The sequence below is a fragment of the Myxine glutinosa genome, chromosome 14 (assembly GCF_964187855.1).
Source record: "Myxine glutinosa chromosome 14, kmMyxGlut1.1, whole genome shotgun sequence".
Taxonomy (NCBI): Eukaryota; Metazoa; Chordata; class Myxini; order Myxiniformes; family Myxinidae; genus Myxine; species Myxine glutinosa.
Window position 1 is genome coordinate 30,688,274 of NC_136274.1, and position 136,748 is coordinate 30,825,021.

Here is a 136,748-nt window from a genome sequence, read left to right on the forward strand (position 1 = left end):
GCTTGAACTGGTTCAGGTTTCCATTCAGAACAACCAGGTCAGTTTTGCCCCCTGCATGAAAAGCAGCCCAAACGGTCACCCCACCACCTCCAGCTTGGACTCTTGGCACTATACAATCTTCGTTGTAGGCTTCATGCACTTGTCTGTGCACTCGGACGCGGCCATCTTGACGATAGACCAGAAATCTAGACTCGTCACTGAAGATCACATGATTCCAGGGTCCTGGCTGCCATTGACGGTGCTCTCTGGCCCACTGCAATCGGCGCTGGCGGTGTTGTCTGGTCAGCCGTGGCTTTCTCAGGAGACGCCTGGCACGATAGCCTGCTTGAACCAGTCGTTGGTTGACTAGCCTTCTGGATACAGGCACATTTGTCAGTTGCTGCCACTCAGCCCTAAGCCGATTAGCTGACTTGGTACGGCCATTGCAGACTAACCGGTGCAGCTGGCGATCATCCCTCCTTGTGGTTCTGCGGGGACGTCCTGGCCTCAGTATTGGAGTCGCGAAACCCCTCTGAGCATTTTGTTTCAGGATCTTTGACACCTGACCTTGAGTGATGCCAAACTGCCAAGCAATAGCACGCTGTTTCATGCCGAAATTTCGTAAAGCAACCAGTAAATGACAAACAGCATTGTCGAGTTGACGGACCATCTCCAGAGGAAGCGGAAATAACTTTTGTAGACGTGCAGCAGTTGTTTTCCACTAATACAGAACACAAGAACCCTTATATACCCGATTGTGAAGCCAATCGTCAAATGTACCTCTCCGTACATTTTGTCACGCCACCTGTGATATAATCCTGTTATTGACGTCTTGCTGCGACAGACAATCAGTGACATGGTTCTTTCAACAAAGAAATCACCGAAGCGTAAAAGAAACTCACCAGATTGATATACCGAGTTCAGAAAGTAAACCCAAGTCAAGAAAAAAATAATATTCCATATTAAATGCCAGGTCTGTATATATATATATATATATATATATATATATATATATATATATATATATATATATATATATATATATATATATATATATATATATATATATAATTGATATGTATTGGGACAATTTATTGCCAAAAACAGTTAAATTGCATTTCGATGTGAATCTTGTAAAAAGGGTTCTCAAAGCTCCAAAGGAATGTGTGGAACCAATATCTAACAATTACCGGACATCTGTGAGTTAACTTTTGTCACCTTGTCAAATGGCACGGAGGCAGGAATGTTGACTTAGCATGGGGTTGGTGTTCAGCACTCCATTAGTGAGCTGGAATAGGTCAAAGGATTGACCTTTATCAACTTTTGAGTCGCTCCATGATGACAAACAGATGGCAGTGGCGCCAGGGTTCTGACTTGACTAAGCCTTCGTAAATGACCCCGGAATTCCAACTGTGGAAGATAAGAGGGTGTAGCGGCTACCGCTGGGTTTTCACAATCGCCTTGCACCTATCAAGGACGCGGAGCGATCACCATGCCGGGCTCGTCCAGGACGCCCGGGCAGGCCCGCGCTCAACTTGCCAGGCCTCGGTCGGGACGCCCGGGCATGCCCAGGCAGGCTCGCCCTCAACTTGCCAGGCCGCAGCCAGGACGCTGGGCCGCGCCCCCTCTCGCCTTTCCTGGGCAAACGCTCCGGGATAATATATATATATATTGCTGCCCGATAAACGGGCTTTTCAGAGTGCCTGAGTGTTTGGTTTGATTAAAGCAACTCGGATGAATTCCAGCTTTTTGTCGCGTCCATTCTTCCGATCGACGTGGGAGCCCCAGCTCCTTCATTGGTGACCTACCGACATGGACACGGCAGTCGCCCTTAAACTGCCTACCTTCTGGGAGGCTCACGCGGCGGTTTGGTTTGCACAGGCGGATTCCCTGTTCGCCCTGCGAGGCATCACGGCCGACGACACCCGCTTCCACCATGTGGTAGCAGCGCTCGGTTCGGCCACCGCGGCCCGCGCCCTGAGCCTCCTCGAGAGCCCGCCAGCCGCTGACAAATACGGTGCGATTAAGAAGCTTCTCCTCGACGCTTTCGTCCTCCCATCGGCGGAACGCGCACGGCGCCTGCTCGACCTGCCCGAGCTCGGCGACACGCGCCCTTCCGAGCGAATGGACTACATGCTTTCACTGCTCGGCGAGCACTCTCCGGCATTCATGTTCCGGGAGCTGTTCCTCCGTCAGCTGCCTAGCCCGGTACGCCTCGCCCTGGCAAGCACGACGATCACAGATCCCCGGGCCCTTGCCAGAGAAGCCGACAAGATCTCCGCCGCAGGACAGCGCATCGCAGCGGCGACATGGGACCCACCGCCGTCCGACGCAACACCCATGGCGCCCGAGCACCCGGCACGGTCGACGACCGAACTGCCGACGCAATTGGCGGCCGCTACACCGAGCCGACCACCTCCAGCACGACGACCGGGGCCTCCACCTGACCAAGCGTGGTGTTACTATCATGCCAGGTTCGGACAGAAGGCCCGGACATGCCGACCCCCGTGCACCTTCGGCAGGCCGGGAAACGGCCGGGCCGGCGTTCATTACCAGCCATGAGCGCCGGCCACACGGGCAACTTACTGTTCATCACGGATAAAGCGTCCGGACGGCGCTTCCTGTGCGACACCGGCGCCCAACTGAGCGTCATACCCGCCTCTGACCAGGACAGGCAATCCGCGGTTTGCGGCCCCTCCTTGGTTGCGGCCAACGGATCAACCATCCGCACCTTCGGCCCGCGCAACGTCACCCTCTGCTTCGGCGGCCAACGCTTTGCTTGGACGTTTGTAACCGCAAACGTGCCCATGGCTCTGCTAGGCGCCGACTTCCTCTGCGCACACGGACTGCTGGTGGACGTCCAACGGCGTCGTTTAATCAACGCCGAAACCTTCAGCTCCCTGGTATGCACATTGAGCAGCTCCGCGCCGACCGAGCTGGCATGCGCCGTCCCGGCGGCGAACGAGTTTGCTCGCCTGCTCACGGAGTTCCCGGCCCTCACGCGGCCGACGTTTTCGGCCGTCGCAGTACGGCATGGGATCGAGCACCACATACCAACCACGGGCCCACTGGTCTACGCCAGGGCCCGCCGCCTCGACCCAGCCAAGCTCGCCGTGGCGAAGGCCGAATTCGACGCGTTGGAGCACCTCGGCATCGTGCGGCGCTCCGATAGCGCGTGGGCCTCGCCACTGCACATCGTGCCAAAGCCGGGGGGTGGATGGCGCCCGTGTGGCGACGACCGCCGTCTCAATGACGCTACCACCCCCGACAGGTACCCGATCCCGCATATCCAAGACTTCTCCGCCCGTCTGGCGGGACGGGTCATTTTTTCGAAAATTGATCTCATACGGGGATATCACCAGGTACCTGTCAGGGCGGCCGACGTCCCTAAAACGGCAGTCATCACGCCGTTCGGCTTATTCGAATTCTTGCGGATGCCGTTTGGTCTCAAGAACGCGGCTCAGGCGTTCCAGCGCTTGATGGACGGCGTGCTGCGTGACCTGCCATTCCTTTTCGTTTACCTGGACGACATCCTCGTCGACAGCACGTCCCGGGCCGAGCACCTCCTCCACCTCCGAACACTGTTCGGGCGCCTCAGCGAGCACGGCCTCATCGTCAACCCGGCCAAATGCCACTTCGGCACGACGGCCGTTGATTTTTTGGGCCACCACATCACCAAGAACGGGGCCGTGCCGCTGCCAACCAAGGTCGAGGCCATCACCACGTTCCCGCGTCCCCGCACCATAAAGGCCCTGCAGGAATTCCTGGGAATGGTGAATTTTTATCACCGCTTCGTGCCCCGCGCTGCTCAACTCATGCGGCCCCTCTACGAAGCCCTCCGGGGCAAGCCGGCCAAGCACGACATCGCCTGGTCCGCAGCAATGGATGCGGCCTTCCAAAGCTCAAAGCGGGCCCTCGCCGACGCAACACTGCTCGCTCACCCGGTGCTCAACGCTCCCATCGCCCTCACCACGGATGCCTCCGACTACGCGGTGGGCGCCGTACATGAGCAATGGGTGAACGGGGTTTGGCAGCCACTCGCTTTTTTCAGCCGGCAGCTCCGGCCGAACGAGCTCAAATACAGCACGTTTGACCGGGAGCTCCTCGGTCTACACCTGGCCGTCCGCCATTTCCGCCACCTCCTGGAGGGCCGACCTTTCACGGCGTTCGTCGACCACAAGCCATTGGTTTACGCCATAGCCAAGGTCACGGAGCCGTGGTCGGCCCGCCAACAGCGCCACCTCTCCGCCGTGTCGGAGTTTACCATGGACATCCGGCACGTCGCTGGCAAAAACAACGCCGTGGCCGACTGTCTTTCCCGGGCCAGCGCGAACGCGGTCCACCTGGGCGTGGACTTTGCGCTTATGGCGGCGGACCAAACCACCGACACCACGGTGCAAGCCCTCCGGGCGGCGGACACGGGCCTCCGCCTGGCCGACATCCCCTTTGCGGACACTGTCCTGCTCTGCGACGTCTCCCAAGGCCAGCCTCGCCCCATCGTGCCCGTCACCTGGCAACGCCGCATCTTCGCCTCCCTCCACGGCCTTTCCCACCCGGGCCGGAAAGCTTCCCAGAAGCTGGTGTCGGCGCGATTCGTCTGGCACGGCCTTCGTCGGGACGTCCGCGATTGGACCAGCACCTGCATGGCCTGTCAATGGGCCAAGGTCCACCGACACACCCAGGCCCCGCTGGCACCTTTCACCGTGCCCGAGCGACGTTTCGACCACGTCAACGTGGATCTGGTGGGCCCCCTCCCCCCGTCACGGGGGTTCACACACCTGCTCACCATGGTGGACAGGACCACCAGGTGGCCGGAGGCCGTTCCCCTCGTCTCCACCACCACCGCCGACGTGGTGCAGGCTTTCATCGCCACCTGGGTCGCCCGCTTCGGCGCACCGGCGGACATCTTGTCAGACCGCGGACCACAGTTCACCTCCGAGCTGTGGGGCGCGGTCGCCCGCAACCTGGGGGTCAAGCTCCACCGTACTACGGCCTACCACCCCCAAGCAAACGGGTTGTGCGAGCGATTCCACCGCTCCATGAAGGCCGCGCTCATGGCCGGCCTTCAAGACGGCGGTTGGGCCGACCGGCTGCCGTGGGTCCTTTTGGGCCTCCGCACGGCCCCCAAGGAGGACCTCCAGGCATCCACCGCCGAGCTTGTCTATGGCCAGGCGCTACGCGTCCCGGGCGAATTCGTGCCCGACGCTACCAGTCCCTGGTCCGCAACTCACCAGCGCTCGGACCTCCAGGAGGCCGCCCGACGGTTTGCCCCCGTGCCAACATCCCACCACGGTGACCCCCAGTCCTACGTCCCCCAGGCACTTCGCACAGCGGAGTATGTTTTTGTGCATCACGACGCACATCGGGGGCCACTCCGGCCGCCATACAACGGGCCCTTCCGGGTGCTGCGACGGGACGACAAGTCGTTCGTCATCGACATCGGCGGCAGGTCGGACCGGATTGCGGTGGACCGCCTCAAGCCGGCGCACATGGACGTCGACCACCCACCACGGGTGGCCCTTCCACCGCGGCGAGGCCGCCCCCCGTCCACGGTGCCTCCCACTCGACCACCCACCACCCCCTCCCACGACCCGCCAGGGGTCGCTTCGGCCGGGTCATCAGGACCCCCCTCAAATTGACCCTGCCGGTGCAAGTCGATTCTGGGGGGACGTGTGTAGCGGCTACCGCTGGGTTTTCACAATCGCCTTGCACCTATCAAGGACGCGGAGCGATCACAATGCCGGGCTCGTCCAGGACACCCGGGCAGGCTCGCCCTCAACTTGCCAGGCCACAGCCAGGACGCTGGGCCACGCCCCCTCTCGCCTTTCCTGGGCAAACGCTCCGGGATAATATGTATATATATTGCTGCCCGATAAACGGGCTTTTCAGAGTGCCTGAGTGTTTGGTTTGATTAAAGCAACTCGGATGAATTCCAGCTTTTTGTCGCGTCCATTCTTCCGATCGACGTGGGAGCCCCAGCTTCTTCAAGGGTATGATTTTCTATTTAACAGGAAGACTGCGAGGCTTGGCCAGAGAATTCCTTCGACTGAACGACGCGTCATTTGTGTGTGTGATTTGTTGCGTGTAGTTTGTAATAAGTGTTGGGTTTTCTCTCCGTGATATTTGAATAAATCTCAGTTTGAACTCAGTGAGGTTTTCTTAATTCTTAATCTAAAAGTCTCGCTGAGAAAGGATTCTGGAAGCAGCTACAACAACGGTGAAAGATAGGAGGAAACTTCTGAAGCAAAAAATGTCGGGACGGGCCCCGGGAAGGTTTTAGGCTCGGTGGCGAAGCCGGTCGAGGCCACCACGGCCGGGCTGGACCCATTTCGCAATTAAAAGCTGAGCTGAATTATAGTAGTCAATCTTCTACGGCCGCAAGTAAAAGCTGAAATATAGTTGTAAATTCATTCAAAAAGAACCAAAAATGGCGGGACGGGCCCCGGGAAGGTTATAGGCTTGGTGGCGAGGCCGGTCAAGCCCGTCTCGGCCGGGCTGGGCCCATTTCCCAATTAAAAGCTGAGCTGAATTATAGTAGTCAATCTTCTACAGCCGCGAGTAAAAGCTGAATTATAGTAGTAAATTCATTCAAAAAGAACCCGGGCAATGCCGGGTGCATTCAGCGAGTATATATATATATATATATATATATATATATATATATATATATATATATATATATATATATATTTCTATATACAGTGCATTCAGAAAGTATTCAGACCCCTTCACTTTTTTCACATTTTGTTATGTTGCAGCCTTATGCTGAAATCGTTTAAATTCATTTTTTTCCTCATAAATCTACACTCAATACCCCATAATGACAAAGAGAAAACAGGATTTTAGAACGTTTTGCAAATTTATTAAAAAGAAAAACCTGAAATATCACATTTACATAAGAATTAAGACCCTTGGCTATGACACTTGAAATTTATCACAGGTGCCTCCCATTTCTCTTGATCATCTTTGTGATGTTTCTACACCTTGATTGGAGTCCACCTGTGGTAAATTCAATTGATTGGACGTGATTTGGAAGGGCACACAACTGTCTACATAAGGTCTCACAGCTGACAATGCATATCAGAGCAAAAACCAAGCCATGAGGTGGAAGGAACTGCCTGCAGAGCTGAAAGACAGGATTGTGTCGAGGCACAGATCTGGGGAAGCCTACAAAAAAAATTCTGCTGCATTGAAGGTTCCCAAGAGCACAGTGGCCCCCATAATTCTTAAATGGAAGAAGTTTGGAACAACCAGGACTCTTCCTAGAGCTGGCCACCCAGCCAAACTGAGCAATCGGGGGAGAAGGGCCTTGGTAATAGATAGAGAGGGCTTTGCAAGGGCAAATTTTGAGATATTTTGTTCACAAACGGATGGACAAACGGACAAACAGACAGATAGACAGACGGGGTGAAAACATGACCTCCATCCACCATGAAAACATCACCTCCATCCATGACCTCCATCCACCATCCACCAGGACAGTTATCAGAATATAACAAGATGAGGATTGAGTCAGCACTCACCCTAACCATATTCACATACACATATTCACTCTTAGAATGGGAAATAAGTTTTAATTTACACGTTTTTCATTCACAACATTTGCATAACACTGAAGTTTACACGTTTCAGGCTGAAGGTGAGGAGCTTAGCTGAGGAGGATGACATTGGAGCCTTCACGACCAGCCCCGTCGTGGGCCTACAGGTTCATGGCATGCCATGATCTGTCAGTTTGACGTCGCACACACGTGTCCCATCATGTACCCGACGACACCGCTGATAAGACTACGCACTTCCAGTCTGACATCATCAAGCTTCAACGGGAACATGAATTTCTTCTCTTTTTTTGAGGGTGAAAAAAAAGCGGTGCGGTTAATACACTGGAAAATATGGTAAAAGAACAAATTGGAAAGAACGCAGAAGCCATAATAGGATTGAGGGTAACCCAGAAGAAAATAAAGGGGGAACTGATAGGAGCAAAAAAAGGAATGTAAGACGAGACATGATGAAGTGGCAGAGAAAATAAACAAGATGGCACATACGGTGGGTGTTGAAGAACGACAGATCAGTAAAAGAATAAAGGCCACGGAGGACATTGTGGAAAAAGAACTTGCAGGGGAAAAACGGGAAATAAAAGAGGTAAAACATCAACTGGATAAAGTAAAGGAAGAACAAATAGACAGGAGTGCAGGTAAAGAGAGTTAAGGAGGACATGGCGGATTGCATGCAAATACTGTATATGTAAAAATCGGGATGACATGTTGCATGTGCAGGGACAGAGGATCTGGGTCCTCAAAGTAAGCCAGGATGAGGCAAATCCGATGAAGAAGAGTCAAGGTGAGTCCAAGCACGTGAAATGATGTGAACGAGAGTATGGTGAGCTTAGAGGAAATGAAACAAAACCGGGGCTTCTTGGTGTGCCAAGTGTGTTGAGCGTGAATGCTACAGAGCGTGTGACAGGAATGTGAAAAATGGGATGGACGAGTGAGCGGGAAAAAGCAGAGCGAGCATTGACCCAGACAGGATAGCAGCTAATTAGACAGACAGGAGGAATGAGTCCCCAGTGATCATTTTATCCAGGACCTTCCAGACCTGGGCCTTAGGGCTCAGCTGGCTATTTGGCGCTCACTCACCATGAGCCAGGAGGCCGACACCACAGCCCGATGGCCTCTGGCACACGGGGGGCGGAGGGGGAGATGGGGGCCATCCGGTAGCGGTGAGGCAGGTGAGCAAGCCTGAAAAGGGGGTGAACCTGGAGGGATTGGTGCGGGTCATGGTAAACCGCCAAGTGGTGGGCTCCAATGATGGCTCCAGTGATGGCGCCTGCTAGACCAATGATGAATGCTCCAACTCTGAGTCAGGCTAGATGGCTCCCAACACTTCTCGTTCCCCCACCCCACCAGACCCCAGGAAACTAGTAAGTGCCGGGCATGCAGGTCCACGTTCGGCATCAGGTAGATGGTAAAGAGCGCTCATCGACGCAACAAGTCGTTTATTGTGGCCAAATTGGCATTGTTAGTTTGCCAATTAGAGGAGCTTAGAGTGGAGACTGTTTAAGGACTAGCACCCAAATGACCCGAAGACCACATCCATCCTAAGGACAGTAGTGGATCCTGGGCAAATGACAGTTCCTGTGGCTGAGAGTTGAAGGTCACATCCATCCAAGACATGAAGCACAGTGGACCAAACCCTCAGGAGTTCCTTCGGTGAATCTGTGCCACAGAATAAGCCCTCTTGCGACCCTGGCAACCGACCCAGCCCCAAGGAAATCTCCAAGAACGTGACACATCAGCTCCCCCAGAGCAGTCTTGTAGCTGGGCATGCTCATGGCAGACCATAGATAAACATGAATATCACGGAATGGGGGTGACGACACCCCAATACTTCATAGAATGCTTCGAGAGTGGTATCGGAAAAAAGCCTGAGACAAGAAAGACAGGGTGATGTAGGACCAACCCGCAATATTGCGGAGAGTGGACTCCACGCATGACATTAATGATGGTTGCGGTTTGCTGTCACGGACAACATCCGGGAATGCAGTGGCAAGTCTGGATCCACCACCAGACTTTTCAATGATGAACGTGGGGTTGACATATTCCACACAGACATCGGCATCTTTGGGTTTAACGTTTTCAGTTTTAACGAACACGCCAACAGCTTCCATCTCATTAAACTTGGACTGCAGGTCGACAAGGTGTGATCGGTCATACTGAGGGAGTGTTGTGGGGGTTGAGTAGGGGTTGAGTTGAGTGTTGTGGGGCTTTTAGGGTCAAAAACAGGTGATAACTCATGATGGAGGGAGGTGAACCTCACCCTAATATCCATCACTAGGATGTTGTCAGAATCAACGCGAATAGTGTCATCAAAGGCGCAAGGTGACAGTGGTGGACACTTTGGCAACACTGGAGAGGGGCTGGCAACCTCTGGGATTTGGGTAGCATGCCTGATACCTAAATAGGAATATCACTTGATAGTGATGGGACCTGCAGTACAGTTGGATATGTGAACATGGCCGCATACACTGCACAGTGTCAGGTTGCGGCCATATCTGCATGGGCGACGAATCTCGTGTACACAGGAATCTCGGACTGGGCTCAGTAGTGTTGTCGGAACACAATATCGCGCTGGGGATGTCTGGAAGGGTTTCAAGGATCTCGCTGGGCCATAGTGTGGTTGTAGTAGCTGGGAAGCATAGCTGAACTTGTGTACGGCAGATTGAAGAGACCCGACTTACTTTAGAAGCCGGATCACCATACGTGCACCAAACGTGATATAGAATGGGTGAGATGTTGGTACACACACGCCTTGTGGAAATATGCGGGTGGCCGGTTGTAGTGTCCATAGGTGAGGAAGGTTCATCGTGGTCGTGAAGGTCACTATCAGGACAGTCATCATTGTGGTCCCCGCTGCATATCTGACGAATGGTGGAGAAAACTACCTTGTCAGAAGTTGGAAGGAACAGACAACGACCTAGGAAATGATCATCAGGTGGATCTGCCTCCTTGCATAAGAACTAGCAGCATGGAGGTGATTGTTTACCAGCTGGTCTAGATGGTTGTGATGAGGATTGATACGATTGCTGCTGGGGTTGGGCGAGAGTTTTCTAGGATGGTTTAGTTACTGCTGACCTCATAACCTCAGCATCAGCCGCAGAAGCAATCTCAGTAAAGAGTGAGTCCACATCTCAGGTTTGATGGAGGCTAACGTTTGAGACCTCAACTCAGTCCCATAACGTTGTTTGACCAGTTGCGGCAGATCTGGGTGAACCATAGGACGCCATGTTAACACAATGAGGTTTTCTATTATTGGAGACAACTCTTCATCGATTGATGAAGACAACTCTTTACGTACATTTGATTTCAACACAACAACCGATCTAGACTGGCGATGATACACTTTGTATTTCGGCATAATCATTGATGATCTAATCATCCTTATGCATCATGGTCAGAACACTGTAAATCGCTGGTTTCCAAAAAACAACAGCTCCGATAAATTTATATACGGTATTGTGGTGCTGCGCACACACAACTCGATTGCCAGAGAGGTAGGCCACAACGCGTTGGTATAACAAAGTCTTTATTCAAAGCTCGTACTTCAGCACTGGGCGGGCTCGAGCTTAGAGCCGCATATATGTCCCGAGGCCACGCCTAGTCCCCGGGCGTAGCCGATCGGTCGGAAGGCAGGGCATGTGCTTTTGTTCCCCGCCTGGACGCTCAAGCCACCCACTGGTGCGCGGAATTATTGCCCCTTGTGCCCGCCACATGCGCCCCCCCCAGAATTCCCGCGCACCTGAAGGGTGAGTTTGTGGGGAAGCCGGATGACCTGGCCAAAACGCCCCCTGGCGATGGGTGCAGGGCTGGGGGGTAGCGGGACGGCGGGGCTGGGGGGTGCCGGGGGTCCGACCGCCGGGGGGCGGCCTCGACGCGGAGGCAGAGCTGCTTGCGGGGGGTGGTCCGGATCGAGGTGGGCCGGCTTGAGGCGGTCCACGGAGATGCGATCCGGGGCACCGCCAATGTCGATGGTGAAATATTTGTCCCCGGTCTCCAGCACGCGGAAGGGCCCGTCGTACGGGGGCCGTAGCGGTGCCCGGTGGGCGTCATGCCGGACGAAGACGTAATTCGCCGTGCGAAGCTCCGGGGTGACGTGGGAAGACGGGCAACCGTGGTGTGCCGTCGGCACCGGGCCGAACCTCCAGTCGGTCTCCTGAAGGGCGGAGCGCTGTTGCGTCGCGGACCAAGGAGCCGTGGAGTCGGGGATAAATTCACCCGGTACCCGCAGTGGTTGCCCGAAAACCAGCTCCGCCGAGGATGCGTGCAGGTGGTCTTTGGGCGCCGTCCTGAGGCCCAGCAGGACCCAGGGGAGTCTGTCGACCCAGCCGCCGTCGCGGAGGCTGGCCCGGAGCGCGGCCTTCATTGAGCGATGAAAGCGCTCGCACAGGCCATTGGCCTGGGGGTGGTAGGCCGTGGTGCGGTGTAGTTTCACCCCAAGCCCTTGCGCCACCGCAGCCCAGAGCTCCGAGGTGAACTGGGGGCAGCGGTCGGACGAGATGTCCGAAGGGGCACTGAACCGGGCAACCCAAGTGGCGATGAAGGCTTGCGCCACATCAGCCGCAGACGTCGCCGCCAATGGGATGGCCTCCGGCCACCGTGTGGTGCGGTCCACCATGGTGAGGAGGTGGGTGAACCCCCGCGAGGGGGGCAGAGGTCCCACCAAGTCGACGTGCACGTGGTCGAACCGACGCTCGGGCACCGCAAACGGGGCCAACGGGGCCTGGGTGTGGCGGTGGACCTTTGCGCGCTGGCACGCAAAGCACGTCCTGGCCCAGTCGCGGACGTCCTTCCGGAGGCCATGCCAGACGAACTTCGCCGCGACGAGCTTCTGGGATGCCTTCGTGCCCGGGTGGGACAGGCCGTGGATGGCGTCGAAAACTGGGTGCCGCCAGCCAGCGGGCACGATGGGGCGAGGGCGGCCGAGGGAGATGTCGCATAGGAGGGCCGCACCCACGGTGTCGAATGGCACCTCGGTGACGCGGAGGCCTGTGACGGCCTGGTCCTCCGCCATCCGGGTATAGTGCACCCCGAGGTGGACCGCGTGCACGACGGACCGGGAAAGGCAATCCGCCACTGGGTTGTCTTTACCCGCCATGTGACGGATGTCCGTCGTGTACTCGGACACGGCAGAGAGGTGACGCTGCTGCCGTGCCGACCATGGCTCGGCGACCTTGGCCATCGCGAACACAAGGGGCTTGTGGTCGACGAAAGCCGTGAATGGGCGGCCCTCCAGCAGATGGCGGAAGTGTCGGACCGCCAGGTGGAGCCCGAGCAGCTCGCAGTCAAAGGTGCTATAGTGGCGTTCGTGCGGGCGAAGCTGCCGGCTAAAAAACGCCAGCGGTTGCCAAGCACCACGCACCCACTGCTCGTGCACCGCGCCCACCGCGTAGTCCTACGCGTCGGTGGTGAGGGCGATCGGCGCATCGGTCGCCGGGTGCGCCAGCATGGTGGCGTCGGCCAGGGCCAGCTTTGCGCCCGCAAACGCCGCGGCCATCGGCTCCGACCAGGCGATGTCACCTTTGCCCGGCTTGCCCCGGAGGGCCTCGTGCAAGGGGCGGAGGAGCTGGGCGACGTGGGGCACGAAGCGGTGGTAAAAATTTACCATGCCCAAGAACTCCTGGAGCCCCTTGATCGTGCGGGGTCGCGGGAAATCCCTGACCGCCTCCACCTTGGCCGGTAAAGGGACGGCCCCGTGCCTGGTGATGCGGTGCCCCAAGAAGTCGATGGTGGCAATGCCGAAACGGCACTTGGCGGGGTTGATGATTAGGCCATGCTGGCCCAGGCGTTCTAAAAGCATGCGGAGGTGGCGCAGGTGCTCCTCCCGGGACGCGCTCGCGACTAGGATGTCGTCCAGGTAGACAACGAGGAAAGGTAAGTCGTGCAAGACGCTGTCCATAAGCCGTTGGAACGCCTGGGCCGCATTCTTCAACCCGAAAGGCATTCTCAGGAACTCGCAGAGGCCGAAAGGGGTGATGACGGCCGTCTTCCGGACATCGTCCGGTTGGACGGGGACCTGGTGGTAGCCCCGGATGAGGTCCACCTTGGAAAACATGGTCGTGTTTGCCAACCGGGCGGAAAAGTCCTGGATATGCGGGACCGGGTAGCGGTCGGGGGTGGTGGCATCATTGAGCCGGTGGTAGTCCCCGCACGGCCGCCATCCCCCACTGGGCTTCGGCACAATGTGTAGAGGAGAAGCCCAAGCACTGTTGGAGCGCCGTACGATCCCCAGCCGCTCCAGCATGGCGAACTCCGCTTTCGCCACGGCGAGCTTCGTGGGTTCGAGTCGGCGTGCCCGGGCATAGACTGGCGGCCTGACCGTGGGTATATGGTGCTCCACCCCGTGTTTAACGGCCACGGCTGAGAAGGTGGGCCGTGTGAGGGCCGGGAAACTGGCTAGGAGGCGGGTAAAGTCGTCCGCTGCCGGAAGCGTGCAAACTAAACTCGCCGGGACGGAACCTTCCAGCAAGCCGCTTGGCAGGCCGCTCGGTGAGCCGCTCAGTGAGCCGCTCAACGAGCCGCTCAGCGAACAAGCGAGCGAGCTGAAGGTTTCGGTCTGGACGAGCTGTCTGCGCTTCACGTCGACCAAACAGCCCATTCGCGCATCGGAAGTCCGCACCGAGCAGTGCCATTGACACGCTGGCGGTCACGAACGACCATTGAAAGCGCTGCCCTCCAAACCGCAGTGAGAGGCAACGCTTCCCGAATGTGCGGATGGGTGTACCGTTGGCAGCAAGCAAAGCGGGGCCCCGGCCCACGGTTTGCTTGTCGGACGCGGAGGCTGGGAGGATGCTTACCTGCGCTCCTGTGTCGCAAAGGAAACGGCGCTCTGACAAGGTGTCCGTGATGAAAAGGAGGCTGCCGGAATAGCCGACGCTCATGGCCGCAAGTGAGCGCCGGTCGTTTCCCGACCCGTCAAAAGAGCACGGCGGGCGACACGTTTTAGCCTGGCGGCCGAACCTGGCATGGTAGTAGCACCAGGTTTGCGGCGGTAACGGCCACGGCGGCCGTGCCGGCGGCGGTGGTGGTGGCGGCAGCGGTAGTGGACGGGGCATAGCAGCGGCCACGAGGGAAGTCGGGAGCGCTGGAGCCTCCGCGCCGGGATCCACTACGGTAGCACCGTACGCCGACCGTGTGTCGCAGGCCGCAAAATACTTGTCGGCCTCTCCAGCGAGAGCGCGGGGTTCCTTTATTTTGGAACCGGCCAGCGCGAGGCGTACCTGTGCAGGTAGCTGGCGTCGGAAAAGCACCCGGAATAAGAAATCCGGGGGCTGATCTCCAAGCAGGGACAGCATGGAATCCATCCGGATGGATGGTCGTGTGTCACCGAGGGCGGGAATGTCCAGGAGGCGGTCGGCCCATTCGATCTCCGTGAGCTCGAACGTGGCGATGAGGAGACGTTTGAGCGCCTCGTACTTGTTGTCGCCCGGCGGGCGCCGAAGGATGGACACGACTCGGGCGGCAGTGCCGGGCCCGAGGGCGGCGACCATGTGGTCGTACCGGGTCTCGTCCGCCGTTATGCCTCGGAGTTGGAATTGAGCTTTGGCTTGCAAAAACCAAACGTCGGCTTGCGCTTCCGAAAACTCCGGGAGTTTGACTGCGACGGCGTTGGTAGCCATGGCGTGTTTGGTGGTCAGCAACGGCTGAACCAATCGGGGTCACCAGTGTGGTGCTGCGTACACATAACTCGATTGCCAGAGAGGTAGGCCACAACGCGTTGGTATAACAAAGAGTCTTTATTCAAAGCTCGTACTTCAGCACTGGGCGGGCTCGAGCTTAGAGCCCGCATATATGTCCCGAGGCCACACCTCGTCCCCGGGCGTGGCCGATCGGTCGGAAGGTGGGGCATGTGCTTTCGTTCCCCGCCTGGACGCTCGCGCCACCCACTGGTGCGCGGAATTATTGCCCCTTGTGCCCGCCACAGTATACAATTTCTTTCTCAGGCAACTGGAATCATTTACGGTTGATAAAAATCATATACTATAGTTGTCTGTTGAATGACTTTATTTTATTCTAATTTGGTGAGCTTTTTTTGACAGTGAGATGTTGCATTTTTGCGGACAAATACATTTCATTTCATTGGGCGGTGTATAGGCTGCGCGCTGTTCGGTGTCAAGTTAGCTGTATCATTTTCAATCACATAATAACTAGTGAAATATCATATACTTTGTACAATCGATATAATATAGATCTAAAGAGCATTATTACTATTCGAATGGATTTAAAACTTAATATAGTTACTGAGGTAGTTGTAAATCACGTGACGCAAGTATTTCCGCCCCGCTGTGGAAATGTATAAGTTGTTTAATTAGTTGTTGTTTTATTTACTTTTTTTTTTTAGTATAACTTTTTATCTACATGCCGGCGGCTCTGTTGTCAGAACGTAGTGCGAGCCGGTGTTGGTGAATACTAATATTAATAGTTTACGTCTCACGGAGATTGAGCGCGTGGAACCGGCGTTTCCTTGGCGTTTGACCGGGAAGCCTTCGCTAGGCCTCCGCCGAATCGCCGTCGCTTCCCCGAGCATCCGATCCGCAGTCATGGGGGAGCTGAGTGATCTTGATCGCTGGATTGAGCAGTTGAAGCAGTGCGAGTTGATCAAGGAGGGGGAAGTGAAATCCCTCTGCAGCAAAGCCCGGTTTGTGGTTTCTTTGTCTCGGGGTTTTTTTCTTTGCTCTCTTTGTACTCTGCCCTTTTACAATGGAGTTCCAGGATACAGGCCCAACTCACTCTGTGTTGTTTCCTGGGTTCCCCGGCAGAGAGATCCTGGCAGAGGAGAGCAACGTACAGCGAGTGGACACCCCCGTCACGGTAAGACCGACAAGGTTGTTCCGAGAGCTCACAACGGGTCTTTCCCTGCTGATTTTATGGGGGTGGTGGGGGGTTGTAGAGGAGGGAGGGGGGAGGGGGTGGGGGAGGGAGTGTGAGGTCTGGGGGTGGTGTGTGTGAGGTCTGGGGGTGGTGTGTTTGAGGTCTGCGGGTGGTGTGTTTGAGGTCTGCGGGTGGTGTGTTTGAGGTCTGCGGGTGGTGTGTGTGAGGTCTGGGGGTGGTGTGTGTGAGGTCTGGGGGTGGTGTGTGTGAGGTCTGGGGGTGGTGTGTTTGAGGTCTGGGGGTGGTGTGTGTGAGGTCTGGGGGTGGTGTGTGTGAGGTCTGGGGGTGGTGTGTGTGTGTGAGGTCTGCGGGTGGTGTGTGTGTGAGGTCTGCGGGTGGTGTGTGTGTGAGGTCTGCGGGTGGTGTGTGTGTGAGGTCAGCGGGTGGTGTGTGTGTGAGGTCTGCGGGTGGTGTGTGTGTGAGGTCTGCGGGTGGTGTGTGTGTGAGGTCTGCGGGTGGTGTGTGTGTGAGGTCTGCGGGTGGTGTGCGTGTGAGGTCTGCGGGTGGTGTGCGTGTGAGGTCTGCGGGTGGTGTGCGTGTGAGGTCTGCGGGTGGTGTGCGTGTGAGGTCTGCGGGTGGTGTGCGTGTGAGGTCTGCGGGTGGTGTGCGTGTGAGGTCTGCGGGTGGTGTGCGTGTGAGGTCTGCGGGTGGTGTGTGTGTGTGAGGTCTGCGGGTGGTGTGTGTGTGTGAGGTCTGCGGGTGGTGTGTGTGTGTGAGGTCTGCGGGTGGTGTGTGTGTGTGAGGTCTGCGGGTGGTGTGTGTGTGTGAGGTCTGCGGGTGGTGTGTGTGTGTGAGGTCTGCGGGTGGTGTGTGCGAGAGGTCTGCGGGTGGTGTGTGCGAGAGGTCTGCGGGTGGTGTGTGCGAGAGGTCTGGGGGTGGTGTGTGCGAGAGGTCTGGGGGTGGTGTCTGGGGGTGGTGTGTGCGACTGAGGTCTGGGGGTGGTGTGTGCGACTGTGAGGTCTGGGGGTGGTGTGTGTGACCGAGGTCTGGGGGTGGTGTGTGTGACCAAGGTCTGGGGGTGGTGTGTGTGACCAAGGTCTGGGGGTGGTGTGTGTGACCAAGGTCTGGGGGTGGTGTGTGTGACCAAGGTCTGGGGGTGGTGTGTGTGACCAAGGTCTGGGGGTGGTGTGTGTGACTGTGAGGTCTGGGGGTGGTGTGTGTGACCAAGGTCTGGGGGTGGTGTGTGTGACCAAGGTCTGGGGGTGGTGTGTGTGACCAAGGTCTGGGGGTGGTGTGTGTGACTGTGAGGTCTGGGGGTGGTGTGTGTGAGGTCTGGGGGTGGTGTGTGTGAGGTCGGGGTGGTGTGTGTTGGGGGGGGGGGGGGTAAGTGTGAGGTCTGGGGGTAGGGATGTGGAGGTGGAGACGGTTGGGAGTGTGGGGGGAAGGGGAGTGGGGGTTGAGGGGGGGGTGTTTGTGTGGTGGTCGTGGGGAGTGGTGGTCGTGGGGAGGGTGTGGGGAGGGTGGGGGTGTAGTGATGGGAGTGTGGGGTTGTGGAGTTGGGAGGGTGTGTGTGTGTGGGGAGGGGGAAGGGTGTGGGGGTTGTGGGGAGGGTGTTTGTGGGGTGTAGTGATGGGAGTGTGTGTGTGTGTGTGTGTGTGTATGGGGGAGGAGGGGGGTTGTGGGGAGGGTGTAGTGATGGGAGGGTGGGGTTGGGGTGGTGCACAGGCTGAGAGGCATTGGTAGTCAATCATATTTTGTTTTGTCCGAAACGTTTTGAAGCTTTCGAGAGTTCAGCGATCTATTTGTGGTCCAGCCACCTCTCTTTCGACTTGCCAACAAATCCTTTTGCTTTCCTTGCCACAGCTGCTATGTCCCCCTCCTCCCTCCCCCTCTCATCTGACCTTGCATTCCATGCGTGTCCTCCGCTCCCACCTGCCCCGTCCCCTTCCTTTAGGTATGCGGTGATATTCATGGTCAGTTTTATGACCTGAAGGAGTTGTTTAAGGTACGTGCGTGTCCTCTTTCTTCTCTCTCATTCGACTGTTGCTTGATCTGCAGTCCACATGTCCATCTGATCCGTACCATTAAATCTCTTCCGTTTCCAGATCGGCGGCGAAATCCCTGACACGAACTACCTCTTCCTCGGTGATTTTGTGGATCGGGGTTTCTATAGCGTAGAAACCTTCCTGTTGCTGCTCGCCCTCAAGGTGTGTGTTCGTTTGCACTCTCTATTAGGCCATAAAGTGCTGGATTTACTGGCCAGTAGGCCAGCAATGCTTTTTTTGTCATCGGCTTTTCTCCACCAATTAGAAGCAAGCTTTCATAAGTTACCCCAGGTACTATACAATGTAAGAAAGGTCATTATTCCTTATTTGAGTTGACGTCGGTGGAGGGACAGCCATACAGTTGATCAAAGCGGGAGAGCACCCCTCGCAGCATTACGATGGACCACCAACCAAAATGGACGGTGTGCAAGCTTTAATGGCAAAAATAGAACGAAAGGCATAATAAGGCTCAATTGAGAAATTTGGAGCATAAAGGGGAGAATGGGCTCTCTTTTCTTTCTCTCTTTTCTTTCTCTCTTTTCTTTCTCTCTTTCTACAAGACAGACTTGTAGACCAATCTTTGAACTGACAGTAGAGTAGTGGGGCTATAATTGGGTGCAGTTGGCAAGGGAATGAATGAATGAATGAACGAACAGGAGAGAGATATACTAGATATAGATATAGACATAGAGAGATATAGACAGAGAGAGAGGGGGAGAGAGATACAGACAGACACAGAGAGAGAGAGACAGACAGACAGACAGACAGACAGACAGAAAGAGAGAGACGGATAGATATAGAGATAGAGATAATAATTTATTTTGAACAATTATGGCTGCCCCTTACACTTGGTTTGTCTGAGCAAGTAATTGAATTGGCACATGACTACAAGACCTTGTACGACCCTTGCAGTCTTGACTTCGACGATGAAAATGGTGAAAAACATGTGGACGTCAATCGGTCAACTCATCGGTCTTGATGTTCAGTTTCATAATTGACTAGGAACACGATATGAGCTAATTTACATAGTCATCTCTGCCATATTCCTCACGGAGAGTTTGTTCTGCCGAAGCAGTTTCTTGGCGTTGATTTTGCTATGGCTGGTTTGCCTTTGCCTTCCCAGCAGTCAATCAGTGCTGGAATTTGGAATATTTTCAGGGTGCCAGTGATAGCTCGCCTTCACTTCGCGAAGGTCACCGTGGGATCTTGAACGTCCATCAACTAGTGCCAGCAGATGGGACACCCGTTTAACGTCCATCCGAGGGATGGGCACACACCTTGATGTTTCGGCCTGCCGAAGAAATCGTTTGTTCGGGTTCCAAACCCAGTCTAGACACCTTTGAGGGGAGTGTGCATACCTTTAGATCAGTGGGGCTCAACCTGGGGGTCGTTTGGGGTTTTCCGGGGGTCATGAAGGTGTCATAAATAACATATCAATTTGTTGAGCCCATTTTTAGGAACCTAACAAAGGTGCATACCACACACAGTATTTTGTTCGCATATGCGCGTACGTCACGACCCCCAGGTTAAGAACCTATGCTTTAGATCCGCTGCTTTAGATCTTTTCTACCCCCGCTAATTTCACCCCAAATCCACTTTTTTGAGGTGCCGACTTCTTTCCTGGAAGTCCTTGGTGTCCTTGCGTTTTATACCTATCCTGCCTCCCCCCAGGCCCTCTCCCTCCCACACATCTCCCGATGTCCCTGCTCTCAAATGTTGTGTTTGTGTGCTTCCTCCCCTTCTCTCCCCATCTTGTCGACCGCTCCCCTTTTTATATACTTTGTTTGCTTGTTTGTTTGATTTGTTTGTTTGATAAATGTTAGCTCTTTCACGAGCCTCGACTCTGTATACAAAAAAAAAACCCCCCAAAAAAACTGCCAGCCCGCCGGTGGACGTAGAAATGGCTGAAAGTAAATAGAAGGTATCTACTGTACGGAAGCTCTGCAATACCGCTTCGGCGTATTTTCTCCTTCATGAAATGCAGTCGAAGAAAAGGAAAATGATGGAAGGAACGAGACCAAGTTTGATAGTATCATGCGGAAGCACATTGACAGTTGGATTTAAAAAAAGAAAAAGAAGACCTTTGATACTTTGTGGCAACAATGTCACTGAATAATAATTGTCAACGCGAATTACCGTTACAATACGTCTCACTGAAACGCAAAACTTTCCTTACGCATAAATCTGTGTTTTTGTCTCGGTGAGAATTTGTTTTTCATTAAAATTAGTCATGTTAAAGGAAATGCTGGGGGAAAATATGAGCTGCCTGAGGTGTGTGTTGTTTGGGTTCCCGCTAATCGTTGATCGAGATTGGATGACACATTTATTTGATTATGAACTCGTACGTGTTCTGCAGGTACGGTACCCCGATCGAATTACGTTGATCCGAGGGAACCATGAAAGCAGGCAGATTACACAAGTGTATGGTTTCTATGACGAATGTATGCGCAAGTATGGTTCCGTCGCTGTCTGGAGGTACTGCACGGAAATCTTCGATTTCCTGTCCCTGTCTGCCATCATTGACGGCAAGGTATGGTCGTTTTGGCGCCACTTTGTTGATCATAATGTCTGAGGCCAAACATCTCGTCATTATTTGATTTCCCATTTTGTCCTTTGCGCGGCTGCACAGATATTCTGCGTCCATGGCGGCCTCTCTCCCTCTATCCAAACCTTGGATCAGATCCGCACCATTGACCGAAAGCAAGAGGTTCCACACGACGGACCCATGTGTGATCTTCTCTGGTCGGACCCAGAAGGTCAGTCACTACAGTATTCCTGCCTGCAGCTTAAAAAAAAAAAAATTATATACAGTCAAGGCTTGTGTACGAGCTAGACACAGGACTTGGTGGACAGTTTGTGTGTGTGACAAGGTAAGATCCGAATCCGGATATGACACGATTACATTTTAAGTGATTCTTCACCATTGAGAGATAGATCCAAAAACAATATATAGCATGATATTCCAAAAAGATTGGACAGATTATGACCAAACAAGGTGGATGAGTTGGGTAGGTGACAAGTACAAGCCGATTCGATTTTGGTTCATGTCCGGATGCAGATCCGGCCTATCGATGGACTATTCAGCCTCGTGGAGGTATGCGCTCTACCGAGTGCCGTTCTCGTGATTATTTTATACCTGGAAGTCCAAAACACTGCAGATGTTCTTTTTTCTGTCGAGTTTTTTTTTTTTTGTGTACAAGGTCGAGGCTCGTGAAAGAACTAACATTAATCACACAAAAAGTCAAACCGACACATAAAACACAAAAGACAAGGGGGGCGGCAGACAAGATGGGGAGAGAGGGGGAAGGACACAAACACAACATTTGAGAGCAGGGACATCGAGAGGACTTGGGGGGGGGGGGGGGGGGGAGGTGGGAGAGGTATAAAACATATCAACACTGCAAGGACTCTGGGGTGAATTACCGGGGGTAGAAAAGATCAAGGTTTTGGATAGGGGAAGATAAGAGATGGTGGTGAACAGCTGTTTTAAAGACCTGGAGGGAGGAGTGGGATTGAAGGGAGTGGGATTGAATTTTGAGTGAGTGTATCCTGTCTTGGCCGAATGAATCGAGCTGAAACAACGACTTGGGCCGTACCACTATCGGGGATGAGTACTGTGTGACGTCATGAGAGCGTGGAGTACGGTACAGGTAATAATCAAATCTCTGTACTGCGTGTTTCTCTTTTTTATGCGTGGTTCTAATCTATTCTAGTGGGCTACACTTAGGCATTGTAGCAGGCGTATTTTATTATTCATTGTACATTTTTGTACTAGTATTAAATAAAGTAAAGCTTGTCACAAATCTTTCCTTGTGGCAGATGTTTCCTGTTGGTATTGAAATAAAATTTGTGTTTGTAATGCTGGAAGGGCTGCTGCACAAAACTCCTGCCGCGAATGAGCAGTGGCAATGCATTAGCGGCAAGGGCGTGCCCGAGTAACGATGGAACCAGCAGGCTGAATCCGGAATTGAATCCCAGGCTAATGTGCATGCGTCGACGGCACAAGATCAACATTTCCGGTGTTGCTGATGCAAATTGCAATTTGTTTTCCGATTTTTATGAATTGCAGACACGACAGGCTGGGGGGTGAGCCCGAGAGGTGCTGGCTACTTGTTTGGGAGTGATGTGGTGTCGCAGTTCAATGTGGCTAACGACGTGGAGATGATCTGCAGAGCCCATCAGCTGGTCATGGAAGGGTACAAATGGCACTTTCAGGAGACTGTGCTCACCGTATGGTCAGCTCCAAATTACTGTTACCGGTAATTATGCACTTGTTGCTCGTAAAAATCATTATACAGCGTTTAGTGTCGTTGCGTGCGTCGATGGCCGTCCTCAAGTTGTTGTTTTTGTTCGACGTTGCTCGCCATCTGCAACTTGTTCGGGATTTTCTGAGTGGGGCCTAACGTGTTCTTTGTACTGTTTTATTCTGTCTCGTTATTGCTTCGTGTTCCACATCCTCTGGATCCTTCCTCCCTATCTTGAACTCTGTTAACCTCCATCTAAATCCTTCACTTGCACCCAACAACTACGTTGTCTCCCCTTCACGTCTTCAACTTTCTTATTTTACGCGGTGCGGCAATCACAAACGTAGGGCAATACCCCTGGCGCTCACCTGGTAGAATAAACGGTATACTGCACTGACGAAAGGTATTTTAAAGCAATTTCAATGGTTGCTAGAAGACAAGGCAGCATGTAGAATCGTACTAACATAACCGTAAGAACAAAAAAATAATACCTATTTTGGGGGGCAACTCCCCGCCCCGTGCATCTCTTCAGACCCCCATTTTTCCAATGCCGTGAACAAACTTTAGTCACAACACAACAAATATCATTAGTGCCAAATTGGTCGAAATCCCTTCAGCGGTTTTGGAGAAGAAGTTTCAAGTGTTTACAGATGGATGGACTGACAGACGGACGATGCGCCATCGCATAAGCTCTCCTGGACGGACGGACGGACGGACGGACTGACTGACTGATGACGCGCCATCGCATAAGCTCCCCTGGACGGACGGACTGACGAACATGCCATCGCATAAGCTCCCGTGAACTTCGTTCCAGGTGAGCTAAAAAAGCAACTTGCATTATCCATCTGGGAACGCAAGCCCAAAGGACGAGAATAACATAAAGTCCCTCCACGCAGCGTGTACCAATCCTTCGCCTACGCCCGAAGTTCCTGCTACGCGGGAGGGCTAACGGCCAAAATGTCAGGTTTATTTTACTTCCCGTGGCGGTTTTATATCTTTGTCAACCCTCAATTGGTGGGTTTTATTATTCGAGTTGCTCGTCGGTGTCTACCTACGCTAGCGTCGCCGAATTCTCGTGTTCCTCTTTTGATACGATGATCTTTCTGTTCAGGTGTGGCAACGTGGCAGCAATATTGGAACTCGATGAACACGCTCAGAAGGAGTTCACCATCTTCGAAGCGGCACCTCAGGAAGAACGAGGCATTCCTGCTAAGAAGCCGATTGCCGACTACTTTTTGTGAAGCAAAAAGCAAAAGACTGGGAATATTGCACTTGGACATGCTCGTTACCTGAAACATGTTCACACTTTTTTAAATTTTTAACTCTTGGTATTTTTTTCTTCTTTTCCTCACCCATCCTGGGCAAAGACCGCAGGAAATGGTGAGGTCTTCTCATATTCCACACTGGCATCTACTCTTAATGATTCTTATCGAAGAGCAGCAGTTGTAGAAATGTTTTCTAATTATCTATTCTTGTCTGCAGCTCCTTTGTACCAGAAAACTATTTATTGTTATCGGCCTACCCTCTGCTGTGCCGTAATTTATACGACAGGTAACCCTCACCTGTTCACAACTGCAATGCTTGAGGTTTATTTTTTGGTTTTTTTTTATCCTGCATGTGGGTCACCAGCACCGGAACAAACTGGTTTACCCTCAGGCTTTCTTATCCTACCCTGTTTTTAAATAAAATAAATGAACAGCATTATAATTAAGTGACGTATGTGGGAAAATTATCACAATTATCACTGTCAGCGTCGCCCAGATGGCAGAGCACTGGTACGGTTCGCCAGAGGACCTGGGTTCGATTCCTGGTCTGGGCATGTAATTTTCCCACATTGTCAACTGTTTTTAAATGTTGTTTAAATTATTTCTTTTTTGGGTGGGTGGGGGAGATGGTAATAAATTTTTGTTCACGTTTGTGGAATCTTTTGGCTGATACAAACACCCACTATAATTTACAGTTGGTCATGTTGAAATTGTGTTGTTGGTGTCGAACCAGACTAACGTGAATATTCAAAAACTTTCAATATTCGGAAAGGTCAATGTTCCCAAATCAGAAATCTCACCTGAGCTTATCTGGTTCTGCAGATTTTGTCTAGACTTCTGACATTCGCGATCAGATTACAGCAAACATCCCCATCCTGCAGTTTCCTGAAGCTCTTGTCAAAGACCCTTCGGTTGTGGCCTTTAACCAATCCATCCAGCACATACAGGGTCTGCCTCTTCCTCTTCATCAACTCTACCCACCATCGATTCCTCCAGACTTGGTTTATGCACGCGTGATGTGTCCAAAGTATGAGGGACAGTCCATGGAATTTTTAACATTAGTCTCCAACACCATCTTTCAAAACTATCAGTCTTCTTCTTTTCTTCTTCACTGTCCATGACTCACATCCATACATTGCAACTGGAAATACCAGAGCATTCATGGGCCTCCTCTTGCTTTGAGTCGTCATAGCTTTGTCTTTCCAGATCTTTGTAAATCCTGGCATTGCTGGTCGATGTTCCCAATCCGAACACGTCGATCTTCTCCGTTGATAAGAATTGTCCTTTTTGGGTTTAAATAAAGACCAGCCGCTTTTTCAATTTCCTTCACTGCAGAAGTTTCATTTAGTAGTTTTTACTTTCTGCCTCTGGAGTGGTATCGACAGCACTGTCGAGACGTCTTCCTCCAATCCCGACTCCATCCTGTCGTCCAAGTTTGATTTCTTCATGATGTGCTCACTTTACAGATTGAACCAGGAAGAGACTTCACCCCCTGTCTATTGTCATAGTACAATTGTCACCAAATCTGTTTGTATTCCTTGACTGTATAATTATTTGATTGTCTGTCTATTGTCGTATGTCGTTGTCTGTCTACTGTCTATTGTCATAGTTACAATCAGTAACGCCAAGTTTTGCTGTAATCAAAAAACAGAGATGGTATCCATCTTCCTTTTTCCATGATCCACCTCAGATTTGCGATCTCCAGTACCTCTTCCTCTTATTAAACCTGTTTGCTCAACGGGTATTTCCCACTTAATGAACTTTTCTCTTCGGTGTTGGATGATCTTTCATAATATTGTGCTGGCACATGAAATCAACGCAATTTTTCGGTTATTTGAACATTCTCTTCCATCACCTTTCTTTAGCAATGGCAGGTGGACTAAACGCTTCCACTTTTTAGGCCATACACACCTGCTCCAGAACTGTGTACAAATTTTGATTGCCTCCTCCCCATCTACCTTGAGTTCTATTGGAATTCATCGGCACCTGGTGCTTTTCCATTTGCCAGCTCTTTCAAGGTGCTAACGTACTTCACATCCTATCCACATTTGTTCTTGCTCATATTTTCTTTCTTTAATACATAAAAATAATATGTCATTTCCAATGATTACCGTAAATACAGAACACAGGTACAAGTACAAAATGCATGTAAAACATTTAAGTCAGGATGTCAGAATAACCCTATTATTGGCCAATGTTCTGAGATGCTGTATTGGTGAGATCTGATCGGGGGTGTCACAATCCACCAAGAGCTTATCCAGGTAAGTCCCGGTGCGTCCTTGGACCACGACACAACCGTTGTGTGGGACGCCGGGTTGGATTGCTCGAGTACAATACCCTTCAGATCGAATAATATGTCCAGCTAGTCGCAGTCTGTGCTCGTAACACTTGGTCCGGTGGTCTGAGCTTGGCATGCTGGTCAAGCTCCACAGTGATTGTGTCGACCAATATATCATGAAGGCCGCTCAAAGAAGGTGTGTAGCATCAATTTCCTACTGAATGATCTTGGTCAACATCCAAGTTTCCTCATTGTACAACAATACTGTTTCTATGGTGGCATGAAATATCTTGCTTCTAATCTGGTCAGGCAGAGCGTTGGAGTCCAATACTGGATTTTGACACCGTGACATCATGTGGATGAAGAATGGAGCCACCCAAGTCAACAAACTGCAGCGTGGCATTGCCCTCACGGCTCCAGCTTCAATGCTATAGGTGATTTGTAACTTACAATCTTCGGAATGCATGCTCTTGACACCAAAAAAAGCTCACACCTGATTTCTTTGGGATTCCCAGTTTGGGCTGTTCTCCACTTGTTAGGGGATCAATTATGTTGAAAATATTGTTCATGATGTGAACCATTCTTCCAGCAAATGAAGGAATTCCAAGGACTTCAACTGGAATTTCATCCAAGCCGGTTGCTTTCCCACCTGGGCTATCAGGAACGATCTTGTGAATTCTTCAAGTGCGATTGAAGTCTGCAGGAGATGGAAGTCTGGCGTCATCAGGGAGCATGAAAGGTATCTCAGGCAGTGGTGGTACATAGACAATTCCACAAAATAAATCTTTGATATAATTTATCTCTTTGTATAAAGTTTGCCATCATATTTCTATCTCAATATTGTATTTTTTTTCATCTTTAGTGATCTGTGTTTGATACGTAGTTTTGCCACCATGAGTTCATGATCTGTCCCACAGTCTGCACCCAGCAGTGTGTTCGTAGATTGTACAGCATTTCTCCATATTCTGTCCATTAGAATGTATTCTATTTGATTTCTCTTCATTAGCACCATTACTTTCTCTCAGATTTATGATCACAATGGTTTCCTTGGCATGTACGGGAGTGGTTTGCCATTGCCTTCTGGGCAGTTGATACTAGACTTTTATGATCCTAGCCATTGTTCTCAATAAAATAATCCTTTGCCCACTATCAGGGCCATTCAGCCAATATGTGCCAGCAGTCTGCATAACCAGCCACCACCTGCTCCCATGGTTTCACATAACCCTGATCAGGAGACTAAAATGGGGGTTGTACACCTTGCCCATGGGCTAACGGATGCAAAGGCCACCTCCTTAGGGAAAACAAACCAAACAAAAAAAAAAAACCTGCTTTTACCCAATCAAACCCTTAGCTTTTGGTTTCAAAATCTGAAGTGCAAAGCAGCGACAGATTTGGATTCAGTTTACTTCTTCATGAGCTGCCTACCAAGGCTAATGAAGCCCATTTGTCCAAAGCAACTGGTTCTATGGAACCAGCGATTCGCCTTTCACCTCTATGACCGTTCGTGAGAACAACCCCCCTATTCGTGGGGGGGCCTATGTACTCAATTTCAAGTTCCTGTGCAGTTCATGTTAATTTTGGGCAACCACTAGAAATGTATTCTACTGGGTCCTACTAATTGGAAAAATGATGTCGCCATTTTTTTCTGTTGACCTTTAGTGACCTTGACTCAAGGTCAAAGTTCAAACGTCATTACAGTGACCATACTTCAAAGTATATCGACCGTGGTACCAAAATGTGGCAAATTTCACAAGGAACATTGGTTATGACATTTGTTTTGTCATTTGCCCTCTCACATGTTTTGACCACTAAACGGTGGTTTTTATTTGCCCTCTCAGATGTTTGCAATATGCAAATTAATAAGCAAATGACCTAATTAGAGAAAAATATGCATAATTAACATATAGTCTTCGCCATACACGTAAATCCCATCACTTCGCATTATTATTGAATGCCAATCATCAGTTACCATCTCAAATGTGTTCTGCTGGATCCTAAACTGGAAAAATATGTTGCTTATTGTTTTCTGTTGACATGTTCTTGATATTCATGTTCGCCAGCCTGGTGTTGGCTTAGCGGTTAGAGTGCCAGCTTGGGATCCTAGGATCCTGGGTTCGAATCCCGGTCGATCGCTGAATTAATGCCAGGGGGGTTGACTCAGCCTGTCATCCTTCCGAGGTCGGCAAATTGAGTACCAGCTTGCTGGGATGAATGATCACGATGTGTACCCCGATTCAGAATAGGCACACTGTATCCCTGCGCATCATAAGAGCGTGACCAAGGGTTGGCGTCAGGAAGAGCATCCGGCCATAAAATCATTGCCTCAAACAGGGAACCATGATTGTCATGGGGCCCGCAAGGCTAACCCCCACTCTAGCGGGGAAAAATGGCCTTAAAACGATCATTCATTCATTCATTCATTATATGTTCTTGATATTAACTCACCTTTGACATGTACTTGACTTTACTTACCTTGACCCAAGGTGAAATGTCAAATGTCATTTTAACCATGTGATGCGATCAAGCAAAATAAGTCAGATGTCTAGAATATTGATTTTTGGATTCAAGTTCCCAATGCTTTTCTTTATACTGTTCATTCATCATGCTCAGTTGCTCATGTTGGTTTTGTTCATGTTCATGTTGGTTGGTCAAAAATTTTACAATGTGTGTCAACAATAACCATTAGATGCACATAGGAACACAATCATGGTAATGCAGAATTGTGGCCAAAATATGCTCTTTGAACTTTGACCTTAGTTCAAGGTCACGAGTCACAAGAATATTGACATCAGTCAGCTAATAGGACCCAGGATACATTTGTGATTAATTACTAACAATTAACATTTTCTGGAGACGGGATGTACGAGCCATTATATGTATAACTGGGATATATGTTTAATAGGGTATGCTAATTATGCATATTTTTGTGTCTAGCTCATTTGCATATTGCAAAAAAACGAAAGGTCAAATGACGAAACAAATGTCATAACCAATGTTCCTTGTGAAATTTACCACATTTTGGTACCCAGGTTGATATACTTTGGATGTGAAGTAAATATATGTCTGAGGTTGTTGGAGGTATGTCCCCCCACTATATGTGAAGGCTGGTGCTGGACTCGACTGTCAGAAGTTGTTGTATAGCTCCGGGCAGTTCTCTCGAACAAGCCTGTGGCAGGGAGACAGCCAAACGATCTCGCAGGAGCGACCCAGATATTCCCTACATCAATGATGGTGTACCCTGGTGTTGGCTTAGCGGTCAGGGTGCCGGCTTGGGATCCTAGGATCCTGGGTTCGAATCCCGGTCGATCGCTGAATTAACGCCAGGGGGGTTGACTCAGCCTGTCATCCTTCTGAGGTCGGCAAATTGAGTACCAGCTTGCTGGGATGAATGATCACGGTGTGTACCCCGGCTTAGAATAGGTACACCGTATCCCTGCGCATCGTAAGAGCGTGACCAAGGGTTGGCGTCAGGAAGGGCATCCGGCCATAAAAACATTGCCTCAAACAGGGAACCATGATTGTCATGGGGCCCGCAAGGCTAACCCCCGCTCTAGCGGGGAAAATGGCCTTAAAACGATCATTCATTCAATGATGGTGTACCCCCACCTTCACAAAGTCAGGGCCATGATAGAGTTAGAGAGAAGGGACAAGAGGATGGCCATCGGGATGGTGGTGAACAGCTGTTTTAAAGACCTGGAGGGAGGAGTGAGATTGGAGAGTGAGGGAGTTTGTTCCAGAGGAGGGAGAAAAGAGGAATGAAGGAGTGAAGGTGAGCAGAGTCTTGATTTTGGCAGTTTCACCAGAAGAGGGTTGCTGCCAGATATTGTGCGACCTGAAGGAATATTTGGAGGACAGAGCACAGACAGAGCTGGGGGAGCTAGGCCGGAGAGGAGTCGGTAGAAGACAAAGTCCACCAACCTGGTGAGTGAATGAAAGGCCGTCAGAATTAGCTTCATTGCGGGAGATTCCAATGATTCTGAAAGCTTTGGTTTCAACAGCCTGAAGCCGAGCTCGGTGTGAGGCAGGAGCACCAGCCCAGAGGGGAGAGCAGTATTCCATTGAGCTGTGGACGAAAGCCTTGTATGTGGTGAGAAGCTCAGGTGTGCCAAGGAAGGACTTCACACGACAGAGGCTTTGGAGGCCAGCTTGGAAATGTGGTTTTCCCAGGAAAGATCATGGCAGACAGTGAGACCCAAAAGCTTGAGTGACAGAACTTCTTGGAGAGGATTGTTCAGAAATTCGATGGGAGGGTTGTCCAGTCGGTCTTTTCGGAGAGACATAGTAAGAGTGTGAGATTTGTCAGGATTGAAAGACATGTTCCACCTCTTTGACCAGTCTGATTGTTGTTTCACCAGTCTTGTTTGACCAGTCTTTGTTCATACCTTTCCCAAAATGCTTGCTATTCACTATCTATAAGAATCTTAAATGTAAAACCAGCCAGACTCTTTCAGAACACTGGAGGAAGGCTTCATCTCATGTCATATTCTGAATGTTCAGCATGCTTTCCAAGTGCAGGTACGTGAAAGTGAGCACTAATGGGAAACGAACACACACACCAGACAGTTCTTAAACAGGCAGCTCGTTCAAGACATAAAAGGAAATATATGTTTATTCAAACATTATTTAGATAGCTACAAGTGCAAAACAATTCCAACATTTCATTGCATGAGCACTCGGGTTATTCTCATGCAGACATTTCGATCTCCAATCGGAAAAGTTAAGCCAAATCACAAGAAAGTCAAAAAAGCCTTCGTCGATCAAATCGTCCAAACCCTAGGACCTCTGTGCAAATCACGAGCTTAGACCCTGGTCCCCAACCCCGTGCTGCACAATTAAAGACGATAAACGAAGTGCGAGCTTGGAAACTTTCCATAACAAAGTTAGATCCTTCACAAGTAAACCAGAACATCATTAAAAACGTTAGAAAATGTTATTGCTTGGAGTGAAAGTAATACAAAATGTCTAGGATGGAAAAAAGAAAGAAAACCAACATTCCGTCATCGTGCTTCACCTGATAGTCTCATTTCCAGATAGACAGGTAAAGCTATTACTATTAGTATTAGCGAGTCAGGAAGGAAGCCAAGCGGCATCGCGGTTTGAAGAACCGTAATTAATCAGGAAATCAAATATACATACCGGTGCGCAATTCCACTATCCATCAACAACTGTACATTACTGGAGTTTTATTTATTAATTTTTTAAGCAAGTAGGGGTGGAGGGTCTTGTATTTGATCACGTGAAGGCCAAAAAGGTGACCAACTGCCCAATCAGCAAATCTTTACAATCGAGCAGATAATACCTTCTCTGAAGACTATTTTATCAAATAATATATATCTGTTGATATATGGACTCGGCCCGTCTGTTAAAAAGAATAGAAAAAGAATAGAATACCCCAGTGTTAGGGGTGCTTGACCACCTTTGACATAAATCACAGCTGGAACCCTTTGTGCCATGGATTCCACATAGGAATATCCATCATATTGGCTAATCCATCGGAATAAAAGGTTACTTATTCTTTTAAAATGATCATTCATAACCCACCCCTAAAACACAGCTTTGCTTTTGCTGTTTTAACCGGCTCAACCATTCCCATCTTGTGCGGTCGCCTTGGGATTGCTTTTGGCCCAAATCTTGCTCGTTTCTTGGATAAGAACTGGCTGGCCAGGCCTGATGGCAATAACTTAAAAGACACCGTGGAATCTAACGTCCGCCAACGACCCAATGCTGGTAGACTGTTCCTCCGGCTTAGCAACCATCCGAGGGACGGCTCACGCATTGCTGCCGCACCCTATATGTGAAACGCCAGGGTGAAAGTTTATAGTTGGGTTTAGATTCAAACCTAGGCTAGACAGCTCAAAGGCAGGTGCACATACCGCTAGGCTGTCAGCTCTGAATATTATCATGACCTTTTCAATAAAAAACAACAACTTGAAGGCAAAGGTAGTAGAAATACGCAAACTCGCAAAAGTCTGATCAAACCTAAACAAAGCAGGCAAAACAACCCCAGAGTATATTTTAAAGAATATTGGAATAGTTAATCGTATTAGGTACATTAATAAAATGTGATTTTATGAACCAATGCCATCGGCCGAGGCTTTCACTTTCTCCATCGACGAAGTCGCCGGAGACATTATGTTTTTCACCTTTAAATTTGTTTTCTCCGCAACCGCTTGAGCAATTGACACTAAACTTTCATCGTGGGAACACCTACCCATGGATAATGGTTAAGCAAAGTTAGGTTGGAAAATGTGGCCGGCGTTCCAAAAAGTCTTTTCTGCAGGCATGGGTTGCAGGGTGTTTCACGTATCAGGAATAAACGGCCTCGGCGGAATTGCTCTGGATTAAGTAAGTACAGTATTGCGAAATTCCTTTAGTCTGCCACCATTCATGATCGTGCCACCTGTTCGAAACAATGATCTTGGATTAGCATAAATCATTGGTGTGTGTCACCTCGAAGCCTCCACCACACAGAGCCCTCAACGGTGGCTCATTGGTAGTACCTTTCAGGCCGACGCCCATTCTCGACTTCGATGGACAGGTTCGTGCATGGCTGCATTTGTTCGCTTTAAGTACGTGCGTGGCCTTCCCTCGCCGCCATTCAAGTGACTGATGGCGATCGCAACCCAGCGAATCTTGACCTCGACCTAGCAGTGCTCCAACATGTTTTTCTTTTGGCAAACATGAGAAAAAAGTAATTGTTGAAACTGGGTTTTTGGCACAATCTGGTTATATTATTATCAAGTGTCGACAAATTTACTCAAAGCGAGAACAAGAAAACCCAAGGATTTTGTTTTCCAATCACTTTGGCTGCACAGCTCAGTTAAACAGTTGAAGTCCTTGAATTTCAGGAGTCACAATGGGATCAAAGGAATGGGAATGTGCACCATAAGTACACGGGGTCATCAGTAATCCCACATATGCACGTACAAGGTGGTGCGCCGCACCAATCTGCTGCATGACCTTTGACACCTTTACTGGGTGGCAGCCGAGCGTCGGCTCAGCTCTGAATATCTTGCTTTAGAAAGAGTACAATTATAAATAAAAAAATTAAAAACAAATGGATATCTGGTTTCATTACACCTCAACTACGTCAATGGCAGGTAGATAATGGTCCGAAGTGACAAACAGCTGGTAAAAGAAAACCATCCATTGCGATTGGATTTTAAAAACTCAATCTCCATCTGTCCATCGGTGGAGAGGTAAAGTATTGTTAAGGAAAACAAGATGGAGTGGTTGAACGGAAGTATAGTTAAAAGAGATGAAGATGAGCAGCTGAATAAAGTGGGAAAATAAAGTGTAAACTAAAATTCAGCAAGATTGATTTTAAAAAAAATAATAAGAAGTTGCCACATTTGTTGCCCGAAAACCAGAACCCATTTTCATGACGGAACATCCAGAAACCCCCATTGACACTCAAAATCAGTCCTCCCGGGCTTCTGTTATGAAATGTACTGAACATTGAACATCTTTCACCTCTCTCTGGTCTTACGCCACAGCCGGATGTCGAGAGCGGTCGAGATATCTCGCAGGCAGAAGCCATTTTCTTGGGCTGTGGTGATGACGAGGCAGCCGGTGGTTTGGTGCAGACCTGTGTCTCACACAAACATGCAGCAGGTGGCTCGTCTTACGCCGTCGCTATCCAGTGACCGGCCCTGAAGTCATGTGTGGAGTGTTCGGTCCACCATGTAGCAGCTGTAAACGGCTGTAATCGCTGTACCACTCCTGAGGTGCACACACGTACATGCACCGATGAGTTCAAAGTCGATGAGAACAGAAAAGTAACAACACTCCATCAATTCCATTATTAAATTCCTTTCTGGAAATTGGACATCCTTTTCGAACCAAAATAGCAAATTCTAATGATGTTCCGTCAGCACCTGAATCTCGTTCTTGTACATCTTTATGCTGAGATCGCTCTTGGTCCTGTTCCGCTGCCCACGGAACAAGATGACGCCCTGCAGGTCAGGGTAATTGGGTTGGGAGGGAGGAGCAAGGAGTCAGGGCCCGAGTCACAGTAAACACAGTGGAGTCCACGATTAAACGATCTCTTGGGTGAGATGGATCCTGACAAATGAAAGCAAATTTATTCACGGGTCCGGATTCGTCAAGTTTGAGAAAAGAAGTGGCGTTCAGATGTATCCTTCTGACTGAACGACACCCGGCTCTGCCCATTTGTCTGTGCTGAGCTCCACTTCATCATGTACAAAAATACAGTCCTGGTGTCACGTGTTTGCCTATGTTCACCCCACCCCTTTGCTCCAATGACGTTGTGCCATGCTGAACTCGAGTCTGTCTGTCCCTTCAGGTCACATTGCCTGACCTTTGCTTCCAACGGTACATTGGGCGAGCCTTGAGCTGTGCGTATAATCTGGACTTTTCAATACTAAACCTGCCAGTGTTTGCAAATGGAAAAAAAACAAGATGAGCTGTGCCAATCATCCACACGAGAGCTGGGTTTGAATCTAGACCTCAGCTATAAACCGTCACCCTGGTGTTTTGCATGGCAGGTGATGCATGAATGCATTCGCCTTCCATCGGAAAGACGTGAAGCTGGAGAATCCCTCTACCAACAATGGTCATTACCTCCGCCACATAAGGTGGGTAGAGGTTATGTTTTCACCACCGCCTGTTTGTCTGTGCACGACATGTCAAAAACGTTGTGGACAGATTCGGACAAAACTTGCTGGACAGTTTGGGTATGTGACGAGAACTAATTCATTAGATTTTGGTGAAGATCCGGATCTGAAATATTTTATAGCGATTCTCCACCATTGAGAGATGGGCCCAAAAACGATATATAGCACGATACCTCAACAAGTTTGACGGATTTGGACGAAACCTGGTGGACAGGTTGGGTGTCTGACAAACTGTTCAGCCTGGTGGAGTTATGCGCTCTACCGAGTGCTGTTCTAGTTTGTAGATGATAAAGATGCAAAGTATCCTTCGCAATGAGTTGGGAAGTTATTGCCGGCACCCTGAATAAATTACAAACGCTGCTCTCACCTCCAGGGGGCATCAGCAACATCGCCACACTCCAAGCAATTATGAGAATCAGCATCTATATGCTGCACACAAATGAATGAACGAGTGAATCCACAACAACGAAACAATAACTTGGCAGATATGAGCAGAGGGAGGAGGCCATGCTCCTTTTGTTACCTAATTCTTTGTACTTACGAGTAAATCTCATTGTACTTGCAACCGGAGTTTTTAATTTTATGCCAGTGATTTTGGACATACCAGCATGGTCCGTTCCGCGTTTAAGAGGGAACCGTACCATTGTACCACAACCTTCCGAGTGAACATTCATTAAGGTTGTCGTTTACATTTTTGGCATCAAACCCCTTAATTTAAATTTCCGTATTGTTTTCTTGTGATTGTAACACAGCCGTATACCCACCTTGTATGGTCATGTGAGTCCATGTAGTGTTTTGTGTGTCCGTTTTTTTTCTGTGTACAAGATCGAGGCTCATGTAAGAGCTAACATTAATCACAAAAAAAAACGGACACACAAAACATACAATAAAGGGAGCGGGAGACACACAAGTACAACAGCAGAGAACAGGGACATCGGGAGATCTGTGGGAGGGAGAGGGCTTCGGGGGAGGAGGCATGGGAATGGGGGTATGGGGGGGGGGTGAGGTATAAAACACATGGACACTGCGCTAGGACTTCCAAGAAAAGAAGTTGGTATTTCAAAAAAGTGGATCTGGGGTGAATTAACGGGGGTAGAAAAGATCAAGGTTTTGGATGGGGGAAGATAAGAGATGGTGGTGAACAGGTGTTTTGAAAACCTGGAGGGAGGAGTGGGATTGAAGAGAGTGAGGGAGTTTGTTCCAGAGGCGGGAGAAAAGAGGAATGAAAGAGTGAATGTGAGCAGAGAGTCTTGATTTTGGCAATTTCACCAGAAGAGGGTTACTGGCAGATCTTGTGCGACCTGCAGGAATATTTGGGGGACAGAGCACAGAGAGCTGGGGGAGCTAGGCTGGAGAGGAGTCGGTAGAAGACAAAAAAACCACCAAACTGCCTGCGGTAAGTAAGTGAAAGGCCCTCAGAATCAGCTTCATCACGGGAGATTCCAATGATTCTGAAAGCTTTGGTTTCAGCAGCGTGAAGCCGAGCTAGGTGTGAGGCAAGAGCACACCCAGAGGGGAGAACAGTATTCCATTGAGATGCGGATGATTGGTTTAAGGGTAACATAGAGGCATCGTGGTCCACCCCCCTCCCCTGGCTAAACAAAAATCTCTTACGTCATTATCTTCATTTATACTTGAATGGGGTAAAGATGTTCCATGACAGTCCAGCTGCATAATCTCCCCTTCCGTGAGACACCCCTCCACCACAATCCCTTCATCGTCTGCAGGAAAGGTGAACAATTGGAAGAGGTGGGTGAGAGAGGAAAGGAAAATAAATAAAAAGAGAAGCCGTTTTTTGTTTGTTTTTTTAACATAGATTTTTTAAACACTGTTCGAAGCTTATATCTCCATCCATCTGCAGCACACGTCAATTTTCCGACACGTGTGTGGTTAAAGGAGCCGTGTGCTGTGAAATTGTGTGAATGGTGCAAGGAACGTTTTACTGTCGACGGATGTGTTCAGTCGGTTGTAATTCATGCGGAAGAGAAATGCTTCCAGGATAAAGGCCACAATGATGGTTAGGACAACCTAAAAGGGAGAAAAAAAAAGTGGAGGTGTTTGAGAGGGAAGGCAACAAGTACACATTTTTCAGGAGGTTTTGCGCCATTGTGCATAGGGGGATTTTGCGCAGCCAATCACAAACTTGGAAACACACAGCTTATTTTCACCATTGTGACGAGATAGAAGATCATGAAGTACAAGCGGCTCCACCGGGACGTCTGGGAGACGACACCTTCCTGCAGAGACGTACATATCATACGTGAGTAACGTTTTCAAGCCGCAACGTAAGTTTATAGTTTTAAACCCCATCCCCCACCTACTCCCATCAGAAAGGTTACGCCAGATGTCCTCACAACCCACCATAGTGATGTACCAGTTGTTGACAACTGTTAGTCCAAAAAGGGTGACTGTGGACAAAAATAACATCAGTTAATGAGGAAAATAGGACACTTGGAACAGGAGACCTTAAGCAAAAGTTTTTAAGTTTTAACCTATCCATAATCGACCATTGTAACTGGGACTTGAGAGTCAAGTCTCAATTGCCCTCGTTCCATTGGCGTTGAAGAGAACAACCGGGTCAGGAGGATTACAGGAGTGAAGAGGGTGGATAGGAGGAGGATGGATGAACTGAGGTCAGAGATTGGGGTGCAGATGAACGTGACGGGGAGATTGGTGAAATGCCGGCTGAGATGGCCTGGACATTTGGTGCAGATGGGGGAAGAAAGAATGGCAAAGCGAACAGATAGGGGAGAAAGAGGTAGATCGTGGTTGAGATGGGAAGATTGTGTGAGGTGGGATATCAATAAGGTGGAGGAGGTTGGAGAGTGGTGGCTGAGAACTAGCTCTTACACGAGCTTAGATTCTGTATACAAAAATTTTTTTTTTTAAAACAGAGAAGGGGACAAGTATCATGGTCGATGTGGGGCAGACGCTTGGTAGCAATGGACCGCTGAGCCAAGGAAAGGCCATGTGCGTGGGAAGGGAACAAAGTTTTAATGACTGAAGTTAAGATTTTAAATAGATTTTTTTTTTTTTTTCTTTGCCAGGAAATGGAAAATGGGAATGTCGGATGTCTTTATGCACTGCGTCGGATGGGTTCAACTTGCGTGGTGCTCACGCTGCCGTCGGGCATGATAAAAAATCTCATCAAAATACAGCCTTGGTTGTGCTTTCTGCTGTTAATTTATCCTGGCAATTAAGATGTTGAAGCGACACACAAAGGTTCGAGTCAAATGTAGTCAATTGTACTTTACATCACATTACTCGAGTAAACAGACTGCTTCGGTCTCCCGATCATGAGAACCCAGTGATGGAGCATGGCTGTGTGAAGGTGGATTTACTCAATTTAGTATTTTTAAACGAGGCCTTTATTTTGCATTAGATTAATCGGCCAATTCTTTATTACCTACGACACCGATTGCGGATGGACGTTATGTTTTCACTCCTGTTTGTCTGTCTGTGTCTTTCTGTGAGCAGGATATATCAAAAGGTTGCGGACGGATTCGGACGAAACTTGGGACAGTTTTGGTGTGTGACAAGAATGAATCGATTCGATTTTGGTGAAGATCTAAATTTGGATACTATAATCAAGCCTCGTGTTGGCTTAGCGGTTAGGGTGCTGGACTGGGATCCTAGGATCCTGAGTTTGAATCTCGGTCGATCGCTGAATTAGCGCCAAGGGGGTTGACTCAGCCTATCATCCTTTGAGTACCAGCAAATTGAGTACCAGCTTGCTGGGATGAATGATCCCGGTGTGTACCCCGATTTGGAATAGGTACACCGTATCCCTGCGCATCGTAAGATTCGAAGCAATGTTTTACAGCCGGATGCACTTCCTGCCGCCAACCCTATTAGTCGCCTCTTGCGACACACAGGGAATTACCAGTGAACTGGTGCTCAATTTGCCGACCTCGGAAGGATGATGATCAACCCCCCTGGCGTTAATTCAGCGATCGACCGGGATTCAAACCCAATATCTTAGGATCCCAAGCTGGCACCCTAACCGCGAAGCCAACACCAGGCTACTTACAAGGACATAATGGGATGGTAGGAATCGGAATGGGTGCATATTGTTCCACATATGCAATCCCTCCCTTCTGACGTCCCATCCCATATGTCTACCAAACAGGCCACGCAAGGTGAGGCACCAACAGCCTAGCTATTCTACGACCAGTCAACCAAAGTATCCCTCATGTGCAGACAGAGACACTCACCAAGAGAAAGAGACACTCACCAAAGCTGTTGAGAATGTTATCAAAGTTATGAAGGAAGAAAAGCCCTCCACCCATTTCGGTACCATTCTTTGGGCCTGGACGCACCACCGGGTTGAAGTACGCAGCAACAGAACTCTCACTAAATAGGGTACACATACCAGTCTTGTATTACTCACTTTACAACACAGTTAAAGATAGAGAGGAGCCCGACCGGTCGAACACCTTGCCATCGGCGAGTCTCCAGATACAGTCTGGCGTAATCACCTTTAAGCATTACAAGAAGGTGACTAAACTGCAGTAGCGCAGTTCAAAACCGCACGCATTCCTGACCTCGTATATATTTTATTCCCCCCCCCCCCCCCCAAGAAAAATTGAATTGTTAATTTCCCTGCATTTCTTTATCCTGAAAATAAAGTATTAATTAATAATCAGGCAATAACTCCAGAGGAGCTGGTGTAGCAATAACGAGGTCTACAAATCCCGACTGCAGAGGCTCACAAAGTGAAAAACAGACAGACTTCAATTGGCGGCCTCATTTTCAGGTACAATACAAGCAATGTGACATTAGTAAGCTCATATAATAAGCGATATTAATGAGCGATTGCAGGGGAGGACAGGATAATGAAGGGGTTGGGGAGAGGGCGCGAAGAGAGGTTCGTCCACATTATAAAAACTATTTAAATACATTGCCTGGAATCAGAGACAGAAGTATATATCAGTGCATCTTTACGACTTCGTTTATGTGCAGCACATGCCTCCGAGTAGCATAATTTGCTTGTGGCGTAGCAGTGCTGCCGATGCAGTGCCCTCTGTAGGTTAGAGCAGGATTTTGGAATTTGTTCAGGGTGCCGGCCATAGCTCGCCTACTCTTCACGAAGGGCACCGTGGGATCTTTAACGTCCACCAACCAATGCTGGCACACGTGACGCCTAATTTAAATGTCCATCCGAAGGACGGCACACGCATTGATGAACTCGTCCACATACTTCAATATGAATTCCAAGGATATCGGTGCACATGTGCTTGGACAAACACAAAGAATATCAACCAATAGAATGATCAGTGGAATTACGAGGTGGTGAACTCGATGCTCTCAAACATATATAGTGACAGCTGCCTACCGAACGCAAACGATGGCGGATATCCTGCACTCACTTGCAACATCCAGGGTAAAGAACTCCAGCGAAGAACTCCATGCCAACAATGCCAAAGGAGTAGTAAAATACCATGAGTGTCAGAGCTAAACTGCAGGCAGGGAACAGGCAAATATGGAAAAGGGAAATGGCATTCAAACTGGAGTACTTCGTACACTTCCTGAACATTTACATCCTGAAAACCTTCAAATTTCCATATCTCCAAGTCTTTTCCTTCATATTGTTACAGACCTGGTGGAAGGGTTTAGTGGGGCATAGTTTAGAATAGTTATTTCAACGTGCATGGTAGCCTAAGCATGATGTAATTAAAGAGATAGTGTCGAGTAATTTTTGGCGAGGTCTTGTCTTTGCCGCCCAGGTATCTGTTTCTAAAGCCCCATTTCCCTCCTCCATACATTGTGCACCAATCCCCCATGTGCAATCTGTCTATTTGTACTTCTCCGCTCTACTCACAGCATGGGCAAACTGTGCGAAAGGTCGCGACATGATCAGATAAGGGACCCCGTCACACGGGGAACAAGGCAGATGCGTGATCGGAAAACCACCACCATCCCTGCCAATCAGTGCTGCTACGTGATCCTCAGAAAACTACCACCATCCCTGCCAATCAGTGCTGCTACGTGATCCTCAGAAAACTACCACCATCCCTGCCAAACAGTTCAATCTTGGTTTCATCAGACCACAGAATCTTGTTTCTCAGTCTGAGAGTCCTTTAGGTGCTTTTTTGCAAACTCTGAGCGGGCTTTCACGAGTCTTTCACTGAGGAGAGGCTTCCGTCTGGCCACTCTGCCACAAATCCCAGATCGGTGGAGTGTTGCAGTGATGGTTGTCCTTCTGGAAGTTCCTCCCATCTCCACACAGGATTTCTGGCGTTCAGCCAGAGTGACCATCGGGTTCTTGGTCACGTCTCTTACCAAGGCCCTTCTCCCCCGATTGCTCAGTTTGGCCGGGCGGGCAGCTCGAGGAAGAGTCCTGGTTGTTCCAAACCTATTCCATTTAAGAATTATGGAGGCCACTGCGCTCTTGGGAACCTTCAATGCAGCAGAATATATTTTGTAGGCTTCCCCAGATCTGTGCCTCGACACAATCCTGTCTCTGAGCTCTGCAGGCAGTTCCTTCGACCTTAGGGCTTGTTTTTTGCTGATGTGCATCGTCAGCTGTGAGACCTTATATAGACAGGTGTGTGCCTTTCCAAATCATGTCCAATCAATTGAATTTACCACAGGTGGACTCCATTCAAGGTGTAGCAACATCTCAAAGATGATCGAGAGAAATGGGAGGCACCTGAGCTAAATTTCAAGTGTCATAGCAAAGGGTATGAATACTTATGTCAATGTGATATTTCAGTTTTTTCTTTTTAATAAATTTACAAAACTTTCTAAAATCCTGTTTTCTCTTTGTTATTATGGGGTATTGAGTGTAGATTGATAAGGTAAAAAATGAATTTAAACGATTTCAGCATAAGGCTGCAACATAACAAAATGTGGAAGGGGTCTGAATACTTTCTGAATGCACTGTATATGTGTGTATGAGCGTGTGTGTGTGTGTGTGTGTGTGTGTGTGTGTGTGTGTGTGTGTGTGTGTGTTCTGGTGTTCCCCAAATGAGGTAATGTGTTTCGATTAATTATTTAAACCGCTGGTGGCCGTGTTTTTCTCCTTCCACGGCCCATTTGTTTTAAATCAGAACCTGTATGTGGTCATTGGGAACTCCATAGTGCACAGAGAATTGGCAGATAACCCGTAGACCAGGCTGCAGGTTACCTGCCTCTCCGTGGACAACCCAAATTCTCCGTGGTCATGAGGTTTTAACCGCGTGTGCTCAAATTAACGAACGCTGAGACTTCACATCTCTAACCACCTGGTGGCGAGGGCCAAGACCAGCACAATATTATTTGCACCTTGCCATGCGAGGAAAGAGCTCAAACATAGTCCCCAGAACCTCACGGAAGCGTTTCTTCACTTTGAAAATCCTGAAAATATAAATAAAAGACAGAGAAGAGGAAATAAATCAAAGCCAATGGGTGGTAGAAGTTGAAGAAGAAGAAGAAGAAGAGGGGATAAATGGGTTAATGCAGCAGAATATAGGATAATGAAAGGCTGTGGCCATACCGTAGTAGACGAAGTGGACGCAGGGTCACAATGAAGTAAAATGAACGGACGTCGAGGAGACAGACCGAGAGTCCAAGCAGGGCAGAAAGGGTCACCAGGAAGTCAAAGCTGAACAAGACAAACACTGTTTGAAACAGGAGATACGAGTTCGGACATCGCGCAGTTACTCTTATTCCCCAAATCCGAACCGTTACTTTGTTTATCCCACGGCTCACATCGAGATAAGATATCCATAGTAGAGGCAAATTTACATCTGTCACCCTTTCCTCGCCCTTCATTCATTTGTTTATAAATTACTTGATTATTTAAGACTAAAATGTTACTCACACGTTCCAGCCGGAAGTGAAGTAACACGTGGGACCCAGGCCAACGATCTTGAGTACGGCTTCTACACAATAAACTGAAACGAATTTCAAAACGGTCATGAAAATGAAGGAAGTCCACTCAAATCAATCAATAAATCTCAAAAATTAACAGGAATGGCACTCAGTGCAGAGCATACCTCCACCAGGTGAACACTTTACGTTTTGTATCCCCGAGTGGACCAGAAAATCACAATAAAGAATCACATTTAATCAAAATCATCCGTCCACAACTTTTTGAGATATCCTGCTATGTACCGTGTTTGGCCCTAAATCTCCCAATGGTGAAGAATCATTTTAAAAATTCTCGTAGCCGGATCCGGATCTTCATCAAAATGTAATCATTTCGTCCTCGTCACATATGCTACATCTCTGCCAAATTTTGTCTGAATCCGTCCACAACTTTCTGAGATATTTTGTTTACAAACAAACGGACAGCCAAACCGACAGACAGACAGGGGTGAAAACATAATAGGCTATGAGCCAGACCCCCCAAATTGACCGGTCGGTACCATACAGATGGAGTAAGGCTCATTGTGATTTTTAGCAAGATATATGTCCCTAGATATGAAAAAAAAGTGATAGCAGTGTATAACTCTCGGCCATCTCTGCGTTATCACCCGAAATATTATTATACGCCTGCTTCGCTTCGCCAAAAAATGTGATATTTGCTAAAATTGGAATAAATATGTTTTTAAGGACCACAGAGTGCCGAGATCGAGATCGTATTTGTTCGAGAGATCATGATAAACCTAGAGTGTGGAGCAAGTTTGCATGCATTGTGAAATATAATGTAGCTGATGTTACAAACCTACTTTAGGATACTAGCTAATACCAAAAATTACACTGAGATACCAAAAGTAGTAGACGAATAAACCTAAAATGTTCAAAAGCTATGTTTCGTTCCAAAATATCAAAATTAGGGGGTATGGTTGAACATATTTTGAACTTTGCCAAAATATGTGCCCCAAACAACCACCATATTACAAAGTAATGATATATTCCAATGCAGTGGTTCCTTGCGAAGATTTTGAGGGGTCAAATGTTACTCTGGGAGTTTTCATTTTTGAAATATTGACAAAAATGTACAATGTGAATTCTGAACTCGAAGCGATTTCGACCACTTTTTCACTAAATTTAACATATTTTTTGTCATTATATCAATATTCTGATAAATAACCCCCACAAATGTTCTATATTTCTATTACTATATTAGTTGGCATCCAGTATGCAAATTATTGGCACTCTGTGGTCCTTAAAAACATATTTATTCCAATTTTAGCAAATATCACATTTTTTGGCGAAGCGAAGCAGGCGTATAATAATATTTCGGGTGATAACACAGAGATGGCCGAGAGTTATACACTGCTATCACTTTTTTTTCATATCTAGGGACATATATCTTGCTAAAAATCACAATGAGCCTTACTCCATCTGTATGGTACCGACCAACCCCCTTGGCTCATAGCCTATAACCTCCATGCACCTTTAGTGTGTGTGTTGCATACTTTTTGATGTCTATTAATTAATTACGTACTATTCAATTGTACCTTTTAACCCTTTACACTGCTGAGACCCTTTAGACCTTGGAAGACCCTGTAACACTTGAAAACCAAAGGATCCCAAGATCCTGAGGTCCCAAAGGTCCCCAAGGACCCAAAACACCCAGATGACCCAAAAGTCCCCGAGGGCCCAAATCACCCAAAAGTCCCCGAGAACCCAAAAGACCCAGATGACCCCAAAAAACCCAAAAGTCCTTGATGACCCAAGAGACCCAGATGACCCAAAAGTCCCCAAGGACCAAAAAGACCCAAAAAACGCAGATGACCCAAAAGGCCAAGAAGACCCAGAAGGCCCAAAAGTGTGTCTCCCAAAAGTGTGTCTTTCAGCACATTTGTTGTAGCTCCTGCAGCTTATGGTTCTCAAAGTGGCTGCAGAGTCCAGAATATGTATGATGATACTATCTATATCCGGAAACGTTTTGCTCGATTCCTTTCACTACCAGCACATTTTGATACTTTTACCAATCAGTTGTTCCTACAAAATTAAATAAATGCAACACATATTAATATATATATATATATATATACATACATATATATACATATATATATATACACATATATATACATATATATATATACATATATATACATATATATATATACATATATACATACATATATACATACATATATACATATATATACATACATATATACATACATATATATACATATATACATACATATATATACATACATACATACATATATATACATACATATATACATATATATACATACATATATACATATATATATATATATATATATATATATATATTGTTACAGATACGACTTTGATGGTATGGTGGGCCGAGCGGGATGGCCGCCGTATCCGTACAAGTTAACCGATTGTGCCCGAATGTTGACTAATCGCGCTACGCTGGCTCAATAGGAAAGAGAAGACACCCGGCTGGGTTATAATGACACAATACGACACCAGGGGTTCAGTTCTCAAGTATATTCGTACGGAAAAAGGTTAGATTACAAGGACAAGAGGGAAACATAGGAAGGTGGGCACTTAAACACACTCTTATATTAACCCTAGACAGACCACAGATAAACGGGACAAGGCTCACTCACACGGGGTTTGATGGCCAGGAAAGCGGCAGTCGATGGCTCAGGTGCACCTGGCTCAGGGACAGAATCGCGTACGGTGGTGTCCAGCAGATGCGGGGAGGTCGCTCAGCGCTCGTGGGTCGCGACTTTGGTGGAGATGCCGGGGAGGTCGCTCAGCGCTCGTGGGTCGCGACTTTGGTGGAGATGCCGGGGAGGTCGCTCAGCGCTCGGGAGGGTGGCGTCTTGTCCTTCCAAGCTCGGGGCGCATCTCTAACGTCACGTCCGGCGCGGGGCCGCGTATATCCGGCGGGGAGTCACGCCCTCGCTCGTTAGCTCCGCCCCATATGGCATCGGCCCATGGCTTCTCATTGGGTGCGGGGGTTACCGGCTCCGCCCTTGACGAGGGGCCGACAGGGAGCCCCCTTCTGGGTAACCCCGTCGAGCACAGGTTCAATGGCGGCCAACCGAGCCGGAGTGAGGACGCAAAGCCGCTGTTGTTGTGGTTGTTGTTGGAGCTTGAGATGATGGGAAGAGATGCGGGGAGGTATGGGAAGGTCCTAAACTCCTACTGGTGCCATATCATCACATTCTGGTGCAACGAAGAGTCATAATTAATGGAAACAAGTCCTTAACTGACATAGATTAAGAATAACTAGCAAGATGTCCTATAATTGTCTACGTGTGGTGCGGGGGACCTGGGCACGACATTTAATGGGGGAATGAAGGGGAAGATCGGCTCTAATGGGTGTTGTTTACAGACAATGGGACTAGGGAATGGGGTAAGGGGAGAGTTGGGGAGTATCGGAGAAGATAGGGGAATATTTACAAGCGGATATGGAGGTCAAATTCCATATTCGCAACATTGCACCCTTCTCTACCCTCGGGGCGTCCCGACCCGATAAATTTTTACCTACTTTAGTGTGGCACGCAATGTAGTTCCCTCTACTATTAACTCTACCCTGAGTGCGACAGTTTTATAGATATTCACAAATGAGTAAATATGTCCCCCTGCGACGTTGCACCCTTCTCCTCTCAGAAACACACCCACAGGATAACCGAATCCGGAAAGAATCCTCAAACTAAACATACAGCCGGTAGGGAGCATTATTTACAAGACTACGCTGATATTTACACTACGATCCAGGACCTGTCTTTGGAGGAACACATGCAGATGTTATGCATAGAGAGAGCGCGCTTGCCAACATCGATACACCAACCCACGAGTGCTCTGTGGCCGACGGCCTTTAATAACGTGCAGAGCACCCTTCCCGCGCATCAAAAGCACCACCCCACCACCAATCGGTGCAGACCATTGTTCATTGGAATAAAAATAACTTCAACAACCCCTAACCCTGCAGGTGTCTCTTGCTCTTCTTGTGGTGCACTTGGTGGTATTAACTATTAGTGGTTCACCTGTATGGCATAGGTGCCACGTTGATCCATAGGTCCATCCCCGGGTGGTGCTTGGCCGCAAACGAACTGCGGTCCATTGTGGGTGGCCACAAACATTGCGGTCCATATGGTGTATCGATCCCGGCAGCAAGCAGCGAAAGTGCAGGCCCACAACTGCGTCGCCAGCACCTCTCTCTCCTCTCTCTCTACCCCAAAGCCAGATCCTCGGAGGTGGGAGACAAAAACAAGACAAGTGAGCAAGGTGGTAAGGGCGCAAAAGTGCACGCAATGCAAGGTGATGCACACTGGGGGCACATGGGAACCAGGTGAGACAGGTACGTTCCTATCGTACGCCCCCCCCCCCCACCAGGTAACCTACATGGCCCCTCCCTTACCCCTTACTGTATCCACAAAACACAACACTACCCATAAACATCTACTTTACAAATCGACAAACATCCCTACTGTCTTCCCCGTTCCTCCCATATACCAAATTCGTCTTCTCTCCCTCCTAACCAATCAAATTTGCCATTTTCAACTCTCATCAAAATTTGCCATCTCCAACTCAACATCATAATTTGCCATCACCAATTCATCATCAGTCCCTCCTAGGGAGGGAGAGATGGAATCACCCCAATGTCTCATCCACGTCGTGATGCGTCTCACAAATCCACACAGCGATTCATCTCCTGCAACAAAACAAAGAAAACACAGGTGTGGAGTCATCATCATCACCACAGGTAAGTGGCTGCGTATGGTGCGACAGGTTCATCAATCCTAACTATCTCCTAAATGACTTTAACAACTTTACACTACCCGGGGTCTTTCTCCGGCCAAACCATTGGCCCTCTTACACTATGGGTTCTAAAAACCAATTCCCATTGGCCAAACTGTGGTGCTCTTCAATTTGGGGTCTCACTCCCCCGATTCATCTCCCGGTGCCCTCGCACAATTTCTGGGCTGTGGCGTGTACCTCTCCCAGTGGGTCTACCCACCTGCACACCTCCACCACTGCAGTTGCCTCCGAGCTTACCTGCTCCTCACCCTAACCTAACTACCTGGGGAAGGCCCTCTGGCTCTCTCCCCACTCCGTGCCCTCTCTGGCACTGGGCTGCCCGATCCACACCCGGGATCCTCAGGTACCCACTCACAACTACCGGCTCCCAGAGCCCACCTGCGGCCTCACCTGGCCGACATCCTCACAGTGGTGGAGTGCCCAACCAACTACACACACTAACAGGCTACACGCCCAGCCATTTCCACAACACTAATGCACCCATTCACAACACCATTCTGCAACCGCACCACAAATGCCAATATCCAACCACAATTTACCTGCACCCTCTACCTAACACTTACACTACCCGCCCCGGGTGCTCGTGAAAGGGGTCCACTCTTCCCCCATCCACACCTTCGCACCATGCACACCACTCCGTACCACTTACTCCAACTCTCTCCACACACCTGTACCTGCACACCTGTGCTCTCACACCTGGTGCCACCTGCACCCTTCTCTCCCCAAGCGCATTCGCGCTGATCCACACACTCACTACTCATACACTGCTCCACACACCTGTCCAGTTGCACACCTGTGCAATCACACCTGTTCAATCCTCACACACACGGCATCATCTCAGCTAACTACTCCCTTCTGAAACTTGCGCTTCCCAGTCGTCCCTTTAAACTATTGCGCTCCCTCGTCATTATCATCCATACTAATCTACCTGCGTCCCCACTACAGGTATCAGTCACTAACTAATCTTAACGTTACCTAACGTCATCTTCTAGATCCCTACACACAATATCCTAACCCACCCGGGCTAGTTTTCACTGCCATACACCCCATAAGCTATTGCGCATTTGCCCCACACATGGGAAAGGTGGCAGGGATGCCACCCTCTCCCACCGGGCCTATCGCTCCTCAATCCCCCAGTCCTCTGGCACTAATAAGCCCCCCTTATTCAGAGGTACTGGGTCCCGCCTCGGCATCTAAAGCCGAGGCGATCCACGGGGGCGCCTGCTCGCCGGTGTAAGGTCTTATCCGGTCGGCGTGGACGATCCGAGGGAGGGCTCGTGGCCCCATTTTGATCTTAAAGACCACGTCACAGATTTGCGACAGGACGACTCCTGGGCCTTGCCAGGGGGAGGTGAGTTTTGGGCACCTTCCCTTCCGCCTCCGGGGATTAAAGAACCAAATCTTCATCCCCGGAGCGTATTGACTCCCCTGGCTCCGGTCGTCGTACCTGCGCTTCATCTTTTCCCCCGCCAGATGGAGTTGGCGGCGGGCGAAGGCATGGACTAGCTCCATGCCTTCCTCTAGGTGACGTGCGTACCCCTCCCTCGGCGGGTTAACCACTGTGTCTGGCACGGGACCGCATAGCAAGTCGGCGGGAGCCCGTAACTCCCGCCCATACATAAGCAACGCTGGACTGCATGCGGTGGCCCCGTGCTGGCTGGTTCGGTAGGCCATGAGCAAGTAAGGGAGATGTTCGTCCCAGTCATCCTGACGGGTGGTGGTGAACAGTGCCAGTTGTTGGATTAAAGTTCGGTTGAATCTTTCCACCATCCCGTCAGATTGAGGTCTTAAAGGCGTTGTTCTGGTTTTCCGAATTGACAGGAGACTGCACACATCTTTTAGCAATTTGCTCTCAAAATTTCGTCCCTGGTCGGTGTGCAACTCCTGTGGAATCCCATGCCGGCACACAAATCCTTCCACGAAGGCCTGCGCTACCACCCCTGCTTCTTGGTTGGGGAGGGCGTAGGCCTCCGGCCACTTGGTGAAATAGTCCATCACAACGAGGATATACTTATTACCTTGGCGGGTGCGGGGCAGCGGTCCTAGAATATCCATAGCCACCCGCTCAAGGGGGGCCCCCACCTGATGTAATTGAAGGGGGGCCCTCATCCTCCGTGCTGGTCCCTTTTTGGCAGAACAGGCGTCGCATCTCCGACACCAGTCCTGTATGTCGCGCCCCATATTCACCCAATAGAACCTCCGGCGGACCCGAGATATTGTCTTTGTCCTGCCCAAATGGCCGCCGGAGCGGGTACCATGCACCTGTTGCAATATGACGTTCTTGAATTTGTCAGGGACTATCACCAGCCAGGAAGTTCGATCAGAGGGAACCTCCACCCACTTGCGATACAAGATGTTGCCTTTCAATTCCAGGGTCTGCCACTGAGCCCAATATGCCTTTGTCTGCGCCCCGAGGGGGGTGACCTCTTCCCCCTTTGGTCTTTGCCCCAATTTGACCCATTGGAACACCGGCCCCAGAACAGGATCCTCCTGCTGGGCCGTGCTCCAAGCCAACTCTCCAAATTCCTCGTCCGCGGTTAGTGGCAAAATTGGCCCTCTCACCCGGGTTGCCCGGACGACGAGAATCGGGGCGGAATCGCCCAATTGCTCCCTCTCCTCGTGTCTCGCACAAAATTTACAGTTTTCCCCCAGACAAGGACGCCGAGAGAGTGCGTCCGCATTACCATGGGCCTTCCCGGCCCTATGGGCCACATCAAAATCGTACTGCTGCAACTTTTCCAACCACCTTGCAATTTGGCCCTCCGGTTCCTTGAACCGAAGGAGCCATTGCAAGGAGGAATGGTCAGTTCTAACCAAAAATTTCCGCCCGTACAAGTACGGGTGGAAATGGTTCATGGCAGCCAGCATAGCCAATAACTCTTTGCGAGTGACGCAATAATTTCTCTCGGGCCTACTTAAGGCCCGACTATAATAACCAATCACTCTCTCCACGCCCTCCTGTGTCTGAGACAAAACTGCGCCCAATCCTTCCTGGCTCGCATCCGTGTCCAGGGTAAATGTCCCGTCACTAGTGGGGTAAGCTAGAAGGGGTGCGGATGTTAGACACCCCTTCAATTTTTGGAAGGCCTCGTGGCACTCCCGTGTCCAATTAAATCGCGTCCCCTTCTCCGTAAGCCGGTGGAGGGGACGGGCCAACTCCGCAAATTTCGCCACAAAGCGCCGGTAGTAGGAGCAGAGTCCCAAAAATCCCCGCACCTCTTTGATGGTACGTGGTGCGGGCCACTCCTCTACCGCTTTAATTTTGTCTGGGTCTGTTTTTACCCCCTCGCGGCCAATCACGTGACCTAGATAGGCCACCTCTCTTGCAAACAAAGTGCACTTACTCGGGTTCAGCTTCAACCCTGCCTGTCTGAGGCACCCGAACACCTGGTCCAAATTAGCTAGTGCCTGGGGGAACGTTTGGGCATGTACCAGGACGTCATCCAGGTACACCAGGCATGACTGCCATGGCATGCCGCCTAGTACATGCTCCATCAATCTCTCAAAGGTGGCGGGGGCGTTACACAAACCAAACGGCATCACAGTAAACTGATACAGTCCCTTACCTGTGGAAAATGCCGTTTTCTCCTTCCCTGCCCTATCCATCTCCACCTGCCAATACCCACTCTTGAGGTCCAAAGTTGTGAACCAATTTGAGCCCGCAACGGCATCGAGGGTGTCATCAATCCTTGGCAGGGGATATGAGTCCTTGAGTGTCACGTTGTTTAGCTGGCGATAGTCCACGCAGAACCGCGTGGTCCCATCCTTCTTTTTGACCAGCACAACAGGTGACATCCAAGGACTTCCCGAGGGCTCGATCACACCTGCGTCGAGCATTTTTGCAACCTGCTCGTCAGCTTCCGCCCTCTTGCTCCAAGGGAGCCGTCGGGCGGCCTGACGAATAGGCCGGGCCTCACCGGTGTGGATCTGATGTTTCACCAGGCCCGTACGTCCAATATCCTCGGTGGACAGGGAGAAGAGGTCCAAATGGGACCCAACCAGTTTGTGTAAGGCCTCCCTCTGGGTACCTCCCAACTCTACGCTACTACGATTTACCATCTCGCAAATGGGATCGGGCCAATTCCTACTTGTTATTGAAGGCTCCCCCCGGGGTCGGCTCGGCTGGACGTTCTCGCCCCTCACTGTCGCGACTTCCTCAACTGGGGTGCAGCCAGCTACCCTCGTGCCCCTTACTATAGTGCGTGGTTCTGTACTCATATTTACTACTCGGACGGCCACTACCGGTCCGTCCGTTTTTACAAGGGTGCGGCCCACGATTAAACCCGGTATGGACTGCGCTGCCACCGGTTCGACCAGGCCGCAGGACTCCTGCCATGTTGGGCGAGCTGCCCACCGGGCCGGCACTATCGCCTCGGCCCTGGGGGGGATGGTCACGGCCTCGGAAGCCTCCAGCTCCGCTCTCTCGGCCGTGCTCACTCCCCCTAACGGCAGCTCTTCTACTCCCACCTGCAGGATCCCCCGGCACAAGTCGATTTTACAACCGCTGGCAGTCAACAGGTCCAACCCTATTAAACATGGGTCGCACACCTCCGCCACCCAAACATCTATCTCCCTCCTTACCGACCCTAACTTGAGGGTCACAGAACCACGCCCTATGATCGGGGCCGTTACCCCGGTAGCAAGCTGCAAACTATAATTTTGCAGGCGCTGGATCTTATCCCAGCCACCTGCGCTCGAATCAAGGACCACAGGGCTGATGATCGTGGCGCTAGCTCCTGTGTCCACGACGGCGTCTACCCCCACGCCGGCAATTTTGCATCTAATTGTCAGGCTACCGGTTCCAATTTGGCCACAATAAATGACCTGTCGCGTCAATGAGGGCTCTCCTCCATCCTCTGCTGCCGAACACCGCCCTACGTGCCCGACACCTTCTAGTTTCCCGGGGTCTGGCGGGGGGGTGTCTGGGGTCGGCTAACCCGCTCCCCCCTGGGCGGAGTTGAGGACCTCAACTGCCGGGGATCATCCCGGCGCGCGTTTCGACAGTGCCGCGCCAGGTGACCCAGGCGGTTGCAGGTATAGCACCTCACCTGATAAGGTGCTTGCCTCCGGAATTCCAAATTCCCCCCCCTGTAGGTCCGAATTGGATTACCCGCTCGTGGTCCACCGCGGGCCACCTCCGGGGCCGCCTGCCATGGTCCAGGTCCTGCCAGGCGCTGGTCCACCAGCCTCCGGACCATGCCCGCCAGGTCAGGACCCACGTCGGGGGCGGGCCCCCTAAGGGGTCCGCCCTCCATCGGGGGTCCCATCTGGCGGACCGCCATTGCGAGACGCTCGCCCCCCCGGGCCAGGGGCCTCGCTGCTTCCCAACGGGCCGCAGCGTCAGCCGCCTGGCTCAGAGTCTGCGGGCGCCACATGGCGAGCTGTTGCCGGAGCTCAATATCCGGGAGGGCCTGGATAAAATGGTCCAGCGCCAGGCTTTCCCGGGAATCCGCTGCCATGCTAGCATGTGCGATCCCCACTGCGCGGCGAATGTCGTGGGCAAGTTCCCCGATGGCTTCCTGGGGCTTGCGCTTTCGCAGCGCGAGCTGAGCTTTAACAAGCTCGCTCTGCTGTTCTATTCCAAATCGATTAATTAGGGCGTCGCGGAGGGCTGGCAGGGTGAGAGCACCCGCTGGTAATGCCGTCAGCACCTCCGCCGCCGCGCCGCGCAATGCGGCCACCAGGTGTACTCCACCTTCGTCCTCACCCCAACCGTTACCCTTACACACACAGTCGAACTGCGCCAGGTACGCGCGTAGATCACTCTTGCCGTCATACGGCGCGAGTGGGACCTTGTGGGACCACCTCGTATGCGAGTCGTTGCCCGCCGGCCGGACCCCGTGCGTCGCCCCTTGCGGGGTCAGCGCGGGGCCGAACCGGCCGGGCCCCCACAGTACACTACCCCCAAGGGGCTCTCGTGCCTCCCCGGTCCCTCCAACAACTACCCCTGTTGGTGTCGATGCATGGGTCACACCTCCGCAACCCGCTACCCATTCCATACCACCACAACCTTGCTCACCCACACCTCGCACCTCTCGTTCCATACCCTCCGGACCAGCCATACACCTCACTCTTGGCCTCTCACGAACATCCGGGTCTATCTCGACCCCCAAGCTTATTAAATCACCTGGCGCATCATACGCACGACCATATTGGTCACCACTTACACCGGGTCCTCTTTCTCTTCGCTTCTCCTCCATCACCTGCGAATCCCTCATCCGGTTAATGAGCACATCATCACGATCCGAACACAGACTTTGGACCAATTCTTTTACTTCCTCCTTTATCTCTTTCTTATCCTCTCTCCGTCGCTTCTTAATTTCGCTCACCCCTTCTTCCACTTCCTCTAATTTTTGCTTCATCTCCTTCATCTCTTCGTGCGCCCCTTTAAGTTCTTCCTCTAACTCCACTTTATTTTTTTCTATGTGCTCCCGCACCTCCCGCTCTTTAACCTCCATTACCTCTACCACCTTGTCCATTTTCCTCGTCAGGTCCTCATGTACCGTCTGGCACTCTTTTTTAATTACCCCTACGTCCTTTTTCATCTCCTTCTGTGTCGATTTTAAACCCTCTATTACCGCTGTGTTCTTCTTTACCTGGTCCCCCAGCTCCTTTTGTCCCACTGTCAGTTGTTCTACTCCCAGCGTCAACTCCTCTATACCACCTTGCAATTTTACAGTCCCCTTTCTCACCTCTTTCTCCATGCGCTCCTTACAGTGCCTCACCTCCTCGCGCACTCCTCCGACCTCCTCACTCACTCCTCTTCTGATCTCCTCTCCCATCACTTGCATCTCCTGCCCAGATGCCACCCTCATCTGCTCCATTTCCTCCCTGTGAGCATCCAGTTTGGTTTCTACCCCCATTCTGACCCCCTCTATCTGCTGCCCCATTTGGTTAACTTCCCTTTCCGCTTGGTCCCTCATGTCCCTCAATTTGCCTTCCATGGTGTTTTCTAACCCCTCTAACCCTTTTTGCATCCCTTCCATTTGATTCTCTTGAGCGGCCATTCTGTTTTCTACCCCCGTTAACCCAGTTTTCACTCCCTCTATCTGATTCTCCTGGGCAGCCATTCTATTTTCTACCCCCTCTAACCCATTTCTCACCTCTTTTATCCCATTGTCTAACCCCTCAAAATTTTTGTCTAACTTCCCAATTTTCTTGTCTAACTCCTCAAAATTATTGTCTAACTTCTCACCGGTACCCCTCGCTTCGTCCCTCATTACCCCCATTTGGTTTCCCATTACCCCCATTTGGCCCTCTAATCGCCCACTATCAACCCTCATTTGGCCCTCCATCCTATCCATTTTTGCATTCAGTTGGGTCAAGAATAATCTGAGGTCAAACCCGGTTTGCCCAGCGTCCCCAGCCGCCACCGCAGGCTCGCCCTCCGCGGCGACGCTATTTTGGGACCCTTCAACCACGTGAGCGAGCGCGCCATTTTGCGCGCCCGCTACTTCGTGCGTGACGGCGCTATTTTGCGAACCTGCCGCCCTCACTGCTTCGCTCTCCTCATGTCCCTCAATTTGGTCCTGGACCGACCCTACCTCACTCTCCTTTACCGGACCCCAGCCGTCTTGATCCGCCATAGCGCGACTTGCAAAATTCGAGTTTCGTAAAACAAAACAAATTTCGGCCGCTCCAAATTTTGACCAAATTTTTTTTTTCCTCTATTCGTTTTTTTTTTTTTCCTTCAAAATTTGGTCGGGCCTCGAATCTCACTCCCGACACCAATTGTTACAGATACGACTTTGATGGTATGGTGGGCCGAGCGGGATGGCCGCCGTATCCGTACAAGTTACCCGATTGTGCCCGAATGTTGACTAATCGCGCTACGCTGGCTCAATAGGAAAGAGAAGACACCCGGCTGGGTTATAATGACACAATACGACACCAGGGGTTCAGTTCTCAAGTATATTCGTACGGAAAAAGGTTAGATTACAAGGACAAGAGGGAAACATAGGAAGGTGGGCACTTAAACACACTCTTATATTAACCCTAGACAGACCACAGATAAACGGGACAAGGCTCACTCACACGGGGTTTGATGGCCAGGAAAGCGGCAGTCGATGGCTCAGGTGCACCTGGCTCAGGGACAGAATCGCGTACGGTGGTGTCCAGCAGATGCGGGGAGGTCGCTCAGCGCTCGTGGGTCGCGACTTTGGTGGAGATGCCGGGGAGGTCGCTCAGCGCTCGTGGGTCGCGACTTTGGTGGAGATGCCGGGGAGGTCGCTCAGCGCTCGGGAGGGTGGCGTCTTGTCCTTCCAAGCTCGGGGCGCATCTCTAACGTCACGTCCGGCGCGGGGCCGCGTATATCCGGCGGGGAGTCACGCCCTCGCTCGTTAGCTCCGCCCCATATGGCATCGGCCCATGGCTTCTCATTGGGTGCGGGGGTTACCGGCTCCGCCCTTGACGAGGGGCCGACAGGGAGCCCCCTTCTGGGTAACCCCGTCGAGCACAGGTTCAATGGCGGCCAACCGAGCCGGAGTGAGGACGCAAAGCCGCTGTTGTTGTGGTTGTTGTTGGAGCTTGAGATGATGGGAAGAGATGCGGGGAGGTATGGGAAGGTCCTAAACTCCTACTGGTGCCATATCATCACATTCTGGTGCAACGAAGAGTCATAATTAATGGAAACAAGTCCTTAACTGACATAGATTAAGAATAACTAGCAAGATGTCCTATAATTGTCTACGTGTGGTGCGGGGGACCTGGGCACGACATTTAATGGGGGAATGAAGGGGAAGATCGGCTCTAATGGGTGTTGTTTACAGACAATGGGACTAGGGAATGGGGTAAGGGGAGAGTTGGGGAGTATCGGAGAAGATAGGGGAATATTTACAAGCGGATATGGAGGTCAAATTCCATATTCGCAACAATATATATATATATATATATATATATATATATATATATATATATATACACATATATGCTTCAGACATACTTCAGACTTCAGACATTGAGTACCAGTTCACTGGTAATTCCCTGCTTGTCGTTAAAGGCGGCAAAAAGGGTTGGCGTCAGGAAGGGCATCCGGCCGTAAAACATTGCTTCAAAAAGGGGACCGAAAAACAACAACAACCACAGTTCCCGAAAAAGGCCAACCCCCGCTTGCGGGGAAAAATGGCCTCTAAAGGTGTTTTTTTTATTTTTTTTAGACAACGATTGTAGAGGTGACAGAGCAAAGTTTTCCTTACATGCAACAAATGCGATTGGAAACCAGGGTGCGCATGCATCTCCAGCAGGTCCTGTAGAAGAGAGTGCAGAGAAGTAACATCCACTTCCATCAAGTTTCCTATCCAGAAACCAAGGCAACAACTAGAACAGCACTCAGTTGAGAGCATACCTCTGCCAGGCTGAACAGTTTACGTTTTGTAAAACACTTATAGTCCGGGAGCCGTGGGGTCGAACCTGGTTTTGTCGGATAAAGTTTTCTTTCTCTGCTATTTCTTGTAGCCTGGGGGTAGCTCAATAAGATTCAGGAGGGTGCCCGGTGAGATCCCTTGGGCAACTCAAGATATTAACCCCTTCATGCCCTATGCACCCAAATCATGAAAAAATGGGAATTTCCCATAATTTCATGGTGAATACTCACATCAAATGCATCAAATTTGCTGTCTCTGATATTTATTCACACAGTACTTAATGTACAATCAAATATGATTCAGATTTGAAACAATTAACCCTTTTCTAGCTGTTCCAAATCAGTGAATTTCCACAATTCTGATTACACGCTTTCGAAATCGACATTTTGTAGACCAGAATAAATGGAGAGAAATCTACAGACTAATGTCACAGCGACTATGAGGAATTTTGAACCCTTCTTAACCCTTATCTACCAACCCACAATGAACATGCATCAAATCACGTTTATGTAGTACAGGGTGGCCCAAAACGTGTCCCTGTTTAAAATCTGAAACGAGCAAGGACAAGTTCTGAAACCTACTGACATTGTATTGTGCTGTTTCATGTCCTACGATACATGGTAGAATTAGAAACACTGGCATTCTAATAATGGCCTAGTTCAGGCTACTTGGGTCTTGAGCATCCTATCCTGAAACATGCACAAAACATTGTGCAAGCTAAGCCTTTAACCTGACAACTGCATCTCTTGGAGTTACAAAGGGGTTCACTTTTGCAGCCGCATCTGATCATTTCCAAAATGTAGTCTGGGGCAAGTTTGGCATTTTCTGGTAGATTGGTTGGGCTCAGTGACCTGTTGATTGTGTCTTTCTTCCATCCAAATTCTTCTGGGTTCAGAGCTGGCAGAGGATTTACATTGAGGGTTCGCCACAAAATTGCCTGAAAGTGGGCCCTCTTCACATTTTCAATAAATGCTTCTCTCGTTGGTGGAAGAGCAGCCAGGTTTGGTGCAGACGTATGACCTTTTCCATTCTTTTTCCCCCATACAAGCAGCCTTGTGTGTGACATGTCCTTGCTGTCCTCTATGCCGTAACAGGCCGAGATGAAGCCAGTGGCTTGATTAATGACTTGTTGGAGCGGTGCGTCCACATTGCCTATGGCCAATAATTCATATCCAGCTTTCTGGGCTTTGATTACAGAGCCTTTTCCAATGCCAAAGTAACATGCTACAGTGTCACATCCTGATATGGCATGGACAGGTAAAAGGTTCTTTACAATTTCTTGATGCTTAGCCAGTGTTGACTTGATGTCCACTATTGCCCTTTCCTTGCTTGGGGATTCCATGGCCAGTGGCACTTCCAGTCTTGCGAATTGGTAATGATGAAGTAGCAATACGAACACATCCGTGTCATCACAAACCACAGAGACTTGATGGGCTTCTCCAGCACACTCCAAGACATGTTGGACAATGATATCGGCTTCTTCATGATGAGTCTCTAGATCATACCGGCTCCTTCTTTCTTCCTTCTTGATTTCGATGGGACAAGGGTCCTCCCCTGTCACAACCAACTTGTGTTTCTCCATGCTCCGTAGATGGAAAAGCCTGTCCTGAGTCAGTTCATCACATAATATTCGGATAAGCTGTTTCTTGTTTTCAACAGATGACAAGACAACCTTCTGGGCTGGAAGCTTCATTGTCTAGCAGATTTTATGTTTCCTGCTAACCCCTGTCTCCCTGCCATCCCTCGTGACGGACTTTATACTGTACTCATTGTCGTGAAAATCAAGCTCAGACACGACTTGTCCCTTGGGTAGGTTTAATATCATTTAGATCTGAAGTAACATCCTGTAAAAATACATTCATGCAACAGACATTAGAATCAGAGTATTACATGGGCAATGTCCGATATCAATAGGTAAAACAAATCAGCGCAGCATATAGGGGCGTACATACCATTCAAACTACAGGACTATGTCACAGTAAGTGCCGCTGGAGTGTTCGTGCGCCCCGGTTGTCCCGGGTCTTATAGACGCCCCTTTTTAAGCAAGCACACCCTGGGTTCACCTTCGGTATAATTTCACTACATTCTCCCCGCCGTTAGAACTATACTGCCGCTCGGCAGGTTGCAAGCAAGCGTCAGCGATAATCGAATGGGTCACGTCAATCCACGTCAGTCGGTCCACCCGTAGCGGTCGGGGCGGCGAACTACCCTGCCAGTTCGTGTTCGGAAACTACCGGGTACGGCGTCCCCAAGCCCGGAGTCCCCCGCGTCGGAATAGCTGCCGGAGGTGGGTGTCGGAGGGGGCGCCCCAGCGCCTTCGGGCAAGGGAGTGGATGACGACGGAAGTGACGGTAGTAGTTCCATAGAGGAAGCTTCGGTAGAGTCCATAGACTCGTAGATGGGTTCGTCGATATCCCGGTCGTCGTCCCCACATGGGGCGAGATGGCGTACGGAGACGGTAGACTCGCGGCCGTCCGCCGTTAACACGCGAGCATGCTCGGGATTAGCCTGGAGGACCCGTACCTTATCAACAAGGGGGTCGTACTTGCTAGCGCGAACCGCTCGTTTGAGATAGGCGGGCCCCGGCTCAGCGAGCCAGCTGGGCAAAGACTGGATACTACCCGAGCTTCTAGGGTGGTGGAACAGTCTCTCGTGAGGAGTCTGGTTGGTGGCAGTACATAGAAGAGCCCGGATCGAGTTTAGAGCGGCAGGTAGCGACCACGCCCATTTATCGAGGCCTCGGCCGAGGGTCCGGAGGCTTAGCATGACGGCCCTCCATATAATCCCATTAAAGCGTTCGATCTGTCCATTCGCTTGGGGCCGGTACGGGGTGGTGTAGCTCGAAGCGACATTATGCTGGAGCAAGTAGCCCCTCACCTCCTGAGACAGGAACACCGCACCCCGATCGGTATGCACGTAGGCCGGATACCCGAACATAGAAAACAAATTCTGCAGGCACCGAATAACCGTGGCAGCCGACATATCCCCGCACGTATAAGCAAAGGGGAATCGCGAATACTCATCGACGATAGTGAGCAGATAACGAGAGTTACTCGACAACGGCAGCGGCCCTTTGAAGTCCATCGCCAAGCGCTCCCACGGTCTAGTAGCCCTAACGAGCGTCCCCATAGGAGGGTTGTAAAAACGCGGTTTGAGCTCCGCACAGATCGTGCAATCACGGCAGATGCGGCGGATGTCCTCAATCGAGTACGGCAGATTCCCCTCGCGCACAAAATGCGCGAAACGCGCGACCCCGGGATGACACATAGTGCCGTGCAAAGTGCGCAGCCCCTCCAAAGTGACAACCCCCGCGCAAGTGGCCAGCCTCGATAAGGCGTCGGCGACCAGGTTATCCTTCCCCGGGCGGTATTTGATGGTGTAGCAGAAGTCGGCGAGTTCGATACGCCAACGGGTGATTTTCTCATTCTTAATGCGCTGAGCATGTAAGGTGTCGTACATATATGCAACGCTTTGTTGGTCCATGACGATTTGGAAACACCGCCCAAGCAGGTACGGCCGCCATCGCTGAATTGATTCGATGATCGCGTACGCTTCCTTTTCGACAGACGAATGCCTCCGCTCGGCGGAGGTGAGAGTCCGTGAAAAGAAAGCCACAGGGCGTCCCCCTTGGGAGAGAGTCGCCGCTATCGCATGATCCGAGGCATCACTCTCCAAAACGAAAGAGGCACTCTCGTCAATCGTCGCGACAGTGGCGCCAGCGATGTCGGCTTTAAGGCCCTCGAAGGCCGCCATGGCGGCCGGGCCCATGGGGAACGTGTCGCAGGCCACGAGGGGGCGGAGCTTCGCGGAGAAATTTTTGCACCCACTTTGAATAGTGGGCGAACAGCCCAAGAGCGCGTTTCAGCGAGGCCCGATCGCTAGGCGGAGCCATATCGAGCAAAGGTCGCAGACGCTCCTTATCCGGAGAGACAGAGACATGGGTCACGGTGTACCCCAAAAGATCTACCGTGCGTAGAGAGTAACGACACTTAGCCGCATTCATGGTTAGGTGATATTTCCGCGCGACCTCGAGGAAGCGCTTCAGATTAGCGTCATGATGCTCCTGGTCATACCCACAAACAGTAAGATTGTCCAGATAGACAAAGACATCGGTCAAGTTCTCCTTCGCAACGAGGTCATCCATAGCCCTCTGAAAACAAGCGACTCCGTTAGTTACCCCAAAGGGGAGTCGAGTGAACTGGTACAACCGCTGACTCGATTCAAAGGCTGTAAAGACGCGACCAGCCCTAGAGATGGGGACCTGATGATACGCACTACGCAGATCGAGAGTGCTATAAACGGTATACAGGGCCACCTGGCGTACCAGGGCGTCCATCCCCGGTAAGGGGTAGGCATCCAGCTGTGTAAAACGATTAATCGTCTGTGAGTAGTCGATTACCATGCGCCGGCGGTGGGCCTCACTTCGCACCACTAAGACTTGGGCCCGCCACGGTGACCTACTGGGTTCTATAATACCGTCCTTTAAGAGCTGTGCCGTTTCTTCCGCAATGAATTGCGCGTCTGCGCGAGAGTAGCGCCGCGATTTGACGGCTACAGGGGTACAATCAGTGGTCAGGTTGGGGAACAGCGAGAGAGGCTCCACGTCCATTTGAGCGAGGACGCACACAGCAAGCGTGTCCGGCCCACCGAAGTCTATTTCCAAACGTCCATGCCGCTTAAGGAAATCAAGTCCTAACAGAACGTCGGCACATAAAGCAGGTAATACCATGAGATACACGTCCGGGAACGTGCGTCCCTTTATCACAAGTTTCAATCGGCACGCCCCTTTTGTGCTCAACCGAAGTCCTTGGGAGGCCATGAAGATCCGGCGTGTTGTCCCGAGAACCGGCCACCCATGTTGATGCACTAGTCGTTGATCGATAAAACTATCCGTAGACCCCGTGTCAATCAAAGCTTGCGCAAAAACGCCCGCGACCTTGAGCGGAATGATGGCCTGCGCAAGGCCGGCAGACCCGGCAGGTATTGTACCGGCCGGGCGAGAAGATCGCGCCTCACGGGTGGATCCCACTCCGGCTGCAATCTTCCGGGCATCGTCGGCAGGTTGGGCCTCAGCAGGAGCATATAAATCGTAATACCCACTGTCAGAGGACGTTCCCACGCCGGCTGCAGTTTGCCAGTCATTCGGGCAGCCCGGGGAGGATCCTCGTGACAAGCGCATAGTTGGCTCATCAGCAGTTTCATTTGCCGGAGTGAGTGTGTGTAGGTCGTAAGAGCCGCCGCCAGATGGCACTAGAGTCATGTGAGAAGGATCACTGCCGTCTGCAGATTCATATGCCAGAGTGGGTGCATGTAATTTGTAAGAGCCGCCATCAGATGGGGCTCGAGTCACGTGCTGCGTTTGCCGCACATCAAGAGGAGTTTCCAAAGCAGGAGCATGTCGCTTGTTTGAAGTAGGCGTTCGAACGCCAGTCAAGGTCGGTCGCGCTGCGGCCGGTCGCGTTCGCGCCATTTGTTTCGGCGGCCCGGTGTATCTCACCAAGGTCGTGCGTGCAGCCAGAGGCCTGCGAGAAGGAGGTCGGCTCATCAAAGCCGAGTGAGGCGCCCCGTCCGGTGCTCGATCCGTTGGCTCAGCGATGAGCCCATTCAAGGTCGCGCGGGGGCGCGTGCCCCGAGCGGCCTTCCTGCAGACCTTTGAAAAATGGCCCTTGGTGGAGCACAGGTGGCATATGGCTTCCCGAGCCGGGCAGTCAGATCGAGAGTGCTGCCGATTCCCACAAAAATAACATTTTGCGTACCGGTCAGGCCGTGGCCGGGCAGCGGCGGCAGCAGTTAGGCCGGAAGCGGAGTCCGCTTCAGGAGCACCCAGAGACTCGGCCGTGGTGGTCGGGTCCTCCCCCATATCCTCGGCGGTACCCCTCTCCGGTCACGCGAGTTGAGAAGTCCCCGCCACGACTCGTGGGTGATCATAAGCGGTGGATTGTTCACGGGCATCTGTATAGACGCGTGCCAGCCGTAGTGCCTCCGTAAATGTCAGCTCCGCGACCTCCAGGAGTCGGAGCCTCAAGACTCCAGAATTAATTCCGGAGACGAATGAATCTCGGAGCAGGTCGTCCTGCACTTGCTCGTGGGTCCGTACCTCCTGCACGCAGTCCGCCAATAGGTAACGCAGCTCCTGCGCGTAGCGATCGATCGATTCCGATGGTTGTTGTCGCCGCTGGGAGAGTTGATGCCGGCCGTGCACAGCGCTCCGTGTTTTTACGTAGAGTCGCTTCAGCTCGGCCAGAGCCGTAGCGTACGTCACAAATCGAGCAATGCTCCGGTAAACGGTGTGATGGACCTTCGACTAACACGGACAGCTTCACCGCAGCGGTGGGCTCTGTTTCGTGAGCAGCAAAGTAATTCTCCAGCGTTTTGAGCCAGTGGGTGAACTCCGATCCCGACCCCTCAGCTTGAGAGTCGGCTCCGAGAACCGGTACCATGATCATCTTGTGTTCAGTCATTTCGGCGATCTAAATGATATTAAATGTCGTGAAAATCAAGCTCAGACACGACTTGTCCCTTGGGTAGGTTTAATATCATTTAGATCTGAAGTAACATCCTGTAAAAATACATTCATGCAACAGACATTAGAATCAGAGTATTACATGGGCAATGTCCGATATCAATAGGTAAAACAAATCAGCGCAGCATATAGGGGCGTACATACCATTCAAACTACAGGACTATGTCACAGTAAGTGCCGCTGGAGTGTTCGTGCGCCCCGGTTGTCCCGGGTCTTATAGACGCCCCTTTTTAAGTGAGCACACCCTGGGTTCACCTTCGGTATAATTTCACTACACTCATGGTACCTGTCAAAGATGAGGTAAACGTCACTGTCTATCAGGTATGAAGTTATCCGCTTCTTGACATTCGCAATGAAATCGGCTACTGTGCCATCTGCTGGCCAATGGATGGTCCAAAGAAGGGCTGATCCATCTATGACAGTGACGTTTGCATCACCGGCATTCCTCCTGGATACTTCAACCTGGAGCAACCTCTTGAGTGTGGACTTGGCTTTACAAATCCGCATTCCATCCTTCGTGAACATTGCGGATGGGACAGGTGCAGGCTCATAGGAAAGGACATCCTTCACGTCAATATCGCGGTCACTAGATAACAATGCGATGACCCTTGAGTAGATGGCATTCAGATCATAGACTTTGGAGTCACCAACTTCGACAGATTTGCTTGTTGCTGCCACTTGTTGTTGCTCACCACATTCTTGGGGATGGTATTGTAAAATCCCTCAGGCCAGGTTTTCTCAAAATCTTCTAACATTGCCTCTCCAATGTTAACGGCATTGTCTACATTGACAGATGGTGGAGCCAGCTTCCCGCTGACGGCTCCTGCACGGATAAACTGTTCCGTCTTCGTACGGCAGTTGAACTTCCAACTGAAGTAGCATTCCTCAAGATCAGGCTCCATCAATGTCAACCCTGTAAAAAAATGTAAGACTCTCACATTCTACCCTAAACATTTAGACTCTGATTCAGTGCATCAGCACTGGCAACATTGATAAACCATCAAGTTAAAAACCAACAACTCTAATTCGTGAAAGTAACATCTAATTTACGATTTTTTTTTCTTTAAGATTAAAGAAGTGGTCTCATTTTATCAAATAAAGGATTGATAACAGATAAATTTTGTCAATTATAGGGCTTCAGAGTCTGCTTTAATTCTCAGAAGTAATGGAAGTATGCAACTACACTTGACAAGAAAGGATTCACATTGATGCAAACAGTTTGGTAACCTGCTAAAAGAGGGCAGCACATATTAATCTGAGAGGTTGGCTTCATCTAATTAAAACTTCATTGGAAGCATCCTTGATTATATAAATGATTTCACCTACATTAATCAGTTGGTTCTATAGTACATTTACTTACATTTATGGCTTGTGAGACAGCCAAAAACCAAGATCTGAAGCTTGGCTGAAGTGAAAACTTAAGACAGAGGAATGGCAAACATGTGTTTTCCTGCATCAGGAAGTTAGAACAATGAAGTGCTGCCACCTATTGTACTCCTAACTAACTGAAGTATCTCATTAACCTGAGTGACGATGGCAAACCATCAAATTCTCATTGTTTTGTTTGTGTACGCCTTACACCACCCAAGCGTCCTACCATAAATCGATCAGAAAAGGGTTAATTATCAAAACTGTTGTTTAAAATGTTGTTTAAAAATGGTTTGCACATGCCCTACTGCATGAATAATCATAAAAACAAGCATGTTAAAGCCTTTGATAAACATACAATTGTGAAGAAACGAAGGGAACTCCTGTTTGTCAGGATTTGGGCGTATCGGACATAGGGGTTAATATCCTGAGTTGCCCAAGGGATCTCACCTGGCACCCTCCTAAATCTTAATGAGCTACCCCCAGGCTACAAGAAACAGCAAAGAAAAAAAAACTTTATCCGACAAAACCAGGTTCACTAAAATTTAGGCCTTTGGCTCCTGGACTATTATAGGCCAGATCCTGAACCGGACGTGAACCAAAATCGAATCAATTGATCCTCGTCGCACACTCAGCATGTCCTTGTCCATCTCAACATGTCCATCAAGTTTCGTCCGAATCCGTCCATAATTTTTGAGATATCCTGTTCACGAGCAAACAGACAGGGGTGAAAACATAAACTTTGCCACCGATTGTTGGCTGTGCCCTACCTGTTGCCTCGAATGCATCAACCAATATCCACACACCATTGGTCAGGATTACAAGGTCTGGTGAAAGAAATAAAGATTGGAACTTTGGGCTTTGTAACCCCCCAACACATCTTTAGCCAGGCCTCAGCCTCCATGATGCTAATACTGTGGTTCAAATTTATGAATGTAGAAACAAATAGATTATAAACTTACACACAAGGTACTTGAAGGCCTTCAATTTCACCAACAGATTCATGCCTGCACAAGAAGACGAGATAAACATCAAAAAGGTGGAGGTGAAGCAGTAATACTACACGTATCAGTTCCATACCTCACGGTATTTTCATCATCAATCAATGGACAAAGAGACTCACCTCGGAATATTAGGTACGTGGTCCTGTGCTGGTTATCGAACCAATGATCCGTGCAGTTCTTGCGCTATGGTCGAGAGATTTATGACGAAATAAAAATTAATCATCTTATGACGACGACGAACCGTCGTGTACCCCAATAGCCCAGGATATATGAGTACAAGCTCGTATCTAGTACCAACTCCATGCTATGAATTTGTCTCAAGTCAGCTGAAGTATGCAATGGTCCACAACCTTTTACACCTCTAATACATCGGGTTATATGCCTGGGACCTATTCTATTGCACTGGGCTATGGACTAACACACCGGGCCTCAGACCTGCCGCTCTGTGCTGCTTGAAGGAATGGCGGCTCAGGATTTTAATTGGGGTGGAATCAGGCCGGCTCTCCAACCAATGGGTGTAAAGCAGTGGGGTGGAGTCAGGCCAGCTGTCCAACCAATGGGTGTAAAGCAGTGGGGTGGAGTCAGGCCAGCTGTCCAACCAATGGGTGTAAAGCAGTGGGGTGGAGTCAGGCCAGCTGTCCAACCAATGGGTGTAAAGCAGGGTCAGGCCAGTTGTCCAACCAATGGGTGTAAAGCAGTGGGGTGGAGTCAGAGCAGGTGAAAACTAACTCATGTGATAAACATGTGATCTTTTCTAAGTAACTCCGTGAAAAATTGGGGAAACGCCCCAAAAGTCAAACTTGTTCTGTAACATCATAATAAAGCAACGTATCAAGTTTCAGTTAAATATGTTACAGGGTAATGGCGGACAGTCCAGAAAATCACAGGTGGGACGGACGGACGGACAGACGGAGAGTAAACCTATAGTCCTCCGGTGAAACCGATAGGGGATAAATAAAAGACTTCAAAGTAACACGTGCACATTCTTGTGGGGTTGGCCAGGGGACGTTTTTGGCCCAGGTCTTTCACGAACTGGCCGACAAGTCCTGACGTTCGACTCAGTCATTACGGCAGGAATTTGTAATTTGGCCAAAGTGCCAGCGATAACTCGTTTACACGAGAAGGACACTTTAATGTCGAGCAACTGATGTCGACAGAAGTGAATGCATTTTTCCCCTTCCTTCCCACCTGTCCCATGTGGATTAATTTAATTCGTATTTTCTATCTCAGACTTAAACCTACTATTCATGCCATAAGAGCTAAACTAGTCGAGATCCATCAAATGAACATGAACTGCAAAGTAGTTTGTCAATCTAATAGAAAGTTTGATGTACATACACATGTACACACACACCTGTGCAGTGTGAGCAGGTACCTTCCACCTGTTTTTATGTACCCATTTATGTGCAGTGTGAGCCGGTACCTTCCACCTGTTTTTATGTACCCGTTTATGTGTAGTGTGAGCAGGTACCTTCCACCTGTTTTTATGTACCCGTTTATGTGTAGTGTGAGCAGGTACCTTCCACCTGTTTTTATGTACCCGTTTATGTGTAGTGTGAGCAGGTACCTTCCACTTGAGCTTGCAAACTTCATAGAAGCTGTGAAACTCCTCCAAGCTGTAAAAAATAAAAAGTTGCTTTGAATGCGGCTTGGATGAAAATAGCAAGAAAACAAAACACTACAATCAAACTGCCCAGCAGGGTGAGGGAGTGGAGTCAAGAGGGGGGGAGGGGCAAGGGGGGCATCCTAATGGAAAATGCAATCAAACTGCCCAGCAGGGTGATGGAGTGGAGTCGAGAGGTGGGGGGGGGGGGGGCAAGGGGGGCATCCTAATGGGAAATGCAATCAAACTGCCCAGCAGGGTGAGGGAGTGGAGTCAAGAGGTGGGGGGGCAACCTAATGGGAAATACAATTAAACTTCCCAGCAAGGTGAGGGAGTGGAGTCGAGAGGTGGAGGGGGGCAAGGTGGGCATCCTAATGGGAAATGCAATCAAACTTCCCAGCAGGGTGAGGGAGTGGAGTCGAGAGGTGGGGAGGGGGGGGGGGGAAGGGGGGGATCCTTATGGGAAATGCAATCAAACTGCCCAACAGGGTGAGGGAGTGGAGTCAAGAGGTGGGGAGGGGGGGAAAATGTGGGAATCCTAATGGGAAATGCAATCCAACTGCCCAGCAGGGTGAGGGAGTGGAGTCGAGAAGTGGGGAGGAGGGGGCAAGGGGGCATCCTAATGGGAAATGCAATCAAACTGCCCACCAGGGTGAGGGAGTGGAGTCAAGAGGTGGGGGGGGGGGCAAGGGGGGCATCCTAATGGGAAATGCATTCAAACTTTCCAGCAGGGTGAGGGAGTGGAGTCGAGAGGTGGGGAGGGGGGAATCCTAATGGGAAATGCAATCAAACTGCCCAGCAGGGTGAGGGAGTGGAGTCGAGAGGTGGGGGGGCAAGGGGTGCATCCTAATGGGAAATGCAATCAAACTGCCCAGCAGGGTGAGGGAGTGGAGTCGAGAGGTGGGGGGGGGCAAGGGGGGCATCCTAATGGGAAATGCAAAACAAACATTACAAAGGAACGAAGAACTAGTCTTGCTGGTGAAGATTAGTGTCCGAGTCGGCAGACAGGTGTAATAACGGATGTATCATAACTCGATCAACATCCTGTTTATTCCATCCAAACATTACAAAAGGTCAGTGTTACCTGAGGAATCCCGTTTGGCTCACATTGAGAGCTTTGAAAGCGAGAAGCACATCTTGCTCGAACCTCCGTGGCCGAAAGAAATGCATCAGCCCCATAAAATGTCGAAGCGATACCCCCTGCGGGCTCTGAGAAGGAAGGGAGGCAAAGGTTCAGCCATCATCTTGGGTCATCACGCATGCGCACATGTACTTCTTGTAAATTGTCCAAATCGAATCATCTCGTGTACGCACTCAGATCATACCGAACGTGCGAGTAACAATCGGTGTGCATGCTCCGTGGCTGCTCTTTTGTGCAACAACAAAGACTTGAACTTCAGCTTCTCCACCTCGTTGAACGAGTCAAAGACGACAGCGAGGAGCTGGGGAGGAGGAAAAGCAGGTAACCACCAATTGATTCATTGTATTCTCACAATTACCGGAAATGTAGCGTTGTGGAAAAAATTATAAACCTGTTGGAGTTTCCATCCGAACAACGTGGATCGTGGTGCTGAGAACACAGATTCAAATACAACAAATGTTTTGATTATCTTTTACTAATGTCCTTGCAATTCATGTGGAGGTACAATGATGTCTCCAAAAGTCTTTGTCCTGCATGCAATTTATGTACAAGCTTCGACATGATCCCAATGCTCATATAAGTGTATGAAGAGAATACATTTTAATCCATCTGGAATTGTGTTGTGGAGCCACAACAGTTCGAGAATACAATACCATAAAACATGTGCTGTGCTCTACTTTTACCTGCGCCAACAATTTTGGGTGGAGGTTATGTTTTCACCCCTGTCTGTCTGTCTGTGAACAGGATATCTCAAAAAGTTATTCACGGATTCGGACGAAACTTGGTGGACAGGCTGGGGGTGTGACAAGGATGAATCGATTTGATTTTGGTGAAGATCCGGATCCAGATCCGGCCTATCAGTGGAATACAAACGTAAACTGTTCAGCCTGGTGGAGGTATATGCTCTACCGAGTGTCGTTATAGTTGAACTTCTTCGTCGCTATGTCCTCATTCATGCTCATGCGTTCTCCCCCTTTTTATGAATCAAGTATCAAGTCTAGCAATGCGTTTTTAACTTGTAGTAACCCTAAATTAGCCATATAGCCAATCTGTGAAAAAATTTAAAAGAAGCTAGTTTCAACTGATTTTGGTGGGTATGGGTATGGACAACTTCCAAAAAAAAGTAAGGAGGGATAGGGGTTGGGGAAACCTTTTTATTAGAGGTCAAAGGTCATTGACCTCTGCCTAAATCATATAAAATTGTATTTCAGCAACAAAATATGGTATATAGATGATCTTGGTGTCAAAATGCACAGGATTACGAAAGAAGATGACATAAGATAATTATTGACCCTTGGGACCAAATCCTGACCTCTGAAAATGAGGTCAAAGGTCAAAAAAGCTGTTTTATCACTAAAGTGTCATATTTATAACAGGAAAATTACCATATTATATAAAAATGAGCAAAAAAAAAACCGAAGAGGTTAATTTCAACTTACGTGGTGGATATGGGGGTTATTATTTATTCCAAGAGCAGAGGGGGAGGGGGAAATTACCTTTCTTGGGATCAAATGTCATTGACCCTAGACTAAAACACTATATATTGCATGAATGAAGTCTTTGTTTTGTCTTTGTTTCAGGAGTGATTACTGAGAAAACCTAGCTAGCCTACATGTACCTTGACTACCCCAGTGCAGTGAGATGTCCCAAAAGTTCCCTGAGGCCTTTGGAACAATACTGTAAAATAACAAAATTACCAGGATGGATATATGTGAAATATGTAGTGAGGACTTTTCAGAAGCAGGAAAGCTACAGAGGTTGTACAGAAAGGGATATGAGAATCTAATAGAGCAGTGTATCTCAAATGTGAGACATTCAGGAAGAATATCAACAACTCTTCATTATTGGAGCGATTGGAACAAAAATGGAGTAGCAACACTCCTATGACAGTCCATCGTAGATGCCGAACCCTTTTCATGCAAAAGGAGCCAGATGTTGAGGAGCAAGAGCATGCGCCAAGACCAAAGCGACAAAAGGTGTCTCAAGCAGTAAATGATGACAAAGTTGATGGTAAGATAAAGTAATTCTTTACTTGATTCATGTAAATTTCATTAAGATTCCAAGCCCATACCTGTTTTATGTTATTTTGTTTGAATTTTGAATGTTTGAAGTTAGTATGGTGATTTACATGGGATGGCAACTAACTTTGTCCATGTTTTCATGTAATGTTTTCAGGCCAGGGTTCTACTCGATTTCCGTACAGTGAAAGATGTTTCATATGCAATGAGGACATCCATTTTGATGAAAGACATCCTGATAGACAGCAGACCATACATCGAGCATCAACTATGACGCTAAAGAAATCACTTCTGAGAATCGCAAGTGAAAGAAAAGATAGTCTTGGAATGGCTGTGAAAGAACGCTTGGAAGGAATGGCAGATCTTGTAGCGGAAGAGGCTGTCTATCATAATAAATGCTACTGTTCCATGTACAATGTTCCAGGACAATGCAATGTAAGTATATTAATACAATATACATACATGTACATATTTGTTAAGTTCCTTGTAATATGGGGTACTGCGGAATAGTAAAGCATGTCACAATGTGAAATACATTCAAATATTCACATTTCAAAAGAGGCATTCAACAGTTGGTCAAGGCTTATAAGCGGGTCATTTTGAAATAAACGCAGTCCTACACACATTTAAACAATTCATTTTGAAGAAAATTCGTTTGATGAAACAAGCTAGTTTTTTGTACGTTCGTCCTTGCAGTTTCTTCATACTGTTAATATATTTTTCCTTCTCCATTGCACTATTTCTTTATAATTATTTAATAAAATGACGTACTTTGTTTCTTTTCAATCTATCATGACAATGAATGTTTCTATTTTTCTTCAGAAACCAGGCAGGCCTGTACATAGTTGCAAGGAAAATGCCTTCCACCAGCTTTGCGGATGGCTTGACAGTGAAATGGAGAGTGGTGTGTATACAGTAGGTCAACTGCATGAACAGATGAAGACAATAGTAGGTGATGACATTCCAGTTTATCATGAGAGATACTTCAAAGAAGCACTTGAAAGGTACTATGGTGATAGTATATTCATTACTAATCAAGAACGTAGGAAGGATGTTGTCTGCTTTAGAAGCTGTACAGCAAGCATCATCCGAGACTACCATGAGATGAAAACTGATGATGAAGACGCAAAGAAAAGAGCCATCATCAAAACAGCGGGTTCATTCATTATCAATGACATCAAGTGCCTTAATTTCAGCAAAGATGACTTTCCTTCACTCAAAGAAATGACATCAATGTATGAGCTGCCAGATTCTCTTGAACTGATGTTAACATGCTTAATGCCTCATTCATCCGTTCGACGAAATGTTGCAGGGCAGAATATCATATCTTCACAACGCCCAAGATCATCTAAGATGCCTTTCCAGCTTGGTATGAGCTTATATCTTGATCACAAGTTTGGTTCAGATAAGCTGATTGATGTCATGCACAGGCTGGGCATATGTGAAAGTCAAAAAGAGACCGTGAACTACAAGTACACGTACATTGACTCGACTAATAACACAAATGCAGCATCAATGGCAGTCCTTGAGAATCAGCTTGAGCAACACATTGGTGACATGGATCATGATTTGATTACATTAGATGAAAAGTCAGGTTTTCATGCCATGGGGCAGATCAAAGTTACCACTCCAGAAAATGCCAATCAAATTGAAGTTGATGAGAATAGGAAGTTGCAGAGAAAGGCAATCGTGAAGAGTGATACTCTGTCAAATATGGAAGGTCTGCAAAACTACGTGCCTCAACGAACGAATGCCCTACTGGACACAAAACTCATTAAGTATGAAGAGCTTCAGCACAAAATACCAGAAAGATCCATTCGTACAGATGCATCTGTCATAGACTGGTACCATGGATGGGTAGAAGGAAGAACCGTTCATCCCAACTTCATGGGGTTCATGCATCAGAAATACAACGGACTAGCATTGAAATCTTCTATTGAGTTTCTGCGAATCATCAATGCGAATCCTAATGACATGCAGACAATATACACCACCATCATGAGAGCTATCAAAGGAACATACAAATCCCCAGCAATAATAACCTTTGATTTGCCTCTGTTCATCAAGGCATCTCAAATTGTTAAGGATCAGAAGTTAGAAGTTGTTGTGAGACTTGGAGGATTTCACTTCCTGAAGAGTTACCTTGGCTGCATTGGCTACATCATGGAAGGCAGTGGTTTGGCAGAAGCCATGCAAGTCATCTATGGACCTAATACAGTCCAGTACATCCTGAAAGGTGCAGCATACTCAAAGGCTCAGAGATCACACTTCTTAACAGATGCCGCGCTGGTGAAACACATGATGGGTGAAAGTCACAGCGAAAGTCTGGATGAGAGACTCAAGGACTTGCAGGAAATGTCAAGAACTGCAAAGCTGTGGGTTCTGTACCACCAACTTGTAAGAACAGCACAAGATTTCATATTGGCAGAAAGACTCCATGATTGGCATGGACATCTGAATGCCGTTTCTAGCATGATTGGTATATTTGCCACAGCTGGACATGGGCAGTACGCCAAATTTGGACGCATGTACTTGCAAGAGATGCTTAGACTTCCAGAAGATTATCCTCAGGTTAGTATATGTAAACTCAATGCGATCTTATTGTAAATAAATTTATTATCTGGAAGCATGTGTTTTCATGAATGTCGGACTTCAGCAAAAGCATTTCAAATCTGTCTGTCCACCTTTAATTTGTCATAAATCTTGCCAACTTAATCCTGTATATTCTCTTTTGAGTTCGAAGTAGTATTTAGTGAGGTGGCTGTCCTCTTGCCCTCTTTCCATGTTTGAGCTGGCATCATCTCTCATTGCACATATCTACATATTTTAGTCTTCTTGTGTTTCCATACTACTCCCTATAGGTGAGATAAATTTTAAGGATGTTCTTTTCATTTGCAGGTGTATGAAGCTTTCATGGAGGGGAATCACACAACACGCTACAGCGATGAGCAATTTTCTGGACAATTTTCTGACCAGACAATCGAAGAGACACTCATGCGGAAAGCCAAGTCAAATGGAGGCTTAACAAGAGGAAGAATGCGCAACGAGAGCTCTGTGAAAGTATGGGCTGGTACGTTTTCACATCTCAAGCTTCTGGGGGACCTGATGGAAGAAATGATTGGTGGAAAGCGGAGTAAGAGGACCCACACAGACCTTGGGGCAAAGCGTCTAGAGAAAGACAGCCAGCATGTCAAGTTGATTTCTGCATGGTTTTCAACTCATAACCCCTTCATAGAGGTTAGTATAGATCTGTTTCATTTACTGATAGTAGCACAGAAATCATTCCACATTTCAGTTACTATTTGTGGAACATTTACTTATCATCTTAGCTATGTAAAATAATATTTCATTTTTCATTTCAGGTAAAAGACCCCAACACCATTACTTCGCTGTCTAGTGGAGTAATAACTACCGACAAGTCAATTGTCAACTGTGATGATGCAGTGAGGATAGGCCATGAAATGCAAAAGGATCTTGATAATGAGTCACCGGTTAAGAGCATGAAGACAGCAAAGAAATGCAAAAATCTGGCTGAACTTCAGAAGAAAGTAAAGGTAGGTGACAAGAGGATCTACATCGAAAAGACCCTTCTTTTCAATAGACTGATTTTCATGGCAGAGAGAGATGAAGGGATCGAACACATGTTCAAATTTGAGCTGACCCCGGTCCCAACATCTCTCTTCACAATGGATCGCATGATGAGAAAACCCAAAAAGCATGAATTTGGCAAGATGCTCAAGGAAACAGCTACAATACTTGACGTGGACATAAACAGCAAGATGCATGTTGTTGATGGAGGGTGGCTACTTCATCAGGTAAAGTGGTCCAGCGGTGCAACCATCAAGACTATAGTTGATACATATGTCAGATATGTTGACAACAAATTCAAGGATGCTACTGTAGTGTTTGATGGCTACGGGGAGGAATCATCAACGAAAGACCATGAACATATGCGGCGGATGGCTGGGAAGGTTTCTCCGGACATGAGGGTCACACCGGAATTGACTATATCATGTGACAGAGAGGTTTTCCTGGCAAATGAGAAGAACAAAGGAGCCTTAATCATGATGATATCTGCAGAGATGGCAAGCCACAATATCACTGTACGCCAATCAAAAGATGATGGTGACACGCTGATTGTTAGGTCTGCAATGGACTTGGTCGCAAGTGTTAAATCCCCAGTTGTTGTTGTCGCCCAGGACACTGATATTTTGATATTGCTCTGCTATCATAGGCCTATCCACTGTACTAATTTCTATTTACAAGCAGATTTTGGTGGTCTTTACGACATCTCTAGCATACACATTGGAGACAAAGAAGAGTTCCTCTTCAAGTATGGCTGGTCTGGAAACGACACTGTTTCATGCATTCATGGACATACCAAATGTGCTCTCTACAAATGCAGATTTCCTGCCCGTGTCATTACTGCATTCACAAGTCCCACTTCAACCGACTCCATAATTCGAACAGCTGGATTAAAAGCCATGCAGATCACATATGGCTGTGGGGATACTCCCCTAGAAAAGTCTCGCTACATGAAGTTCAAGAAGCAAGCAGCCAAGGGCAAAATCGATCCTGACCGCCAACCACCAACGGAAGATGCAACAGCTCAACATTCCCTTCGTGTCCATCTTCAAGTTGTGGTATGGAAGTATCTTGACACCTCTATTCTTGATCCCAAAGGAAGAGGATGGGAGTTAGATTCCAACAGAAAACTCAGACCAAAAATGCTATCTGTTGGTATCGCGCCAGACAACCTTCTGAAAGTAATTTGTTGCAACTGCAAGGAAGGGGAGAGGCAATGTCAAACAATGAGATGCAGCTGCATGAAAGCTCGCATGTCGTGTGTATCTGCATGTGGAGTGTGCTGTGGGCATTGCGACAATGGAACAGATAGCATAGATGCAGAAGAAGAAATTGGTAGCGATGAAGAGGAAACAGACTGAGTATTATTAATTTGTTGTTGCCGATAGATACTGTAAGTTCTAAGTTGTGAGTAGTATTCTGCAAATTGTTGATTATAAATTCACATATACTTTACATACACAAACTATTTGACACTAATGAACTTTACCCCCCCCCCCCCCCCCCTGCTTATTTTGACCATTAACCTCGTATTTTGGTGGTGAAGAATCCATTTCATATTTAGTTTGTATCTTGGTATAATTCTGTTACTGTTACCAATATGATATTTGATATGATATTTTGGTGATAAGATGTCTATTTTTGACCTTTGACCTCATTTTCGGAGGTCAGTAATTGGTTCCATGGGTCAGTCATTATTCTATGTCATCTTTCGTAATCCTGTGCATTTTGACACCAAGATCTATATACCATATTTTGTTGCTGAAATACAATTTTATATGATTTAGGCAGAGGTCAATGACCTTTGACCTCTAATAAAAAGGTTTCCCCAACCCCTATCCCTCCTTACTTTTTTTTGGTAGTTGTCCATACCCATACCTACCCAAATCAGTTGAAATTAGCTTCTTTTAAATTTTTTCACAGATGAACCTTAAGTTAGGGATACTATTGGGATTAATGTCTTTGGAAAAGGCAGCAGCGCCTCAGGTACAACATATTATTCACCAAAACACCTCTACGTGGGTTGGGGTGGGCTGGCATTTGAATGGCGATGCCAGCTATAAACTATCATCCTGGTGTTTCACATGCAGAGAGAGGCATAAATGTGCCATCCCTCGGATGGATGTTAAGCATCCTGTCTACCGGCGTTAGTTTTTTGTTTTTTTGGGGATACAAGATCGAGGCTCATATAAGAGCTAACATCAATCACAAAAAAAACAAACCGACACATAAAACATATGATAAAGGGAGTGGGAGACAAGATGGGGAGAGAGAGGGAAGCACACAAGTACAACACCAGAGAACAGGGACATCGGGAGATCTGTGGGAGGGAGTGGGCTTGGGGGGAGCAGGCATGGGAAGGGGGGGGGGGGGGGGCGAAGAGATGTATAAAACACATGGACGCTGCTAGAACTTCCAGGAAAGAAGTCGGTATTTCAAAAAAGTGGATCTGGGGTGAATTAACGGGGGTAGAAAAGATCAAGGTTTTGGATGGGGGAAGATAAGAGATGGTGGTGAACAGCTGTTTTAAAGACCTGGAGGGAGGAGTGAGATTGAAAAGACCGAGTTGGTTGACGTTAATGATCCCATGGTGTCATTCGTGAAGAGCAGGTGAACTATGGACAGCACACTGAACAAATTCCAAATCCCTGCCCTAACTAACCTAAAGGAGGCATCGCATCAGTGGCACAGCTGCACCCCCAGCAAATAATGCTACCCACAGCCCTGTGCTGCATATGGAAGAAGAGGAAGAGGTAGGTGTGTCACCCCAAATACAAATGACAGAGTCAAGAGCTTTAAACCAAAGCTTTCAGAATCATTGGAATCTCCCGCGATGAAGCTGATTCTGAGGGCCTCTCTCTCACCACAGGCAGGTTGGTGGTCTTTCCGTCTTCTACCGACTCCTCTCTGGCCTTGCCCCCCCAGCCCTCTCTGTGCTCTGTCCCCCAAATATTCCTACAGGACACACAAGATCTGCCAGCAATTCTCTTATGGTTAAACTGCCAAAATCTCGGCTCTCTGCTCACCTTCACTCTTTCATTCCCCTTTTCTTCCCGCCTCTGGAACAAACTCCCTCACTCCTTCAATCCCACTCATCCCTCCAGGTCTTTAAAACAGCTGTTCACCACCATCTCTTATGGCACTGACGTTCACCATCCAAAACAGTCCAAAACAGAAAACAGTTCACCAAAACCCATCCAAAACCTTGATCTTTTCTACCCCCGTTAATTCACCCCAGATCCACTTTTCTGAAATAGCAACTTCCTTCCTGCAAGTCCCAGCAGTGTCCATGTGTTGTTTTTTTTTAAACCTCTCCCCCCCCCCCCCCCCCTCCGCCGCCCCCCTTACCGTGCCTCCTCCCCCAAAGCCCTCTCCCTCCCACAGATCTTCCGGTGTCCCTGTTCTCTGCTGTTGTACTTGTGTGCTTCCCCCTATCTCCCCATCTTGTCTCCCACTCCCTTTATTTCGTCTTATGTGTCTGTTTTTTTTTGTCATTAATGTTAGCTCTTACACGAGCCTCGATGTTGTAAAAAAATATATATACATATATATATGTTCCTCCAAATCAATTGGCATACAGGGAAAGAGCGATAAACCAAAGAGATTATTCCCCTTATCAGGATCGTAAAAAGGTAAGGAGACGTCACACTTTACCAGGTTCATGATAAAGTACAGCTCAATGGAGAGGTAGACGATGAAGAAAAGGCAGGCCCAGTGGCTGCTGGCATACGATGGCAGCATTACATCTGGGAAACTGAGCGTGGGGAGCATTTATATTAGTCCTGTCCATCTCGATCCATTTTCTGCCATTACTAACGTATGCAGACGAACAACCATCAGCTCTGCAATCATAAGGGTTTGCGTTGAGCTGTGCCACACGTGTGCTGTGCTCGTACTTTGCAGTGGTAAGCAGAATAAATAGGCTGACGAGACTGCTCTCCAAGTTGGTGAAATACTGCGGGAGGTACAATGAGATGCGAGTAGAAAGGGAAAAACAAAGTACAAATAACGAATGATTGGAAACATTCACTCAATCTGAGATTGTAACCATGGTAACATAGAGCACAATTACACACTAGTGCCAAACTAATGGCCTTGTGTATACAGTTATATATATATATATTATTTATTTATTATGTTGACGTTACCAACATCTTGACGATTGTTTGTTCATGATAATGCAGAGTACAATGTTTCATAATCACGACAGGAGCAATGATGGTCAACCTCCAGGGGTGACGTGTTAAAGCACGAATGTTGCACGAGGCTTATATTGTACCTTGGTGATGATGCGGTTCCCAGAAATTAAATAACGGCAGTACATTCATTTTGAAAATATATTTTATATAAATAGAGCTTTTTCATTCACAACATTCATATATTCATTCATTCATTCATTCACAAATAGAGCTTTTATTAGCCCCCGTTGGATTTATTCCGAAATGGGGCTTATGGATTTGGTCTCGTCTGTCCGTGCGTCCGCAACCAAAACTTGGAGATGTTTGGACCGATTTTGCCCATACTTGGCACAAAGACAGTACATGATGGTATACATATGCACATCATTCTGTTTCATGATGCGATCAAAGATGGCCGACTGGTGGACATTTTATTTGTAAAAAAAAATCCGATATTGAACACGTCCTCAACCATTTCTCGAACATGCATTATTTTACCGATCTTGTTCAAACTTGGCACACAGCCAATACATGAGATTACACATAAAAATAATATTTTATTTTATAATCCGACAAATATGTCCGACTGGCGGCCTTCAACTCCGTACAGCCAAATTACTAAAACCACGGGGGCTGTGACATTTTACGTCTTTTTCTCCTTGTTTTATAAGAAAACAATACAAAAAATAATGATTCTAAACCCAATTATTATTTTTAATAGACAAAACTCACCGGATCTTGTTCATTGTCCGAGAACAAATAAAACCCTAAATGTGGTTGAGGAGGGAAGGACAAACAAAACAAAACTAATAACGGATATCATAAACAACAACCACACAAATTAAACAAACACCAACATCAGTATATCATTAGAATCTTTAAAAATCATTAAAATAATATACAGTCGTGGCCACAAATATTGGCACCCTTGCACTTTTTTCAAATAACTCGCAATTTTCTCTAAAAATAAGTTGAAATTGACAAATGTATTTGGTCTCCACAATTCTTTATTTCACTGTAAATATTACAGAACCTTTGTTTTTTATTCAGAACTTAATATATCCTTTTATATCAGAAAATAAAAAGAAATGTCATCGACAAAATTATTGACACCCTAGACTTAATATTTGGTAGCACAGACTTTGGACAAAATAACTGGAGTGCTTCCTATAGCCATGAATGAGCTTCCTACACCTTTCTACTGGCAGTTTGACCCACTTTTCTAGTGCAAACTGCTCCATTTCTCCCAGATTTGAAGGGTTCCTTCTCCCAACTGCTGTTTTCAGATCTCCCCACGGGTGTTCAATGGGTAGTTGTTGCAGCAGCAAAAGAAAAGCTTCAAAACACGCAAAAAAGAAAGACTTCAAAACACACAAAAATGGTGGTGACCAAGTGGTGAGGACGGTGAAGTGGAATCCCAGATGTTACGAGTTGAAATCCAGCTGAAGGCAGCATTTTAAAAGATTTGAATTCCAAGCTTCTGGAAGCCAAGCCAGTCTGAGAAAAATATCACATTTACTACTGGATCGTCAGTTAAATCCCATCCAGCTCAACTGGAATGGAGAACGTTGCAGCAGTTCCCACTTCATGGTTGACTCTCCCATGCCTCAGAATAATTTGGAACGGAATCGAAAATGCTGCATCATACAAAAATACCTAAATATGAAAAAGTTTCATCGTTGGAAATATGTGGATGATTTGAGCCTGGTGGAATGTGTTGAACAGAACTCAACAAAGTTCGATGCAAGCCCATGTTGATGCACTTGGTGATTGGTGTTGCCTTAACTATGTTAGGCCAAAGCCGGGGAAATGTAAGATTATGCAAATATCTTTTCTTCAGAATGTTCCACCCCAATTAAACATCGTCATTGATAACATCCATCTGCAAAGAGTTCAATCGCTCACTCTCTCTCCTTGGTGTTATAATCCAATCTAATTTGAAGTGGAATAGTCAAATTCAGCAGATGGTATCTCATGCTGCTCAACGACTCTTCGTTCTTTGTACCTTGAAAAAATTCCATGTGAGTGCCCCCGATCTGGTTGAAATATACAAAGTGTACATTCGCCCTTTGCTGGAGTTTGGTGTGCCCGTGTGGGGTTCTGGCATCACAAGGGCTCAGAGCGATGAGCTTGAACGACTCCAGAAGCATGCACTCCTTTTTATTGCATACCCTTCCATTCAGTCCTATGCTCAACTACTTCGTCATTTTGGTTTACAGTTGTTGAGCGAACGCAGGAATGAGCTTCTCTTGCGTTTTGGTCTTGGTCTTTTAAAATGTGATCGTCACCGTGACATTCTTACTCCTACCCGACAATCTGTGTCTCGATATAATATGCAACTCTCAATGGAATACTGTTCTCCCCTCTGGGCCGGTGCTCCTGCCTCTCACCATGTCGGCTTCACATTGTTGAAACCAAAGCTTTCAGATTCATTGGTATCTCCCACGATGAAGCTAACTCCGAGGGCCTTTCACTCTCTTACCGCAGGCAGGTCGGTGGGATTTCTGTCTTCTACCGACTCCTCTCCGGCCGAGCTCCCCCAGCTCTATCTGTGCTCTGTCCCCCAAATATTCCTCCAGGTCGCACAAGATCTGCCAGCAACTTCTTTTTTTTTTTTTTTTTTTTGTATACTGAATCGAGGCTCATGAAAGAGCTAACATTTATTTCACAAACAAATCAACCAGACAAACAAAACACACAAAAAGAGGGAGCAGAAGACAAGATGGGGAGAGAAGGGGAAGCACACCACACACACACACAGGAAGCACACAACCACACACACACACAGGAAGAGAAGGGGAAGCACACAACCACAACATTTGAGAGCAGGGAGAAGTGTGGGAGGGAGAGGGCTTGGGGGCAGGAGGCGTGGGTGGGGGAGGGCGGGGGGGAGAGGTATAAAACACAAGGGGACCGAAATTAGCGGGGGTAGAAAAGATCAAGGTTTTGGATGGGGGAGGATAAGAGATGGTGGTGAACAGCTGTTTTAAAGACCTGGAGGGTGCAGTGGGATTGAAGAGAGTGAGGGAGTTTGTTCTAGAGGCGGGAGAAAAGAGGAATGAAGGAGTGAAGGTGAGCAGAGAGTCTTGATTTTGGCAGTTTAACCATAAGAGGGTTGCAGGCAGATCTTGTGCGACCTGTAGGAATATTTGGGGGACAGAGCCCAGAGAGGGCTGGGGGGGCAAGGCCAGAGAGGAGTCGGTAGAAGACGGAAAGACCACCAACCTGCCTGCGGTGAGTGAGTGAAAGGCCCTTGGAGTTAGCTTCATCGCGGGAGATTCCAATGATTCTGAACGCTTTGGTTTCAACAGCGTGAAGACGGGCTAGGTGTGAGGCAGGAGCACCAGACCAGAGGGGAGAGCAGTATTCCATAGAGCTGCGGATGAAAGCCTTGTATGTGGTGAGGAACTCAGGTGTGCCAAGGAAGGACTTCGCACAACGGAGGATGCCCAGTCGGCGACTGGCTTTGGAGGCCAGATTTGAAATGTGGTTTTCCCAGGAAAGATCATGGCAAATAGTGAGACCCAAAAGCTTGAGTGACAGAACTTCTTGGAGAGGATTATTCAGAAAGTGGATGGGAGGGTTTTCCAGTCGGTCTTTTCGGAGAGACATCGTAAGAGTGTGAGATTTATCAGGATTGAAAGACATAACTCTTCTGGTGAAAATACCAAAATCAAGACTCTGCTCACCTTCACTCTTTCAGTCCTCTTTTTTCCCACCTCTGGAACAAACTCCCTCACTCTCTCTCTTCAATCCCACTCTTGCCTCAAGGTCTTTAAAACAGCTGTTCACCACCATCTCTTATCTTCCCCCATCCAAAACCTTGATCTTTTCTACCCCCTTTAATTCACCCCAGATCCACTTTTTTGAAATACCGACTTCTTTCCTGGAAGTTCTAGCAGTGTCCTTGTGTTTTATACCTCTCCCACTCCTCCCCCACCTTCCCATGCATCCTCCCTCCAAGCCCTCTCCCTCCCACAGATCTCCCGTTGTGCCTGTTCTCTGCTGTTGTACTTGTGTGCTCCCCTCTCTCTCTCCCCATCTTGTCTCCCGCTCCCTTTATTGCATGTTTTGTGTGTCCATTTTTTTTTTTTGTGATTGATGTTAGCTCTTACACGAGCCTCGATCTTGTACACAAAAAAAAAGAAAAATAAAAAAAAAAACTCAGGAATGCTCAACATCTTGACCTACTCAAAGATACAAGAATTCAACAATTCCTTTTTTGATCGAAATGCTTAATTCTGTTATGTAGATGCATAAAATCAATTACATGCATAATATGTTTGTTGATCTTCTTAAGTTTTCTGCTATTTTAGGTTATTTTGTTGTTTAGAATTTGTTATATTTTTTTATTGTTGTTTGATTATGTATGTTTGTTTATTCCATGTACTTATTTTGATATTTTGATTAATGTAATTTTCTATGATTATTATTATTTTATATACATTTGTAAGTTTTATGAAATACTTTTATTATTGTAAACTTGACAGATTTCAGTCTTCGAACTGCCTTGTCCAGTATTTAATTATTTCAATAAACCGAAATGAATGAATGAATGAAAAACGTTTTACATGATTTAAAGTACATATATGACTTGACCAAGTCCAATCATGCAAACAGGTATTTCCAGGAACATCATACCAAGCAATGCAAAGATGAGCATGAAGAAGTACAGCAGGAGAACCATCATGTCCAGAATAGGTGGCAAGGACTGCAAGATCTGCCGTAGGTTTCTGCGGTCGACAGGCACATAATGAACCCGTGTCTCCACGTTTTAAAAGATCTAGACATGACCCAAATGAGCAATATGAAGATGCCATGCCCAGGTATTTAACGCCAGAGTGAGTGAGCGAGTGGCCAATGAGGTTGTACAAGACACAGTGAGAGTGCAATAAAAGGTCACCTGCGCAGCACTCCACAGTAACGAGTATCCACAAGAAAGATCGGTCGGCAAGGCGCGGGTCACTCTCACATGGGATGTTTGTCGTACCAGCAGCACAATGGCGCTCCACAAGCTGGACCACCAGCACCATGGACTGAAAGTACATGTTCAATTTACCCCCTTGCAAGATGAGCAACTTGTAGTTATGAATCTTGTATAAATATTAACTCTTACATTGTGCTCAGAAGGCTATTTGTCAAGGTATAAAAAGTAAAAAATATATATATATATATAGAAACAGAAGACTTCAAATTGTTTTTGTTATAAATGAACCTGTACAAGATACAAGGTGCATAATGACGATGGGTGGTTTAAACACTTTTTTGCTGAATTTCTCCTGCACTTTCCACCCAGCTGTTTGATGGACCTCACAATGAGCATGGTACGCCTGTGGCGTAGGAAGGTGCGAGGTCCAAGCCAGCGCATCTTCAGGGCAAGTTCCAAAGCAACAAGGAGAAGCCCGGAAATCTCAAGTGCCCCGTGAACCTGCAACAATTAGCACACACACACTCGTATATCCTTCCGATTCACACACGTCTTCCACTCGTATATCCTTCCGATTCACACACGTCTTCCTCCTATTGTGTGCACGTCCTCCAGATATATGTTTACTCAAAATATCTCATCAATTCTCCTCTCTCCCCACTCCCCTCCCCCCTTATTGCTTTCAATCTCTCTCAATCAACATTCTGACAAATCCAACTTATTTACTTCTCATTTCACCTATCTTAACATTGTCTCAGTTTTCACGAACAGATCTGCAGTAGTCGAGTTGCAATATAGCTCTGCTCACCGGGATGCTGAGCTCGAAATAAGGCACTGCTGGTGACTCGCACAACGAGAGAGCCATGAGCAGCAGAGCAGCAGCAAGCTCCACCAGGTAGAACCAGGTGTTATGAACAAGTAGATAGGCTGGTAGAGCTGCGCACGTGCGTGGATGTGAGAAAAACTTATCATTGTTCTCTCCTTCCTGCACAGATAAAGTCAGGTGTCCTCTTTTATACATTTTAAAAATGTTTTTCGAGGAATAAAGCCAATGCCCCAAGGTTGGTTATATACTTGACTGTTGCGTAGCAATCGTGAGTACGAGCCTAACCTGTAGGTATATGGCAGCCTCTTGATAGTTCATGTTCCAGTGGCTGGCATCAGAATCAGGAGGCAAAACCACCTCATGATCCTCAATACTGGAACTCCCACCATCTGTGATCAGAGTGAATGGAAATACCAAGTGACACGTGTGTTGCATTTTGACAAGTCAAAATGTTCGAGGACACCATACATGTATTACATATTGAAGATGTGAAAGCAGTACTCAGGACAATTCATTATCAACACCGACTGTTGATGCCATAATCCAATCAGTTCATCTTTGCATAATATATACTAATACCAAGTTTGTTCAAAATCCCAGCACTTGTTCACAAGTTGGCGTGGCAACATAATTTTTACTTAACATGACCTCTGACCTATGGCGTCTTGCCATCGTTACATCATTATGCATACCTGTACCAAGTTTGAATTAGATCCCTTCAGCCGTTCTCAAGTTATAGACTTTGACGTTTCACCTTTCACCGCAAAATCAATAATGTTCAACTTTGTATCATAATACATACTTGTGCCAACTTTGATCAGAATCCCATCACCGATTCACAAGTTATCGTGGTAACAGGATTTTTACCTAACATGACCTCTGACCTTTGCTCTCTCGACCCCAAAATCTAATCATTTAATCGTTACATCATTATACATACCTGTACCAAGTTTGAATTAGATCCCTTCAGCCGTTCTCAAGTTATAGACTTTGACGTTTCACCTTTCACCCCAAAATCAATAATGTTCAACTTTGCATCATAATACACACTTGTACCAACTTTGGTCAGAATCCCATCACCGATTCACAAGTTATCGTGGTAACAGGATTGTTACCTAACACATGACCTTTGACCCCGTGACGCCAAAATCTAATCAATTCATCTTTACCTTATTATATATAACTGCATCAAGTTCAACTAAGATTTTTTTTTTTTTTTTTTTGTATACAAGATCGAGGCTCGTGAAAGAGCGAAATCCCTTCGGCCATTTTCAAGTTATTGCGGCAACGAAAACCTATCACGGACGGATGGATGGACAGCCGGACGGACAACCTGAAAACAAACACCGACTTTGTCGGCGGAGGCATAATAAATAAATAAATAAATATAAACAACTGCCAAATCGAGATGAAATAAATTCTAGAACTTATTTAAACTAAAACGACACTCTTCAACGTCACCCGAAATGCCTCCATCCACATGATTACATCATTATAATACTTGTACCAAGTTTTATTTAAATCCATTCAGATGTTCTCCAGTTATCACATTCGACCTGACATGACCTCTGACCTTTTGACCCCAACATTTTAAAATTTATTCTTCCTTGTCAACTACCCAACTTGTCCACCAAGTTTCGCCCGCATCCGTCCACAAGTTTTTCAGACATCGTGCTATTTATCGTTTTGTTTGCCTTATCTCCCAATGGTGAAAAAAATCATTTAAAAACTCAGATCCAGATCTCAGATGTCACATACCTCTCCACCAAACAAATAAATCGCTAATAATCAAGTAATTAATCAATGAATTGATTACTCAAAAAACAAAAAATACCGTTTTTGCCAAAGTTCTTGCTCACTATTGTGCTCAAATTTCAGCTTCCTAGCTCAAAGGATGGCTGAGATATCGCCTGGACAAATGAGAAAACCGTGACTTTTGACCTTGACCTTGACCTTTGACCTATATAGTCCAAAAAAAATCACCGACAGTCCCACTTTTGTCCTTTGGAATCCTCTGGTAAAGTTTGACGAAGTTAGTCGAAAGCGTTCGCAAGTTATCGCACTCAGACAAACAAAAAACATACGAGACAGACCGACATAACGAGAATTGGCATCAGGCGGTAGGTAGCCTGACAGGTATGACGAAAATCGCGAGAATCAAAAATGGATTGATTGTGTAATTAAAATAAGTACTTTAAAAATCGATAATAATTCTAATTAATCAATCAATCGATTAATTAATCAATTAATTGACATGTATAGTCAAATAACATTGACCGTCTCACTTTTGGCCTTCGGAATCCTCTGGTAAAGTTTGATGAAGATAGTTGAAAGCGTTTGTGAATTATCACAAAAATATGTACTTACAAGATGGCGACCACTTTAGGGTGTCACGAGTGTCCCTGACCGAAGATGGATGCGGGTGATTGGCTGAGCGAAATTCTGAAAGAACTGTCTGTCAAACCCTCTTGTTTACTTAACAAACCTCTTGAGGAAGTTCAGTCATTAAAACTCCTGGGTTGCACTATCAGCCATGATCTTTCTTTGGCAAACCTGGAGCCGAGAACCACTTCATAGATTTCTTGGACCAAGTTTCCAAGAAATCCAAGATGGCCGTCACACATGAAACTAGAACGGCACTCAATAGAGAGCATACCTCCGCCAGGTGAACAGTTTACGTTTTGTATCCCCGAGTAGACCAGAAAATCACAACACAGAATCACATTTAATCAAAATCATCTGTCCGCAACTTTTTGAGATATCCTGCTTTGTATCGTTTTTGGCCTCATCTCCCAATGGTGAATAATCACTTTTAAAAATTATACTAGCTGGATCAGGATCTTCACCGAAATTGAATCGATTCTTCCTCGTCACACACACAGCCTGTCCACCAGGTTTCGTCCAAATCCGTCCACAACTTTTTTTTTAGATACTCTGATATGTATCGTTTTTTGCCCTAAATCTCCCAAAGATGAAGAATCACTTTAAAAGTTCTACTAGCCGGATCCGGATCTTCACCAAAATCTAATCATTTAATCCTTGTCATACACTACTTCTCTGCAAAATTTCGTCCGAATCCGTCCACAACTTTTTGGGTGTGGAAACCAAATTTGAAAGAGTGCGATGTTAGTGTTCCATGACCCTATCTCAATACTCTACTGTCTATCCGCAGCCAACCCTCTCCACTCTTCCACAATTGCCATCTTACTTGGATCCCTCCTCGCACAATCTTCCAATCTCAGACAGGATCTACCTCTTGTCCTACCTTGCTCCCTCAATGCGCTACCTTATTTCATAGAGTTTAATAACTGTCTTCAAATATCTTCCAACCATATTACTTTGTGGGGTTACATCACCAGGATCGTGTCACTAACGGTCAGCTACGTTGGTTTATATTATGACCTGGCCTTTGGGTAGAGGGCTCGGGGTGTGACCTATTGCTCCAGACGTCCTGATTGACGTACTCGGGAGGTCAATACGTTCCCCGTGTGCGGGTCGCGCTGTTTAAGCAGTCAGATGTGACCGAGTGAAGTTATCATCTGAATGCTGACGCAACTTTACATCCCCACTCACCGGCAAACAGAATGCAAATGTATGCCAATCCAGTAATGCAATGCAAATTCAAAACAGTGGAATAAATGCAAATCCTTTACTCAGGATAAGCCAAAGCACAGGGTATACAACCAAGCGGGTCGACTTATCAATGATCTCTCCGACTCTCTGGAAAATCCTCTGTATCTCTTTGCTGATGACTCCACTCTCTGCCGCTCCATTCCTCTTCCCTCAGATCGGCAGTCTGCAGCCTCCTCACTCTCTGAAGACCTGGACAAAATCACAGACTGGTCAAACATGTGGAACATGTCTTTCAATCCTGACAAATCTCACTCTCTTACTATGTCTCTCCGAAAAGATCGACTGGACAACCCTCCCATCTACTTTCTCAACAATCCTCTCCAAGAAGTTCTGTCGCTCAAGCTTTTGGGTCTCACCATCTGCCATGATCTTTCTTGGGAAAACCACATTTCCAAGCTGGCCTCCAAAGCCAGTCGCCGATTGGGCATCCTCCGTCGTGCGAAGTCCTTCCTAGGCACACCTGAGCTCCTCACCACATACAAGGCTTTCATCCGCAGCTCGATGGAATACTGTTCTCCCCTATGGGCTGGTGCTCCTGCCTCACACCTGGCTCGGCTTCACGCTGTTGAATCCAAAGCTTTCAGAATCATTGGAATCTCCCGCGATGAAGCTATCTCTGAGGGCCTTTCACTCACTCACCGCAGGCAGGTAGGTGGTCTTTCTGTCTTCTACAGACTCCTCTCCGGCCTTGCTCCCCCAGCTCTCTCTGTGCTCTGTCCCCCAAATATTCCTACAGGTCGCACAAGATCTGCCAGCCACCCTCTGATGGTTAAACTGCCGAAATCTCGGCTCTCTGCTCACCTTCACTCTTTCATTCCTCTTTTCTCCCGCCTCTGGAACAAACTCCCACACTCACTTCAATCACACTCCTCCCTCCAGGTCTTCAAAACAGCTGTTCACCACCATCTCTTATCTTCCCCCATCCAAAACCTTGATCTTTTCTACCCCCACTAATTCACCCCAGATCCACCTTGTTTGAAATTCCAACTTCTTTCCTGGAAGTCTTGGCAGTGTCCATATGTTTTATACCTCTCCCACCCCCCCCCCTTCCCATGCCTCCCCCCCCAAAGCCCTCTCCCTCCCACAGTTCTCTCGATGTCTCCATGTCTCTCGGTCCCTGCTCTCAAATGTTGTGTTTGTGTCCTTCCCCCTCTCTCCCCATCTTGTCTACCGCTCCCGATGTTATTTGTTTTGTGTGTCTGTTTGTCTTTCTGTGTGATTAATGTTCGCTCTTTCACGAGCCTCGATCTTGTATACAAAAAAAAACAAAAAAAAACAAAAAAAAAAGCAATATATAAACCACAGGAAAATCCCACGAACATGTAGGGGTAAAGTATAAGTAATTAAATAAAGACAGACAGGCGCCAAGACAATGCGGGCAGGACAATCAAATGCCCCGCCAGATATCCCTATGTAATCCCAAGGAATGGGGGCAGGGGGAATAACAAATGACTATTTTCCAGGATATAAAGAAAAATAATAAGTGAAGAAAAAGAGGGAGGGAAGGATTCAGGTCTGTTTGAGATGACTTCCAGCAACTTCGTCTCAGCCACAGGCCCCAAAGATGGCTCCTCACCACCCTTCTCTCTTTCGGGACGTGTCCTTAAACTTCACAAACCAATAGATCAGAGCAACTCTTTCAACAACAGGAAACAGCACGTTGCCTCAGGTTGGCCAAGACGATACTCGATGAGGAGCACATGCTTCTGCTTCATCTTTGCTACACGATGCTTCATGCACTATCCACCGACAGGCTCACCTCCACACTAGTTCCACACCAGTCCCTTCCACGCAGACGTTGCCTCTAACCGGCAGCCATCGGGGGGATCACTGAACTTCACCACGGGCCCTTACAGGCCGAGTTACTCGTCGCAAAAACTGGGCACGCATCTTGCCTTCGTTCCTGCCTTTCTCTCTCTCTCTCTCTCTCGAGCCTGCCATATTTCTGGCCGCTGCTTCCTCTTCCTCTCTTCATTCACTTCTCAGACCACTCACGAGGTTCTCACCCCTGAAATTATGTAGAGGCCTCGAAAGGGGAAAAGAGGTAGATAAGGAAGGTCTTTTAACAGAAGAATGAATATAAAATTGTATGAAAATAAATAAAAGGAGCCATTCTGGTTTAACAGCCGACCCGGCATTCCACCTTCCACACCTTAATGGCCACAGCTTCCCAACGTTACCAATCAACCAGTCCCATGTGTACCTTCATTATTGAGCAATCATTATGCAATAAAACCCATGAGCATAACAGTTTATAACCAGGCTGAACAGTTTATGTTTTGTATCCCACTGATAGGCCAAATGTGGATTTGGACCTGAGCCAAAGTCTAATCGGCTTATTCTTGTCACCAAACCAACTCATCCACCAAGTTTAGTCATAACTCGTCCATAACCTTTTTAAATATCATGTTATATATCGCTTTTCGCCCGATCTCAATGGTGAAGAATCACTTAAAAATTAAATAATTCTCTGTCCGAATATATTCAGATGTTCATCAAAATCGGATCTGTCCGTCCATCCCCAAACTACTCCCTCAGTTTTGGGGCTAGCCCCACCAAACGTCCTGTGGAACGTACCTCACTAGTTCACAATATAAAAGCAGATCGACAGCAAAGTTTAAATCCTCAAATTGACTGTGTGCTGCCATGTGCAGCACGACCTGCGGCACAATAGGAAGAAGTGGGTTTTTATATTTTTGTAAAATCCAAGAAATCCATACTCCAAAGGGAAATAAATAAATGACTGGATAAGATCAGAGTAAAGCTTGTCTATCCCGAAAAGGTCTCATCCATTCCGCTACAGTCCGTGCATCAAAAGCCTTCACTCAAAATAAATAAATAAAACAATATGCTGGTACTGTGCCACGGAGAGACTTCTCAGACGAGAGCAACTTCCTGCATGGTTTTTCATTGAATGTCAACTCCAATTTCCAATATATGACCAGTAAAGCAGAAAGAGTACTGCTGTAGCCCCAAAATAAACATCCCAATACTTTCCCAAACAAAAACAAAGATTTTAATTTTGGATCAAACTTGGATGTGAAAAGAAAAAGAGGGAGGAATGCATTTCCTCAATTTCCTTCCGTTTTCTAGATCAGTATTCATTCATTGTTTTATTGATGGAAATGCAATGTCAAGAGAAACTGTTATTCACCAAACAAGCCCCACATTACATGTGCAACCTTTGTGTATCAACAAGACAAAATTTTTTTTTGCTTTATTACAGCATCGAAAGAATCAGCACACTTTGATTTCATTTTGATCAGGATAAGGTAAAAATCATGCTAATGCCACATTCCATTCGCTGCGATTGGTTGAAGGCACGCGCACACGCGCACACACACACACACACACACACACACACACACACACACACACACACACACACACACACACACACACACACACACACACACACACACACACACACACACACACACACACACACACACACACACACACACACGATTTTTACCTTATCCTGTTTAACAGTATCACGGCCCAGAGAAAAAAGGAGCTGGACAAAGTCATACGTACAGCCTCCAAAATCATTGGAACTGACCTGCCCTCTCTCTCTCTCTCTCTCTCTCCTATATCCATGAGTCCCAAATGCAGAGGGTTGGCCTGAATATCCTTAAGGACGCTTCTCATCCAGCCAACCCCCTGTCCGAACTCCTACCCTCAGGGAACAGACTCAGAGCCCTCAAGGTCAGAACCTCTAGGTTCAGGAACAGCACCTATGCTACTGCCATCCGCATTCTGAATGCACAGTACCACTCCTATAACTACTAACTACTCATGAGCTTATAATGCACTTGGCACTTTAGCTACAGGCCATTTTAAATGCTCTTATACACACTTTATAATGTATAGCATGACCACTGAATGTTTGGATGTTTACCATGTCTTATTAATGTATAGTTTTTTTATTGTACTTTATAATGTATACAACGACCACTGAATGTTTGGAGGTTTACTATGCCCCATTAATGTATGTTTTTTTTGTCTTTAAGAGCACACCACCTCAAATTCCTAACTGTCAAGTTGATGTGGTAGCAAAGTATTGAATCTTGAATCTACAGAAAGTCTTCACCCCCTTTCAAATTTTTCACCTTTTGTTATCTTAAAGCTGGAATTAAAATGCATTAAATCAGACTTTTCCACCTTTATTTACACATTGTAACCCACAACTTCCAAAACACTGTTCATCTTTTAATATCACATTAAATGTGTTTCCCAATCACACTGTTCATCTTTTAATAGCACATTAAATATGTTTCCCAATCACACTGTTCATCTTTTAATAGCGCATTAAATATGTGTTTCCCAATCACACTGTTCATCTTTTAATAGCACATTAAATGCGTTTCCCAATCACACTGTTCATCTTTTACTAGCGCATTAAATATGTTTCCCAATCACACTGTTCATCTTTTAATAGCACATTAAATGTGTTTCCCAATCACATTGTTAATCTTTTAATAACATGAAATGTGTGTTTCGCAATCATGCCGTTCATCTTTTAATAACACATTAAATGTGTGTTTCCCAATCATGCTGTTCATCTTTTAATAACACATTAAATGTGTTTCCCAATCACACTGTTCATCTTTTAATAACATTAACACATTAAGTGTTTCCCAATCACACTGTTCATCTTTTAAAAGCACATTAAATGTGTTTCCCAATCACATTGTTAATCTTTTAATAACACATGAAATGTGTGTTTCGCAATCATGCCGTTCATCTTTTAATAACACATTAAATGTGTGTTTCCCAATCATGCTGTTCATCTTTTAATAACACATTAAATGTGTGTTTCCCAATCATGCTGTTCATCTTTTAATAACACATTAAATGTGTTTCCCAATCACACTGTTCATCTTTTAATAACATTAACACATTAAGTGTTTCCCAATCACACTGTTCATCTTTTAATAACACATTAAGTGTTTCCGAATCACACTGTTCATCTTCTAATAACACATAATAAATGTTTCCCAATCGGACCGTTACCGGATTTGTCGCAGGTTGTGACCTCAGTGCGGCCATTCTCGTTTGTAACATATCTGGAAATAAACTACTATTGTAAAAATAAAATGTTTTTTTAATTAAAATGTTTAAAATTCCGAATAAAAAGTTATTATAACCGAAACTCATCCCATACACACGAGTCTTCACCCACGAACTGGACTCACTGACATTATAAATGATAAACACCACAGGATATGCAATCTCGACACAGAATCATACAAATCTGTACGGAGCACCCATAGACCAATGAGTTTTCAATAACTATTAACAGTCAGTGCGATTGCTAGGCGGAGGTTCGCGGACTCACTCTCAGTCTCAGGACTACAGGCGTCGGTCCGAGTGTCGACACGCCGCCCGGGATCCCATGGTAAACCCGAAGAGACGTCGACATCGTCCACATTCTCTCGTACCGAATCAAGTCCACGAAGCAGGGGTAAGTCAGCCATCGCAGCTGAAAAACACTTTCGCGCACAGATTTTTGGCAAATACTCCTTCTTCTTCTTCTTCTTCTTTACTCGCCTCATGAATCGCGTTTCAACTGCGTTTTGCGGATAAACATGTCTTCAAACAGCTTAACATGTCAAGCAACTTCAGATATTTTGTTCAAATTTCTACTTTAACAATACATTCGTAAGGGATCTCGATTTTATTGAAAAATATTTATACAAGGATTTTACTTCGTCAATACACCGCCCCACAAGCTGGAAACCGAACTAACTCGTAATTGTGTTGAATTCATTTATCAGTTGAAAATTTCTCATTCAATTATATGTATTAGTAATAACTAAGTTTAAAATCCTTTTTGAGGATTGAATGAAATGAACTCATTACACACTTTGTCTTTGTACACCAGAGACTAACGCACGAAACAGGCAGCATAAGCAATATATCTCCGAATAGTTAATTCACGTTCTTTACTTCATTCGATGTTTTTATTTTGAAATTATTGAGTTCTTTTCGCTCTTATAATATTTAGCTGCAATGTTTTTTTTATACCTGTCCGAATTAGTTGTCGTTATACTTCCCCAAATGCAGGCCTTCTGTGAATATCCGACATAAATTATAATGACGCGGGTAATTAAACGAGAAAACCGTCGTATAGTTGGAAATAGTTGTATAGTATTAATTAACCAATGGGAAATGCTTCGTGAACACGTCACGTCGTCACGTGGTTAGGGAAGGCTTGAGGTTCCGCCAGTTGCCGAGCAACGGAATGCGTCGTGCATCTGGGTGAGGCAACAGAGGATGAGTTAATCGCTTTTAACTATTAACAGCACAATGACGTAAATAAATCACTACTTTATGATTTACCGACATTTATTCTCCATATTCTATTTTTTGAGCATGAAGCAAACTCGATTGAATTAAATTAATTCTGAGGATTAAATACGCTGCATTTTCCTTAACTTAACGCCTCCGCTGTTTATACTGTAGTGTACAGTGTTAAATACAGTTTATACGACACCAAACATAATTTAACCCTAACGCTCAAACGAATGAATACTCATTGATTGCTTGTTGTTTAATAATTACAGTGTGGCGGACACAAAAGCCCACTGGCGTGGTGACATCATTCCACGCACGAAGTGGGCGGTGGCCACGCCCGAGGGGTAGGCGTGGCCTCATGATATACACCGGGCGACCAGCCCGGAGGAGTTCAGTGTTACAGTGTAGTCTTACAATAAAGACATTTATATGTTACCGCTTGTCCGCTTCCTCCTTGCTCACAAGCAGCGCGCGTAACGCCGCGCTTTACTGGTGACCCTCGACGTTGGATCTGCCGGAGCGATCCTTCCACACGCGACGCCATCGCCATGGCCGCCTTCGTCAAACTTCCGGAATTTTGGGAGGCTCAGGCCGAAGTCTGGTTCGTCCAGGCCGAAGCCCAATTTCAGCTTCGGCGCCTCACCAACGACGACCTGCGCTACTGCCATGTCGTCGCCTCCCTCGGGCCCGGCACGGCCGCTCGAGTTGTGTCCGTCCTTCGCCACCCACCGGACGGCCACAAGTACGAGGCACTCAAGCGGCTACTCCTAGCCACGTTCGGCCTCACGGACGACGCACGGGCCGATCGCCTCCTGGATCTCCCCGAGCTCGGTGAGACGCGCCCGTCGGTCCGAATGGACCATATGCTGTCACTGTTGGGCGACGAAGCCCCCGGTTCGCTATTCCGGGCGCTTTTCCGTCGCCAACTTCCAGCGCAGGTTCGCCTCGCGTTGGCCGGGACCGGGCTAACGGAACCCCGAGCATTGGCGGCCGAGGCGGACAAGTACTTCGCCGCTTCGGACACGCGGGCGAGCGTTGGCGTGGCCGTCACGGCCTTCGACGCTGATGTTCCACAGCATCATCTTCTACAGCACGCTGATGTTCCACAGCATCATCTTCTACAGCACGCTGATGTTCCACAGCATCATCTTCTACAGCACGCTGTGGTTCAGCAGCATGCTGATACGCACCTCGTGAACGCCGCCACGCCCCGCCCACCGCCGCGGCGAAAACCGCCACCGCGGGGAAACCCATCGACTCCACCGGCCTGGCGGAGCCAGCCGCGCTCCTCCAGCTCCACCACCTGGTGCTGGTTCCACGCCAAGTTCGGCCACGAAGCTCGGCGGTGTCATCCGCCGTGCTCCTTCAACGGGTCGGGAAACGCCCGGGCCGGCGCTCAATTGTGGCGATGAGCGCCGGCCGTGCGAGCAGCCTGCTGTTCATAACGGACACCTTCTCCGGGCGCCGTTACCTGTGCGACACGGGAGCACAGGTGAGTGTCATTCCCGCCGGCACGTCAGACAAGCACGCCGCGGGTGGGGGCCCCGCCCATCCGTACGTACGGAAAACGCTGCCTCTCTCTGCGGTTTGGAGGGCAGGTTTTCCGATGGACGTTCGTCACCGCCGACGTGCCCATGGCACTGCTTGGCGCAGACTTCCTGTGCGCTAATGGGCTCCTGGTCGACGTCAAGCGCAGACGGCTTGTCCAGGCCGAGACGTTCAGCTCGCTCGCATGTGCGTTGCCCAGCTCAACGAGCGGCTTGCCAAGCGGCTTGCCGAACGATTCGGTTCCGGCCACGTTGGTCTGTACGCTTCCGGCAGCGGACGCATTCACCCGCCTCCTCGCCGGCTTCCCGGCCCACCTTCTCGGCGGGGGCCGTCAAGCACGGGGTGGCCCATCACATCCCCACCGTCGGGCCACCGGTCTACGCCCGGGCACGCCGCCTCGAGCCGACGAAGCTGGCGGTGGCAAAAGCGGAGTTCGCTACCCTGGAGCGACTCGGCATCGTTCGGCGCTCAGAGAGCGCTTGGGCGTCGCCGCTGCACATCGTGCCGAAGCCCGGCGGGGGATGGCGACCGTGCGGGGACTATCGCCGTCTCAATGACGCCACGACTCCCGACCGCTACCCCGTCCCCCACATTCAGGACTTTTCCGCCCGTTTGGCGGGCAGGTCCTTCTTCTCGAAGGTGGACCTCATACGCGGCTACCATCAGGTCCCCGTCAGGCCGGAGGACGTCCCGAAGACGGCGGTCATCACGCCATTCGGACTCTTCGAGTTCCTGCGCATGCCCTTCGGTCTGAAGAATGCGGCTCAGGCGTTCCAGCGACTGATGGACAGCGTCCTGCGCGACTTGGATTTTGTCTACGTCTACCTGGACGATATCCTCGTCGCCAGCGCGTCCCGCGAAGAGCACCTACGCCACCTCCGCACGCTCTTCGAACGCCTGGGCCAGCATGGCCTGATTGTGAACCCCGCAAAGTGCCGGTTCGGCGCCGCCACAATCGATTTTCTGGGGCACCGTGTCACCAGGCACGGAGCCGTCCCCCTGCCGGCCAAGGTGGAGGCGGTGAAGGGGTTTCCGCGCCCCCGCACGATCAGAGGGCTGCAGGAGTTCCTGGGCATGGTGAACTTTTACCATCGGTTCCTGCCCCGTATCGCCCAGCTCCTGCGCCCCCTGCACGAAGCTCTCCGAGGTAAGCCGGGCAAAGGCGACGTTACCTGGACCGAGCAGATGGACACGGCGTTCACGGGCGCGAAGCTCGCTTTGGCTAACGCCACCATGCTCGCGCACCCGGCGCCCGATGCACCGATCGCCCTCACCACCGATGCCTCGGACTACGCGGTGGGCGCGGTGCACGAGCAATGGGTGCGTGGAGCTTGGCAACCGCTGGCGTTCTTTAGCCGGCAGCTTCGCCCGCCCGAACGCCGTTACAGTACCTTCGACCGCGAGTTGCTCGGACTTCACTTGGCGGTCAGGCACTTCCGCCATCTGCTCGAGGGCTGGGCGTTCACTGCCTTCGTCGACCACAAGCCGCTGATCTTCGCGATGGGCAAGGTCACCGAGCCGTGGTCGGCCCGGCAGCAGCGTCACCTCTCGGCCGTGTCCGAGTACACGACGGACATCCAGCACGTCGCGGGGAAGGACAACCCGGTTGCGGATTGCCTTTCCCGGGCCGTCGCCCACGCAGTCCACCTCGGCATCGACTATGCCCGGATGGCAGCGGACCAGGCCGCTGACCCCGACGTCCAGGCCTTGCGGACCGCCGTCACGGGCCTCCACGTCACCGAGGTGCCGTTCGACGGCGCGGGCGCGGCCCTCTTGTGCGACGTCTCCCTCGGGCGTCCTCGCCCCATTGTGCCCGCGGGCTGGCAGCGCCAGGTGTTTGACGCCATCCACGGCCTGTCCCACCCGGGCGCGAGGGCCTCCCAAAGGCTGATCGCTGACAAGTTCGTCTGGCATGGCCTCCGGAAGGCCGTCCGCGGCTGGGCCAGGACGTGCCTCGCGTGCCAGCGCGCCAAGGTGCACCGGCACACCCAGGCCCCGTTGGCCCCGTTCACGGTGCCGGAACGCCGGTTTGACCACGTCCACGTGGACCTGGTGGGACCTCTGCCCCCCTCGCGGGGTTTCACCTACGTCCTCACCATGGTGGACCGCACCACCCGGTGGCCGGAGGCCGTGCCCTTGGCGTCGACAACGGCGGCCGATGTCGCGCAGGCTTTCATCGCCAACTGGGTCGCCCGGTTCGGCGCCCCCTCAGACATCTCATCCGACCGCGGCCCCCAGTTCACCTCGGAGCTCTGGGGGGCGGTTGCGCAGGGGCTCGGGGTCCGGCTGCACCGAACCACGGCCTACCACCCCCAGGCTAACGGTCTGTGTGAGCGATTTCACCGCTCATTGAAGGCCGCGCACCGGGCCACCCTCCGCGACGGCGGCTGGGTCGACAGGCTCCCCTGGGTCCTGCTGGGCCTCCGGACGGCGCCCAAGGAGGACCTGCGCGCATCCGCGGCGGAGTTGGTCTTCGGGCAACCGCTGCGGGTGCCGGGCGAGTTCCTCCCCGACTCCACGGTACCATGGTCCGCGGCACAGCAGCGCTCCGCTCTGCAAGAGACCGCCCAGAGGTTCGCCCCGGTGCCAACGGCATGCCACGGGCACCCACCGACGCACGTCGCCCCGGAGCTTCGCACGGCGGAGTACGTCTTCGTCCGCCACGATGCCCATCGGACACCACTGCGGCCCCCGTACGACGGGCCTTTCCGCGTGCTGGAGACCGGGGCGAAGCACTTCACCCTGGACATCGGCGGTACTCCTGACCGCGTTTCGGTAGACCGCCTCAAGCCGGCCCACCTCGATGTGGACCATCCACCGCCAGTGGCCCGACCCCCACGTCGGGGCCGCCCTCCTGCGGGCGGACCCCCGGCACCGCCCAGCCCCGCCGCCACGGCGCCCCCCGGTCCTGCACCCATCCCAGGGGCAGCCAGGGGCATCCCACCTGGTATCCCTGCACCCCGGACGCCGCCGATCGCCAGGGGGCGCTTCGGCCGGGTCATTCGTCTGCCCCGCAAACTGGCCCTCCAGGTGCGCGGGAATTCTGGGGGGGCGCGTGTGGCGGACACAAAAGCCCACTGGCGTGGTGACATCATTCCACGCACGAAGTGGGCGGTGGCCACGCCCGAGGGGTAGGCGTGGCCTCATGATATACACCGGGCGACCAGCCCGGAGGAGTTCAGTGTTACAGTGTAGTCTTACAATAAAGACATTTATATGTTACCGCTTGTCCGCTTCCTCCTTGCTCACAAGCAGCGCGCGTAACGCCGCGCTTTAACAGTACTCTTTTTTTTTTCTTGTACGGTATATAGAGTCGAGGCTCATGGAAGAGCGAGTACGAGTACACTGGACTCATCAGGACGTATCAGACAAGAAAAGGACGGAAACACACAAAATAGGACGCCGAAAGAACATTAAAGAGAGGGGAAAACACCAACAGCAGAGTTGAAGAATAATATAGATGGAGACTTGGACAAACAATGGGGGTAGGAGAGGATGCATGGAGTGGACAATTACATGGATACAGTAGGAAACTCCAAGGAGGAAAAACTGGAAACTTGGAAAGAGATAGCCTTGGGGACAGTTATTAGGTGTTTGTTTTGGAGGGAGGTGATTTGAGATGGTGGCGAACAGCTGTCTTGAAGACCTGGAGGGAACAATGAGATTGTAGAGAATGTGGAATTTGATTCCATAGGTAAAGAGGAATGAATGAGTGGAGGTGAGATACAGTGATCCTGGATTGAAGTAGTCTAACCATAAGGGGATTGCTGTTAGACCATGTGCGCCCTGCAGAAACGTGCCAGGTGACAGTGACAGATTGCATGGAAAGAGCAGAAGGTGCAAGACCAGAAAGGAGGCGGTAGAAGACAGAGAGACCACCGAACTGTCTAAGATGTGAAAGTGATAGGCCCATAGACTCAGATTCAGCACGAGGTAGTCTAATAATCTTGAAGGCCTCTGTTTCCACTGCGCCAAGCCGAGCCAGGTGTGAAGCAGGGGAGCCAGCCCAGAGGGGAGAGCAGTACTCCATCAAGCTGCAGATGAAGGCCTTGTAGGTGGATAAAATTGTCCAGCACTACTTGAAACCCTAGCAATATAATTGATGCTGTATAAAAGTGACCCCATCTCCACAGAGAAATGGTACCTCTACCCCCCGCCCTCCCCCCATAATAAAATATTGCCTAGGATATTGCTTTTGTAAAAAAATACTTTTCATATCGGAGTGGTGATCTGTCCAGGATTGTAAGGCATCTCATGCTAATATGTACTCTTGGGATATGTTTGAAAAACCTTGCAAATGGCCTAAAACCTGTGTAAAAGCACTCACCCACTCTCTCCCTCTCTCCCCCAGGGCAGAGAAGCATTGACCCCATGACATTCACTGGTTTGAAACTCTTCCTGTCGAGGTATTACATGTGGCTCTACATTGAACGGTTTTTAAGTTTACTTCACATATACAGACAAATCTCCTTTATACAGAGTAGAGAAGGGACAGGAAGATGCAGAGATAGCGCACTTACCTGTGAGCTTTCTAGTCTTGGTTATATTCATGACCCGACTATAAACTGTCAGGTTGCTGTTTCGTGAGCAGAGTGCTGGATCACAAAGTACACGGTTCCTCAGATGAACAACACGCTAGGTGACCGGCTACCTACCAGCATTAGTTGTTGGACGTTAAAGATTGCACGGTTTGAAGGACACTAAAAATCTCCTACAATTGAACGTCAGGCCTAGCCAGCGGATTCATAAAATATTTGGTCCAAACTTTCCACTGGGCCCACCCCACAATGAGATGGGATTCATTGGGTCATTAAAGAAGTAGCAGCAGTATAGTAGTCATAGTTTACTTGCAAAGGGCCCATGCCGATGCCCAAAAGGAGATGGACATTGGAGACCCTATTATCTTCAATGTCCATATCCTTGTTGTGTATTGAATTATTTTGGAAACTTTGAGAGAAATGTCCTGAAATTAAATGCCTCAAGAAAGGTAGATCTAATAGGGCTGTCGTACTCCAACCAAAGACTCACACTTGACTCACTTTTTTCACCACTAACATGGCTAAATACTCAACAGGCTCCTTGGCTGGAACCTTCAGCCTCATCTTTCGACACTCGTCTGTCATCTCGATCTCGTAGTTTTGGAGTCATTGTTGTAAAATTAATTGTACACGTTCAATAACATCTCCCCAGAAAGAGGAATTAAACTAAACAGGAAGTAGTTTGCCTACTCTTCGTGAAGGACACCGTGGGATCTTTAACGTCCACCAACGGATTCTGGCAGACAGGATGCCCATTTAACATCCATCCGAGGAACGGCACACATATTTTCCCTACCTGTGAAACACCAGGACGACAGTTTATAGCTGGGTCAGGATTCAAACCCAGGCTAGAGAGCTTAGAGGTGAGTGTGCGCACCTCTAGGTCATCCTGCCAGCCCCCTGATACAATGTGTATATATACAACAACAACAACAACAACAGGCATTTTAAGGCCATTTTCCCTGCAAGAGCGGTGGTTAGCCTTGCAGTCCCCATGACAATCTTCTCCATTTTGCCCTATTTTCTGCATCTCCCCTTGTTAACCCCCTTGCCCGCATTTCTTCTTCCACCACCTTTAGCCAAGTCTTTCTCGGTCTTCCCCGTCCTCTACTTCCTTCTGCATTCATTTCCATAACTCTTCTCAACCAGTCACTTTCATCCTTCCTCAACACATGACCAAACCATCTCAAACTGTTTCTCTTCACAGCATCCATCACAGGCTCTATTCCCATCGTCTTTCGCAATTCATCATTTGTCTTCCTCTCTCTCAATGATACTCCGCACATCCACCGAACCATTCGCATTTCCACCCTTTCCAGCCTTCGTTGCTGCTCTACGTTCATTACGCATGTCTCGCTCCCATAAATCATAACACTTCTCACACATGCAGCATACACCTTTCCCTTCGGCTTCAACGACACGCCCCTCCTCGTCAGCACGCCACTCAGTTCCCGAAACTTCTTCGATGCACATCTCACTCAAGCAACCGTTGCCGAGTCTGATCCACCTTCTCCATTCAGCATGTCTCCAAGGTAACAAAATGTTTTCACACCTTCCAGCTTCACGCCATCTCCAAGATCCACCTCAACATTTCCTCCATCTGCAGCTCCCTCTGTGCACACCTTACACTTGAATGTAGCTGCCACACTGGTTAATGACCCTCTCAAACCACTACATTTTTGATGAACCCACTCAGCGCACATTGTACATTGAATGGAATTCACTCCGCACCCTTCCTGCACACAGCACACGGCCACTTCCCAGTTCTTTCCACCTCACCACATACTTTACCACTTGCCATCACCTTCGTTTTTCCGATATTCACCTTCAGACCTTTTGTCTCCATACATTCCTTCCACTTGTTCATCTTCTCCTTCAGTCCATCCATACTTTCTACAATCAACACTAGATCATCTGCATACAACAACTCCCACGGTAAACCCTCCTTTACGTTCCGAGCCAGCACCTCCATCACAGCGACAAATAGTAGTGGACTTAGTACCGACCCCTGATGCACTCCCACCTTCACCTCAAACTCACCACTGTTCCAGTCCTTCGTCCTTACAGCTGTGCGCTGTGCCTTACAGCTTCATCCTTACAATGTGTATATGTGTATATTGTATATATACATGCATACATCACACACACAGGTGGACATCATACACACAGGTGGAAGAGGTGAAAGTGAGATTGGGAGTGGGCTAATTAGTAGGTTTGTTGTCGAAAATAAACCAGCAATAAAAGAGTGTATCAAATTCACCACATGGAGGGAATATTGATTACGAAAGAAGAAAGATGTATTGGGATCCAAGCAGTGTGATGCTCGTGTGCATTTTGTAGACGTCTCCAAGCTGTACAAGCTGTACATTAAAATCATAGATTTTTTTTTTTTTTTGCATACAGGATCGAGGCTCGTGAAAGAGCGAACATTAATCACACAAAAAATCAAACAGACACATAAAACATATAATAAGGGGAGCAGTAGACAAGATGGGGAGAGAGGGGGAAGCACACAAACACAACATTTGAGAGCAGGGACATCGGGAGATCTGTGGGAGGGAGAGGGCTTGGGCTGTTTTAAAGACCTGGAGGGAGGAGTGGGATGAAGAGAGTGAGGGAGTTTGTTCCAGAGGTGGGAGAAAAGAGGAATGAAGGAGTGAAGGTGAGCAGAGAGTCTTGATTTTGGCAGTTTAACCATAAGACAATGACCAATTTACAATGAACTTTACAATTTTACAATTTACAATGAACCAATTTAACCAATTTACAATGAATCGAAGCAAACTGAATCACAGGTCAGAAACTTGGTGGTGGCTTATCGGTTAAAGTGGTTGGCTTAGGTTCTTAAGATCCTTCGTATATAACACCTGGTGGTTGACTTTCCGAGATCAGAAAATGAGTACCATTTTGCTCGGAAAAGTGAGCCTGTCGAGTATCCTGTGTCGGAGGGCTGACCCGTCCAGGATTGTAACCCCTACGCAATGAAACTGCCTCGGCAGTCTTATTGTGCACCTGATGGTGTGAGGAGGACCGTCCATCCTTCCATCGTCCAATTACAGTTCAAAACTCAGACTTAGTGGCAGAATAGGATGTACAGCTTATGGAAGTTTGACCAGGCAGAAACTTCGGTCTTTCTCCAGAAACTTTCCATCGCACACAGCAAATGCATTCTTCCTCCCGTTGCACTTTAACCTTTTAAACCCTTCCGGAGAGAAGTCTAGACAATGCCAGGCAGCACCACAGAAAGCTCCACTGATTGACTGCCATAACAGTGCCAATTCCTCCTGTCAGTTGGGCCTCGTTAAGAACAGCATCAGGATGCATCACTCTTTATAGGTCATACCAATGTCCTTTTATTTGACGTCATCGTGGCTTTTTTTTGTCTGCCCTTCTATGCAGTTTACACATCTCTCGGTATCATGACTTCTCGGTCATTTCCCGGCCCTACTGGCCGAGCCCGTGGCCACGGCATCAATGCCGAGGATGACCGAGTGGATCGGGGTACCATGTCAAAAGGAAGCCGTCTCGTTCAGCCTGATGTGTCGTACTGCGGGGACATCAAGGAATTTCAATCGCTGGAAGTCAAACGTATCATGGCAGTCATGGATGGGATGCTGGATCGGGTAAGGCTTGCTCTGCATCTGCCTGCCATGTCACAGGAGCTGGAGCCAGGAATCTCACAAGCCCTAGAGGAATACAAGCACCTGGAAGAAACCTGGAGTAAAGGCGAGGTTTGTGCATGACTGACAGATGTGACTTGTGAATGAAATGCAAGAATGCATAAATAAAGATTTAAGTAATGTGGTCGACGTATAAGTAAGAACTTGTGTATGACAATGTGGTGCAATTTTTTGTCTGCCACACCCTCTTCCTTTCCCCTCTCCAACATCCTTACCATCTGTTCTTGCATTCCTATTTCCTCCCCTCATTTACTTCTCTTTTCTTCCCAACTGATTATTCGCCTTTCTTCACTTCCTCGACTCCTCTAAGCACCTTTTTCTACTTTGTTGTCTTCCTCCCTTCCCTTCTTTTTCTCATGTTGTTTTCTCATCTATATCTCCACTATATGTGGGGATCTATAAACAGGAGAGAAACATGGTTCGAATCAGCTTGTATATTATGCATGGAATTTGGTGAAGAATGAAAGAAACAAGATGTCATGCAGAGCACGATACTTGCAAAATCCACCCCTCCCCCCCCCCCCCCCCCCCAAAAAAAAAGTGGCCACGGATACATAAAATTGTCCATTTCATTAACATTAAAATTGACGATCGCAATCAAAACTCGGGTCAATCGGATTAAAATTTATTATTTTTCAGATGAAAATTGATGATAATAGAAGTTTGACCTTGAGTTGACCTTTGACCTTTGGACATCAAAAATAGTTGGTTTCCCATTTCAGTGAGGCACTGTGCAATTGCTGTTTAATTTACAAGTCAATCGGATGAAAAGTGACCATTTTTCAGATCAAAATAGATTTTTATTTTTTTTTGTATACAAGATCGAGGCTCGTGAAAGAGCTAACATTAATCACACAAAAAGTCAACCGACACATAAAACACAAAATAAGGGGAGCGGTAGACAAGATGGGGAGAGAGGGGGAAGAACACAAACACAACATTTGAGAGCACGGACATCGAGAGAAATGTGGGAGGGGGAGGGCTTGGGGGGAGGTGGTGGAGGTATAAAACACATCAACACTGCAAGGACTTCCAGGAAAGAAGTTGGAATTTAAAAAAAAGTGTATCTGGGGTGAATTAGAGGGGGTACAAAAGATCAAGGTTTTGGATGGGGGAAGATAAGAGATGGTGGTGAACAGCTGTTTTAAATACCTGGAGGCAGGAGTGGGATTGAAGAGAGTGAGGGAGTTTGTTCCAGAGGTGGGAGAAAAGGGGAATGAAAGAGTGAAGGTGAGCAGAGAGCCGAGATTTTGGCAGTTTAACCATAACAGGGTTGCTGGCACATCTTGTACGACCTGTAGGAATATTAGGGGGACAGAGCACAGAGAGAGCTGGGGGAGCAAGGCCGGAGAGGAGTCGGTAAAAGACAGAAAGACCACCAACCTGCCTGCGGTGAGTGAGTGAAAGGCCGTCGGAGTTAGCTTCATCGCAGGAGATTCCAATGATTCTGAAAGCTTTGGTTTCAACAGCGTGAAGCCGAGCTTGGTGTGAGGCAGGAGCACCGGCCCAGAGGGGGGAACAGTATTCCATTGAGCTGCCTTGTATGTGCTGAGGAGCTCAGGTGTGCCAAGGAAGGACTTCGCACGATGGAGGATGCCCAGTCGGCGACTGGCTTTGGAGGCCAGCTTGGAAATGTGGTTATCCCAAGAAAGATCATGACAGATAGTGAGACCCAAAAGCTTGAGTGACAGAACTTCTTGGAGAGGATTGTTGAGAAAGTAGATGGGAGGGTTTTCCAGTCGGTCTTTTCGGAGAGACATAGTAAGAGTGTGAGATTTGTCAGGATTGAAAGACATGTTCCACTTTTTCGACCAGTCTGTGATTTTGTCCAGGTCTGCAGAGAGTGAGGAGGCTGCAGACTGCCGATCTGAGGGATGAGGAATGGAGCGGCAGATAGTGGAGTCATCAGCAAAGAGATAGAGAGGATTTTCCAGAGAGTCGGAGAGATCATTGATGAAGACCAGAAATAGCACAGGGCCCAGAACACTACTTTGGGGAACTCCAGCCAGAACAGGAAGGGGAGATGAGAGAAATCCATTCAGGGCCACACGTTGCCTACGACCAGAGAGGAAGTCCGCAAGCCATGAGTGGAGATTTCCATGGATACCATAGGAGGAGAGTTTGGTGAGCAGAGCGGGGTGCCAGACCGTATCAAAGGCACGTGATATGTCAAGGGAGACAGCTCTGATTTCCTGTTTGGCATTGAGGACCTCCATCCATTGTTGAGACAGCATTAATAGCATGTCCAGAGTAGAATGGCCTGGTCTGAATCCAAATTGATGATCAGAGATCAAGCCATTGGAGAAGAGGAAGGATTTGAGATCCGAAGCAATGATGGATTCCATGACTTTGCTGATAATTGGGAACAGGCTGATTGGTCTGTAGTTGCAAGGATCTGTTTTTGCACCTTTTTTGTGTAAAGCGGTAATGTTTGCTGATTTCCAAGATGTTGGCAGATGACCTTGAGCAAAAGAGAGGGTGAAAAGAACAGAGAGAGGGTGAGACAGAGCGGCAGAGCAGGATTTTACGACCCGTGGACTGATGCCGTCTGGTCCAGTTGCAAAATCAGAGTCGAGGTTTGACAAAAACTTCTCCACCTTGTCAGGAGAGAAGGACACAGAGTCCAGGAGCAGTTGGGTTCGACTGGGAAAGGTGGGAACAGAGAGAGATGGGTTTGGGATGGGCTTCTAGATTATTTTTGTAGTCTGACCTTGAGTTGACCTTTGACCGTTTGACCTCAAAAAATAGTTGTTTCCCAATTTAGTGACTCAATATACGAATGCTGTTCAATTTTCAAGTCAATCGGATGAAAAATTACAATTTTAGAAATCTGACCTCAGGATGACATATAACCTTTGACCTCAAAATCAATAGGCTTCTTCCTTATGACCAACTCAACCATTTGGTGAAGTTTGGTGAAGATCTGTTTAAAATTGTGACCTGTAGGCTATTGACAGACAAATGAAAAATCACTCATAGAGTGACACTTGGCAAAAGAGAACAAAGTAGAATGGCACTCCGTAGAGCATCCTTTTGACCTTACAAATAATTGGTGATTGAATTCTGTGACATGATATTCAAATCGTCTTCAAATTTTAAGTTAATCAGATGAAAATTGACAATTTCAGAAATTTCGCCGATGTTGACCTTTTGGCCTATGTTGACCTCAAAAATAGTTCGTGGTGGGTTTCAAAAAGCTGATACGAAAATCCGATTCAAATTTCAAGTCAATCGGATGAAAATTCAGGATTCTAGAAATTTGAAAAGGTTGTTGACCTTTTGGTCACAAGATGGAGGAAGGAGCTGGAGATGCGAAAGGAGCTGCAGATGGAGGACATGTTGAGTTGGATCTTGGAGACGGTGTGAGGCTGGAAGGTGTGAAAACATTTTGCTACCTCGGAGACATGCTGAATGGAGAAGGTGGATCAGACTCGGCAACGGTTGCTCGAGTGAGATGTGCATGGAAGAAGTTTCGGGAACTGAGTGGCGTGCTGATGAGGAGGGGAATGTCGTTGAAGCTGAAGGGAAAGGTGTATGCTGCATGTGTGAGAAGTATTATGATTTATGGGAGCGAGACATGGGTAATGAACGTCGAGCAGCAACGAAGGTTGGAAAGGGTGGAAATGCGAATGGTTCGACGGATGTGCGGAGTATCATTGAGAGAGAGGAAGACAAATTATGAATTGTGGAAGATGATGGGAATAGAGCCTGTGATGGATGCTGTGAAGAGAAACAGGTTGAGATGGTTTGGTCATGTGTTGAGGAAGGATGAAAGTGACTGGTTCAGAAGAGTGATGGAAATGAATGTAGAAGGAAGTAGAGGATGGGGAAGACCGAGAAAGACTTGGCTAAAGATGGTGGAAGAAGAAATGTGGGAAAAGGGGTTAACAAGGAGAGATGCAGAAAATAGGGCAAAATGGAGAAGATTGTCATGGGGCCCGCAAGGCTAACCCCCGCTCTCGCAGGGAAAATGGCCTTAAAATGCCTATTGTTGTTGTTGTTGACCTTTTGGCCTATGTTGACCTTTAGGCATATATTGACCTTTTGGCCTATGTTTATCTCCAAAATAGTTGGTGGTTGAATTCAGTTAGCTGATATGAAAATGCTATTGAAATTTCAAGTAAATCGGATGAAAATTGAGGATTTTAGAAATTTGAAAAGTTTGTTGACCTTTTGGCCTATGTTGACCTTTTGGCTTATGTTGACCTTTTGGCATATGTTGATCTCCAAAATAGTTGGTGGTTGAATTCAGTTTACTGATATTAAAATCCTATTCAAATTGAAAGTAAATCAGCTGAAAATTGAGGATTTTAAAATTTGAAAAAAAAGTGGTTGACGTTTGGCCGATGTTGATCTCAAAAATAGTTGGTGGTTGAATTCAGTTAGCTGATATGAAAATCCTATTCAAATTTTAAGTCAATCAGATGAAAATTGAGGATTTTAGAAATTTGAAAAGGTTTTTGACCTTTTGGTCTATGTTGACCTTTTGGCTTATGTTGACCTTTTGGCCTATCTTGATCTCCAAAATAGTTAGTGGTTGAATTCAGTTTGCTGATATGAAAATCCTATTCAAATTTTGTCAATCAGATGAAAATTGAGGATTTTAGAAATTTGAAAAGGTTGTTGACCTTTTGGTCTATGTTGACCTTTTGGCTTATGTTGACCTTTTGGCCTATCTTGATCTCCAAAATAGTTGGTGGTTGAATTCAGTTTACTGATATTAAAATCCTATTCAAATTGAAAGTAAATCGGCTGAAAATTAATGATTTTAGGAATTTTTTTAAAAAGTGGTTGACCTTTGGCCTATGTTCACCTTTTGACCTCAAAAATATATTTGATTTTGTGGGACCACGAACTCTACCATTTGGTGAAGTTTCATGAAGATCGGTTTAAAATTGTGACCTGTAGGCAAGTAAAAGTGAGCGGACAGACAAACACACACACACACATCTCGTTTTTTCATTTCTGTTCCTCACAATTCTATCTCTCTTTTATTCACAGACACACACACAGACACACACACACACACACACACACACACACACACACACACACACACACACACATTTAATTAATTGTACAGTATCGGTTGTTCCGAAACTTAAATATAAATAATTTAAAGGACTGCTATAAATGATGACACACACACACACACACACACACACACACACACACACACACACACACACACACAGACACACACACAGACACACACACACACACACACATTTAATTAATTGTGCAGTATCGGTTGTTCCGAAACTTAAATATAAATAATTTAAAGGACTGCTATAAATGATGACACACACACACACACACACACACACACACACACACACACACACACACACACACACACACACACACACACACACACACAAACCGGAGTGATCATCATACTTGTCAAAAAAAAAAAATTGCCAAGTAATAACGCACAAGACCAACCAATATACTTGAAAAATCTTCGATTTTGCAAGTAATAATTATGGTGAAAATGAGGAAAAGCTACAAGGATTTTGAAGCCGATACATACAAATCTTTCATTTACAGATTGGCTCAGAAGTTAATGTGGAGTTGGTTCGCTCCTCATTCCGCTCTCTCCTACGGCAGCTTCGTGGGTATATGGGAAGCAGGTCAAAGATCAACATGGAGTCGAGACCAACAGATGCTGGAATGATGGAGCTTCTGACGGCGTTGGAGGCCTTGCGGGATTTGACGCTGGAGAGATTGCTGACCCCACCACAGCAAGAAGAGCTTGATAAAAATACTTTGATCCAGCAGGTGAATGTCGTTGTTGTTATTTTAACTCCAGTATCTTAAAAGTCAAGTGCATTCGAAAGTGGAGCATTCAAGGCGAAGAACTTCCAAAATATCCTTGGAGACCTCATTGCCATCAACCATAACTTGTCATAACGTAAATTCAATGGGTTGTTTTTTTTTTTTCTTCACTGCTTGGCAATCTCCAACTGACGGCAACATGGTTTCGAGTGTCGTAGGTGCAGCCTGCCAATCAACACACCATTGCTGCGATCAGAGAGACCTTGGAGAGCAAGCTGCAAGTTACACAGAGAGAGAAAGAAGAACAGGTGAGGAGGTGGAATGTATGAACGTTTTTGGTATGACTCGACCTAGGTTTGAAGTGCCAGCCTCCCACACTCAAAACGGACGCTCTAACCCTCGAATCATTTACATCCATAACATGAAGCAAAAAAAAATTCAGTACACTGTACTTTGTTCCAGGATTTATATATTTTTTAACTTTGTTCGTTTTTTTTTGTCTCTCACAGGAGCCAGGACTTTGTGCAGACAAAAAAAACTATAGCCTTGTTCCTCTTTCACAGATATTCAATCTGAATGCTGAGGAGCAGCAGCTTGAGGCAGAGTTGCTGACCACCAAGCACATGGCCAAAGAAGAACTGCATCAGCAAATAATCAATGTGGACGAGCAATGTGAGGGTGAGGCACAGGCCAGCAAGGCCAAGCAGGAACTGCTCCAGGAGGAAGTGGAGGAACAAAGGAATCAGCACAGAACACTCATGGCAGAGCATCATGAGAGTGAATTTGCAATGCGAAAAGTACGCACTATTCACGGTCTTGTTGATGTACCGGTACTCATTCATTTACTCACATCGAACCAAATTTCCTGGAGCAACATTCAGCTCACCTACAGTGCATTCAGAAAGTATTCAGACCCCTTCACTTTTTTCACATTTTGTTATGTTGCAGCCTTATGCTGAAATCGTTTAAATTCATTTTTTCCCTCATCAATCTACACTCAATAACCCATAATGACAAAGAGAAAACAGGATTTTAGAAAGTTTTGCAAATTTATTGAAAAGGAAAAACTGAAATATCACATTGACATAAGTATTCAGCCCCTTAACTCAATAATTAGTTGAAGCACCTTTGGCAGCGATTACAGCCTCGAGTCTTCTTGGGTATGACGCGACAAGCTTTGCACACCTGGATTTGGGGATTTTCTGCCATTCTTCTCTGCAGATCCTCTCAAGCTCTGTCAGGTTGGATGGGGACCGTTGGCGGACAGCCATTTTCAGGTCTCTCCAGAGATGTTCGATTGGGTTCAAGTCAGGGCTCTGGCTGGGCCACTCAAGGACCTTCACAGAGTTGTCCCTAAGCCACTCCTGCGTTGTCTTGGCTGTGTGCTTAGGGTCATTGTCCTGTTGGAAGGTGAACCTTCGGCCCAGTCTGAGGTCCTGAGCGCTCTGTTTCAGGTTTTCATTAAGGGTATCTCTGTACTTTGCTCCTTTCATTGTTCCCTCAACCCTGAACAGTCCCCCAGTCCCTGCTGCTGAAAAACACCCCCACAGCATGATGCTGCAACCACCATGCTTCACCATTGGGATGGTATTGGGCAGGTGATGAGCAGTGCCTGGTTTCCTCCAGACATGACGCTTAGAATTGAGGCCAACCAGTTCAATCTTGGTTTCATCAGACCACAGAATCTTGTTTCTCACAGTCTGAGAGTCCTTTAGGTGCTTTTTTGCAAACTCCAAGTGGGCTTTCATGTGTCTTTCACTGAGAAGAGGCTTCCGTCTGGCCACTCTGCCATAAAGCCCAGATCAGTGGAGTGTTGCAGTGATGGTTGTCCTTCTGGAAGTTTCTCCCATCTCCACACAGGATCTCTGGCGCTCAGCCAGAGTGACCATCGGGTTCTTGGTCACCTCTCTTACCAAGGCCCTTCTCCCCCGATTGCTCAGTTTGGCCGGGCGGCCAGCTCTAGGAAGAGTCCTGGTTGTTCCAAACTTCTTCCATTTAAGAATTATGGAGGCCACTGTGCTCCTGGGAACCTTCAATGTAGCAGAGATTTTTTTTGTTGGCTTCCGCAAATCTGTGCCTCAACACAATCCTGTCTCTGAGCTCTGCAGGCAGTTCCTTCGACCTCATGGCTTAGTTTTTGCTCTGATATGCATTGTCAGCTGTGAGACCTTATACAGACATGGTGTGTGCCTTTCCAATCATGTCCAATCAATTGAATTTACCACAGGTGGACTCCAATAAAGGTGTAGAAACATCTCAAATATGATCAAGAGAAATGGGAGGCACCTGAGCTAATTTTCAAGTGTCATAGCAAAGGGTATGAATACTTATGTAAATGTGATATTTCAGTTTTTTATTTTTAATAAATTTGCAAAACTTTCTAAAATCCTGTTTTCTCTTTGTCATTATGGGGTATTGAATGTAGATTTATGAGGGAAAAAATGAATTTAAACGATTTCAGCATAAGGCTGCAACATAACAAAATCTGAAAAAAGTGAAGGGGTCTGAATACTTTCTGAATGCACTGTATACTTGATGGGTTGGATGAAGGTAATATTTTTTAACCTGTGGTGTTTATTTTGTGCAGAAAGTATACAGGATGGAGAAAGAGGTGGAAAACTGGATTGAGAAGTACGATTCAGAAATGGATGAGAAACAGGTACGTACGAACAGGCATTTTGCAACAACAGGCATTTTAAGGCCATTTTCCCGACAAGAGCGGGGGTTAGCGTTGCGGTCCCCATGACAATCTTCTCCATTTTGCCCTATTTTCTGCATCTCCCCTTGTTAACCCCCTTGCCCGCATGTCTTCTTCCACCGTCTTTAGCCAAGTCTTTCTTGGTCTTCCCCGTCCTCTACTTCCTTCTACATTCATTTCCATCACTCTTCTCAACCAGTCACTTTCATCCTTCCTCAACACATGACCAAACCATCTCAAACTGTTTCTCTTCACAGCATCAATCACAGGCTCTATTCCCATCATCTTTCGCAATTCATCATTTGTCTTCCTCTCTCTCAACGATACTCCACACATCCACCGAACCATTCGCATTTCCACCCTTTCCAGCCGTCGTTGCTGCTCTGTTCCATGTCTCGCTCCATTACCCATGTCTCGCTCCCATAAATCATAACACTTCTCAGACATGCAGCATACACCTTTCCCTTCAGCTTCAACGACACTCCCCTCCTCATCAGCACGCCACTCAGTTCCCGAAACTTCTTCCATGCACATCTCACTCTGGCAACCGTTGCCGAGTCTGATCCACCTTCTCCATTCAGCATGTCTTCAAGGTAACAAAATGTTTTCACACCTTCCAGCTTCACGCCGTCTCCAAGATCCAACTCAGCATTTCCTCCATCTGCAGCTCCCTCTGAGCACACCTTACACTTGAATGTAGCTGCCACACTGGTTAATGACCCTCTCAAACCACTACATTTTTGACGAACCCACTCAGCGCACATTGTACATTGAATGGAATTCACTCCGACACCCTTCCCGCACACAGCACACTTCCCAGTTCTTTGCACCTCACCACATGCTTTACCACTTGCCATCACCTTCGTTTTTCTGATATTCACCTTCAGACCTTTTGTCTCCATACATTCCTTCCACTTATTCATCTTTTCCTTCAGTCCATCCATACTTTCCGCAATCAACACCAGATCATCTGCATACAACATCTCCCACGGAAAACCCTCCTTTACGTTCTGAGCCAGCACCTCCATCACAGCTACAAATAGTAGTGGACCTAGTACCGACCCCTGATGCACTCCCACCTTCACCTCAAACTCACCACTGTTCCCGTCCTTCGTCCTTACAGCTGCATGCGCTCTTTTGTACATTGCCATCACTACTCTGATCAACCATTCCTCCACTCCTAACTTCCTCAATGCCTATGTCACGACTTCACGTGGAACCCTATCGAATGCTTTCTCCAGATCAATAAACCCAAGAAACAACTTCTTCTTCTCCATGTACTTCTCCTGCAACTGCCTCATAATAAAAAGCGCGTCTGTCGTTCCTCTTCCTGGCATAAATCCAAACTGCATTTCGTCAATCTTCATTTTCTTCCTTATTCTCCTCTCCAACGCCCTTTCCAATACCTTCATTCCATGCTCCAATAGCTTTATCGCTCGATACGAGCCACAGTCCAGAGGGTCACCTTTCCCTTTGTATAGAGGGACGAGGGTACTCAGTTCCCAATCCACTGGAATGCGGCCTTCTTTCACCACCAGATTGCAGATCTCTGTCATTCTCTTCACACCCCAATTTCCCGCTGCCTTCAACATATCTCCCACAACTCCCATCGGCCCTCCCGCTTTTCTACTCTTTATTGCTTTTATCGCTTTCTCAACTTCCTTCTCGGTTATCTTCTCTGCCGGTCCTAAAACTGGGTTACTCTCTTTGTTGCCATCCCATTCATTCTCTTTATTCAACAGCATTTCCATATATGTCTTCCATCTTCCTTTAATTCCATCTGGGTCCACTACGATTTGTCCCACTTCATCCTTCAAGCAACTCACCCCCATCACATCACACCTCTCTTTCGCTATCTGCTTTGCAATCCTGAATACCGCTCTCTGACCCTCTTCCAAATCCAAGCGTTCTCCGAACATTTTCCTACATGCCTCCTGCGCCTTTTCTACCTCTTTCTTTGCAGCCTTCTTGGCTGCCTTATAACTTTCATGCTCTGCCTTTTCTGCTCCCGTACCCTTCGCCTTCTGCCACTCCTTGAACCTCTTCTATTGAATCACTTCTTGAATTCTTCTTGAATCACTATTTACAAAAGCAAAGCTCGCTGAGCCATCCAATGAGAGTTTTATGCTAATGCAGGTCTTGTTTACACATATTATGTGAAGTAAATAAATTGTGTAGATTACATCATTTCTGGTTCTGATGAATTGCCAGTAACCATTTTGTAAAACTCTACTTGCAGCATCTAACTCATGATGTCCGAATCTCATACACGTTTATGCCCGTGGGTTTCCCACAGGTGCTCATCTAGTCTGTATAATAATGTGCTTGTTCATCCGTCCATCCATGTGTAATGCTTTTTCCACCCATTGGCTCCACATGCTGCAAGGAACCTGAAAAAAATTCATATGGCCACCATCCTGGTTCTATGCAAAGCCAAAGACACCTTCCAAGCTCTCATCTATCTATAATTCCAGTAATCTCTGTGTGTATGTATGTATGTATGTATGTATGTAAGTATGTCTGTGACCGCTGTTTCTCGACAACCACGGGTTCGATATACTTGAAACTTGCCAGGTATATTGCTGGGGACCCGAGGATGTGCCTTTTCAAGGTTTCATATTAATCGGACAAGTAGTTACCGAGCTATGTCCAAAAAACGATTCAACCAATCAGAGAGCAGCGAGCTATCACGTGTGCCGAACGTGCCGAACAGACTCTGCCTCGGACGGCACATTTGAGAGCGTATTCATTTATTTCACGTTGGCAAACGATGTTGCCGCTATGTTGGCGTTAAACTATGTTTTAAAACTAATTAAAACTAATTTGCGATTCTTTCGCTTTCCTGCGCGTTGTGCACGTTATGGCGATTTCTTTACCAAACTCCGCAAGCCGTTCGCTTTGGACCAAACCATTTCATGTAAATAGAGGGGGGGGATTGTCACCGTACTCGCAAGCCGTTCGCTTTGGACCAAACCATTTCATGTAAATAGAGGGGGGGGATTGTCACCGTACTCGCAAGCCGTTCGCTTTGGACCAAACCATTTCATGTAAATAGAGGGGGGGGATATAATTTTAGATATATATATAGTACGGGCATGCCCTAGTCTATCTATAATTCCAGTAATCTCTGTGTGTATGTGTGTGTGTATGTGTGTGTGTATGTGTGTGTGTATGTGTGTTTGTCTGTGACCGCTGTTTCTCGACAACCACGGGTCCGATATACTTGAAACTTGCCAGATATATTGCTGGGGACCTGAGGATGTGCCTTTTCAAGGTTTCATATTAATCGGAGAAGTAGTTACCGAGCTATGTCCAAAAAACGATTCAACCAATCAGAGAGCAGCGAGCTATCACGTGTGCCGAACGTGGCAAACAGACTCTGCCTCGGACGGCACATTTGAGAGCGTATTCATTTATTTCACGTTGGCAAACTATGTTGGCGCTATACTATGTTTTAAAACTAATTAAAACTAATTTGCGATTCATCGTAACTGCGATATGCGACCTTCCGGACAGTCAAATGAGGACGTCACTTCCGGACTTACGGATAGTCATAGTGACGACGTACTGATGCTGAACGTGGCGAGCAGACGCTGCCTCGGACGGCACATTTGAGAGCGTATTCATTTATTTGACGTTGCAATCTGTGTTGATTGTTGTAAGGTACGATCGATTGTAGTACACGTTTATAATAACTCTGCCGATACAGGCCCGATTAACTGCAGCGCCATCCGAGCTGCGGCGTCGGGACGATACATTCATTGTACGGTCACATCACGCACTTACGGGCACGCCCATGGGCCCATGGGCACGCCCATGCATGCATGGGCGAAGACATTTTTTTTTTTTTTTTTGGCAAGGAACGGGCACCCACGTACGGGCACGTCCTAGTGTTTACAATTGCCATACCCTCCCTATAAGTTTTCCCTTTATTATAAAACGACCAAAGTGACTGTTAAAAGGATCATCAAATATGAAAAGGTTGGAGCTGAGAGGTATCACAGGCCTTGTGAAGGCCCCACTAGGTATAGCTCCCAGTCTTCAGTCCTTCGGCTTCAGGCATCACCCTGTGGGCCAGTGCAAATGGAATCTATCCAAGCCATATAACCACAATGTGTTGTATATGCACATAGGTAGTGGGCATGTTTTTGCTTCAAATCCAGGTTGTTTCTTTATTTTCTGAGTGATCGAGACAGTGGTCTGTTGCTTATACGCCGCCGAAATAACTATGGGGCATTGTCTCGAGTAAGGGCTTTTACCGTGGAGCATCCGCGGGTCCTTGCTATTATTTCTGACGATTTTTCTGTTAAACGACTCGACCAGGGACCATAAAACCCGTCATTATAAAAGATCTTTGTTCCAGGAGTTCTGGGAATGTCATGAGCTTGTGAAAGAAAATACCCATCATTATTTATTTTTTAACGACGTGTGTATATATATATATATATATATATATATATATATATATATACATCAGAAAGAAGATAATTGGTTGAGGGTCGTTTATTGGAACAATTAGGCTGCTCATGGTCATTTGAGAGTTGCAATTACACGGGGTTTCTGAATATCTCGTGGGATTGTGAGTTGGACAGGCGACCATGATGGGCCATCACATGATAGGGGAGGGGAAAGAGTTCAATATTCTGCTGTTTCAATGAGGAAACATGTAGTGGTTGATGTGTGAATGCCCTTTTGCTTCTATGAGCGTGGGATTGGGGGGGGAGGGGGGTTAAGGGAGGAAAGAGTTGGGGTTGGAAGGAGTGGGGACAGAGTTGGGAGGGGGGGGGGGGGGGTTGAGCGTTTGAGGACCTTCGGTGTGGTGGGGAGTTGAGGAGTCGTGGTGGGGAGTGGGCAGTGGGGAGGGTTTTAAGGCTTGGAGTGAGGAGGAAATTGAAGCCTTAGGGTTGGGAGGGAGTCACATTTTACATTGCGTTTGAGGACTTTGCCACATTTTACATTGTGCAGATTGTTCCACGAGTCGCTGTTTGTTAGTCACACAATATTATTCTTGCTCTTCTTCATAATAAACATGCCTTTTCATCCACATGTTGTTAGCTACCAATAAGAAAGCGGTAAGTAGAGTTGAACAGCTGCTCTATACATAACGTATCAATATAGCAATCCTTATTCGCATTTCCTCGTCCATCGTTTGTGTTTTTTTGAAGGTTGCTAAATGAAGTTAAACGATTTCAAATTTGTCCATTTGTACGTCAGGAAGAGCTTGAGGTGGAACAGTCAGGGAATGCGCTGGAACAAGCTGAGCTCGCAGAGCTTGAGAAGAGGTTCAAGCGCCTGGAGCGAGAGTACATGCAAGTTCAGGCCGAGCTGCAGCCCATCCGGGAACAACGTCTGCTCGAAGAGGCAGAACTGGAGCGATGGATCCTCGCCACCACTACTATTCAGGCCACCTGGCGGGGTTTCTGTGTAAGAAAAATGCTCAAGAGCTTGAAAAAACAGAAGGTAAAGAAAGGGGGGAAAAGTAAAGGAAAGGGGAAGAAAAAATAAGAGACAAGGAAGTTAGGGTGCTGGCTAAACGGTGTGAGGATATGTGAGAGAGAGAGTGAGAGAGTGAGAGAGAGATAGTTCATGGACCAATACGAGATTTACCATCTTTAGAAGTAAAATGGAGACAAAGTTTTTGACCAAATCTATAGTGTTTAATGTGAAGTTAATATACCATGCTTCTCTGATGTGGGTGGACACATTAAAGTTCACATTTTTCCATGGACATCGTAGTCACATCAATCATTTTCTGTCGAATTGCCTGGGGCAGCATTGCTCAGACCCCACATGCTGCGTTTCGGACAAATATGGACCCATTTAACACCGATTTCCAATATCAGGAAGAGATTAAGAAATCAATGCAAATTCTGGAACATTGTGGGAGCAACACCTTAAAGTTGAGGCAAGATTTAAATGTGCACAATCATGTTAAATGTATTGTCTGGAAGGGTGAACGGTTTGGGGTCAGGTGAGAGGGAAGAGTTTTTACTTTCTCTGGTGGCAGATGGACATCCTACATGATACAAGCATTGGTCCATATATCAAGTTTGCTTGTATGGAAAGAAACATTAAAAACTAGAACGGCACTCGTAGAACACATGGTCTCACCTCTCGCTTTCATTCTGAATAAAACTACCATCGTTAACTGAACACGCTACTTTGCTGGCCCACTGCTATTATGGCCGACGTACCTGTATCATCCATGCACTGTATTGCGTCACAGTTTATTGGCATGGGTTATGAACGTCATAAATTTAATTCTTCACTCGCATCTGCTCATAGATCAGAAATACGAAGTTTCAGATAAAGATTTCAATTCAACCAATTATGGCTGGAATACCACTTCACCCATGGCATCATCGTTATCAACATATGTGCTCCATGGGAGTTGATGACAAATGCCAAGTTTCAATTTTCTTTGTTGAGCAGTTTCAGAGAAAATTATGTCCAATTTATTTCCTTTAATTCAATATGGCTGCCATACCATGTGACCTATGATGTCAGAGCTCGCAATAAAATATTCTCCATGGGGGTCTGATGTTTAAAGTTTCGCATCGATCGGACAAGCGGTTGCAGAGAACCATTTTTAAAGCGAAAATATATAGACGCAGGCACACAGACAGACAGGGGCATTGCAATAGTCTTGCATCCTCTTCAGGGTGAGACAAATTAGTTTTTAAAAAGGAGAGTGTTTGAGAACAGGCAATTTGCTTGTTCTTTCGATATTTAATAATCGTTGTGATTGTGTTGCAATATCTGCAGTTGTGCTGTTGGGTTTACCCTCGGTGGCCACAAATGCACCTCAAAAACCTAGTGGTAGAGTGCCGATAAAATGCTCACTCACCTCCCTCGATGAAAACACTCAAATCAAAATAGGCCCATAAAACAGAACATATATAGTTTAAAAGCTTTGGAGACTCCTCTGTACAAGCCTGATCAGGATACAATGAATACTAAAAGGGGAACAAATTTATTTTTATGTTCTTTAATCATCAATTTGTTTTGAGATGGAATTTCACAACATGAAATGTACATGTATTAACTTGCCATTTTCATCTCCAAGGGAGTCTGCATTCACCATCGACCGGAAAGGGCCCCCGGGCTCTCTGCACAGACGCCAGGAGCAGGTGGGACCCATGTCTTGAACCCTAGCCCCTCTTCATGGACCTCTGGAGCAGGTGGGGTCCTGTCCGGGGCCCCAGTTCCTCTTCGTTGACACCGGGAGAAAATGAATTTCAGAAAAAATATTTCATCGTAGTCAAAGAGTGTGTGGATGTCAAAGAGACCATCAAAATTTTTTACTTGAACCAAATGCTATCTAATAGCTTCTAGAAGTTATCTAGGACGAAGTTATCTCGGATTCAAAGGGCATGGGGCCTACCGCCAAGGTGGTCTTTCATTAACTGTCCTGCTTCTGCTGGGTAGAGATGAGCTTGGTCCTTTTGCATTCCCTGATCCAGGCCATCTTCCTTCCACCGAAGCTGGACGTGTAGCTTCTCTCCCCGACCTCCAACTTCCTAGTTCTGGCATGAGCTTCTCAGTGGAAACCATCGTATGACTCTCAGTATTCTGTCTCCACATCTTTCGTCGTTCCTTCTGCTTCATTGTAGTTTCTGCCTTGGAAATTGACGCAATCTGTGCAGATCCTACAGCGCCAACGACGCTCGTTGATGATGAATCTCTGGTAGGAGCAAGAGCTGGATCTGCAGTGAAGGGACGGCGAAGGCCAATGACTGGAGCAGACCACAGCAGGGGCCTTCCATATGGAGCAAGTACAAGTGGGGTCTGGGGTGCCTGCCAGCTTGGCTCCATGAGTGGAGTGTCAAAGAGCGACTTGTCATAGAAAGAGGGCTGAAATTGCTGCCGACTGATGGGTTTTGGAGGACAACAAAACCGTGATAGAATGGATTATCAATGCATTAGTAACAAATTTTATAATCAATCGGTAAGTATATTAGTGACTCGTTAGTGACTATGTTGGACCAGGTTTCAATAATGAATCCAGTCCATTGATGGTATCACTGAGGTGCAGCTGCGCTGCTGTTGCAGTGCTGCCGCTGCCTATTAGAGGGCTGGATTCGTACACGTTCCTGGTAATGCGTTCCTGGTAAATGAAATCTTTCCAAGGAACAGATAGCCAAACGAGCTGTTACTCCGAGGCATTCAATGAAAAATACAGTGGAGAATACGCGTGGGGGAGCAAGAGGGAGGGGGAAACCGGAGCTTACCTTCACGATCCCACCGGCAGTCTTCAAACCTGCAATAAATAAACTCAAACGAAAACGGGTTTAAAATGTACAAAAAATAACAGGTTTAATGAAAGAAATGCAGGTCCAAAGAAAATGCGCGATAAACTAAATTCCCAAATGGGACGTCCCCACAAACAGACCCAAAGACAGACGAAAGGGAAAGATAACTGAAAATAAATATGCGTCTGTGTGAACTTAACTCTGAGCATCTCCAAAATCTCGTCAGGATCGTGGAAATCGTCCAGGGCCTTGGCGGAAACCGCACGCTCGTTGGCCTCAGAACCAGGCCTCAGCGCACCCTCCGGCGTGGTGCAGGCCTTTTTCCATGGTCCGTGCGCAACACAAGCAAGCAGTGTCCGTTCTCACGAACTCTGCACGGGAACCGCAGCTCTGCCTCTTCACAACCACCAGCAAGATCTCAGAACACCGCCGTTCACGATGAGCTTCCTTGAGCCAGAGAGCAAGGTGCCACCATTCGTACGAGGTCCAGTACGAGAAATCACAAGAGGGAATAACGACCATTCGCTATGGTCTCCAGAACGCCAAGGCACAAGAGAGGGCTGAAATGTCGATCAGAGCGTTCTGAACTCCCCACGCGTAAGAGAGCAAAATGTTGGGAACACAGTATTTTGTTCCTCGGCCTCTGACGTCATCTCAACACGTCTCTGTCCAACCCTATCAGCAAGTTCCATCTTACCAGTCCTTTCTGTCAATCAAACCCCACCCAATCACAGCTCCTCGGGGCATGGCCTCACGGATCTTGCCGTTCTGTGTCTCTTTCCAGTCGGGGAAATCCATAGCGGTGCTCGATACTGATTTTCGGTTAGCTTTTTATTATTAACTAGCCGAAACCCGTGGAACATCCACGGAAGGGAGGATGTGGTGTATGGATAGAGTGTACCATTATGGATGGCATAGGGGATTTGCTTGTCCGAGTAAGAGTTAGGAAGAAAGATGAGAATGAAGAGTGCGTATATGAACAACGTATTTATTGCAATCTACTTAAATGACAACGCTACGATATACTTTTGAAAAATGAATGGATTCGTTATAGGAATCGGCATAGCACCACTCTGGGATTGTCCACTCAGTGGATGGCTTGCTGTCACCTTCGCCTGTCCAATCAGCGGACGGCTTGCTTCGCCTTCGCCCAGCAGACGCCAATACGATGGCGTCGTAAGATGGCGTCGTATCGGCAGTTAATCGGATGCTTTTGGGCCCCAACGTCGGCTAATTCAGATTTTTCGACTATGCTTGTACGTGATAAACAAAGAGTGCGGTTCGTAGATCGTAAATCCATTAGTGCCGTGGGCATCGGGTCACTGGGTACGGCGTAAAAGGGATAACAAAGTCGAGTCCTTACGCTATTATTATATAGATTAGTGCGCTTAGTGGGCGATTTTGGCTAGTGTCTAGTGCGGTGTCATAAGGAACAAAGGTATATATTACAGAGGTATTGACACACAGGGGATTAATTAACATACCCCCTAAACTAATTAACATGACCCCACCCCTCGTGATGGGAACGAAGATACACCTTACACGACATCCCGGCTGAACAAGTACTTATTACATGGTGGTTCTTCTTCTTCTAGGCGACAGACGGTGCATGCTAATTTCTGCAAAGCTACCTGGTTCTAAGTTATCACTACCCCCTAACAAACATAACAGTATGTTAGTGACTTGTTGGTGACTATGTTGGACCAGGTTTCAATAACGAATCCAGTCCATTGATGGTATCATCACTGAGATGCAGCTACGCTGCTGATGCAGTGCTGCCGCTGCCGATTAGAAGGCTGAATTAGTTCAGGGTACTAGCGATATCTCACCTAATCATTATCAAAAGACACCATGGTACCTTTATGTTCACCAGGTAAGGCTAGCAGATGGAATTGACATTCATCCGAGGGACAGCACACTTTTTTTTTGGATACAAGATCGAGGCTCGTGAAAGAGCTAACATTAATCACACAAAAAGCCAAACCGACACATAAAACACAAAATAAGGGGAGCGGTAGACAAGATGGGGAGAGAGGGCGAAAGACACAAACACAACATTTGAGAGCAGGGACATCGAGAGAACTGTGGGAGGGAGAGGGCTTGGGGGGAGGTGGGAAAGGTATAAAACATATGGACACTGCAAGGATTTCCAGGAAAGAAGTTGGAATTTCGAAAAAGTGTATCTGGGGTGAATTAGCGGGGGTAGAAGAGATCAAGGTTTTGGATGGGGGAAGATAAGAGATGGTGGTGAACAGCTGTTTTAATGACCTGGAGTGAGGAGTGGGATTGAAGGGAATGGGGGAGTTTGTTGCAGAGACGGGAGAAAAGGGGAATGAAAGAGTGAAGGTGAGCAGAGCCTAGATTTTGGCAGTTTAACCATAAGAGGGTTGCTGGCAGATCTTGTGCGACCTGTAGGAATATTTGGGAGACAGAGCACAGAGAGAGTTGGGGGAGCAAGGCCGGAGAGGAATCGGTAGAAGACAGAAAGACCACCAACCTGCCTGTGGTGAGTGAGTGAAAGGCCCTCGGAGTTAGCTTCATCGCAGGAGATTCCAATGATTCTGAAAGCTTTGGTTTCAACAGCGTGAAGTCGAGCTAGATGTGAGGCAGGAGCACCGGCCCAGAGGGGGGAACAATATTCCATTGAGTATTCCATGAGTTAACAACTCGAGCGATAAAGTTATTGGAGCATGGAATGAAGGTATTGGAAAGGGTGTTGGAGAGGAGGATAAGGAAGAAAGTGAAGATTGACGAAATGCAGTTTGGATTTATGCCAGGAAGAGGAACGACAGATGCGCTTTTTATTGTGAGGCAGTTGCAGGAGAAGTACATGGAGAAGAGGAAGAAGTTGTTTCTTGGGTTTGTTGATCTGGAGAAAGCATTCGATAGGGTTCCACATGAAGTAGTGACATGGGCATTGAGGAAGTTAGGAGTGGAGGAATGGTTGATCAGAGTAGTGATGGCAATGTACAAAAGAGCGCGCACAGCTGTAAGGACGAAAGACGGGAACAGTGGTGAGTTTGAGGTGAAGTTGGGAGTGCATCAGGGGTCGGTACTAAGTCCACTACTATTTGAAGCTGTGATGGAGGTGCTGGCTCGGAACGTAAAGGAGGGTTTAGCGTGGGAGTTGTTGTATGCAGATGATCTGGTGTTCATTGCAGAAAGTATGGATGGACTGAAGGAGAAGATGAACAAGTGGAAGGAATGTATGGAGACAAAAGGTCTGAAGGTGAATATCGGAAAAACGAAGGTGATGGCAAGTGGTAAAGCATGTGGTGAGGTGGAAAGAACTGGAAAGTGGCCGTGTGCTGTGTGCAGGAAGGGTGTCGGAATGAATTCCATTCAATGTACAATGTGCGCTGAGTGGGTTCATCAAAAATGTAGTGGTTTGAGAAGGTCATTAACCAGTGTGGCAGCTACATTCAAGTGTAAGGTGTGCACAGAGGGAGCTGCAGATGGAGGAAATGTTGAGTTGGATCTTGGAGACGGCGTGAAGCTGGAAGGTGTGAAAACATTTTGTTACCTCGGAGACATGCTGAATGGAGAAGGTGGATCAGACTCGGCAACGGTTGCTGGAGTGAGATGTGCATGGAAGAAGTTTCGTGAACTGAGTGGCGTGCTGACGAGGAGGGGAGTGTCGTTGAAGCTGAAGGGAAAGCTGTATGCTGCATGTGTGAGAAGTGTTATGATTTATGGGAGCGAGACATGGGTAATGAACGTAGAGCAGCAACGAAGGCTGGAAAGGGTGGAAATGCGAATGGTTTGGTGGATGTGTGGAGCAACGTTGAGAGAGAGGTAGACAAATGATGAATTGCAAAAGATGATGGGAATAGAGCCTGTGATGGATGCTGTGAAGAGAAACAGTTTGAGATGGTTTGCTCATGTGTTGAGGAAGGATGAAAGTGACTGGTTGAGAAGAGTGATGGAAATGAATGTAGAAGGCAGTAGATGACGCGGAAGACCGAGAAAGACTTGGCTAAAGATGGTCGAAGAAGAAATGCGGGCAAGGGGGTTAACAAGGGGAGATGCAGAAAATAGGGCAAAATGGAGAAGATTGTCATGGGGACCGCAAGGCTAACCCCCGCTCTAGCAGGGAAAATGGCCTTAAAATGCCTGTTGTTGTTGATATATATATCTATATATATATATATCAGTTACTATGCGATTTCATACCATCAGTGGTGAACCGCCATTAAGGTGTCCCATCCAGCTATGCTGTACCTTAATGGGAGCGATAAGTACCATCTGGACATGGCACATTATCTCTGGTATCCACTCATTATATGGAAACGCCTGGATGCAGCCGGGAGCAACCAATCCAAATATATCCTCAGTTCTCCAGCTTTCAATGAGCGCACGTAATGACGTCACTGCCATGTACATACGCTCTGCCTGTCAAGCTCTCAAGAGAACCCTCCGACAGAGCATAATTTTGATCTTAGTTCAGATACTGTCATAAGTGTATGTAAAACTCACAGTTACCGACCTGGTTTTGCCCTTTTGGGGCTCATCAGGGCAACGCAATGAGTCCTGCATACACTTATGACTCTGAAAACCTTTCGGTTATATACCAGTTACTATGCGATTTCATACCATCAGTGGTGGAAGCTTGACAATCTTGATAACAAGAACAAGCTTGATAACAAGCTGAACAAGCTGAACAAGTGAACTGAGCATAACCCACTAGTATGTGTATTGTGTATCCGTATATATATATATACAGTATATATACTTACTCACCCATTCCCGGACCCGTGACCACATCACCCCCGTCCTTTACAAGCTTCACTGGCTCCCCATCTCCCAGAGAATCCAGTACAAAATCCTCCTCTTGACCTACAAAGCCCTCCATAACCTGGCCCCATCCTACCTGGCTGACCTCCTCTCCAGACACACTCCCACCCGCAACCTCCGCTCTGCTGGTACCAACCTCCTGACCCCCCCCCCCCCCCCATCCGGACCAAATTTAGATCCTGGGGGGACAGGGCCTTCTCCATCGCTGCTCCCACCCTCTGGAACTCGCTACCTCACACCATCAGAGACTCCTCCTCACTCACCACATTCAAAACATCACTCAAGACCCACCTGTTCAACACTGCATTCAACATTTAACCCACAGCATCTAACCCCTGACTATCTCCTCTCCTTCTCCCTCCTTTGTGCTTTGAATATTTCCCTATTGATTCTTTTTTTTTTGCAATTGTTTTTATGTTTTGCTCTGCATTATGTTTTGCACTCTGTCAAAGCGTCTTTGGGCTTCCTGAAAAGCGCTATATAAAATAAATGCATTATTATTATATATACAGTATATATATATATATATATATATATATATATATATATATATATATATATACATATATATATATATACAGTATATATATACAGTATATAGATATATATATATATATATATGTCAATATATATGTCAATATATATTGACATATATATTGCCATGTCAATATATGGCATATGGCCATGTCAATATATATATATATATATATATATATATATATATATATATATATATATATATATATATATATATATATATATATATATATATATATACACAAAGAATTAAGTTAAGCACCCCCCCCCCCCGTTATTTTACAACCTCGCACATTACAAGTTTGTTGTCGTCAAAACGGTGTAATATACCCATGATATTGCTATATTTTCTGGAGAAGTGATATTATGGTCACATAAAAACATAACAATCATGCCGTTTTCAATATTTTATTCTGAATAATTTAAGGTGAAATTTTTTGGGAATTTTAGGCATATTTTCACCTCAATTTAAGTATGGAGCTATAGGTCCATCACGGACAGTGTGGATGACGTTTATGTTTTCTAACGTACAGTCATTGTTCTGAGAAGACCTCTAGCGATCTTTGCGTCAATAACGTGTGTAGGACCCACGTGATCGGATCACTGACTCAACCCTACGTCTCATAGACCCTGTAAGCCGTCGTATGCGTTGCTGTGGCAGGTTGTTCCATTCCCGATGTAATGCACGTTCCAATTCATCCAGATTGGCTATTGGAGGGACCATCTTCGCAATTTGTCGTCCCAACATGTCCCAAACGTGCTCGAGGGGGTTCAGGTCAGGACTGTACGCAGGCCAGGGGATGGTTGTCACAGCACCTTGCTCCAGCAAGGCTCGGACGCGTCTCGCACGGTGAGGCCTGGCGTTGTCATCCATGAAGATGGGTCTGCTGGCGAGGGTGTGGTCATCGAAGTGCGGGATTACGGTGGTATTCAGGATTTCCTCGGCATATCGCTCTCAGTTGAGGTTACCTCGCACAGTTATCAGGTCCAACTTACAGTCATGGGAGAAGCATCCCCAGACCATAATCGAGCCACCACCAAAGGGTACCGTTGGTTGAATGTTTTTAGGTGCATACGCGGTGTTTTTGTGGCGCCACACCCGAACACGCCCATCTGTCACGTACAGCAAGAACCGGCTTTCATCCGACCAATGAACTCGCCTCCAAGACCGGATGTTCCATCCACGTCGCGCTAGGCACCATGCCAAACGCTCCCTCTGATGTCGTTTGAGTAGCCTTGGACGCTTGATCTCTCGTCTTGACCTTAAACCGGCCGATTTCAGGCGGTTCCTCACGGTACGGTGACATAGCCTTCTGTTGGGCAGCCAGTTGTCCTTCAGGAAATGGCTCGAGGCGAAGGGATATCGTCGCACAAGTCTCAAAAGCGCTCTATCTTGGCGGACTGTTGTCACGCGAGGTCTTCCAGACCTTGGGCGGTCCTTCACCGCATCCGTTTCCTGGTGTTTCTGCACCAACCGACTGATCACCGAATGGTGGTAACCTAACGTTCGAGCTACAGCTTTTCTGGACATTCCGGACTCGATCATGCCTATTATCCGCCATCGTTCTCCGTCCGACAACCGTCTACGAGCCACCATTACGAGAAAATGACCATGTAACCCCCACACGAGCTCAGGCGTGACTTGCAATAACCCGTGATGATAGTGCATTTACAGAAAATCACGACCACGTGGATGATAACACGTGCTGCACGAGCGATGGGCGTCACAGATGAGTGCACTCATCTGCATTTCATCAATGGATAATTGCTAATGTCATACCAATCATTATTTGATCTCACATACCTTAGAATATATGCCAATGTATACATATACACAAAGAATATATATTAGGGGGTGCTTACCTTAATTCGTTGTGTAGGGGTGCTTAACTTAATTCTTTGTGTATATATATATATATATACACACACACACACACACACACACACACACAGGGTGGCCCAGAAGTAATAGGGCAGTTGCCAGAAGTTGCCCAGAAGTAATAGGGCAGTTGCCAGAAGTTGCCCAGAAGTAATAGGGCAGTTGCCAGAAATTGCCCAGAAGTAATAGGGCAGTTGCCAGAAGTTGCCCAGAAGTAATAGGGCAGTTGCCAGAAGTAATAGGGCAGTTGCCAGAAGTTGCCCAGAAGTAATAGGGAAGTTGCCCAGAAGTAATAGGGCAGTTGCCAGAAGTTGCCCAGAAGTAATAGGGCAGTTGCCAGAAGTTGCCCAGCAGTAATAGGACAGTTGCCAGAAGTTGCCCAGAAGTAATAGGACAGTTGCCAGAAGTTGCCCAGAAGTAATAGGGCAGTTGCCAGAAGTTGCCCAGAAGTTATAGTGCAGTTGCCAGAAGTTATAGGGCAGTTGCCAGAAGTTGCCCAGAAGTTATAGTGCAGTTGCCAGAAGTTATAGGGCAGTTGCCAGAAGTTGCCCAGAAGTTATAGGGCAGTTGCCAGAAGTTGCCCAGAAGTTATAGGGCAGTTGCCAGAAGTTGCCCAGAAGTTATAGGGCAGTTGCCAGAACAACAGTCACTACAATTTCATTATTATTTATTTATATTTATTATTATTTTGATTATTAATTGTTTTTTGTTTGATGTTATTAATTGATCATTATTTTGATTTCAGAATCCCCAAAAGTGGAAGATTTGAATCATGGAGGACCGTAATGACCAGCATTACACAGACATGTCTTTATTGTGAAGACATTTTACAAAACGGACAATAACAGTGAGACGTGCCGCATTTTTGAAGAGCACCTTCACCGGTTTATAAAACGAGACACAGTGGCCAACCTTATCAAGTGCTTTGAAACCACTGGTTCAGTTAAATACTTGGCAAGACCTGAAAGACCAAGGTCCATCTGCACCGGAGAAAACAAACAGGTTGTTGAAGCTGCTTTCAGCCGAAGTCCAAAAAAGTCTACCAGGTGAGCTAAACAAGAAATTGGCATTTCAAGAACATCCATTCAGAGGATGCTTCACGAGCTCAACTTGAAACCAGATCATCCTCATTTGCTCCAGGCTATGACTGAAGACGATCCAGATCGGCCGGCGAGTGGGGTTTTGCAAAAATTTTAGACAAACATGTGTCGAGGATGACACCTTTCCTGAAAAAACCTTTTGGAGTGATGAAGAAACTTTTAAGTTGAATGGCCATGTCAATCGGCACAACACTTTATTTGGCAAGTGAAAATCCACAAGTTGAAATTGAAAAGGATGTTAACACCCCAGGTGTCACCGTTTGGGTTGGGATTTGTGCTGCTGGTCTCGTGGGCCCGTTCTTTTTTGACCAGTGACAGGTGAGAGGTGAGAGTTATGTGGCTATGCTGAACAACTGATTTCTTACAGCTGTTGCTAACTGGCCGAATATTGACGAAATGTGGTTCCAGCATGATGGGGCACCAGCCCATTACAGTATCGTTGTGCACAATTATTGGTTGGATGAACATTTCCCTCAGCGGTGGATTGGTCTCAGTGGACAAGTTGAGTACCTGCCCGATCACCAGATCTTACTCCACCAGATTTTTTCCTCTGGGGCACTCTAAAGATTGCGATTTACAGTCAGAAATCCCAGACAATTGAGCAACTTAAACAGAAAATTGTTGATACTTGCGCACAAATGACTGTTGATTTATGTTGGAAGGTTATGCTACTCTGTGGTGAAAAGAGTTGATAAATGCATTCATGAGAATGGGCAGCACTTTGAACAATTTTTGTAACAGCCTCTGTTTTGTTGTGTGTCTAAATATCTATTTATGTCTAAATATTATGTTCTGCACATACATTGCATACATATATTATGATCTGCTCATAAAAAAATTTCTGCTTAAATGTGGATTCACTGACTGCCCTATTACTTCTGGGCAACTTCTGGCAACTGCCCTATTACTTCTGGACCACCCTGTATATATTATGTACAATTTTTTTTTTTTTAATGTTCATTCATTCTTCCACTTGGGCCAATTTCTGTCTGAAGCTTCATTTCCAACACATGTAAGCTGTGCCAATGTGAGCGAAGTTCGACTGATATGGGCTTTGGGTTTATTTGGAGCAACGCAACCTCGACTGTGCTCCTGGCCATGGCTCACAGGACACTCCTTCAGCTTCAGCAATGTGGCCCCCATGTTGGTCGTGTTGCAAGCCAACCCATGGTCATACGTGGCTCTGAGATGTTTGACTCATTACTGTCTCACTCTGGCGTCGCTCCCTGTGCTCTTGCTCCTTATATCAGTAATGTGCTTCATATTGCAGGTCTGTCTCCGCTGTCACTTGACTCACTGGAATTACAGCTCATTTTTTATGGAAAAAAGGAAGAAAATAATAAAATAAAACAAAAATACATCTTATCCATACACCCCCATTCCCGGTGTCTGCACAATCTGGTAAATGGCATACAGGTCCACAAACCCACCTCCCCCAGGTGAGGCATGCCTCCAATGCAAAGGCACCATTTGCACATGGCTTTGAAACGATGACTAGGCGTCGGGCGTTAAGTTTCAGTGACCTTCTTCGCTTTGCATCTGGTCCAGGAGAGTGCAGGCCATTATCGAAACACGAGCTACAATTCCCAGTGGTTTACATTTACTTTTCCTTTAGTTTCTGCGTAGTCGGATTCTTACAATACAGAAGTACACTGCAAGCAAATATTTAAAAAATCTGTCTGTAGATGGGTTTCGGTACCCATGATGCAGTTCGTGGGTGCCATATTGGTTGAAAAGCGAAACAAGACCCAACAAGGTCAAAGAATTAGCCTAACCTTACATTGCAGAATTGTCAGAATAACTAGATTGTACAGGGTGAGTCATAAGTCCCAGGACACCGTTTTAGCTGCTAATAACATTTGTTTATACCATGTATTTATAAATCTTCATCTTTAGGAAAAAAAAGGAATTTCATTCTGGAAGTGTACTCGACAGCAAGCGCAGCGGACGACCAAAAATTCGCGATTTGGGAATTCAAAACATTAAAACATCCGTTCTCAGATCTCAGAAAAAAAATCATTGCTGAAACGTTCTGCAGAGTTGGGCGTTTTGTATTCATCGTTACGTCGCACAACGAAAGAAGATCTTCACATGAAACCAGATAAACCAACTGTCATTTGTGAATTGTCAGACGAAGATCATGATTGCGTTAGTTTTCACACCGCAAGTGGAGAAAGATTATCTTGTGCCGTGGCAGCGGTGGTAGTCATGCGGATGGAGAGGTTACGTTTTCACCCCCCCGATTGGTTGTTTTTGTGCAGGATATCTCAAAAAGTTGTGGATGGATTAGGACGAAATTTGGTGGACTAGTCGGGTAGTTGACAAGAACAAGCCGATTAGACTTTGGTTCAGGTCTGAATCCAGATCCGACCCATCAGTGGGATACAAAACGTAAACTGTTCAGTCTGGCAGAGGTATGCGCTCTACCGAGTGCAGTTCTAGTTCATCATTAAGTTAATTTAACTTAGCATCAATCTCCTTTTGTAATCAACTTTCATAAATGCAATTTAATCTACAGACAGGGAGTTTGTACACTGTACTGGCACACAATAGGCAGCTCCTCTTTTTTGGCAAATACCATGGGATCTTTAACAACTGTGGTGCCACTACACAAGTCTAAGCTTAATGCTCAGCATTCTTCATTAATGCTCCTCCTCTTCTTCTTGAGGCGGTCTAAGCTTTACTACTGATGTGAGACCTCGTCTCTTCCCCTACCTCCCTCCTTCACATGCAACTCCTCTCTACGTGCGGTGATGCGTCCATGCATTATTGTCCTCGAGCTTCCTCTTCACCATTTGTTGTTCCATTCCTCAATGAGCCTTCAATACCTGTATAATTATAAAAGATGCACATGGAAGGGACTCGACACACCTGCAGACACTGTCCGTGTGAGAGTCGTTCACGCAGCTGCTGGTTGTACGCGACAAGTCCATCTTTCCAGGGTCATCGGGCGAGGCCTCGCGTGGTCCCGAAATGGCGTATGGGAGGCGAGGAGGCCCCGAGTCACCTCGCATATATCCAAACAGCGATTCTTCCACAAAGGAGGAACGGAAGAGGACACGATATCGCATACGGTGGGGCCTTGACATAGCAGCCTGGATAGAATGGTGGAAACTTGATAGGTTCACCTGTCTCAATGGGAAGAGATCCCGCTTGGATCCTCTCGCTACCTATGTGAGGTTCTCGGTTTCTCCTGGCAACAAAGCTCACCTGCTAATTCGTAATACAATTCAGAGCACGTTAATCCGCCCAATTACCCTCTCCCTGCCCATACTGTTTGCAATATTCTCCCACTGGTAAGCCATTCTAGTATATTACTGAGCAAATATATGTTGTGACTTAAAATGAGTCGACATATCGCTATCAGATAGCCTTTCTTCACAGGTAGCATTTTAGCGCACACCCTAAGTGACCCATTTCAAAATTGAGGTCGTTTGCAGGAACCAGGTATAAAGTAGGCCAGGCAGCTCAATGCCCTCTCTCAGGTCATTCGTGAAGTAGCTGGCTTTTTGGACAATCCAATTACATCACATGTCTCTCGAAGCAAACTCAGAATCCAAATCATTAATACTGCAACTCTTGACAGATTAAAATTCAAAACCTTCAGCAGGACAATCCAGTATGTCTATGACCAGGCAAACGTATTGCCCACATTTGTGGCATTTCTCCAATTCCCACGAAACATTTAATGTCATAATCCGTGATGGGATCAGATTCAAACTCAAGGACATCCACTCGATAGCATTTCCAAAAGCAATTACAAACTATGGAATAATGTAAAATTTAGGCCTGGGTGATAATGGAAAAACCTATATCACAATAATGTACCTCATTATTATGATTATCATGATAATCTTACTATAATTCACCAAATGTCTGTCTGTCTGTTCCCAGGTACCGCAAAAACGGCTGAACTGATCACAACGAAATTTTGGGTGGGTAATCCTGGGACCCCCTGGAGTAAAATAGGCTATATTGTTTTTCCATTTTTTTCCCCAATTTTCCAGTTTTTCCAAACACTATGGAATAATATTTCCCGATATGAACAGTGATGTGGCTTTTATTGAAATTCTACAAATACTGTTTAGATTTTGATGATTTGCATGCGATATGATTTAACAGATGTTTCTATAAATCGTTTAAAATAAAAAAAAAGCCTTAAATTTCTGATATTTAGCCTTTTCATTTGGGCCTCCCAATTGAATCCACGCCCATAGGGCGGGTACCGTTTCCAGTATAAATAATGTAATGAGCACCTTGAGAACCAATAACAATCCAAATAAGAACAAACTGAATAGCCATAGAGTTACGTGTGTTCATACTCTATTTCATAATTCTGTTGCAATTTGTGTAAAGTCAAAATCTCATTTTGCCTGGAAGAAATCGCTTTGCTCCGTTTGCCGAGTGACTGGACGAGTAGTTTGCAAAGCGGTTGATATGGAATGTCTGGCTTGGCAAGCTGCTTGCTAATTGGGACATTTGTGAAGAAAGTCACATATGGCCATCTTCAGACATTTAAAATAACACCTTTGATGTGGAACTTTGCAAATGATGAATGCAAAGCAATTCGATGTTGGGCCAAAAATGTGATAAACAAATAAAACGCACGACAACGTGTTGCCCGCTCCATCTGGTCCAACGAGAATAGTGGAAAGAAGAACGAGATGACCTGTTTGTCCTTGTCCTCAGTGCCCTAACTCCACACACCAAGTACACTCACCTTCTCGATCTTTGACATGAGGTTGCCTCGAGTGCTCAACTTCGCGCACAGACAAAGCAAACTCAAACGGATCGGTGATTCTGACACTGGAAGCACTTTTGGCACCTTGAGTAGTTGGTTGTTGCTTAATGATATACCATTGAAATTAAATCTTGGAGAATATTACATATTATAATACCGGCTTCACTTTATAGCACTACAATTAATACGGGTATATCTTTTGAGAGAATCTAAACACACTAAACGCAAAATACAGCCAATATACCAATAAATATAAAATAAAATGCAAATAATAATAAATAAATAATTTAATAAGTAATACATTTAAATTAATTGTTAAATAATAAATTAATTAATTAAATGCCACAAATTTAAATTAAATTAATTAATTTAAATTTAATAATGAAATAATAAATGTAATAATAAATTTAATTTTTATTAACTAATAAAATAATAATATAAAATGCAGCCAATATAGTCAATACATGGGCTCAAGGTGCGATCTACCTACTACGTATACGCAGCCATTATCGTGACAATTTTCATTATGGGCGCGATAGCAAATCTAAAGCACAATTATCATCCAATCTAGATTATCGCCCAGCACTAATGTAAATAAAACACTACAAACCACTGCATTGCTCCATTATGTGGATAACAATGTACATTCCACATGTTGATTAGGATTTGATATTTCTGCACATCAGAGGTCTATTTCCAATCGTGGAAATTGTGTCGAGAACCTCACCGGTCCTCATTTTGTCGACTTTCAAAGCAAGCTGTGAATCACCAAGTCTTCACATACTTAACAAAAAAAAAAAAAAAAACGGTTACTGGTTATTGCTTCGCTTCAATCGACGTTGGCATGCTAGATTGAGTTTAGGTAGAGACGCAGTCCAGCTCAGCATTTTTCCCTGCGAGCTAAGGATTTCAACCTGCGGTCAAAACATCATAAGGCAAGTTCGGTGGCATGTGAGAGATTATTTATTGCCTTTTTAGCTACTAAGAACGTTGCGAGTGGAAACAAAATAGGTAAAAGACGAATGTAACAGATATTGGTCACAATTTAAACAACCAGAGCCACTGATTTCTGGTTGAACAGGTCGACCAACAGACTTGGAAAAATGGCTGCTTGATTCTGGAAATGTTTTAAGCAACAAAAATAAATAACTAAAAAAACAATAATACTGTCTTGGGAATGATAAAATGAATGGTCCTTTGGAATGTGTATGCTCCCATTTTTAAATAAAAGAAAAAGCTTTAACTGGTCCTAAAAAAAGGAAAGAAAAAAAAACGTCTTTCATACTCCTTTTCCCAAGTCAATGAGACCTTTCCAACTACCAGTCCTGTGATCCGTCATTTCCTCTCTAAGCAATCAGTTAATACAACGCTCAGCAGAAGTCTGCAGGAGAAGTCTCGTTGGAGGTCGAAGAGCAGGTAGCCGAGTTCTTCACTGCAGCGGAGAAATACTCAGGGGGATCATAATGCGGCTTTCCATCCGTCGAATTAGGGGAACTGTTCACAAAGGATAGGTAGGGCAAAAAGGGGCAGACATTACAAGAATTATAATTACATTAAAAAATACCAGGCAGAGGCAATTCAACCCATTACCAAGGTTTAAATGACATTTGTACTGGTCCAAAGGCCTAATCCTTGGGTCCCTTGCACTCACAGGAAGTTTGTCGAGGCATCCTTAATATCCCTGAGGACAGCCTGCTTCAAAATACCTCCTTGCTCCGAAGCGACAAAGACATAATAATTAGCTCTAAGGTTTAAGGCTAGGTTTCCCCAGTGCCATGATTAGCCCCCTATAATCTTGCTCCCAACGTTTTTTTTGCTGCCATGGCCGGCCATGAAAGCCCACAACCGCCAACTACAAACAAGCAGGTTCCTGGACGCTAAGCCCCACTGGACCTCATAGACAAAAGCCCACCCACGAAAGGCGGAGAAATGGGGGGGGGGCTAGAGAAAGCCGTCAGGGAATGCCCGAAGGACGTGATTGGACCATGGACGTAGGCAGAGCATGAGGCGATTTGGAGGGAGCTTCATGATTGGCTCTCAAGAGTAAGAAGAAGAGTCAGTCGATCTCTCTCGTTTTTGGACAAGGCTGCACCATCTTTTTCGACTTTGTGCTGACTGAGTTTGGTACACGTTTTGGAGGGCGAGCAGCGTTGAGAGGTTTCGACTGTTGGACTCACTAGGGAGCTGAAGGTCGCGTTGTGCTCGTCCAGGCAGTGGAGAAGGAAGGGGGCCGTCCTCACGAGCTTATCACAGGCTCGATAGCAAGAGCCTTCGACGCGCGACGTTAGCCATTTTGAGCTTCCCGCAAGGGAGGATTTGAGCATCGAGCTTCAACGGCCACCAACCTCTTCAAAAAGGTGTCATTTTGAGGCCAGAGTTAAGTGCCAGCACGAAAAGGACATTTTATTTTATCATTCCCCTGTGTTTTTGAGTCGGTGTGTGTGAGGATCCTCAAAGTAGAGCATTTATTTTACCTCACCATTTATTTCGTCCGTGATTTATTTTCATTAAATCGTTATTGGTTATCAATTTATTGTCATGTTTGCATGTGTTGTGGTTTCGGAATAAACCCGTGTGTTTTGTGAGATAAATACCTCACATGCCAAAAATAACCGCTGTATATTCGGCCAGTCGCCTCGGAGTTAAAGCAGTTCGGTTATCCGTCAGCAGGCAGTCTTAATTGCCAGTGACGCAACAATATGCGTGACGAGGCCGGTGTGAGTGAGACGAACGGCAAGGCCTAGCAGGGCGCGAACGAGCGGACTACAGCCTTTTCCCGCCAAGAATACCGCAGCGTCCGGACGGCGGGTTTGGGGCCAACACTATTCCTGACGAGGTTCAAGCCGATTGAGATAAGTGCACACACAAGCAATTTATTTTATCCAGTTTATCCTCCCCATTTGTCCGTGTTCAAAGTCTGGTGAGGGAGCGCTCCATTTAGGAATTTAGTTTACCGTCACGTTTCTTGTTATCGGCATTTCTTTTAATAAACCTTTTTGTTATTTATTTGTACATTTCTAAATCCGTGTTTGTTTGAGTTTATTTTCCGCAGGGTTGAGGACTGCGGCGGGACCACAGGCAAGCTCTTCAGCTTCCTCTTCTTCTTTCTTCCTCGCACGCATATATAGTAGAATCCGCATTTGATTGTCCCCTCAGAGTTAAAGCTTGCTCTTGGCCATCCGTGATCGCTGTGGTGTTCACCTGGGGAATCACACGACAATATATATATATATATATATACTGTGTATATATATATATATATATATATATATATAT

At 47.3% G+C, this 136,748-nt stretch overlaps 5 protein-coding genes across 9 annotated transcripts in view; 3 read left to right on the plus strand and 2 right to left on the minus strand.

Annotated features, from left to right (window-relative positions):
* Positions 1–15,762: 15,762 nt before the first annotated feature.
* LOC137439564 (serine/threonine-protein phosphatase 4 catalytic subunit) lies at positions 15,763–24,545 on the plus strand. Its single transcript, XM_068135439.2, has 8 exons — positions 15,763–16,167; positions 16,289–16,340; positions 18,295–18,345; positions 18,446–18,547; positions 20,742–20,915; positions 21,015–21,141; positions 22,455–22,644; positions 23,741–24,545. Exons 1-8 carry the CDS (start codon positions 16,070–16,072, stop codon positions 23,868–23,870), a joined length of 924 nt encoding a protein of 307 aa, XP_067991540.1. The 5' UTR covers positions 15,763–16,069; the 3' UTR covers positions 23,871–24,545.
* A 6,218-nt stretch (positions 24,546–30,763) lies between these two features.
* On the minus strand, positions 30,764–93,177 carry LOC137439566 (two pore channel protein 1). Its single transcript, XM_078768098.1, is given in 29 exon segments — positions 30,764–33,894; positions 34,050–34,127; positions 36,423–36,529; positions 36,752–36,836; positions 36,977–37,045; positions 37,170–37,216; positions 39,043–39,161; positions 40,178–40,267; positions 42,075–42,146; positions 42,286–42,393; positions 42,613–42,685; positions 56,654–56,704; positions 65,483–65,539; positions 65,675–65,719; positions 65,836–65,899; positions 67,284–67,332; positions 68,404–68,528; positions 68,645–68,761; positions 77,718–77,817; positions 77,960–78,018; positions 78,974–79,008; positions 82,883–82,974; positions 83,145–83,191; positions 83,193–83,246; positions 83,248–83,277; positions 83,556–83,669; positions 83,977–84,153; positions 84,280–84,383; positions 92,969–93,177. Coding segments are annotated over 29 exon segments (2,394 nt in total). The 5' UTR covers positions 93,108–93,177; the 3' UTR covers positions 30,764–33,807.
* On the plus strand, positions 70,243–83,674 carry LOC137439568 (uncharacterized). 2 transcript variants are annotated; one of them, XM_078768101.1, is made up of 4 exons: positions 70,295–70,470; positions 70,636–70,913; positions 73,377–73,715; positions 83,538–83,674. In XM_078768101.1, exons 1-4 carry the CDS (start codon positions 70,344–70,346, stop codon positions 83,580–83,582), a joined length of 789 nt encoding a protein of 262 aa, XP_078624227.1. In that variant the 5' UTR covers positions 70,295–70,343; the 3' UTR covers positions 83,583–83,674. The 2 variants fall into 2 exon arrangements, with proteins under 2 accessions (XP_078624228.1, XP_078624227.1); XM_078768102.1 differs by lacking the exon at positions 83,538–83,674 and having other exon boundaries at positions 70,243–70,470; positions 73,377–73,964.
* On the plus strand, positions 92,959–118,703 carry LOC137439567 (dynein regulatory complex protein 10). Of its 3 annotated transcripts, none has more exons than XM_068135444.2 (8): positions 92,959–93,094; positions 99,827–99,881; positions 103,413–103,744; positions 109,304–109,474; positions 109,690–109,779; positions 110,035–110,268; positions 112,059–112,130; positions 117,384–118,703. In XM_068135444.2, the coding sequence occupies exons 3-8, from the start codon at positions 103,433–103,435 to the stop codon at positions 117,672–117,674; spliced, it is 1,170 nt and encodes a 389-aa protein (XP_067991545.2). In that variant the 5' UTR covers positions 92,959–93,094; positions 99,827–99,881; positions 103,413–103,432; the 3' UTR covers positions 117,675–118,703. The 3 variants fall into 3 exon arrangements, with proteins under 3 accessions (XP_067991545.2, XP_067991542.2, XP_067991543.2); XM_068135441.2 differs by having other exon boundaries at positions 109,244–109,474; positions 117,384–117,897; XM_068135442.2 differs by lacking the exon at positions 92,959–93,094 and adding an exon at positions 93,836–93,891 and having other exon boundaries at positions 109,244–109,474; positions 117,384–117,897.
* A 15,714-nt stretch (positions 118,704–134,417) lies between these two features.
* LOC137439569 (protein NipSnap homolog 1) overlaps positions 134,418–136,748 on the minus strand; it is a 23,329-nt gene continuing 20,998 nt past the window's right edge. For both annotated transcript variants that reach the window (XM_078768100.1, XM_068135446.2), the window contains exon 10: positions 134,418–134,966. In XM_078768100.1, coding sequence (XP_078624226.1) covers positions 134,902–134,966 — 65 coding nt within the window. In that variant the 3' untranslated portion in view covers positions 134,418–134,901. The remainder of the gene's footprint in view (positions 134,967–136,748) is intronic.

What these genes read in the sequence shown, in the direction of transcription:
- LOC137439567 (XM_068135441.2), top strand. Translation starts at nt 103,433, where the DNA reads ATGACTTCTCGGTCATTTCCCGGCCCTACTGGCCGAGCCCGTGGCCAC. An exon ending in AAACCTGGAGTAAAGGCGAG is followed by an intron (nt 103,745 to 109,243) that starts GTTTGTGCATGA and finishes TTTCATTTACAG; the next exon opens with ATTGGCTCAGAAGTTAATGT. An exon ending in AGAGAGAGAAAGAAGAACAG is followed by an intron (nt 109,780 to 110,034) that starts GTGAGGAGGTGG and finishes CCTCTTTCACAG; the next exon opens with ATATTCAATCTGAATGCTGA.
- LOC137439564 (XM_068135439.2), top strand. Translation starts at nt 16,070, where the DNA reads ATGGGGGAGCTGAGTGATCTTGATCGCTGGATTGAGCAGTTGAAGCAG. An exon ending in ACCTGAAGGAGTTGTTTAAG is followed by an intron (nt 18,346 to 18,445) that starts GTACGTGCGTGT and finishes TTCCGTTTCCAG; the next exon opens with ATCGGCGGCGAAATCCCTGA. An exon ending in GCTCCAAATTACTGTTACCG is followed by an intron (nt 22,645 to 23,740) that starts GTAATTATGCAC and finishes CTTTCTGTTCAG; the next exon opens with GTGTGGCAACGTGGCAGCAA.
- LOC137439568 (XM_078768102.1), top strand. Translation starts at nt 70,344, where the DNA reads ATGACAGTCCATCGTAGATGCCGAACCCTTTTCATGCAAAAGGAGCCA. An exon ending in AAATGATGACAAAGTTGATG is followed by an intron (nt 70,471 to 70,635) that starts GTAAGATAAAGT and finishes TAATGTTTTCAG; the next exon opens with GCCAGGGTTCTACTCGATTT. An exon ending in ATGTTCCAGGACAATGCAAT is followed by an intron (nt 70,914 to 73,376) that starts GTAAGTATATTA and finishes TTTCATTTGCAG; the next exon opens with GTGTATGAAGCTTTCATGGA.